Source organism: Homo sapiens, chromosome 2 (genome assembly GCF_000001405.40).
Source record: "Homo sapiens chromosome 2, GRCh38.p14 Primary Assembly".
Classification (NCBI taxonomy): Eukaryota; Metazoa; Chordata; class Mammalia; order Primates; family Hominidae; genus Homo; species Homo sapiens.
Genome location: NC_000002.12, coordinates 91,673,606 through 91,817,784, shown reverse-complemented (window position 1 = coordinate 91,817,784; position 144,179 = coordinate 91,673,606). Strand labels below are relative to the sequence as shown.

Genomic DNA, 144,179 nt, shown 5'->3' with positions numbered 1-144,179 from the left:
CCCTCACGTCCGTGCTGTGTCCTGACTGGGGCTGACTCCTGCACCGGGTGTGAGCAGCCTATAAGAAGTCTTCAGGGCAGGGGGCTGTGCTCTAGGAACAGGCAAATCAGCAGGGGATGGGGCAGGCTGAGCACAGCTGCAGGGCCGGCTCATCTCAGTAACTCAGCACACGGGCGCAGTATCCCCAGAGTCCCAGGTCAGACCAGGGCAGCACAGATTTACCTTGAAACAGTACACTTCTCATTGGTGGCCATACGGTTACAGAACATATGTTTGGAGTGAATTTTCAAAATTTTAAATCAACCTAAGACTAGATTAAATAATATATTTATACTTGTATTAGGAGTGTATAGGAAAGCATCATTTTTGGCAGAAAATTTACAATAAAGTTATAGAGTGTGGGGCTGTCAGAAATTTCAGTTAGTCTCAAAGGAATTTGATGAGTGTAAAAGTATTTAGTGCTATAATAACAATGTCTCTGTCAGTGTGAAATTGCTTCTTTCTTGAAATGAATATAAAAAGAATTTATGAGAAGCATCTTTAATAAATTCAATAGAATTTACTAACAAACTTAAGACATTGTTCCTAGGAGTAAAAGGAAAAACAATTCTCTGAAGATGCACAAAGATGATAACTGTGTCACGCATAGATCTGCCATTATCCAGAGCTATGGGTCTCTTTAAGACCCAGGGGCTAAATGGGCTGCACCTTATTCTTGGCGTGATGATCCCTATATTCTATCCCCTTTCCTGCCTTTGGTATAATTTCTTATGGTTCTCCAGCATGGAGAGCTGACTGGTAATACCAGGTCTCATTATTTCAAAATCTCTGTTTCACTCGCGGACTATAGGAGCCTGGATTAAAATCAACTTGAAGCCCTCTATCAATCTAGGCTCAAATAGTCAATTGTTTCAAAGTAGGATGACAAAGGCCACATCCCCTGAGTAATGCTCTGAGCTGCGCTCCCCACCAGCCTGTTCCTGGGGTCTCAGGAGCATCTGCCCTAGAGTCTGGCTTTCTGGAGAGCAGGTGAGGGGGGAAAAGCCAGGTCAGTGAACCTCTCTCCTTAGCGAGGGCAGCTGCTGCCCAATGCATGTTCTTGCCATGCACCAGGGCATCATCCTGACCCAGATGCCAGCCACCCTGTCTCACATCCATTTAGAGAGAATCTCCATCTTCTGCCAAGACACTGCCCATGTAGATGAAAAAGTATTTTGCCTCCAAACATATCTTAAGTACTGATTTGCACCTCAATACTTCACACAGATGCCTTTGCCCAGGGCGTGTCGGCCTGGCTCAACAGCAGGGGAAGTGGAGCCAATTACATCAGTGTCAGTGGACTGAGAAATACTCCAGGGAGTAGTTCTCATGCACGACTACCAGTGGCCAGACCAAGGTAGTGCAGCCTGTGCACAAACCTCCTGCTGCTTTTCCAGAGGACTGGATCTCTGGGAAATGGCTACTGAACAGGCTGCCAGGATCCATATATCCAGATTCAGAGAGATACATCTCTGGATTCAAATGCACTTTTTCTTTGTGCATAATTTTAGCAGTCATTGTTACTACGCCTTGGGGATTCTAGACATTATACTTCAGCTGACTCTCTATGGCCCTTTCTCCCCTTCACTGCTCTGTCTGAACCTGGGGAAGCAGCTCAGGCTGCAAATGAGGCAGACCTCATGGCCTGGAATTAGCATCCCCTAGGAAGGCTGCCAATCAGTGATGACAAGGGAGGTGTACACATCCCGCAGCTCCCTCACCTCTCAGATGGAATAACAGAGGCATTTTTCCTGTGTTTGTATGTGGGCTTGAGCTCTCGTCATCCTCAGAGGTGGCTCCTTCTGAGGCACCTTTCACTTTCCCTTTCCCTCCTCCCCTCCCTTGCTCACTTGCTTGTTTCCCGCACTTTGTAAATATACTGCCCGCATGCGAATCTTTGGCATCCTTCTCTCTGAGGGGACCCAACCTAATGCATTGGAAAAATCCTCATTCTTGGAGGGCATCGTTGGTTTGAATTATTGCCACTTCTCATGTTTTAATGCCTAGGGAAATTCCAAAAATTTAGGAAATCTTTAAATCCCCTTTGCCAATCTTTCTTAGATTTGATTTTAGCAGAGGTTCATTTTCTCTAGGTCACAAAATCACAGAAGCCTTCCACAAATGGCTACACAACATAGAGTCCACATAGAGCAGAGACTCAGAATCTTCCAGGATTTGACATCCACACATCAGACAGTCCTAGAGTCTCAGGTTTTTTCTAGGTCGATCGCCTCGTAAATCTGCCTTGTGATATTTTTATTCTACCTTAGGGGAAGACCATTGTGGGGATGATGAGGGTTGTTTGTGGAATGAATAATACACCCACTAAAGACATCATTGTTCTAATATCTGGAATCTATGATCATTACTTATGAACAAGTCAAAAATAACTTGGCAGACGTGGTTGAGAATTTTGGGGTCAGGAGAGTATCCTGAATTATCTGGGTGGGACCATCATAATCACAAGGGTCCTTATAATAGGGAAGGAGGAAGGTAACAGCCAGAGAGGACCTGGGACAACGGACAGGGAAACTGGAGTGATGGAGGAAGGGGCCATGCTGCTAGGAATGTGGGAACATCAGAAAGATGGAATGCTCGATATTGGATTTTCCCTCTTGAAGCCTAGAATGAATAGAGCCCTATTACTCCTTGATTTTACTTCATTGAGACTTCTGACCTCCAGAAATGTAAGATAATACACTTGTGTTATGTGGAGCAGTAAGGTTGTGGTAATTTGTTACAGCAGCAACAGGAAACCAATGCAAGGGGAAGGGGTGTGTTTTACTTCCCTAGTGTATCACTGTCCTCTGTTCTCCCAAATAGTTCTGTGTTTTTGTGTTTGCTGTCAATTTCAACAAGAGACAGAAAACATTTTTCTATGAGGGGAGCTAGCACCACAATTCTTCTTACGTAGAAAGTGTCTTGAGTAATTCTCTGGGTTAGGTCTTGTACAGTCTTGGTATCTGAGAGCCTGGAGGTCATCCCTCACAGCACATGAGAAGAGGAAGGGGATGCGGGTTTGCTGTTTTAACATTTGTAGGGCAAATTAGATGTACAAGACCTATTCTTTTTATTATTATTATTATTGTTCTTTAAGTTCTAGGGTACATGTGCACAACGTGCAGGTTTGTTACATATGTATACATGTGCCATGTTGGTGTGCTGCACCCATTAACTCGTCATTTACATTAGGTGTACCTCCTAATGCTATCCCTCCCCCCACCCCACGACAGGCCCTGGTGTGTGATGTTCCCCTTCCTGTGTCCATGTGTTCTCATTGTTCAATTCCCACCTGTGAGTGAGAACATGCAGTGATTGGTTTCTTTGTCCTTGCGATAGTTTGCTGAGAATGATGGTTTCCAGCTTCATCCATGTCCCTACAAAGGACATGAACTCATCCTTTTTTATGGCTGCAAGCGAGGACTGAGTCAGAGAGATGGGGATGGCAGAGGAGACAAAATGTGGTCAGGGCCGTGTAAGATGTGACCCTGCTGCCATATCTGAAAGAAAGGCTGTTGGTGTTTGTAAAGGCTTTGGGCAAATTGTGCTTTGTAGACAAAACTGTAGAAGGGTCTGGGTTTAAGCTTAGTGTCAGCGTGATGAGGACTAGAGGTTGCAGTGAGCTTGTGTTAAGAAATCCACCCTGCACTTCTGGCTTTGTCTCTTTCCTGGTTTTATAGGTGGTGGGTTCCTCTATGGAATGAACGTGGCTCTGTGGAAGGAACATAGTTAAGGTCAGACAGACCTAGATTCCAAGTTCAGCTTCAACAACTGCTGACCAAGTGACTTTTATGCAAATCAGCCATGTGCTGTCATGAACAGTTTCCTCATGTGTGAAATGGGGCACTGAGGATGTGAAGGGGTGTCCTGAGGGTTCCGCCAGCTGATGCACCATGAAGTGTACATACATGTATAGACAGACACACACACATACATGAGAAGAGTATCTAGTGCCCCTTTTATGCATCCTTGAGTAACTCAGAATGTTATGTGAGATATTAACAGTCATATGTCATTTTCAACTAAAATTATCAATATTTATCTTATAACTAACAGATGCTTCTCTGTACACTGTAGGTTTCATGTACATTTCTTCAATCACAAAATTTTTCAACAATCTATTTACATCTAGTATCAGAAAGTTAAGCAAGGAGATTGCAAACCAACACAACAACTTTAGTCTGGATTTTCCCGGAGCCCCATTTGTGTTAGTGTCCTCGGGCTACTGTAATAAGTTCTCAAAAATGTGGTAGCTTCAAACAACAGGAATGGAATCTCTCATAGTTCAGAAGTCCAGATCAGTTTCACTGGGCTAAGATCTTGGAGTCATCAGTTCTGGCTCCTTCTGAAGCTCTAGGGAGCAGTCTGATTTAGCTCTTCCAGCTTCTGGTGGCTTCTCTCTCCCGGGATGTGGACACATCACTGCAATCTCTGTCTCTGTGTTCACACTGCCTTCTCCACTTCAGTCTATGCTAAATGTCTCTCTACCTCTTGTTTTTTTTAGGACACTTGAGTTTGCATTTAAGTCCCAGTTGATTAATCTAAGACCATCTCCCTGTTTCAAGCTCCTTAATTTACACCTGCAAAAGCTGTTTTCCCAAATGAGATACATGCATAGTCTTCTTGGAATGAAACCTCACTATTTGGGGATGATACTCAGTACTACACCATTACATAACCAGGTCTCAGTGTTAGTCCTGTACATACATCACAATCTCTCTCTCTCTCTCTCTCTCTCTCTCTCTCTCTCTCTCTCTCAATGTCCACACACCCTGGCTTCCTCCTTTTCTCAATGTCATAAATCTCTTCAATTCCTTAAGTGTATCCAGTGATACCTATAAACAAATAAGTATCTGAGAAAAGTCTCAATCAGTTTAGAAATTTATTTGGTCAAAGTTAAAGAAATATCAGTGAAACAGCCTCAGGAGGTCTTGAGAACGTGTGTCAAAGGTCGTCGGGCTACAGGTTGGTTTTACACGTTTTAGGCAGACATAAGATATCAATCAATACGTGTAAGCTGCACATTGTTTTGATATGGAAAGGTAGGACAGCCCGAAGGAGGGGGGATGTTGGGGACTTCCAGGTCATAGGTGGATTCAAAGATTTCATAGGTGGTTGAAAGAGTTTATCTAATGACCTGTAATCAACACAAGGGAGTTTCTGGGTTTAGAAAAAGGGTTTTGGAGCCAAGGTTGCATCATGCAGATGAAGCCTCCAGGTAGCAGGCTTCAGAGAGAATAGATTGTAATTGTTTCTTAGTAGACTTAAAAGGTGCCAAACTCTTAGTTAAATCTCTCTGGGTCAGGAAAGAGACTTAAAAAGGAATCTCTACAGAATGTAGACTTTTCCCACAAGAACCAGCTTTGCAGAGGCATTTTTAAATACATTAAATAACAATATCTTGGGGAAAATACTTTGATTTCTCTTAGGACGTGGTATCTGCCACATTGGTAACTTATTGCTATAAAGAGTTTTCTTTGTCAGTCTCAAGGTCTCTGTCTTCATATTAAAAGCTGGTCAGTTGTGCCTGAATTTTAAAGGGAAGAGGGTAAGTTAAGGCATATCCAATCATCCGTTCCGATTATGGACTGCATTGTATTTCAGGTTGATTTTGGTGTGTCCTTGGCTGAGAGGAGGAGTTCATTCAGTTGGTTAGGGAGCTTAGAGTTTCATTTTTGGTTTACACACCTATGTCCAGGTAAGAGGGCCCCACACAGGAGGGCTTGCTCAGAACCTGGCTTGCAGGGCTGCTTACAGACCTTCTATGTCTCCTGTTGTCATGCACAAGGAAGGACACAGCCAATGACAACCCTCAGCCATCCGGGGAGAAGCTGTGTCTGCAGAGGACGGTCAGGAGCTGTGAGTCTAGAGACCTGTGATTGTCTTCAGGGGCCTGTGGTCCTCGGCTTTCATAGGAGTTGTGGGGACACTGGCTCAAATAGCATCCACCAGGATTCCAATCAGAATATCTCATTCACAGAAGGCAGTGGGTGATATGACAGCACAGAGGGACTCTGTGGGTCCAGCTGCATGGAGCACTCTGGGAGAGTCACTGGCACCCGTGGTAGACAGAGCTTCATTCAACTTCTGGAGCACACGGATTTAGATCTCTTTACATCATTTTGAAAGACCATTTACCATTCTGAAGGAAACCACTGTAATTAACTAAGGTAACATCTTTAATAGGTAGAAAGAAAAAAGTGATTATTTTATTGCCAAGATGATTACAAGAAAAGAAAGAAACAAAAATAGCATGAAGGAAAGAGCAACACTAGACTGAGGGCTTTGGGTAAGAGGTTGAGACTTAGTAGTGAATGCCCTGGGCCATCTTCTGTCAAAAGGGAGGGACAATCAGCAAAGGGAAATATGCAGTAGAGGCAAAATCTTGGTTAGTAAAAGAATCCTAAGAGAAAGCAAGAAGTCTCCTTCCTGAGCATCATGTTGGTGTCGGGAAGATGCACATAATCCCATTGCATGTCTTACACTTTTCAGCAATTAGGGCTCAGCATGAATTTAGAAGACACCATTCACTTCACAGCAGATGGGGACACAGTCAAGGCAGTGGTGAGAGGCAAGGCTGGGCTTTCAGTCTCAGAGCACAGAGCAGGTTCCCCACTACTCCGCACCCTGGTGTCTCCTCCCAGATGTTCCACCTCATTCTTGCCTTAAGGGCTCCAAGTTGTTAATGGGACAGTAGCCCTCTTCCTTTCCCAGGGTTTCTAAGAATTTGGCTCTCTTTTGTGTATTGCGGGGTTTGTTTGCCATCTAGAGGCAGGTTTTTGGCATGGCAACTTATAGGCTTTTTCTACTTGTGATAGCAAAAATAAATACATAAATAAATTCATCATAAATAATAAATTGACTTAATGCATTCAATCTGTAAAAAAAAATAAGGTCAGTTTGAGAGCTTAAAAGGAGCCTGATGAGGTTAAAAAGACAAATTACCTTTAGTAAAGAGCAGTTGGAGCAATAGATGATTCTTTCTTTAATCAATAACATTTTAGGAGTAACTATCAAATGGTAAATAAAACTTGAAATAAGAGGATAAACTATAATTTTATATGCAAAAAAATATTTCCAAGAACCATACAAATACATTTTCAGATTAAAACAAACAAAAAATGTGGGTTTATCATCATATCCGCTAAATGGAAGATTTCTCAAATGTGTGCTTGGAGCAAAAATAACACTTATCCCTATTTGAAAGTTCAAGATTTTTGAGTTTTCGAAGAAAACAGCTTTCCCTTCACTCTGTTCCACTCACGCTTCTGAGGATGGCCATGGGGCAAAAAGCCACGGCGGCGGGGGACAAAAAGCCGCGGCGGCGGGGGTGCAAAGAGCCGCCGCCGGTAAATAACCGCGGCACGGTGGGCGGGGGGGGGGGGGGTGGAGAGCGCAAAAAGCCGCTGCGGGCAAAAAGCCGCGGTAGCGCGGGAGCAAAAAGCCGCGGGGGAGCAAAAAGCCGAGGCCGGCAAAAACCCGCGGCGGCAGGGGGGCAAAAAGCCGAGGCGGCGGGGGGCAAAAAGCCGAGGTGCGCAAAAAACCGCGATGGTGGGAGCGGGGGGACAAAAAGCCGCGGCGGCGGGGAGCAAAAAGCCGCGGCGGGCAAATAATCGCGGCACCGGGCGCGGTGCGGGGGAGGGGGCGGCAAAAAAGCCGCGGCGACAAAAAGTCGCGGCGGCGGTGGTGAAAAAGCCGCGGCGGTGGTGGGGGGCAAAAAGCCGCGGCGACAAAAAGTCGCGGCGGCGGGGGTGAAAAAGCTGCGGCGGTCAGGGGGCAAAAAGCCGGGTCAAGCAAAAAGCCGCGGCGGCGGCGGCGGCGGCGGCGGCGGCGGCGGGTAAAAAGCCGCGGCGGGCAGAAAGCCGCGGCGGCGGGGGGGCAAAAAGCCGCGGCGGCGGGGGGCAAGAAGCCGCGGCGGTGGGGGGGCAAAAAGCCGGGTCCAGCAAAAAGCCGCGGCGGCAAAAAGCCACGGCGGCGGGGGTGAAAAAGACGCGGGGGGCAAAAAGCCGGGTCAGGCAAAAAGCCGCGGCCGGCAAAAAGCCGCGGCGGCGGGGGACAAAAAGCCGCGGCGCCGGGGGTGCAAAAAGCCGCGGCGGGCAAATAACCGCGGCACCGGGGGCGCCAAAAAGCCGCGACGGCGTGGGGGCAAAAAGCCGGGGCGGGCAAAAAGACGCGGCGGCGGGCGGCAAAAAGCCGCGGGGGCGGGGGAGCAAAAAGCCGCGGCGGCGGGGAGCAAAAAGCCGCGGGGGCAAAAAGCCGCGGAAGGCAAAAAGCCGCGGCGGCGGGGGTCAAAAAGCCGCGGCGATGGGGGGCAATAAGCCGCGGCGGCGGGCGGCAAAAAGCTGCGGTGGTGGGGGTGCAAAAAGCCGCGGCGGGCAAAAAGCTGCGGTGGCGGGGGGGCAAAAAGCCGGGTCGGGCAAAAAGCCGCGGCGGCAGGGAACTAAAAGCCGTGGTAGGCATAAACCCGAGGCGGCGGGGGGGGCAAAAAACCGCGGTGGGGAAAAAGCCGCGGCGGCGGAGGTGCAAAAAGCCAAGGCGCGCAAAAAGCCGCGGTGGTGGGGGAGGCAAAAAAGCCGCGGCGGCGGAGAGCAAAAAGCTGCGGCGATGAGGGTCAAAAAGCCGCGGCGGCGGGGGGCAAAAAGCCGCGGCGATGAGGGTCAAAAAGCCGCCGCGGCGGGGGGCAAAAAGCCGCAGCGGCGGGGGGGGGGGGGCAAAAAGCCGCGGCGACGCGGGGCAAAATAGTGGAGATGGGGTAGAAGGCCGGCACAGGTTGGCTTTGCTGGAGTGTGATGTGATAGGAAATGTGCAGCCAAAGACAAAAAAAGATGTAAGTAGGCTTGACTCATTGCAGCCAAGAACCCAGATGTTATCTTGAGGGTTTTAACTAATAAGCAGTTTAAATCAGAATGGCACATTCTGATTTGTTTTTTGTATATTCACATTTGGCAGGCATAGATACCGTTTGAAGAGAAAAAAGTCAGTAGATAGAGGTAACAAACTTAAATATGTGCCGAGTCTAGAAACAAGAGACTAGGGGGATAAGGACCTTTCGAAATAAAATGCAAGATTTGAAAACTGATTGGCTGGGGGATGAGGAAAAGGCAGGTCTTTAAGGTCAATCCCTGTTTTGCTTTAAGTTGTTAGGGGGTGGTTTTATCATATATTGTAGAATACGTCATTTCAGTTTTGAACATCTTGAGTTAAATTGTCCTAACATATCTTATGAATTTGATTTTCTTCCCTGGGAAGCTAATATTTCAAAAACTGAAAGAGTATATAGATTTCCAACTTGTATCCAATTTATAAAACTATCTCTAGGCTGCTGATTTCAGGAGGAGGCTCATGAATATTCTATTTGCAGAGAATATATCAGGAGTTAACATCAGCCTCAATATTTGTGGACGACCAGTTAACTAAGCCACCTCTTAGTGTATTTAGATGGGAAATCTTAGCTGAAGGTATTCAATAATGAACCAACAGTGACTAAAAAATTCAATATTTAAGTATATTTCATTGTAATTAATTTGAATTGAAGTAGCCATATACAGCTAGTATTTACTACATTGAACAATGCAAATAAGAGGAAAAAATTAATAACCATCTCTAATACCACATGCCAAAATCCTCATCAATTTATTCTAGCTAAAGGAGTTGATCAGAAGCAGCAGTTGAAAGCACCAACTAAACCAGCTGGGGTTAGTTCACTGTCATTCTCTCAGAACCATCTCTTCTCTGAACAAAACAAGTACAAGAGTTCATTGTGAATCTGCATTCTCCTTGCCTATTTTAAGGTTTTGATGTTGACACTAATTTGTGAAATCCCTCCTGTGGTGTGATATTTCGTTTTCCTTGCTTTTTGTTAGGACAAGAATGCTTCAGCTCTTAATTTAAAATTATGTTTCTCCCTCCTAGGTTGAGTGAACTTAGAATGCATTCTCTGACATATCCAAGTTTTCGTTAATATGAATTTGGGGAAAAAAGCATACTTAATTAGCTAAGACTTCTTATTCTAGGCTTGACCCTGTGTTCGACATCTATTGAATTTGTAGTTGCATGGGCTGCTCTCTGACACTGGTTACTGACCTGGAAGCTATATTAACGTTAGGGGAGGTGGTGTATGGGCATTAGAGGTATCCTTGCAAGGAAAGACTTGTCTTATCTCAATATGTCTTTTTTTTTGCACACAAGAAAGTCAGTGTTTGAGTCTTCTAAAATCTTCCTATTTCCAAGTTGCAGAGTACCATTGATTCCTAAACAAAGACCTAATTTTTGACTCAGAGACGTGGCAAGGTAGTGAATCACCATTATAATTTAACAATCTTCAAGATAAAATTATCTCTCTGATATTTAGATTTTGCCCAATTATTAAGATATTTGGGTGTTTCGTTAAGAATGGAAGACTCTAGTCTCTTGAGCAGAGACTATAAAGGCCTCAGATGATCATTTTTACTTTTATGCTCTTTTCTTTAACACCTTCAACACAGTTGGAAGCAGCCGATATTCCCCAGAGTTGTTGTGTTTTTTAAACCAAATGCATGGTTCAGTGGTAGAAAACTGGGCTGATCCAAGCTGTTTTCAGTAAACACTTCATTTCAGGTGACCTATTTCATATTAAATAATCTCTAGATCCTGTCTTCGAAACTAACTAGATCAGATAACCTACCCTGGATTTTCTCCTTTTAGGGTCTGTGAGCCGCAGTCACTTTTGTGAAAATGATCGCAATGACAAGATAGAGTTGTAGATGGGGAAAATGTTTTGACTAATTTAAGCATAGTGGTATTTCATATGAGAATTTAAGTTACACACATTTGAAAATTATAATGGAGTCTCTTGGCTGAGCTTTAAAAAAAAATAGCGTTTAGGCTAAACAGGGAACTGCTACCTCTCCTAAAATCAGAAAGATGTCACAGTAATTCTCCATTCTCTAGAATTATCAGGAAGCACCTTTGTGATGATTTACTTCTGTTCTTGGGAGTGTGAGCCCGTGTAGTCTTGGAACCATCAGTTAGAATGATGGCTTTCTGATCCCAAAGTCATTCGTTCTGAAAACAATATTTTTCATAAATTTGAAAGTGAGAAGTTTTGATCTTGCCACTCCCAAGTAACTCTCTTAATAAGAGGCATCAGCATGCTTCAGTGACAGCTGTCACTTTCCAGTGCTGAGAGTCGTCTTTGAGTTCTCCATTTCACTCCCTACACTCCAATTTAGCTGCAGTTCTCTTGGCCAGTCCTATGAAATACATCCATGGCCTAACGACTTCTCACCACTACTACCACTCATCCTGACAGCATTCTCACCTAAGTCACTACCTTTTTTCTCTGGATTAGAGTAGCCTCCCAATTTATTTGCTCACAAAACCTATTTATTCTACACGGTGCACCAGATACACCCCTTTGAAATGCAAACACAATCATGTTATTCTCTGGTTAAATTATCTCATATATTCCTATCGCATTTAAAATTAATTCAGAATAATCCCCTGATTATCAAAACCCTACATGCTCTTCCACAACATGGTTTACTTCCAAGATATCTCTTCAACTTTTTTTTCACTGTACTGAATTGGTGACTAAAAATCATATTTTTATTTTTGCTCAAAAAGTCTTGACTTGTAAATTTTTCAGTTTCTCCTTTATCCACAGGTAACTCTTTCCTCATAAGGCGAATTGCTTGCTTCCTTGAGTTCTGCTCTCAAAGACACCCTTCATTTTCTACCTAATATTAATAACTTTAATCATTCATTATTCCATTACTATGCTCTATAGTGTATACAATTTCTGTTCTTTGTCATGTTATTAACTAAATTATTTATTTGTTCCAGTAACGAATTCCATAAATATTGTACACATAAAAATTATGTTATTTTTATTCCTGTATGCTCAGCTGCGCAATAACAGTCTGAGGATTAACATATTTGTTAAATGCACAAATACGTTCTTTCACAAATATTAGTTTAATAATTTTATATTAAGCTCCCTCTATACTTACAATATGAATTAGATAATTGAGAATAAGCATTCCAGTGGAAAAAAACTAAACAATTTGTTGTAAAACATCCTTAAAAGCATCAGAAAGTTAATACAGCAATGAAGAATTACAGGACCAAATTAAGAATGGTATGGAAGCCTGTTTGTGAGGCTTATGTTTGGGTTATCTCTTTACTTAGAGAGACTATAAATCTCAAAAGAGGATTAAAGGGAGAAATAACCATATCAACTCACATGGTAAGGGTATGCAAACATCTCTTAGTAATGGAGAAAATTGAAAGAAAAGAAAAAAGAGAAAGGGAGAAAGAGAAACAGAGCGAAAGGGATAATGAAGGAGAGAAAGAAGAAGAGAAGGGAAGAGGAAGAAAAGTAAAAAGGAGGAGGAGGGAGAGGGAGGAAGAAAGAAAGGTGAAAAGAAAGAATGCTAAAGTTTTCAACAACATAATTTATCCTTCCAGAATATGAATGTCGGTCTATTTGATGATGTCCCACAGATTCCTTAGTCTCTGCTCATTTTTTATCTGTTTCTCAGAGTCAATATTTTCCATTTTCTTATCTTCAAGCTCATGACTTCTTCTGTGTATGCAAATATACTCTTAAATCCCTCTGGTGATTTTTAAATTTTTATCGTTGTAGTTTTCCACTCCAGAATTTCTGCTATCTCTGTTGATATTCCTACTTTTTAATATTTTTTCTGAATCCTTTATTTCTTCGTTTATGTTTTCCTTGTGACATTTGAGTATAATTAAGAGAGTTGTTTTAAAGTCTTTGTCTAGTAAGTTTGAAGTCTGGGTTTCCTTAGAGATATTTTCTGTCAGTTTGTTTTGTTCCTTTGAATGAGCCATACTTTCCCGTTCTTTGTATGCCATGTAACTTTTTTTGAAAACTGGGCATTATAATAATTATAATTACTATGTGGTTACTCTGTGAATCAGACCCTCCCCCACAAACACAGTAATGTTTTGGGGTTTTAAATTTTCTTTACTTATTATATTGTTAAGGATTTTTTTTTTTAGTGAAATTTTCCAAAGTGATTTACAAAACTGTTTGCTTTATAAGGTGTGGTCACGGAAGTCTTTTTGTTTCCTTAACAAATGTTAAGCTAATGTTTTGACAGTGATTTTCTTGTATGTCAGGAAGTAAGCAAACAGGCAAATACAACAAAAACAAAAAGAAAAACAAGTAATCATTGTCCAGCAAAATATGTCTCTAGGCCATGCAGACTGGCTTTGTGCTGGGTTCTTTAAAGCCGGCACAAAGTGTGTGTTCACTCTTGCACTGAGTGAAGTTCAAGTTCACTCTTGCACAGAGCTTGCACTGAGGGGAGGGATCGGCCAAGGTAAAAGTGTAGGGTCTTCTTATGACATTTGTCAGCATGTGGCTTAACCTATGCATGCATGTGACTTTCTAGACTCTCCCATGTACGTGAATGATTTTGAATGTCTTAGTTTTCCAAATACTCTTCTCCAACTTTTCTTCCTGTGCTGAAGATGATCTACTATATGTGTAAACTCTAATTTTTGCCCTAAGCATCTGTGGTTTGTTAGGTCTCCTTGCAGAGTCTCTCGATAATGTCCATTCCTTATCTGATCTGTATTCTAGCAACACAGAAAAACAAAAGCCTTTCATGAGTCCTTTAGGTATCCCCCAGACCAGTCAGAACAGACACATAGTAATTTGCAGGTAAGATCTTCTCTTGTTCCTTTGGACCATGGACCAGTGTTCCTCACTGGGAACGTGGGCTTCTGCCACTTCAAAACTGCCAATTTGCTGGGGCAAAGGCAAGTTAAAAATGTCATAAAGTTTTCAAGTTGTCTTTTTCTTGAGTCTGCTTTCACTCGGTTGTTGTAATCTTTAGACTATTTTCCAGAGTTTTGACAAAGTTTATTCAGACAGTTTCTCTTAGTTGTGTGATGTTTCTGTGGGGAAATGACAGATTGCAGCTGTCTCCACTGTCATTTTGCTGATGCTCCTCTTTTGTCAATTTTTGCTTCGTGTTATTATGCTTTGTTATTAGTTCATGTATTAGTTTTCTAGGGCTGCCATAACCAAGTAACACAAACTGGGTGCCATGAACAACATACATTTATAGTCTTATAGTCCTGGAAGCTAAAAGTCTGAGATTGAGGTGTCAGCAGGGATGGTCCCTTCCAGGGCTATGAGAGAAAGCCTGTTCTATGCCTTGTTTCTCACTTCTGATGGTTTAGTGGCAGTCTTTGGCATTCCTTGGCTAATCTCTGCCCTCATAATCACATGGTACTCTCCCTGTGTGTATGTCTCCCTCTACTCAAATTTCTTCTTTTAATAAGGACATCAGTCATACTGAATTCAGGCTCATCTGATTGTATCTTAACTTGATCAGCTGTAAAGAACCTATTTCCTAATGAGGTCATATTCAGTGGTTGGAATTGCAGCATCTATATAGAGGAAACAATTTAGCTCATATCTGTGCATACATGATTGTAATAGCTATGTCTTCCTAAAGCGTTGACCCCCTTTTTACTACAATATAAATTTTTAAAATCCTATTCACATTTTTAATAGTCTATATTGTGTGTTATGAGTATAATGAGTTCAGTGTTCTTATGATTGCTCTTTGCATGATATTTTTTGTCATCTTTTTACTTTCAATCCATTAGTATCCTTGCATCTCAGCGTATATTGGGATCACTTGTTTTAATCCAGTCTGACAATCTCTGCCTCTGGAATGGATTTTAATCTGCTCACATTTAAGATTATAATGGGTATAATTCTATTTATGTCTGCCATTTTACCGTTTGTTTTATATATTTCTCAAATATTTTTCTTTATTGCTTTATTTTGCAATGAAAGAATATTTTCTAAAATAGGGAACTTTAGATTACTAATGAATTATTTTATTATATATTTTTGAGAATGTTTGTTGTTGTTGTAAGTTTACCATATAGGTATATGGAAAATTAATTATTCAAATCATCTTCCAATTTATACTAGTAAACTTTTAGTAATACATAGAAACATCATTCTTATATAAATCTCTTTTATTTCCTCCATTTTAAAGTATTATCACTTTACACATTACATCTATTAAAGTTACAAAGCCAACAATACATTTTAGTAATTATTACTTTACCATCTAGAGTGATTACCTTATCACAATACATTTTTCTTCCAACTACCTCCTTTTTGATGTTACTGGAAAATATGTTATAGACGTATTACATTTCTACATGTCAAAAACTCAGCAATACATTATGCACATATTATTATTATTATCATTGAGACGGAGTCTCCCTCTGTCACCCAGGCTGGAGTGCAGTGGCACAATCTCCGCTCACTGCAAGTTCCATTTCCCAGCTTCATGCCATTTTTCTGCTTCAGCCTCCCGAGTAGCTGGGACTACAGGCGCCCGCCATCACGCCCGGCTCCTTTTTTGTATTTTTAGTAGAAATGGGGTTTCACTGTGTTAGCCAGGATGGTCTCGATCTCCTGGCCTCGTAATACGCCCGCCTTGGCCTCCCAAAGTGCTGAGATTACAGGTGTGAGCCATCGTGCCCGGCCATTATACACATGTTATTTAATAAACAATTTATGATAAAGAGAAAAAATGCATTTTTACTGTCTTTTATAATGTCAATATTACCTATACCAGTGCTTTTTTAAAAATGTGGATTCAAGTGACTGTCTTCTGTAACTTGCTTTTAGCCTTAGGAATTTATTTTAGAGTTTTTTTTTTTTTAATGTGGTAGGTCTGCCAGCAACAACTTCAGCTAATATTTCTGTTTATCTGGGTAAGTCTTTGTGTTATCTTCATTTTTGAAAAATAATTGCTGGATAAGGAATTCGTGGCTGAGAGTTTTTTTTCCTTTGCATCTTTTGAATATATTATTCTACTGCCTCTTGCTTTCCATTGTTTCTCTTAAGTCAGCTGTTAATCTTACAAAACATAGGTGCTCAAAAAATAAACATGTGCATGAATATTTACAGCAGTAATATTCATACAGTCAAAAAGTGGAAACAATCCATATGCTTGTTGACTCATAACTGGACACCAAATTTTCAGCTATAACAAAGAATGAAGTACTTATATATGGTATAATATTGGTGAAATTTGAAAGCATTATGTTAAGTGCACAAAAGGACAAATATTGCTTGATTTTATTCACATGAAACATCAGGAATTGGCAAATCAATTGGGATGTAAATTAGATTAGTGGTCATTAGGGCTCAGGGAAGCAGAATAGGGTGTAACCACTTTATGCATAATGGGATTTTGGAAGGGACATGATGAAATTGCCCTGGAACATTGTGAATATACTAAAAGCAAGTGCATTGTATGCTTTAAAATGGTTGTTATTAATTTTCTATTATGTGATTTTTACCTTAAAAAAAGAGAAAATAGCCTTACTCTATACATAATAAACTCAAGATATGTTACAAATTTACATGTGAAATCCGAAATACTATAATATTTAAGGAATAGCTAAGTAGAATAACACTGAAATTTAACATAATGAAACATTTCCTTAAAAAAGAAAAAAAGCACAGTAATTAAAAAGGAAAATAATATTTTTTCTCTCCATTAAGCATGCCATTAACTGAGTATAAAATCAAGCTGCAATTATGTAAACTACATTTTCTAAAACCATAAAGAAAAGAAGAAATAAAAAGGTATTTGGGAAAAAAATCCAAAGGTACAGTCAACTACACAAAAAAAGCTTAGTCTCATTAATCATTATGGAAATGCAAATGGTAACTGAAAGAAGATAAAACTACAATTCAAAGAGAAAGCCTAAAATTTCAACCCCCCAAAAAGTCTGGGTTTTGGAGATCTGGGATGGAATAGGGTTCCTAACCTGACAACAATGAAAGAACCAAACTAACTTCAAAGTCATGACTTTATTTTTATAGCAACGAGGTTGCCAAGAACTGAGTCAAAATGTGAGGGAAAACAAGCACCTGCAAGGAGAAAGAGGACAGATGCACTTACATAGGACAGATGCAAATAGACACCACTATGACAAGTAAAGCTGGAATAATCAATAAATTCCTAAAGACAAAGTGGGGCTGGTCAGATTGGGAGACCGCTGACAGCTGCAAAAGTTGGGAAAGATCCATCATCTTGAAAACTTTTTCTCCACAAACCCACTATGATCTCTCAAGCAATTGGTAAGGAATCCAAGAGAGTCTGTATATGATACAGATCAGGGAGAGCAGAACACTTGGGAGGTGACCAGGTCTTGGGGGCTGAGCTCTTATGAATCGGATTAGTGCCTTTATAAAAGAAGCTCAATGGAGTTCTTGTGTGCCTTCCACTGTGTGAGGACATAGAAAGAAGGCACCATCTATGAACCATGAAATGGGCTCTCATCAACACTGAATTTGGGAGCATCTTGACCTGAGATCTTACAGCCTCAAGAAGTGTGAAAAAAGAAATATCTGTTGTTTTTTAGTCACCCAGTTTATGTTATTTTGTTATAAGAGTCCAAATAGACCAAGATATTCCACTTAATATGTAGGGGAAGGCAACAAAAACTGCCACACTTAGAATACTCCTGATGATTGGGAGTATGAAAACAGGAAAAACAAAACAAAACTGCTCTTGAAGGTGAAGGAGGAATATCACTGAGCTCACCAACACAGCCAGGAAAAGAACAGAAGTGTGAGAAGGCTACATTCCTGAGACCCTGAGAAAAAGTACCTGCATAAGACAGAGATGAAATTACCTACTCTAGTTATGATTGAAATCCCAAAAAGAAAACAGGGAAAAATAGTGGAGCAAAAGAAATATTTTTCAAAATAACTGCCAAAAATATTCTAAAAGAAGTGACAGAAAATCAAACTTCAGATATAGAAAACTCAGAGAATGTCAAATAGAACAAAAAGAAATAAGAATTCCATCTTGAAACATCTTTGAAAAATCTTTAAAAAATCAAGTCTAAATTTTATATCTTGCTCCAAATATATAGAGATATAAATAGGTTATCATCAAGATATGGAGAAAGCCATATCATGGAAACACTAAAATAAGGCTGTGGAAGGACTACATTGATATTAGACACAACAGAGTTCGGAACAAGAAATAGTATCAGAGATGAGAGATAATAGAATAATCAATTCTCAAGAAGATGTAAACATCCTACTAATTAGGGTATGCAGCTAACAACAGAGCCTCCAAATACGTGAGGTAAAACATGAAAGAAATCAAAGGTGAACTAGAAAAATCCAAAATTATATTTGCAGACTTCAACACTTTCGTCTTAGTAATGGAAAGACTAGGCACAAACTCAGTAATCATGTGGAAGATAAGAACAACAATATCACCAACAAGACATCCAATCTTCAATGGCAGATACTCTTTCCTTTCAAGTGAAAAAAAAAAAAAACAGTATGGCATATTCTCTAACAAACACAGAATTTCTAATATTTGTGGTTTTCCTTCCTTCTTTCCATCTTCCTTTGTCTTCTCTTCCCTTCCCTTGCCTTCTTCCTTCCTTTCTTCTTTTCCTCTTCCTTTTCTTTTCTTTTTTCTTTTCCTTTCTTTCTTTTTCTTTTTTTCTCCTTCCTTCCTTCTTTCCTTCTTTCTTTCTTTCCTCTTATTCTTCCTTCCCTCCTCCCTCCCTTCCTTTCTCCCTCCCTTTTCTTCCTTCTTTTCTCATATTCTTTCTTTCTCACGTTCTTGCTTTCTTTCCTTTTTTCTCCCTTCCTCCCGCCCTCCTTTTCTTCCTTCCTCCCTCCCTTCCTTTCCTCTTTTTCCTTCCTTCCTTCCTTCGCCTCTTTATTTTCTTTGTTTCTTTGCCTTCCTCCCTTTTACCATTCTCTCTTCCTCCTTTTCTTCCTCCCTTCCTCCTTTCTTTCTTTCTCTCTTTCTCTTTCTTTCTTTCTTTCCTTCCTTCTTTCTTTCTTGTGTTCATGTTTTCTTTTTTCTCCCTTCCTGCCTTTCTCCCTTCCTCCCTCCCTCCCTTCCTTCCCTCATTTCCTCCTTCTTTTCCTTCTTCTTTCTTTCCTTCCTTCCTTCTTTCCTTCCTTCTTTTTCTTTCTTTGTTTTCTTTTCTTTCTTTCTCTTTACTACAATTCATATTATTTTAAAAAAATTAAGACAGGGAGACAGAAAAATAAAGAACGCTTTAATCTGCAGGTTAAATAGATTATGTCTGCTGTAGGCAAAAGAATGGCCTCTCAAAAATTTTCATGTCCTAATTCCCAGAGTCTAACATACAAATATGTTAGGTTGCACGGCAGTGTGAAATTAGATTTCAAGTGAAATTAAGGTTGCGGAAAAATGATAGAGAGATTGTCTTAAATGGGTGGGATCAATGAAATCACAAACTTCCTTATAAGTGAAAGAAGAAGACAGAAGAAAGGCAACCTTGTAGGTGGTGGCATGAGAAATTACTCAACATCACTGACTTTTAAGATACAAGAATGAGGACCCAGCGCAGTGGCTCACGCCTAATCCCAGCACTTTGGGAGGCTGGGGTGGGTGGATCACGAGGTCAGGAGATCGAGACCATCCTGGGTAACATGGTGAAACCCCATCCCTACTAAAAATACAAAAAATTAACTGGGCATGGTGGCAAGTGCCTGTAGTCCAAGCTACTCAGGAAGCTGAGGCAGAAGAATCACTTGAACCCGGGAGGCAGAGGTTGCAGTGAGCTGAGATCATGCCACTGCACTCCAGCCTGGGTGAAAGAAGGAGACTCCATCTCAAAAAAAAAAAAAAAAAAAAAAGAAAAGAAAAATAGGATATAAGAATGAGGTCATGTTCCAAGGAATAAAGGTGGCCTCTGGATGCTGGAAAAAATCAAGTAATAGATTCTGCCACATAGCCCTCAGAAAGACTGCAGCCCTGCCCAAAACTTGATGTTAACCCTGTGAGTTTCATTCAAGTCTTCTGAACTACAGAACTGTAGGATTAACGGTCACTTTATTGTAAGATATGAAGTTTGTGGTAATTGGTTACAGCAGCAAGAGGAAGTTTATATTGTAATTGTATCATGAAAATGAGAACCATAATTTACAACTGCTTTTAATACTGCACCTGGATGTTTGAAATCACGTACATGGAAATGATCTCTATGTGCATGAGGGAGGATAGCAAATTGATGCCAAAATAATGCAAATGCAAATCTTACACTCATTTCTATGTAGGTTTCATTTAATCTTTGAAATTAAAATGAAATTAAAAGATTGTGATATTTTGATGAAGTTAGACTAAAATGAACAATAACAAAATAAGAACTCACTTATATTCTTTATATGGTCAATAAAGAAGTGATAGTGGAAAAAAACAAGATCAAATGAAGGTGATGATTTAGGAAGTTGGAAAGATAGCTGAAACTACAAAATGGTATATAACCAGTGAACACTTAGACACACTGATTGATGAACTTCAGCTTTTGGCTTGGTGAGAGCATAAAATGAGAGCAGCTGAGGTTTGCAAATTTGTAATCTCCTTGTGGAAAAACAGGGGAAAACACATCTCAGCCTAATAAGATTTATCTACTAAAGAGTCTAGACTTGATCCATTTGTCCTTGTAATTCAAAAGCTAATTCAAATACTGATTTGATGTATTGTGTGAACAACCATTGCTGATTATCATTGCATACCTGGCATTCTCTTTTATCTGATATCTAAAATATTTGGTAATTCCTGGACTTTCTCTTTTCAAACCCAGTACGGTTTAATTGGAGTCTTAGAACAGTTGTCTTTGAGAAATTCTTCCCTCTACTGCATCTGTGAATGGGCATAGCATGGTTACATACATACTGTCACTCCATAGAACATTTGTTAAATTAAAGCCAAAGTTTAAAGCAAGAGCTTTAACTTACTGGTTTTACTAATGTTTTCCTCCCCAATAGCCACCACAATATTGATACACTCACACCTTTTAACATAAAGCTTGGTGTTGTCTATTTTTCAGGTGCTGTCATCTATATGATCTCAGTATTTTAAAAATCAGCTTCCAGCCCATATGGTGGCTCATGCTTGTAATACCAGCAGTTGAAGAGGCTGAAATGAGAGGATTCCTTGAGCCCAGGAGTTCAAAAGCAACCTGGGCAACATAGAAAGACCCAGTCTCTATCAAAAGTTTAAAAAAAAAAAAAAAGTGGGCATGGTGATGTGCACCTGTTGTCCTAGCTATTTGGGAGGCCAAGGTGGAAGGATTGCTTGAGCTTGGGAGGCTGAGGCTGCAGTGAGCAGTGATTGCACCACTGCACTCCAGCCTGGGCAACAAAGCAAGACCCTATCTCAAAAAATATATATAATAAAAATAAAAATCAGCTCTCATTGATTTCTATGTAAATATGCACAGGTGATGTCCATATAGACATAAATAATAATATTTCTGACAATGGGTCCATATGATCTTCAAAATGTAAAATGCCTATCTGTGTAATTGACTGGTTAGTCTCATTAATGAATATAGATTCAATTCTACTTTCTTGTTCTAGATAAATTATATAATCTAGCTTTTCATTTCACTTATTTACTGATAACAACAGGAAGAATGACAAGATATCTATTTTGGAAAATTACTCTGGTAGGAGTAAAGATGAAACAGTGATAGAATTGCACGGAAAACTAGAAAAAAGTATGGTCTTCTGATATTCTATCACTTCACATACTAAAGGCCTCATAAAACTCAGATATTTTATCTAAAAATGTTATTTTCATCATAGGAATGATCAAAGCATGAGACTACAATTGTATTAAAATGTGCTTGTATCACAAGCACAGGTGCTAAAAAGGAGGGGAAAACATCCTTACTGATATTTTCAACGTATGTTTTACTTTTCATCAACATGAACCTCAACTTGATATGATGCAGATTGAAGGAAATCACCCATAATTCCATATGAAGAAGGCCTGTGATATTTTATGGGAAAATAAATAGAGAAAATGCTAACAGAAACCCTATTAAGCACGAAGCTTTATGGAGCAAACACAAATCCAGTGGTGAAAGATACACACTCGAGTTCTGTTTGTTGTCTTGGAACAATACGGTTTAGAGGTGACTGGCGGGTGAGGAGAACATATGCGAGTTCACCAAAGAGAAAAGGTGAATGAGGCAATGCCTCTTCCTGACCATATCTCTTACTCAGATAACTATATAATTTATTGTCCAGTAAAGGGTATATTAAAAAATCATATTAAAAGTCATGCAGTGAAGTTGTCCAGGGAAATCAAGACTTAACAGTCTCACTCTGACAATAATGAACAGGGGGATTCCCTCAAGATAGACTAGGACATGACCCCACACTGGCAGGTAGTAGTACCAGAAAAGAACCCATGGAAAATCTTTACCTTATGCTTGAGGTAGGGACCAGGCTAAAGTGAAAGCCAGACCTACAATTCTATCTAAAATAAATCCACAATCGAAGAAAATATGTGGTGTACAGGCATAGAATGTCTTTACTGGATCATTGAAATAGTAAGATAAATTCAACTTTTACATTGTTTTCTTTTCCTCCAGTTAGGGCTTGAGGTTTGTCTCTGGAGAGTGACCATCAATTGGAGCCCTGCCTTTCTGGGGTTCTGGTCAGGGGGTTGTGGATGCTTAACATGTCCCTTTCACAGGACACTTCCTTACTCCAGCAGTGGCCAGGTGTGCATCCCACGACCAGGCCTCCCTCTCACAGAACATCTGTTGAGACTAGGAGATGCCTGGTGACTGTTGCCTGACCTGTGCCCTGTGTATTTCTGACAAGAGCCACTCTCAGAGACCCTGGCCAGGAGGAGAGTTAGGTTCCAGTGTAGGTCAGCTCAGACACATGGAGGCCACAGAACCAAACATGGGAAATCACAGAAGTAGGTTTATTACTCACAGATCCAGAGAGAAGAGGGTAGCTGAAGAGAGGGTTTAGCTGTGTCCCCAGCCAAATCTCATCTTGAATTCCCACATGTTGTGGGAGGGAACAGGTGGGAGGTAATTGAATCATGGGGGCAGGTATTTCCCATGCTGTTCTTCTGATAGTGAATAAGTCTCACAAGATCTGATGGTTTTATAAAGAGGAGTTTCCCTGCACAAGCTCTCTTGTCTTGTCTGCTGCCATGTGAGACGTGCCTTTCACCTTGCGCCATGATTGTGAGGCCTACCCAGCCATGTGGAACTGTGCATGTATTAAACCTCTTTCTTCTAGAAATTACCCAGTCTTGGGCATGTCTTTACCGGTGGTGTGAAAATGGACTAATACAGTAGCACACCTCATAGGGCTGAACAAAATGGGGAAGATGAGTGGGGAACAGGAGAGAGAAAAGGGGTCTGTGGGACTCTAGCTTTTATTGGGCCCAGAACATTACCCAAATAAGTTTTCCACGGGGCACTAGTCGGTGGGGAGAGTGCCAGCAGGCACATTTCTTGACTCCCGCTGCAACCGAGCAGGTCACTCTGGCGTGTGGGGGCTGTCCATGTGCGCTGTGAGGTCTGTGGGGTGAGTCAGGTAGGTTGTATCCAACGGTTCCATAGCTGGTAGTCACCAGGAGGGAGGCAACTGTGTAGGGTCAATATCTGGGCCAGCCACACTGAGGAACTGTGAGGGTTAGAACTGGAAATTGTCAAGGGAATCTGAACCCAGCTACCATATGAGAGAGTTCAACTTATGTTCAATGTGAATGCCATGGCAATATTAAAAGGTAAGAATTCGCTCCATACGTGCTTGAGGTAAATAGGAGAAACCTAGAATTTATGTAAACAGTGAGAAGATTGGATGCCTTTTCCGTCACATATTTTAATACTAGCAGCATATTATATATGTCAATCCATCAGGAATTCAGAAATACATGCTTATGAAAATTTTTTGCACCATCAGACAAAAGACAAGGGTAGAAGACATTTGTAACCCTATAAACACTAGTAAATTAAAAACAGAAGGACCTTTATGTCCTAACATATCTGCGTTGTGAAAGGCTGCCCTGTAAAATATGGGATTTCTTAAACATATTTTAAAAATCATAGGTGTCAATATTTTTTAGAAACCCATTTAAATTTTCTCTTGCTATTTTACAATGCCTATTTATTTATTTAGTGGCTCTGCTGATTTTGATGTATATCCTAAACTTTATATTTTCTTTAAAGGATGTTTTATACAACTTTATGTAAAATGTTTCAGTATCTTCACATTCTCTCCCTGTCCTTTTGTTTTGTTCCTATATGGTGGTCTTGAGTCTTTTCTGTGGCTTTTCAAACCTAGTAAGACTAAGACACTAAAGTAACTTTGCCCGTGGTTTGGTAATGCCTTCTAAAGCACATCCTAATCTCTCGTGCATACAGGGGTCTCCTTTGAGCTCTGCGCTTTTGAGATCCCATATACCTAAATTCCAGTACTCCAAATCAGTACTGCTCAGTTTTAGTTACTAAGTTTAAAAATGTATTTTAATAGCAAGTTAGTTTAGCGCACTCTTGCTTCTTTCTTGACTGCTTGTATACATGTATATTCCTTTAAATGAATCTTGGAAATTATTTAAAAATTTTAAATTATACTAATGAAACTGTATATTGTGAATTCATAAGTGAATTTGGAAAGAATTTGTCTTTATGGTACTAAATCCTTTTTATCCACGAATCATATGTGTCTTTATATTTATTCGTCTATATTTATATTACTGAGTGTATATATAGAAATGTAGATACATACAGCTGTAGTTATAGATACAAATATAGATATAACATGTTAAATCTATATCTATCCCATATAACATATATACATGTTATATGTGTGTGTCTATATATATATATATATATGTTTATGTTATTAAAGAGCTCCCTTAAAATTTTTCTTTTATTTCCTATATAATTTTAGGTCGAGCTTGAATTTTCCTTGTATAAACAAGCAAATATTTATACTAGTTTTAATACTGATGTTTAGACATTGTATCTTATTTTAGCATTGAATATTTTCACAATTATTATAAATATTATCTAATATTAATAATGTACCTGTTAAAAATATTTAAAATTTTACCTTTGATTTATTTTATTGTTGAATTAAAATTCCTTTAATATGATAGTAAATTTCTATTTTATGCTTTCTCTTTGCATATGCAAATTAATCTATCCACTTCTCTATCTCTATGTAGTAACATATGAAAATCAGGCCTCTATTCTTCTAATGGACATACACATGTTTGCATATAGAATATCAGACTCTTTATAGCATTTAAAATCTTTAAAGACATGAATATTGCCTTTTAACAAATATATTTTAGCATGTACTGAGAATCCCCTATTTATTTTTAATTTGGGCTAATCAACATGATTGTTAATATTAGTGGATTACCAAATTTGGAAACACACTTTCATCCCCAAGGTGGATATTTGTTTTATTTTGTTTGCCAATTTCGTGTCTTACTGTTTCAAATATTGTTGGATGTTATTTTTATTTTATTTGGCATTTTAGTATCAACATTTGTAATTGATGTACTCTATATATTTTTTCTTCAATATCTGGTGAGTTTTATAATTACTGCTATATTGGATTTGTAGTAGACATTGACAAAAATTATTCCTGTATGTTTTATAGCTGTATGAGGGAAACTAATATATTTTACCCCTAAATATATTTCCTTGATATATTTCAAAATGGCTATTGAGAAGGGCTGGAAATGCAAACTTAGCTGCAAAGCTGTCTTGGGGAGCTTTGCATCGGTAGAGAATCTGCCTTGATGCAGCCAGGCTTTCTCTGAGGTCTGCCCCCTTGTCTGGATCTAGGAAAGGTTAACTGAGAGTCTGAGGTCTCCAAAGGTCTGAAAGAAACATTTTTTCTCTATTCTCTCTGAGGACTGCTCCCAGTGAGGTTCCACCTGTGTAATAAGCCCACTGTTGCTAGCCAGGGTCGTTTTCTCACATAACCTTTTTTTTTTTTCCCTGTGATCCAAGACCCCATTCTTTCTGTAAACTTCATGTGGTAGATAAGCTTCTGCACGCATCGTGTGTCTGGGTCTACGTTCTAAGGGCTCCAGTGTACACACATTGCAGAAACCTGTATGCCTTTTCTACTATTTATCTGCCTCCTATTAGTGATTTTCAGGGAAACTTCAGAAGGCAAAAGGGACATTCTCCTTTAGCCCATTCTCAGACAAAATCCCCCAACATTTAACTGATTCCTAATAGCTTAAAATCACTTTGAAAAATCCATATATTTATAACCTTTTCTTCCCTCTATGATTTCTGGTCAGCTTGGGTTTTGTTTTTCATTCCATTTACTTCATCCTCGAAAAGATCTATTTTACATCTATTTATTCTCATTTATGGACATTGAGAAAAGAAAATAACTTTCATGTGAGAAATGCAAGTCCTTTTAAATAATCAGGCCCAGAGAGATATTCAAATGAGACGGCAGTTCTGTCCTGCTCCTCTTTGAGCTGTGTGTTCATCTAGGCTGCTTGCTGTTGCCACAGTAGCTATAAATTAACCAATAACGCCACTCCAGACACTATAATCCACACCCAATATTAGTGTAACAGTGTATAGCCAGTCACTAATAAATGTTATTTCCATAAGCCAATGAGAATTTGTGACAAACCTCTTTGGATCATCCCACTTCTGGACCCTTTTTTGCCTTTAAGAAACTGCTTGTTGCAAAGCTCCAAAGGGAGTTCATATCCAAGGATACTTGGGTCTGTTTCTTCCAGGCATCTGTCCTCATTGTGGATCAAGTAAACTCTTTGAATTACGTTTTGTGCTTCAGCCCCTTCCACTTAGATCAACAACATGGATTTGTGTCACCATGTACGGCAATTAAAATGTTCACACTTTTCCCCTCGAGGGCACTGATGTGTTTTCCTGAGCACTTGGAATAGCTACGTAGTGTTTACTGTCTAGATTATGGTATCTCACCCTTGGTGCTACTTACCTTTAGGACCAGAGGATTCTTTGTTGTGGGAGGCTGCCCTAGCAATGCTAGGTGTTTCATTTGACCTCTACATTTCACACCTCCACCAGTCTTGACATCCCCACAATAACCCTAGACATTGACAAATGTCTCCTGGGGAAAACTCTCCACCAGTTGACAGGCAAAGTTCTGGAAATATTGGAATTGTCAATTGAGATTTTATGTTATCCAAAACAAATATTTTTCTTTGTTTTTAAACATCTACTTCCATCTACTTATCTACTAATTTTTACTTTTATTGGTAACTTAATTCCATCAAGGAGAGAGAGTGCATTTTCTGTTATGCTAAATTTTTGAAGAATGTATTGATTTTTTACGACCTGATATATGGATGATGTGTAGATATTACATTTTTGTATTATCAAATTTCAGGGTGATAATAAAATAAATACTTATAATATTTATATTGTCACTGTATATTAGTTATTTTCTTTCTTCACTACAGGAGTTTTTCAACCTATAGGCTATTTTTCAATTCTAGGTTATCCAGTAGATTTTGAAATGTTATGATTAAATATCTACTTCTCAAGCATTCATCTTTGCAAATAAAACAATCCCAAGCTCTTATAATGCACATCATATAAAGGGCAGATTACTCAACATATGGTTCAGAAATAATTATGTAATATTTATAATAAAATTAAAAATTTAGATCCTTAACTCAGATAACAATAATCCAAATTAAAATTTGATTTCACTACATAATTTAAAGTGACACCAGAATACTAGTAAAAATGTAGATTAGTTTATATCATCTTTTTTAGCTGTAAGACTTTATTAGCATAAATTCAAATACAGGAACCAAAGTAAGATTGAGACCTATAGTCAAAGGTTAAAATGTACACATTATAGGGGCATGATTAAACTAATTTAAAGCATAATAACATGGAGAAATATTGCAAAACATACATTTTACTGAATGAATTGTTAATATCTAATCATTATGTGAGAACAAAATTAAAGAGTAGCTACACAGGCACACACCCACACACAAGTGCAATATTGTCAAATAAACGATGTTCAGCTACACTAGAAATCACACATGTGTTTTCTCCACAGCAAAGATTAAAAATCACAATAATATTTATTGTACATATGGAGGTAAAGATACTCAAAATATTACCCTAAAATACATTTTTTTTTGAGATGGAGTTTTGCTTTTATTGCCCAGGCTAGAGTGCAATGGCACAATCTTGGCTCACTGCAACCTCAGCCTCCCAGGGTCAAGTAATTCTCCTAGCTCAGCCTCCCAAGTAGCTGAGATTACAGGCATGCACCACCACACTCGGCTAATTTTTTGTATTTAGTAGAGACGGGGTTTCACCATGTTGGTCAGGCTGGTCTCCAACTCCTGGCTTCAGGTGATCTAACCACTTCAACCTCCCAAAGTGCTGGGATTACAGGCGTGCGCCTGGGCAGCTTTTTGACATATTTCAAGATGGCTACTCGGAAGACTGGAGATAGCATCTTCTACAAGAATAGCTGAAAAGCTGTGTTTGTTGGGGAGTTTGCATTTCTAGAGAAAATCTGCATTGATATAGACAGGCTTTCCCTGAGATACTCCCTTGTCTGGGTTTAGGAAAGATTAACTGAGCCTGGCACGTTTACATTTCTAAAAACCATTTCCTATCTATACTTCCCAAGAGGAGGGCTGCTCCCTTTGAGGTTTCATCCATGTAACAAGACCACCTCTGCTGCCAGGCTCCTCTTTCTTCCTTGTCGTCACTTGTCTTCCGCAAAGCCTGATTTACCAACCTACAGCTCTGTGTTTTCTGTAACCTCAAGACAGCATAGGCGTGTTGACTACCTTGCCTTTCCTGGAGTTTTTATATATATAGTATATATTCGTATATCTATTTATAGTATACAAATATTTGTATAGATATATTTATATATAATGTAAACTCCAAGTGCATACTTGTGCACATATCTGTAAACTTTTTTCCTGTTAATTTGTACATTATCAGTTTGTTTTATAGACTCAAATAATTAAAGCTTCAAGGGAAAAATTTAAACTTTCCTATAGAGAAAAGACAAATATATAGGTGACAAATAATATTTAGAGTGTAAGATGATTTTTAAAGGTATATTTGCAATTTGTGTCAAAAAATTTAAATATACATTTGTTATTTTAACTATAAAACTTCAAATAATTTAAGCCAAATACATAGTATATGCAGAAAATTTAGCAATGTATCTATGTAGCACCTTGTTGTGCATTACTGTAACCAGCCATCTAATATAAAGAAGTAATTAAGGTAGCACCTACTTTTCAAATAGCGCATTTTTTCACAGACCTATTAAATAAGACAAGTAACATTTAAACTTTATTTTTAAATTTGCAGAATAGTAGTTTTCAGCAGATGGTTTATTTTAGCAAATTCAATCTTCACATTGTGCTATGCTTTTATGAGTTCCAGCTGTTAATGGATAATATTTTACTGTTGAAACTATCATGTGTGATATAATTGCTCATTATGTGCCTTAAAACACAAGCAATATAATTATTTTCAACTTGGAGCAAATTAAAATCTTATCAGCAATTTAAAAACTGTAGAGTCGTCTTCTTCTGGTTAATTATTTTAAACTTGTATTTTTCTCTTTATGTTTTTAGTGAGTTATCTTATCAAGGAGAAGAACTCAAGCTGATTATTCTTTTTTTCTCTTCCATCCACCTCGCAGGTGTGTTAATAATTTCATTTCTCAGAAAATGTTCTTTCATATCCATCTTACAAGATGAGAGACCTTTTAACATCTTCCATTCGGATGTGATAGCAGTAATGGAAAATATTTCAGCCTCATGAATATGGTGATACAAATAGTTATCCGTCTAACCTCTTTCAGTGCCAAATGTTTACTTTACTCAGTGAATTACTCAGTTGACTGGTAATTTCTTCTGAAATCACTAATGAGAGGATTAGAGGTCTGGCTGTTGTCTGTACCTCATATGACTCCCAGTGCAGACAATTGTTTCTATGGAGCACAGACAGTTGAAAGGATTGACCTCCTGCCTAGAATAGTTTCTCCTGTGCTTCTTATCCTTCTTGTGGAGATTTCAGATTATCTGAATTGCTTTTCTATCTTAAGAAAAAACGCAACAATTCTCCCACCTGAGAGGAATGTAAACTGTAGTAAGTTAGCTGAACCAATCCGTAAAATTTTTACATTGTTTGTTGCAAAATGCAGCGCTGGTGTCTCCATCACTAACCTTTTCTATCCCTCATTGCTCTTTGACTGCACTAGGATACCTCTAGGCAAATCTGTATTCCCGAGACAGAGTGCCCTTTTGGTGAGCTATAAGCACACTCAATGGTAGGCTGAAATACTAGCTTTTATCTATGGTGAAATGGAATCATAACAGTGATTTTTTAAAAAAGGAAATTTAACTCTTGCTATGGTTTGAATGATTGCCCCTTCCAATCTCATGTTAAAATTTGATCCCCAATGTTGCAGGTGGGGCTTACTGGGAGGTGTTTGGTCATGGGGTTGGACCTTCATGAATGGATAATACCCTCCCTTAGAAATCTAAAGCTATCCTCCCTCCTCGGTGCCCTCAGGAATGAGTGTACCATTCTTTATTCACCTGTAATTCCTTTACCCATCCTTTTTGAGATATTAATTACATGTATGTTACACTGCTGCATATTGTCTGACGTATCAGTGAGTTTCTGGCTTTCTTATTTTAGTTTACCCTTTGTCCTTTAGTTTGTAAAGCTTCTATTTTGTTCTATAAATTTTCTGATGTTAGGGTAAAATCCATTACTTATTCAATCTCATGGAATTTTTATTTAAAATATTTATTTTTCATCTATACATGCCCCATTTTTCATTTTATAACTTCTATTTTTCTCCTATGTTCAATTTTCATTTAAGTACCTTGACATATATATGTATTTATCTATATGTATTTATAAAATATATTTACTTTAAGGACCTTGAAATTTCCTTCTTTTCTGTCATTTATAAATGACTTATTTTTATCCTGTTAATATATATCTTAATTGTATATATCTTACGGCTTCTTTGCATGTCAGAGTTTTTTTTTTGGGTATTTTGATGTTATGCTATTGAATATCTAGATTTTATTGGCTACTTTTGAACAATGTTGTGGCAGGCAGTTCAGTAACTTCAGGATGAGTATTTGTCTGTTGTTGTTTTAAATCTTCTCTTTAAACTTTGTGGAGTTAGTCTAGAGCCATCTGTAATTTGGAGCTAAATGAGCACTGTCACTAGGGCATGAACCTCCAGTGGTCTTTACTGAATATCCTGGAGGTACAGAGGGGATTCCCTTCTCTGGCTTGTCAGAGCTAACGTGTCTTCCTGTCATGTGATGCCAGGGAAGTGTTCTTCTTCCAACTCCCTGGTAGAGTCCTTTGCTGAGCTCCTTAGAATTTCATCCTATGTACATTTGGCTTAGGGACTTGGGAGAATCCTTAGGCTGATTCCTGATTCCTTTTTCTGTAAACGTTCTCTTCTACTACACATTCCAGCTACTTAACCTTTTTTGATTTTTATCTGGTTCCTCAGTGCAATGAGAATGTCTGCTCTCTCTAGGATTCCTCTCTACTGCTGTCACGGAAAATCTGAGAATAAAGCAGGACTCATTCTGGCTCCTTCTCTTCTCTTGCAGAGCAGAGTCCTGTGCTGCCTGATGTTCAGTACTTCAAAAAAATGTTTCATATATTTTGTCCAGTTTACTATTCTTTAACTCTAAAAGAGTAACTCCAGTCCCAGTTACAGCATCATGTTGTGTAACTCTACTCCTTGTTGCTTCATTCTGCCATTGTCTGGTATGATCGCCCCTTTCCCTTCTGTAATCAGGCCAAGAGCATAATATAATACTATTTATAACTGCACAGCTTGCCTCCGTTGTGTAAAAAAATCACTGAGACTTAACTGTGTCCAACTTTTAAAATGTGAATATAAGTACAACTAAAGCTATATTTTGGTTAATATTTGCATTGCATGCTTTTCCATTATTTACTTTCAACATATGTGAAATATGAATATAAATTATAAAAACTTAGAGTCCATTTTAAAAATCTGGTCTGGTTATATTTTACCTGGTTTAATACAACGTGCATTATTGAATTCAGGGTCTAATATAATTGGTACATTTGTCTATTTGCAAAAAAAAAAAAAAAACTTGACAATATTTTAAAATTAATTTATCCAACTCACAACTTATATGCTTCTGCCGTTGTATGGAAGATACATTTTAAACTTAATGAGATAGCATTCTGTTATACAGTCGATATCCAATTAAATTTCTCTCTATGTTTATTTCTTTCATTAAAAAAATTGTTCTTCTAAATGCAAACTTTCATCAGGGATCATGGCTCTTCTACCTGAAGAATAATCTTTAGTATTTCTTTTCCTGTGGGTCTGCTTGGGAGAAATTCTTTATTGTATCTTTGCTTTTGATGGATATGTCCACCAAGTAGACAGTTCTAGGTCAGCACTTATTTTATTTCAGGACTTGAAAGATATCAGTACCTCACTTGTTGGCTTTCGTTGATTCATTTGAGGAAGTTGTTATCAGTCAACTCTTTCTCTTTGTAGTTAGCCCAATTTTTTTATCAAGTGCTCTTTACATTTTTCTTTTACTTTTCAGAAATTGTCCCATTATGTTTCTAGATGTGTCCTCTGTGTGTGTTTTCCTTTGCTTTGAAAAGTCTCCTGAACCTGAGGTTTAATATTATTGGTCAATTTTGATAAAACCTCTAACATTGCCACTTAAAATGCTGTTCAGACAAGCTGTTTTCTCCTTCTTAGATTTCAACGTGTTAGATTATTACTCTATTCCTCATATTTTTTAAATGACCTTTCTCTACTATTTTTTTAAGTTGGTTAATCTGTATTAGTGTATATTTTGTTTTTTTATTTTATTTTATTTTATTATTATACCTTAAGTTATAGGATACATGTGCACAATGTGCAGGTTTGTAACATAAGTGTTCATGTGCCATGTTGGTGTGCTGCACCCATTAACTCGTCATTTAGCATTAGGCATATCTCCTAATGCTATCCCTCCCCACTCCCCCCACCCCACAACAGTCCCCGAAGTGTGATGTTCCCCTTCCTGTGTCCATGTGTTCTCATTGTTCAATACCCACCTATGAATGAGAACATGTGGTGTTTGGTTTTTTGTCCTTGCGAGAGTTTACTGAGAATGATGATTTCCAGTTTCATCCATGTCCCTACGTAGGACATGAACTCATCATTTTTTATGGCTGCATAGTACTCCATGGTGTATATGTGCCACATTTTCTTAATCCAGTCTATCGTTGTTGGACATTTGGGATGGTTCCAAGTCTTTGCTATTCTGAATACTGCCGTAGTAAACATACGTGTGCATGTGTCTTTATTGAAGCATGATTTATAGTCCTTTCTGTATATACCCAGTAAGGGAATGGCTGGGTGACATGGTATTTCTAGTTCTAGATACTTGAGGAATCACCACACTGACTTCCACAATGTTTGAACTAGTTTACAGTCCCACCAACAGTGTAAAAGTGTTCCTATTTCTCCACATCCTATCCAGCACCTGCCGTTTCCTGACTTTTTAATGATCGCCATTCTAACTGGTGTGAGTTGGTATCTCATTGTGGTTTTGATTTGCATTTCTCTGATGGCCAGTGATGATGAGCATTTTTTCATGTGTTTTTTTGGCTGCACAAATGTCTTCTTTTGAGAAGTGTCTATTCGTGTCCTTCACCCACTTTTTGATGGGGTTGTTTTTTACTTGTAAATGTGTTTGAGTTCATTGTAGATTCTGGTTATTAGCCCTTTGTCAGATGAGTAGGTTGCAAAAATTTTCTCCCATTTTGTAGGTTGCCTGTTCACTCTGATGGTAGTTTCTTTTGCTGTGCAGAAGCTCTTTAGTTTAATTAGATCCCATTTGTCAATTTTGGCTTTTGCTCCCATTGCTTTTGGTGTTTTAGACATGAAGTCCTTGCTCATGCCTATGTCCTGAACGGTATTGCCTAGGTTTTCTTCTAGGGTTTTTATGGTTTTAGGTCTAACATGTAAGTCTTTGATCCAACTTGAATTAATTTTTGTATAAGGTGTAAGGAAGGGATCCAGTTTCAGCTTTCTACAGATGGCTAGCCAGTTTTCCCAGCACCATTTATTAAATAGGGAATCCTTTCCCCATTTCTTGTTTTTCTCAGGTTTGTCAAAGATCAGACAGTTGTAGTTAAGCGGCATTATTTCTGAGGGCTCCGTCCTGTTCCATTGATCTATGTCTGTGTTTTTGTACCAGTAACATGCTGTTTTGGTTACTGTAGCCTTGTAGTATAGTTTGAAGTCAGGTAGCGTGATGCCTCCAGCTTTGTTCCTTTGGCTTAGGATTGACTTGGCGATGCGGGTTCTTTTTTGTTTCCGTATGTACTTTAAAGTCGTTTTTTCCAATTCTGTGAAGAAAGTCTTTGGTAGCTTGATGGGGATGGCATTGAATCTATAAATTACCTTGGGCAGTATGGCCATTTTCACGATATTGATTCTTCCAACCCATGAGCATGGAATGTTCTTCCATTTGTTTGTATCCTCTTTTATTTCATTGAACAGTGGTTTGTAGTTCTCCTTGGAGATGTCCGTCATGTCCCTTGTAAGTTGGGTTCCTAGGTATTTTATTCTCTTTGAAGCAATTGTGAATGGGAGTTCACTCATGATTGGGCACTCTGTTTTTCTGTTATTGGTGTACAAGAATGTTTGTGATTTTTGTACATTGATTTTGTATCCTGAGACTTTGCTGAAGTTGCTTATCAGCTTAAGGAGATTTTGCACTGAGACAATGGGGTTTTCTTTATATACAATCATGTCATCTGCAAAAGGGGACAAATTGACTTCCTCTTTTCCTAACTGAATACCCTTTGTTTCCTTCTCCTGCCTGATTGCCCTGGCCAGAACTTCCAACACTCTATTGAGTATGAGTGGTGACAGAGGACATCCCTGTCATGTGCCAGTTTTCAAAAGGAATGCTTCCAGTTTTTGCCCATTCAGTATGATATTGGCTGTGGGTTTGTCATAGATAGCTCTTATTATTTTGAGATACGTCCCATCAATACCTAATTTATTGAGAATTTTTAGCATGAAGGGCTGTTGAACAGCCTTGAACTCCTGGGCTCAAGTGATCCTCCAGCAGACCCTCCCCAGTAGCTGAGACTAAAGGCACAACTACACCCAGCAAATTTTAATTTTTTTTGTTGTGTTTTGCTATATTTCTTTTTTTTTTTGAGACGGAGTCTCACTCTATCGCCCAGGCTGGAGTGCAGTGGCATGATATTGGCTCACTGCAAGCTCCGCTTCCCAGGTTCACGCCATTCTCCTGCCTCAGCCTCCCAAGTAGCTGGGAATGCAGGCACCCGCCACCACACCTGGCTAATTTTTTTGTATTTTTAGTAGAGACAGGTTTCACTGTGTTAGCCAGGATGGTTTCAATCTCCTGACCCCGTATCCACATGCCTCGGCCTCTCAAAGTGCTGGGATTACAGGCGTGAGCCACCATGCCCGGCTGGGTTTTGCTATATTTCTTTTCACTATGCTTTGAATTTTTTGTTTTCTTGTTCCCCACCCCCACCCCCACTATATTTATGCAGATTCTCAATATTTTTTTTGTAGACTCACTATGTTGCCCAGGCTTGTCTTGGACCTCCTGGCCTCAACTTCTACCTCAGCCTCCCAAAGTGTTGGGATTACAGGCATGAGACACCAAGCTTGGCCTCAGAGGGCCTTTTCTCTCTTTTTTTTTTTTGAGATGGAGTCTCACTCTGTGGAGTGCAGTGGTGCAATCTCGGCTCACTGCAACCTCAGCCCCCCAGGTTCTAGCGATTCTCCTGCCACAGCCTCCCAAGTAGCTGGGATTACAGGCACAACCCACCATGCCTGACTAATTTTGCATTTTTAGTAGAGACAGGGTTTCACCATGTTGGCCAGGCTGGTCTTGAACTCCTGACCTCAGGTGATCCACCCACCTCGGCCTCCCAAAGTGCTGGGATTACAGACGTGAGCCACCGCACCTGGCTCAGAGGGCCTTTTCTAACTGGAGAATTCCTGCCGGTGTCCCTGCTGCTTGGCCTCTTCTCCTCACGATGAATGGATAGAGGGAGGGAGGGAGGCTCTTAATTCTCCTGGAGTCAGCTCCAGACAGACAGGGTATTGGCATGCCAATTTCCAGCCTCAGTGGTAAAGGTTGACACGCTAATCACCCTCCTCCATGAAACAGTGACAAAAATTACCTGAAGAAAGCCACAGCCAAGCTCCAGGCCCCTGCTCCACAAATCCCCTTCCCCATGCCTCTCTCAAAGCAACCCTCATCCCTTGTAACCCTCTTGGTGAATCAAAGCCCCCTCTACTGGGCCTTAGCCCAGCTGTTCCTCTGCTAGGAATCCCTTCCTCTCTCTGCCTAACGAAGTTATCTGCAGCCCAGCCACCACCTCCTCCAAGAAGTCCTCCTGGATCTTCAGGCTGTATTCTAGCGCTTCCCTAGCCCTGGCTCTTGCCTACACCTGCATTTACCCCAACAGGGACTTGCTCTCCTGGACTGTGTGGCCTCTCTTGGTTTTGATATAAGCAGGAGCTGTGGACCCACATGGCCAGTCACTGACCCTCCTCCACCAGGAACTTCCTGCAGGCTCAGGCAAGACAGGAGGACCCCATGGCTCTGGGCTACAGCTCAGGGTTTCCACTGCAGAGTTCCTCACCCAGGCCCTTGAGGTTACCCACTCACCAGCCGCCTGGATGTCCTTCACAATCTGGGCCATGAGGCTGCCGTTGTAGAAGGCCTGGGCACCCTCAATGGCCAGCGTCTCATAGGTGTCAGCCAGCCGCAGCAGGATCAGTCTCTCCCCCTCCCAAAGCACCTTTCTATCCCGGCAGAACACCTCACTGGGGCAGAGGGGGCTCATGTGAGGCAGCAGGTGGGGTGGACTTAGCTAGACCAACCCCCACACCTGCCCACACAGGAGACCAGCACAAAGCAGGGGCAGCGCCTGTCACGGGTGGGTGGCCCTGTCACTCAGCGCTCGTCCTCCTAGTGTCCCTTCCGGGAACCTCCTAGTGTCCCTTGCCACTCAGGACACATGGCCAGCCACAGTGGCCACTGGGACCCCATGCTCAGAATGTGTCCCCACATGTGGTGGGAAGGGTCTGTATCTCCTCATCCCATTATCAGCGCAGGGTCCTGAAGGCAGAGGGCCGCTCCACTGCTGCTACGGCCTGCAAGGTCCTTGGGCTGTGCCTGCCCTGCCTGTGTCAGGGGGCTGCACCCACAGACATACCACAAGACAGGCTGCTGCTCGATGACGGTCCGCTTGTTTTCCAGGGCTGCTGCCAAGCCCTTGCCCACGGGGAAGCCCTGGCGGGCCAGCTGGATGCTGGGCTGGAAGAGGCGAGCCCAGGGCAGCCGCCCATGCTGCTGGTGTGCCAGCTCATAGCCTCGGATCTCCCCAGGCACTGCCACCGACAGCCCTCCTGGGGAGAGAGAGCCACAGTTAGTGACCCTGAGTAGGGGACATCGGGATCTCTCGCAGGCAGCATCCCAGGCACAGTCCCTGACTCGTTTTACAGATGGGGCAATGAGGCTTAGGAGGAAAGATTTTTTTTTTCTTTTTTGAGTTGGCGTCTTGCCATCTTGCCCAGCCTGATCTCGAACTCCTGGATTCAAGCAATCCTCCCACCTCAGCCTCCTGAGTAGCTGAGATTACAGGCGTGAACAGCACACCCAGCAGAAGAGGATTTTTAATTTTTTTATTTATTTTTTAATTTTAATTTTTTTTTTAGGAGGGGATGTTTAATTTTTTTTTAAGAGGGGCTCAGCAGGTAGGAGTGTACATGGACCAGGGATGTCTGAGGAGGGCACAGGAGGGGAAGCAGTAGCATGTGGCTGGGTTTTGCTGTCCCAGGATGAGGTATCTGTCTGTGCAGGTGCCTACATGTCTAAAATCCTGTGCCAGGCCAGACCCCCTCCCATCTCACTGACCACAAGGCCTTATCCTGTAAGACTCATGGGCTCCACCAGAATGTGCCAAAACAAGAGCAGATCCCACCCTGACCCAGGTCAAGCACAGGCCACCTTCAAGACACAGCCAGCCCCAAGAAAGGGCTCCCTTCCTCTTTTCTACTGCCCCAGAGAGGCAAGACTGAGCCTTAACCTCCATCCTGTCCCCTCTCCCAGCCTCAGTTTCTCCATCCAACTATAAGGGTTTTTGTTTGTTTGTCTGTTTTGAGACAAGGTCTCACTCTGTTGTCCCAGCTGGAGTGAAGTGGTGCAATCATGGCTCACTGCAGCCTTGGCTTCCCAGGCTCAAGCGATCCTCCCACCTCAGCCTCTGAAGTACCTAAGACTACAGACATACCCCACTACATGTGGCTTTTTTTTTTTTTTTTTTTTGAGATGGAGTTTCACTCTTGTTGCCCAGGCTGGAGTGCAATGGCACAATCTTGGCTCACTCCAACTTCCACCTCCCGAGTTCAAGTAATTCTCCTGCCTCAGCCTCCCAAGTAGCTGGGATTACAGGCATGTACAACCATGCCTTGCTAATTTTTGCATTTTTAGTAGAGACGGGGTTTCACCAGGTTGGTCAGGCTGGTCTTGAACTCCTAATATCAGGTGATCCATCCTCCTCAGCCTCTCAGAGTTCTGGGATTACAGGCCTGAGCCACCACTCCCAGCCTAATTTTTTATTTTTATTTTTTGTAGAGACAGGGGTCTTGCCACGTTGCCAAGACTGGTCTCAAACTCTGGCCTCAAGCAATCCTCCCACCTCAGCCTCCCAACATGCTGGGATTACAGGTGCACCCAGTCTATAAGGGGTTTTGCCTTCCAGTTCTGACTTTTGAGGAGGTCATTGGAAACAGACCCCTGGGCCTGCTTCCCCCCTGAGCCCCACTGCCCATATGGACACTACAGACACTGACCCTTTGCCCAGAAAGGTACAACTATGGCCTCTGCCCCCAGGTATTCTCCTGCTCTTGCGAGAGATGATGGGGCCATTTGGCTTGGCTTGGCGGCTGCGGCTCTAGAACTGCCTCTCCCACCCTGAAGCCTGGCACAAGTTTCCAAGAGCTGGTGGTTTCAATTCCTAGAAGCTGCACATACATCCCGGAAGGTCTGACACCCAGCACATGATTCCTTCCACCTTGTAGTTAGACAGAAGTTCTTTTTTGTTTTGTTTTGTTTTTTTGTTTGTTTGTTTTTGAGATGGAGTCTTGCTCTGTCTCCCAGACTGCAGTGCAGTGGCATGATCTCAGCTCACTACAACCTCCGCCTCCCAGGTTCAAGCGATCCTCCTGCCTCAGCCTCCCAAGTCGCTGGGATTACAGGCACAGGCCAGCACGCCAGGCTAATTTTTGTATTTTTAGTACAGATGGGGTTTTGCCATGTTGGCCAGGCTGGTTTCAAACTCCTGACCTCAGGTCATCCACCCGCCTCAGCCTTCCAAGGTGCTGGGATGACAGGCATGAGCCACCGTGCCCAGCCAAGACAGGAGAAGTTCTAATCTTTGATAGCAGACCAGGGTGACGATGCTTAGCAACAGTATTTTGTATATTTCAAAGTAATGAAGAGAGGACTATGGTGCTAACACCCAGAAATGAAAAATATTCAAGGTGACGGAGACTCCAAATACCCTGCTTTGATCATTATACACTCTATGCATGTAACAAGCACTCACATGTACCCATAAATATAGAAAATATCATGTATCAATATCAGAAAAAAAATCTTCTCCTGACCTCAGGCCAATCAGACTCTCATGCCACCACACTTGCCAAGTTCTCTGGTGACCCCCACACTGCCAGACCCAGTGCCCCTCTCAGCTTTACTGGGCTCATCACTCTCCCTGAGAGCCTCCCCTGCATCCCATCACCTGTCTCCACCCGAGTATCCCCCGCCTGCCATCCTAGCTCCTACTCTCCCCTCTGTCTTTGCTCTCTCTCCTGGTGGTCTGCTTGACATCTGAGCTTCAGCCTCCATTTATGCACTGACAACTCCCAAATTGACCTGCTGGCCTGGACTGCTCCTCTGATAACCAGACCTGAGTATCTACCTGCCTGCTCGAAGAAAGCATCTCAAACTTCAACGTGCCCAAAACCGAGCTCCTGAGTGTCTGCTCAACCTGCTTCCTGAGAACCCTGCCTGTCTCCATTAGGGTCACCCCATCCTTCCAGGTACAGACAAAAGATCGGGGTCCCCGGGGACTCCCTACACAAGCATCACACCCAACCCATCCTCAAATCCACAGGCTCCACTTCCAAGTGTGTCTGTCCAGCATCAGCCACTTCCCAGCACCCTCTCCACGAATTACTGCAGTGACCTCCGGACAGGTCCCCACATGCTCCCTGCCCCTTACACAGCAATCCAAGGGGTTCATAGGCCAGATCCATCCCCTTCCACTCACACACTCCACGAGCCCCCACTTCCCTCAGACAGGAAGCAGAGGCTTCACCATAACCTAAGTGATCCCACACAACCTGGGCCATTTCCCTTGGGTCACTTGCTGCAGCCTCCCCAGCTCCCCACAGGGCTCTGTCCCTGCCATCACACCTGGATAGCAGACCAGGAGATAACTCCCCTGACCCCATCTCTGCCTCTGGGTCTTTGCTCAGATGTCCCCTTCCCTGACTAGGTCACCCTCCATAGAGTCCCAGATTTTGAGGCCCTCCAGGTCTGTTTTTCTACAGCCCGTAACACACCCGCACCTGCCTAGGTTCTTTTCCCACCTGGAGTGTCACAGATTTCATCTGCCATCTTTGTTTTTCACCCCAGCTTCAGGAACAACAGCTGATTCTTTAAGACAATGCTCAATACATTCTAGTTAAATAAATGATTCTAAGCATCCACAAGGTGCCAAGCCTATGATTCCCGCATTCTCTTACCCTGAGCAACTTCATGTCTACAGATGCTGAGTTTCTCAATGAGTATTAAAAACAAATGAAAGATTGGTGGGGCACAGTGGCTCACGCCTGTAATCCCAGCACTTTGAGAGGCAGAGGTGGGAGGATCACAAGGTCAGGAGTTCAAGACCAGCCTGGCCAACATAGCAAAACCCTGTCTCTACTAAAAATACAAAAATTAGCTGGGCATGGTGGCACATGCCTGTAGTCTCAGCTACTGTGGAGGCTGAGGCAGGAGAATCACTTGAACCTGGGAGGGGGAGGCTGCAGTAAGCCAAGATTGCACCACTGCCCTCCAGCCTGGGTAACAGAGCGATACTCTGTCTCGGAAACACACACACACACACACACACACACACACACACACACACACACACACACATTTGTTGGGCGTGGTGGCACACGCCTGTAATCCCAGCTACATGGGAGGCTTAGGCATGAGAATCGCTTGAACTTGGGAGGCGGAGGTTGCAGTTAACTGAGATTGCACCACTGCACTCCAGCCTGGCAACAGAGCAAAACTCCATCTCTAGATAGATAGATAGATAGATAGATAGATAGATAGATAGATAGATAGATAGATAGATAGATAGATATAGATAGATAGAAAGAAAGAAATAAGTAAAAATAGCAACCAAACAACAAAACAGTGGAGTTTATCCAAAGAGACAGAGACTCTTAGAACTGAGAAAAGGGGCCCTGTTTGGCTCTAGAGACCCACACCCTGCTCTCGGAGTCACCGTCCCCTTCCCAAAGGCTACTTAGAGAGTCCAAGCAAAGCTTACATGTGGGAAAACTGAGTCTCAGAGGGGTGAAGGTATTGCTCAGGTCCACTTGCCCAGTTTTCAGGGCCCATGTCCCATGCCCTGCCCCGCTCACCTCCCAATCTCCGAGCACTGCTTGGCATCTGCAGCCACGGCAGCCCTGGTGTACACATGGTTGTCAGGTTCCTTGGAGGCTGAGGGCAGTCAGAGACAGAGGCCGACAATGACCAGCACCAGGACCACGGCCAGCAGGCCCAGCACCACTAACTTCTTCTTCATGGCTCTGCTGCTCCCATGGGGTAAGGAGCAGGGTCAGGCCCAGCCTCAGACATTCCCTGGCACCTCCCCAGCAGGGCACAGTCTAAAGTTGGGCCTCAGAAACACAAGGCCTGTGTCTCCTTCCCGCTTCCCAGAACACGTGCAGGCTGTCCGGCCCCCAGACCTTTGTGCAGGCCATGCCCTCTGCCAGAAGCTCTGGGCCTCATCTCTGCCCTCCCAAATCCTCCCTGCTTATCTTCAGAGCCCATCCTGGTAAGAACCCCATCTCCAGCAGCGGCCCTTCCTGGGAGCCCCCAGATTTCCACACCCCTCTTTCTGCAGGGCCTTGCCTACCTCCTCACAGTGGCTGAGCCTCCACTGCTTAGGGAGAAGCTCCAGTAGGGATGGGCCTGGCCTGGTTTCTCCTGTGTCCCCCACCTCAGCCTAGAGCCTGGCACTGTCCAGGAGTCCTCTGAAGGCCCTCCACCCCACCTGGAGCATGGGGTTTAGCTTCCATAGTGCCCACAATCAGAGCACCCCACAGATTCACTGCCACGGGGCCAGGACTTACTGTCCAGCAGCAGACGGGGGCCCCAAGCCTTGCCTGGGGTGTTGGTCACGAAAGACAGGAGGATTTGGTGGAAACACCTGAGGAAACAACTGGGGTCTCCCTCACACTCTGCTGAAGCCTGTAGCCACAGAATCTTCTTCAGAGACTCTGATCAGGCAGCCTTCTCGTTCTCCTGAAGGTCAAGGGAGGTTACCTGAAGCACGCGCAGCCCAGACCTTTCTGGGGGACTCCGTGTTACCTCCCTCTGCCTCTAGCTGGTTTCTCTGTCTCCATTTGAACTCTGGAGGCAAAGAGGCTGTCAGTAACACATTTGTTTCCATGAATTCTCTCAGCATGTCTCCCAGGCACAGCTCAAAGAGGGTTTTGCATGGAGCAGGGCAGGTAGGGGACAGGGCATTCCTGCAGAAGCCCAGGATGTGCATGTGGTAAGCATGGCAAAGGGGGCTCAAGGGGCACTGCCAGCCTGCCCTGCTCTGACGCTGGACTTGCCACTCACCTGCTGTGGGGCCTCAGGCAAATCACTGAACTGTCCAGCCTGGATGACGGCAGCACCTCACTTGCCTTGCTGCTGGGAGTGTTGTGAATAGAGTAGGTTAGACTGTGGGCAGGACTTGGTGAATGGTAGCTGTGATTATCATCATGGCTGCACTGGGGACACCCCCAGGAGGCCTGAGTGGCACAGGTCTCTTGCTCACTCTATGTCCCCTGTGGACTCCCTTCCAGGCTGTGCAGTGAGTGGCAGCAGTGACCCTTGGGAAGTCTCATGGCTATGGCAGCAGGTGACAGGTGTGACAACAGGGAAGAGGGATGTGGTGACAGAGGTTGGGGTTCCCCTCTCCCACAGTCAGTTTCCCACAAAGGGCGGTGTCTGCCAGCAAGCCCCTCCAATGAGCCCCAAGCTGGGTTTCCCTCCACTCCACCCTGTCCCAGTGCAGAGCATCTGACCTCAGAGGTAGACACACTGTCCCAGAGGTAGTCTAGGAATGGAGTCCCTGTGCCCTCCCCACACACAGGGAACATCCAAATGCCATCGTGGAAGGGTGGTCACCTCCCCAGGCTTGGTGGGCCTGGGGCCGATAGTGTGATACATTTGACCCCCTCCCAGCCCTGGATGCAGACACCAAGAGCAGAGAGACCTGGCAGTAGTCATGCAGCGCACCACCCCACATCCCCAGCACAATCCAAAGCAGCCCCTCATCCCCACCGTGACCACCACAGCCTGAATCCAGGCGCCACCTGTTTCTGACCTGAACTCCCTCACAGCCCCTGCCTGCACTCCCTCCCTCCAACATCGCCTGCCCTTCAGTCTTCCAGAAAGCAGCTAGAGGGCTCTGTCTGTCCAACTACAGAACAGGCCCTGCCTCCTCCTTGCCCTGTTGGACAGCTCACACCCTTCACCAGGCCTGACAGCGCTCTTGCCACTCCAACACCCCGGGTCCCAGCCGGGAGTCCGGGTCAGGGTTAAGGGTTCCTGATAGAGACACCGATTCCTGGAGGTCCAAAGAGCCTCAGGAGCTGGGCCAGCAATATGCAGCATCTATTATGGACACAGAACATTCCCATCACATGGCCGGGTACAGTGGCTCACGCCTATAATCCCAGCACTTTGGGAGGTAGAGGCAGGTGGATCACCTGAGGTGAAGAGTTGGAGACCAGCCTGGACAACATGGTGAAACCCCCATCTCCACTAAAAATACAAAAAATTAGCCAGGCATGGTGGCAGGTGCCTGTAATCCCAGCTACTCAGGAGCTGAGGCAGGAGAATTGCTTGAACCCGGGAGGTAGAGGTTGCAGTGAGGCAAGATTGCACCACCGCACTCCAGCCTGGGCAACAAGAGGGAAACTCTGTCTCAAAAAAAAAAGCAAAAAACAAAAACAAAAGGACATTTCCACCACAAGTCATGGGGCAGGGGCCTGGCCTGGTCAGTGACCCTGTCCTAGCATGACAGCCCCCTGCACCAAGGAAGCTACCCAGTCCCGTCCACTGGGCCGGGTCATGCTGAGTGCCCTGGAGGGCATGGCCTCATCTCTCCCAGGCTCAGGGTCATGAGCTGAGCCCCCGTTCAGGGTCCTGGGGTGGTCCAACCATGACCCAGCCTCCCCTGTCTGTTAATCTGTCTACCCAAAGGCCCAAGTAGGCACCTGGAGGAGCAGGGGGCATCCAGCCAGGCTCAGACTGCTGGGAAGAACAGGGAGGGGAGTAGGCAGTGCTGGGCCCTGTCCCTTCCTCCCAGGGCAGGTCAGCAAGGGAGGGTGGGCCCAGCCTCCCACAGGCAGATGTCCCCGGCTCGGAGGAAGACATCCTGCTGAGGTCCTGGGCTTCCATTTCCCATCCCTCCACCCTCAAAACTCACTGAAAGAATGTCCAAGCCCAGAGGCCTGGTTCTCACCCAAACAGTGTGAGAGCTGCACACACTAGGGGAAACTGAGGCTAGAAAGTAGGTCAGCTGCCATGGTTGGCCTCAAATCCAGACCCCCTTCCTTGTGACCCTGATGGGCTTACCTGAGGCCTGGGGACAGTGGGGGCCCAGGAGAGCACCTCTTCCTCAGAAGACAGTTCTGGGCTGCACCCGCTGGGGAGGAAGAAACAGACTTGTCTGCCTGGGAAATTCCCAGCCACAGAACTGGCTGGGCCCCCCCCCCTCCAGAGTGGCTCAGAGCCACGCCTGCGGCCCCCTGCAGCACTCCTCAGGGGGCCTCCGAATTGGGACTGGGATCTAGGGGTGGCCACCTCCGAGGAGGAGCAGAGGCAGGGAAAGAGCAGGAGCGGCCGGAGGACCCATGAGCTTACCTAGTCCAAGAGACCAGCCAGGGGGTGCCCAGCAGCCCTGGTGGACAGTGGGAGGCATCCGCACAGGGTGCAGGACAGGCAGGCCTCTCACAGAGATCCAGCCTGGCTGGGAGGATGGGGAAGCTGACGTCACAGCAGCAAGGAGGCGCACAGTGACTTGGCACGGTGACTCGGCCTGTCACCACATGACTAAAGTTCACGCAGCCCTGGCAGGGCCCTGGATGGCAGATGCTATGAGCTGGGGAAAGGGTTTCCTTCCCTTCAGACTCAGTTCCCTCTAAAGGGCACTGTCTGCCCACAAGCCCCTCCAGTGAGCCCCAGGCTGGGTCCCTCTGGCTCTCCCTGTCCCTGTTCAGAACATCTGAACGCACAGCCAGTGTCCCAGAGATGGCTCTGGAGGCGGTGGAGTAGTGGTGCCCCTGGCACTAGACCAGAACCCAGACTAAGGGGCCTCACCACACGCTGCTGTCAATGCTAAAGGTGTGTTCCGGGAACATGGCCTGGGGCCCTGAGTGCAGACTGGTTCTGCTGCCCATCCAGAAACATTAGCACCCCAGGCCCAAGGAACCACCTGAACAGCCCAGAAAGGCAGGGCCCAGAGAGGGCCTGAGCTGGCCCAAGCTCACAGAGCCCAGCAGTGCAGACTTGGCCACCTGGTAACTGCCCCAAGTTACTGCATGTTTCTGACCAGCCCACCAAGAAGTCTGAGCCAGGAACAGCTGCGGACCCAGCCCAGGGGACTTTGGACAGTGCTGCCCATTCCCCTGTGGCCCTCATCTGCCAACGATATGGGCCAGAGTCTCCCTGAGTCATGGCTCCCTCCCCTGATCCTGGCCTGCTGTGTCTACAGTGCCGGAGAGCCCCTGCAGCCTCCACCTGAGGTCTATTCCGTGCCCATAACACCTACCCCACAATCATCCTTCCAGGCTGCCCCAAGCTGACAGAAGGGGACATGAAGGCTGACCCAATATTGCTGCCTGCCTGGGTCACATAGGCCTGTCCTGTCATCCACTGCTCTCAAATGGGCTCTAGACAGAACCCACCAGACACACGACTGTGAGATCCTCAATAGCCCTAGGGTGGAGGTGCTATGACCAAGTCCTTTCTCAGGCTATTCCTCCCCCTGAAGATCAGGGTGACTGGGAAGATGACAGGGCAGGAACCAAGGCCCCATGACCTGTCCCTGAAGGCTAGACAGCCAACAGGAACATCAGGGGATTTGGCCCTGCTAAGTGGCTGCATTCCATGGCAGTCAGCCGGGAGGGGTCTAAAGTGGAGAGCCACAGGGCTCTGTCCCCTGCCCTGCTCAGCAGTTTCCTCTCTGCCTGAGAGCATATAAGACATGCATGTTCTCACTCATAGGTTGGAATTGAACAATGAGAACACTTGGACACAGGAAGGGGAATATCACACACTGGGGCCTGTCGTGGGGTGAGGGGAGGGGGGAGGGATAGCATTAAGAGATACACCTAATGTAAATGACAAGTTAATGGGTGCAGCACACCAACATGGCACATGTATACATATGTAACAAACCTGTACGTTGTGCACATGTACCCTAGAACTTAAAGTATAATTTTATATATAATACTATATATAATACATTTATATATTATATTATGTAAATTACATAAATATAATAATTATATAATATATTTTATATATATATGTATATGACATACAGGATTCACAGCAGCAGGTGGGCAGGAAGAAAGTCTGAGTGGGTAAAGGATGGCCCAGATCCCTGCAGCTGACCCCAAAAGGAAAACCCTGGGCTGGGGAAAGTAGGGAGGCAGAGCTGCCTTCAATGGGGCACAGCTGAAGCCTGGCAGCAGCTGAGGATTCCAGAGAGGGGAGACAGGAGGGGAGGCACTTTATCAAAGGACATGTTAATAGAGGTAGGGCCTACAGAATGAAGGAGGCTTTTCCTCACATGCTGAGTGTGTCACATTCTGTCCCAGTCAGCCCTCTACCCCCTGAATGCAGAGAGGGCACCTAGGGGGAAGTGGGTCTGGGGAAGCCATGTCACCTGAGGAAAGACTGCAGGGGCTGGCCTAGAAGTCTTCTCCAGACCCCACAGCTCTTGTCCTGGGCACATAAGGTAGTGAGTTCCCTGTCCCGAGAAATGTGCAAGCCTCACTCACCCGGAGACACTGACTCTGGTGTCAATACCACCCACTTCCAACACACGTGCAAGCACGTGCACACACACACAACTGAGCCTCATCTAGGCTGAGCAGAGCAGCTTCCCAGGATGCAGCAGAGAGAGGAGTAGGAGGAAGAGGTAGACAAGGCAGCCAGTCTAAGGTTTCCTGGTTAATCCTTCAACCCAGCTTGATGGCTTTGTCACCACAACCCCAGAGCCACAAGGGTGAAACCAGAGCACAGTCCCAATCCCATTCACAGGCAGGAAACTGAAGCTTAGACAAAAGGGATTTACCGAGGTCAGCTGGCCCCAGGAAGTCTGCAGACCTGCGGGTGAGCCCGGGACCCACCCACCCCTTACCCTGCCAGCCCCCAGCCTGGAGTCGCTATCCCTGGATATGAGAATGTACAGATCTCTGGCTGCTTCCCCAGGACCATCTACACCCCTGGACTGGATGCTTACTACCCAGATGTGGAGTTGGAATCTGTCTCTCACAGTTTCCACCCTTGCGGCACAGAGTTGAGAATCAGAAAAAACACCCCTTCAGTAAGATTTAGTAACCACTACCTGCTGGAAACCTGTCGAAAGAACTATATATATCCCTATATATATAGCTGAGAGGTGGCAGGTGCCCCCTGGAATTGGGCAATGACCCCTCACACAACCGGCCCTGCCCCACCCCAATCCACAGCCACAAACAGAACCCAGGAGTGAGGCAAGCATGGCCCAAGGACACAGGGTCCCCCAACCCCATCACAGCTCTGGCTCTACTCCAGAGCTGACCCCCCACCCCCACTCAGGGCTGCCAGATCCTCCAGGGCCTGTTTGTTCATGCTGCACTCTTTCCTCTTAATTCCAAGAAGCCACGGCTCTCTCAAGAGCTTCTTCGCACAAGTCAGGTGACTCCCCCCAGCCCTCCTTTCACCCACCCACATACCTCACTCAAACTCACATAAACTCATCAGCCAAGAAACAGAGGCCCCCCCAGCCCAGACCCAGTAGGATAAAGAACCCACGGCTCTCCCCTTCTGTGGGATCCCTCTGCAGGATGCGCCCACACAAGTCTTGCCCCCTTCACCCCGAAGTGCAACTCACTCCCACTGCACGGGTATATAAACCGAGGCTCAGAGAGGAAGAGGAACTCCTCTAGAGAGCAGCAAGCATATGGCAGAGCTGAGAATGGGACTCAGGCCTCCAGACACTCATGGGAGTGCCCTGACCTGAGCTTCCCCACCTATGATGTTCACCAGCTCAGAGAGGGTGAGTGGCGCCTCTGGGTCACACAGCACTGGGGCGCAGCCAACTGCTCTCACTTCTGGGCTCACCCGATGCCCGGTCTGGTCGTCCAGCAGCACACCAAAACCAAGCTAAGATTCCCTGCTGTGACCCAGCTCCTCCTTCCCTCCCCCAGTGGCCTGGGGGAGGGGCGGGGGGGAGGGGAGGCTTTAAAGGCACAGGAACTGCTGCAGGTGGGATGTGGGCTGGCTCCTGGTCCCATCCCTGGGGCTGTGTGATCTGGGACAGGTGCAGGCTGCAGGTCTCTCTGAGCCCGGTGGGGTCTCAAACCCTGAATGAGAGACCTGAACTCTGAAAGCCTCGGTGGGGCTGAATGAGGCTGGGTTTCAGCAGGAGGCAGATTAGACCAAAGGTTCCCTGGGAGATGGGGCCACAGAGCTGGGCTGCAGCCAGATGCCCATGACAGGAGGAGCTGGAGATGTAAGCATCTGAGGCCCCACAAGGTCTGAGGAGCCTAGATCACCTCTACAACCCCAGGGCAGGGGATGCTTCTCCTAACAGGCCCTCTCCCCAACTCTCAGGGCTATAGGCTGGGCTCTAGGAGCTGTTACTCCAAGGACCCTGCTCACCTGGACCGAAGGGAGTCACATGATCCAGGAGGGTCCTTCCTCAACCCCCAGTTTCAGGGGTCTGAGCTGACAAGCTGACTGAGGACCCCAGGCAACGGAAGCAGGGGGATGAGGCCCATCCATCCATCATGCCCTCACCTGCTCTGCCCCATTCAATGAGATGAGATGGGGTGGGTGCCCCCACAGGGCTGGCAGGCCGAAGCCTCTAAGCCCTCAGATCAAGGTCCACACATGGTCTGCAGCCTGCCAGAATTGTCACTCTTAGCAAGGCTAAGAGTGGCAACACAGCACCCTCCATGGCCCATCAGGAAGGACAGGCAGAGACAACAAAGAATTGTAGGGATGTGAGAATGAGGGATGGAGAGGCCCTTAAGGCTACACTGTGTGAGAAGTTGAAAGAACTAGAGATCTTTAACAGAGAAGGGGCATACATTTCATGTATTTGAAAGGAAATGACGCAGACTTCTCTTTGGTTTTTCCATGGGCAGATCTCAAAAGGGAAATTACAGGAAAGTGAACTTTTCAACAATCAGAGCTGCCCAAAAGTGGAACTGAGGCTTGTGGAGTGAGTAGCTCTCCCTCCCTGGAAGCATTCTGGCAGAGATTGAGTGCCACCTGTGAGGGAGAGGAATAAGGGCTACACCACGGGGTCGAGGAAGGGCCAGAGGAGGAATGATTCAGTTTGGAGACAGGAAAGGCTTGTCTGGGCTGGGCTGGGAGCTAAGGAAGAAGGGGGATGCAGATGCATAAGACCAGAAAATGCCTTCTAGGTAGGAACTCTGGGTGTGGAGCTGGTGTCAGCCCAAAATTCAGGGTGCAAACTGCAAACCCAGAAGAAGATTCAGGAGCTGCCATGAATCCTGCCTTGCCACATTTTGCTAACCACAGCTGCCCTGCTCCTTGGTGAAGATGCTATCCACAGAAGCAGAGTCAAGGATGCTTCCATGAGTCTGCCATCAGCATCAGGACCCACTGCAGGTAAAATGGATGGGATTGCAGTGTGCTAGGGTGATGGTCTGTGTACCTGCACCCACACTCAGCATGCACCTTGCAGACAGTCTCTCCACACCAGCCCCACAGAGCCCCACCCACCCCCAGGCAGTCTCTGCACTAAACCCACTGGCCCAGGACAGCCGTGCCCTGCGGCCTTACCTGGCTGTTTCACAGTGACTTCTGTGCGCCCAGAAACCTCCTCTGCCAGCTTGTACCAGGCATAGTTGGGGCTCAGCAGCCACTACTCCACGTGGCAGTAGTAGCTGCCGCTGTCGCTGACCTCGGCTCTCTGGACGGTGAGGCTGAACAGGCCCCCCGACACATGCCTCTCAAACTGGAGCCTGGCTCTCAGGCCCTCCTCCTCCACGTAAGTACCGTATTCGAAGGCGGAGTTGTGGGTGGTCTTCAGGATAAGCTTGCCGTTGGCATCTGAGGGCTTGTGGACGTACCAGAGCACCGCAAAGTGGGAGTTCTGGCTGGTCTGAGACTTGACTGAGCAGTTCAGCTGAATGGGCTTGTTTTCCACCAGGGTGAGGGTCCTCTTCGATTTGCTCACCTGCAGCTTTGTCACTGCAAAGGAAAGGGGAACACAGGAATCACCACAGACTCCCAGAAACGTGGCCCATCCACCTCGAGGCTCTGAGTTAGTTTTCCTCCAGCACAGTTCCTGGGGGATTTAACACCGACTGGCTTCAGTGTGAGGAAGGCAGCACGGAGCCCAGGCCACCGCTAAATATCCTTCCCTGTCTCCTCCTTGCCATGCGCCTAGCTTAGGCCTTCACCATCTCTCCCCTATCCACTGCCTGCACAGCCCACCATCACAGGGCCTCTGAGGGTGATCCTGCTGAAATACAAATCTAGCTATATCAGGTCTCTGCTTGAAAAGTTTAATGGCTCTGAACTACCTACGGACTAGAGAGAAATAATTCCTTTTCACAGCACAAAGTCCCTTCAGGATCTGGCCTTCACCCAAGTGTCCTGACTCATCTCTCATGACTCACCCTCAGGCACCCTCCACAGGCACACGCCCCTGGTGCAGTTTCCCTGAGTGCTGGCCTTTGCCCTTGCTGTCCTCTCTGCCTGTCTCCTTCTGCCACCTCCCACCCTCACCCTTCTGTCCACGTATCCCTCATTCCCATCCCCCTGGGCTCCATACCCTTCCTCAGCACCCTCTATATATCTCTGGTCTGTGTGTCCTCACATCTCTCTCCCATATCCTAGATGGTGAGCTCCCCCAGGGCAGGGATCAAGCTCTTTCCACTCAATCAACCAGTATTTACGGAGTGCCCACTCAGTTTCCCACAGGATGCTAAGTGCTGGGGATGTCCTGAAGAGTAAGCCAGAGTCCCAGCCCTCATGGGGTGGACGGCCTAGCGGACATTCTTATCGCTGCACCCCCAGAGCCTAGCACAACACCTGGGCCAGGAAAGCATTTGATCAGTGTTTGCTGAAATAGGTGAATGAGTGGGTGAGCGAATGAGAGCACATTGGAGAAACACGGCAACAGGTAATTAGAGGATGCTGCGGGGGTGGGGAGAGGGGGCTTCCTCTAGGGGAGTGAGAGAGAAGGCTGAGAAGACAGTAAACCACGGGACAAGGCAAAGCCAACTGCAATCCTCCCTTCTCCTCACTGTCCCGCTCCAAAAACAGACAAGAGAGCAGCCTGTGGAGCGCCTCCCCAGCAGCTAATTAATGACGATGTTCACCTTGCCAGTGGCAAGAAGCCAAGGTCTAATGAAATCCATCTTAGGAAGGTGATTTGAGATCTCACCCACCCCGTCATCATTAACCTTGGCTCTGCATTCCCCCACTCACGCTTCTCCTGCTACTAAAAATGAAAAAAAAAAAAAACAAAAAAAAAAACAATTCTAAGTTCCTCTTAGGGAACTAATAGCACAAGCATTGTTCCACCTCCACCACTCTCTTCACACTTAGTTTTTCCGCCACAGGGACCAAACCACTTCCCAGCTGAGAAAGAAAGCAGGGGCAAGGTGGAGATTCCACCCAGGGACAGTAATCTAGGCCTCCTCCAACCGAGCTTGTGTGGAGGGCAGGGGCAGGGGCAGGGCAGGGATGCCTGGCCAGGCTCCAGCACTCTGCTGGTCAGACTCTTGTCTCTTTAGTCCAGCTCAACCCCAGGAACTGCATCCAGACCCAGGACCCAGCCCACTGGTCATGACCCTGGCCTGCCAGCTGGCTTAAGCTTGGTTTGGCAGCATCAAGGGTTGATTGAGTCCCATGCATCACAGAACCAAAACTTGTGAAAGCCACAGACTGCCACTTGGTCTCCCTGTAACACACAGACAAATGTTCTGAATGGATGGAAGGATTTAGCAAGCCAAGGTGTGGCAAAGTCCAATTCCCAATGCCATGACTGAGCAACACTGCGGAGCATCTCCCAGCGGTGAATCAGACATTCTCTCCAGGAAGACTTGTTGAATTCACAAACCCACAGACCTTCTCACGCCATCAAGAACACACCAGGCACCACTTAGAGAGAAATCCTGTGTGCCACGGCCCCACCCTCCCGGGTTCATCTTTTTTGTTAGCAAGTCCAATCTTCTGCCTTCTCCCTTCTTCAAATGCAGAAAGTCCTCTAGGGCACACTAGGAATCCAGGACAGGGTTTACCATTAACTCCCAAGCTCTGGAAGCTAGATTTGCATTCGCTTGCCAGCCGACTTTTCAGATTGGATTCCTATAATACTTGAAACAACCGGCTCCCTTTTCATTCTTTTCCAACCCAATTCACCGCATGCAAATGATATCTATATCAGTGCAAATGACACCACCTGAATTATCTGGTTCTTGGCCAAAAAAAACTGGATTGTTCAGCATGGAGTAGAAAGAGCTTTAAAATGTATTATTAATTGGGGCCGGATTATTTTTGCAACTGTTACTAAGGAAACCTCAATTGCTATAGTAACTGCATATGTTAAACTGGAATCCTGTGACTAAACTTCTATTCAGTCACATGGTCTGAGAACAAGAATTCAAGGAAGAGAAATGTTCCAAAGCATTTCCATTTTTTTTTTCCTTCCCATGTCAAAATATTGTGAAGTGTTGAGAAGCTTGAAAGGGAGGCATTTTTTAAATTTGGTGCATGTCTGACAGGTGGGCAAGGGGTCAGCTCCTATTCTATGCTCTGGATTTCCTCCCACATCTCCAGGGCAGGTAGAACCTTTCCTGAGGCACAGGGGAGACTGGAATCTCCACATATAATTAGGGAGCCCTCCCATGTCCTGCCAGAGCCCTGCCCTGGGCGGTGTACAGCTTGCGTGCACCACCTTCCTCCACAGAGCTAGGAGAGCCCTGCCCACTTAGAGACCACAGGTGTTTTCATCTGCAAAATAAGAACAATGTCTCTATCTCCATTAGGAGTTTTGTGCAGACTAAAAGCAATTGTCTATAAAAATAGTTTAGCACAGAACCTGGTATATAACAAACACCCAGTGAATTTTAGCTATTCTCATTCCTTTTTGGTTTCTGTGCCTTGTCCCAAGTTCAAAGTTCAACACTTAGATTGGGAGTTGTCAAGCATAAGTGGCAATCTTCCTGCTCAAAATGCTGTTCTCAGACCAGCAGCACTGGGAGCTTGTTAGAAATGCAGACTCTCAGGCCCCACCCCAGACCCAGTAAGTCAGAATCTGCACTTTAACAAGATCCCCAGGTGATTCACTAGTAGCTTCAAGCCTGAGAAACCCTGGACTTGGCCGTGTGAGTGAACAGGCTTTGAGAGGCCATAAATGCAGACGTGAAAGAAAAGAGTGAGGCTTGGTTAACCCCCAACAGTGAATTGGCAGGAGGAAGAAAGAATCCAGCAAGAGACAGGAAGAGGGTCCGAGAGCTGCTCCAGCTCACGCCAGCAGCTGCCTTCACAGCAGCCCCCAGGGGCCAGGCCCTGCTTTGAGGGAGTGGCCCTTTCTTTCTGCAGCTGGAGAGTTTCCTTCCCAGGCTTGTGATTAAAACTTGGAAGATCTGTGTTTTGTATGGTAGGAGAGGCTGTTGCGTTTGTTACAAGCCAGGATAGGGTGGTTTCAAGGTGAGACATCAGGAAGAGGGAAGAACTCCACAGCGGAGACCAGCAGCAGCTTTCTCAGCCAGCCTACCCTCCCTTCAGATTCCACTCTGTGTGTGCTCTTCTCACTCAAAACTCATTTATTTCTTCAATAAAGGATTTCCTTACACTCCACTATAGCTGTTACTGCTGCCTTACAACGAAGGTAATTTTTAAAGTCTTCTCTTTCTTACAAAATTCTAAGCATATGCAGGGCAGGGACTCTGACCCAATCATTGTTAAACTAATCAATGAATGGTTGAATAAATGTGGTTACTTTTTAAAAGGAGGGGCAATTCTGATTTTGATAGAAAAGAGAACATTTCAAAAGGTATGTGACCTCTGAGCTAGGCCCTGAGAAACAAGTGGAGAAGGAGAGTGAAAGGGCACGCCAGAGAGAGGGGACAAGTGAAGAAAGATGACAACTACCCTGTGCACTCTATTCAAGGAGGAGCAAGTGCTCAGGTGTAGTGGATGAGGTTAGAAAGGTAAGCTTCGGCCACTCTAAAAGGGGCCTGCAGCTTGTACTTGATCCTGACCACCTGTGGCCCTCAGGGTGCATGCCATGGATCTGCAGATCAGCATCACCTGGGAATTTGCCAGCCCCTGCTAAGTCAGAAAAACTGCGAGTAAGGCTCAGCAACCTGCAGGCTCACGAGCCCTCCAGTTGATTCTGGTGCACATTCAAGTTTGAGTAGCAACAGCTGTGCTGCTGAGGTGGTTGCTGGTAAGTCTGGAGAAAGCGGTTTCTGTGCAGTGGTGTGAGCAGCAGCCAGAGTGGCAGGTGCAAAGAGATGGGCACTGAGGGAGGAAGACACTGCTCTTTATTAAAGACAACAGACATTAATGCTAGAGATAGAGGCGGCCAGTGGCTGCGGCAGGAGAAATGTTTCAAGTGGAGAGAAGCAAGTCAGATGAGAGACAAGGAAAGAATGCAGGGTGAGCTGCATGGGAAGCCAGTGGCACAGGCGCCTGCCACTCAAACTGTTACTACCCCTGAGTCCCTCTGTCCTTAACACCCCTTGGCTCCCTGCTCTCTCCACATGACCATTCCCTATTTGGGCCCTCAATGATCTCTTTCTCAGGCTCTTATAATTGGCCTGCATATGACACTCCCTCCCTCTCGGCCTAGCCACAGCCAGGGGATTTCCCTAAATGGCAAATGGGGCATGCTACTGCCCACGGCTGCCCACCCCACAGCCCGTGACAGCAGTTCTCAATAAGGCAGCTAATTGCAAGCAGGTCTCTGGTTGCCATATTGATTTGGGGAGGGGTATATATTCAATGGAATAAAGCCATTAAAGATGTAAAATCGTATCTGGGACAACTCCATGCAACAAAACTCTGCCTCGTGTCCTGTGTGACTTTCGAATGACATTCATATGGGCAAAAATTATGCCTCTGAGCCTAGAACCTACTTTCATTTTACTATAATCACAATACTTTTATTTTGCATGGTTTTAATATATGCCAGGTCAGTCAAGAGAGGATTTTCCTTTGTTTTGTTCAGAATTGTAGCAAGAGTTACTCAGGACTTCAGAAACCCTGTCAGGATGGCAGTCCTGCTCATGGTACCAAGTCTGATACGGTGACTGTCAGTGTGCATTTAGGGACAGCGTTGACTGTGACTGTGCCTCCTAGCATAGCTGTCCTGAGCATTTACACATTGAAACACATTATTTTACTATGATCTACTTTAAAAAAAAAAACTTTCTTTATCCCACAACTAGGACAGTATAGCAAATTTTAAAGATATGATTAGGAATGTTATATTGTATATGAATTTCATTTCCGGGTAAAGGGAATATTATAAATTATTACAAAAATGGAGTATATGATCTGGGTACGGGCTAAAGTCCTAATTTCTGAGTTTAGGATATTCTTATTTATTTAGCAAACTTTCATCTGGTCCTATGTGCTCAGCACTATTCTAAGCACTTTATAAATATTAACTATTTGGTCCTCACCAATCCTATGAAATAAATATTATTCCCAATTTTATAAAGACACTTGCCCAAGGTCACACAGCTGGCTTAGTGGTAGAGCTGGGATTCAAACCCAGGCCATCTGGTCTGTCCTTGCTTTTAGCTATTACATATGCCCACCCTCACCCCATGCTCCCATGTACAAAAGGGACTTCTTGATCCCTGCCAGCTTGCCTGGGGGTGAACCCCTCCCAGACCCCATGCTTTAGTCATCTCAAGATAAGCATGCTGCTCCCACCCTCCATGACTATCTTTATTCACACTCTTCTCTGAGCCTGAAATGCTCCACTCCTCCTTCCCAACCTCCCACCCTCACCCCTACCCCATTCCCTCCTCACGCCCCCTGCCCCCTGCCCCGTGTTCATGCCCTGTGCTGGCTCTGCCTCCACACCTGTAATGCTTTTCTGCTCTCCTCTGTCCCTAGGCCTGCTGCCTCCCACAGAGCCCGCAAGGCAGGAACGTGACACACCCATCTCAGCAGCCTCACCAGCATGGCAGCCTGGCACTTAGTAGGTGCTCAATGCATGCAGAGAGACAGGGAGGGAGGGGCAAGGGGAAAGCAGCAAGAGTCTGCAGGTAGAAATAGCTAATGAAGGTTACCCAGATGCGCCCTACCCTGCCTTACCTGTCTGCAGGCAGGGCAGTTACCCTGGCTCGTTGATGCCAATAACAAGTGCCCCGGTGTTACCATGACAACAGGCCTGAGGCATCTGGGAGGGGCTGGGCTCTCCTCTTAGGGCTCTTGCACTCACGCCCATTCTATCTTGGCACAGACAACAGGCAGAAGCCACCTGGGATGGAAGAAGGAGAACCCCGCACTCCCCTGAAAGAAGGCAGAGGCCAGTCCTCTGAGGGATGGGGCAGTCATCCCTCAGAATGTGAAAGGAGAGCCAGTGTTCACATGCTCTGGACTCATGGAAGTCAAAGAAAAGCCCTCTGCTATCCCAATCTGCCAGGTCAGCAATAAGAAATAGAAGAAAACCGATTTGGCAACATCCAGAGGGTATTAAATATTCATCCTGAGTGCCCATCAGTAAAATCCCAGCAGAATACACCCTCTGACAAGTCAGCTTTCCACCACTGGAGGCTGTCCTCATGGAAACTTGTTTATGGCTTTGTCAATTTTAATAGCCAAACCAAGATATTGTCGTAAACATTTGGAAAATGAGTGCTGACATTTCCCTTACTGCTTCTGTATTTAGGTATGTGTAATTGGAGGGCGTTTTGAGCTAAAGAAAATCAGAAGGAAGCAAGGCAATTATGCTTTACAATTAAAAGAGAAAACTGATTAAGAGCTAACAATCAAATATGTGAACTGGCTGAAAGTCTTGCCTAAGCACCCCTTGAGGGGTCACACTATGTGATCAATGAGGATCAGACTAAGCTAGATCAATGGCAACATGACAGTGATGGCATTCCTTGAAGATTCTGTTGGGGATGTGCATACGCAACAGGAAGCACACACAGGGCATGGTCAAATAACAGATCCACAAGTCAACTGTGCCATCCAACCAGAGATTCTGATGAATACTGATATGGGGGCAGGATCAGCAGGGACGAGTCTGGGGCACAGACCACAGAGAAGCTTGCTGTGATAAATGATATCACAGCAGTGGAAGGCTGATGGTAAATGGACCAGCATGAGTGAGTCAACAGTCCCTGGGTTCCTATTTGATTCTGATGGAATACGAATATTTAACACAATATTCTTTAAAACGGGGGTAGCAGGGGACACTTCTATGGACGACACCAGAGCAGGGCTAAGAATCTATGTTTTGAGGGGCAAGGTATGCAGGGAGAGCAAAAGAAGAGAGGACAGCGCTGGTTCTGAGCTCTGGTATCCCCAGGTCTTAGAGCCACCTTGTGGCAGAAGCTGGAAGAATCAGGAGTTAAAAGAGGCACAAGATAAAACTTCTACACCATCAGCAAACTGTGTCTTGAGGAACCTCTACCAGTGTCTTATGACCCCAACTTCCAAAAAACAAATTTAAGGACTTGCTAAAGGGGATTAGGAAATCAGGAGTGGTTAACCAGAGAGAGGAAACATTAATTACAAGCATACGGTACCAAAGAGGATTCCTGAGAAGAAAAACACTTGTCTAGAACATATAATAATAAAATTAGGAACTTGGACTCTGGAGCCAAACTGCCTGTCTGGACTTGAATCCTGGCTCTGCCACTTACTATGGCACACTGGGCAACTTATGTAACTTCTGTGTCAGTGTCCTCATCTGTGAACTTGGGTAAAATGGTCCCCCTCACAGCACTGCATGGATTAAGAAACAAGGAACTAAGTTATTATGTGTAAAGCATTCCCAGTGGTTTACAAGAAATGTTCAGTGAATATTAGCTGCTACTGTTGTTACTACCAGTAACACTAGTGCCATAACTCCTCCACATCATCAATCTACAAGGAGAAAATTCTTCTGTAAAGGACAGCATTAACTGAATGCAGAAAGAAGAATCTCTGATTACATAGCCTTTAAAAAGGTCAAAGTCTCCCTACCACAATTACTTTTTAACAAGGCACACCTGGATTCAAATCCCAACTTTCCCCCACTCACTAGGTGTTTAATTTGAGGAACTGAGAACCTCTCAGAGCCTCTGTTACTTCATTTATAAAATGGGAAAGCAATATGTTCCTCCCAGGGTTGCAGTGAAGATTAAGTGAGATAATATACACCAAGTGTCCAACAGTCTCCAGCGCACAGTCAGCTCTCATGTATTTTTCCACTTCTATTTCCCCAAAATGAATGCACCAGCACCAAAATATATAAGAAAGAGTAAAAACTCTTATGAAGCTCTCTGGAAAATATTAAGTGCTAAATGCATAAATATTTAATAGAGGAGAGACAGTAACACTTAAGGGGATGCACTCTCCTGGTGCCTCAGCTGCCCTCTGGGAGTCCTGCACGGCCTCAAGCACCCACCTTTGCTCTTCCTAGCCTCCAAAGGGTCATAAAAGTATATTACTGTGCACCTTTAAGTAGAGGCCTCATAACAGCCCAAGTACAGTGATACTCATAAGTCTCCTCTGCCAACCACTGTTCATTCTCATTTTACAGTGAAAACACAACAGAAACCAACTCGAGACACCCAAGACACAAAGACAACCTCAGAGCAGATCTGGGGTCTCCCAACCCTCCAGCTACTTTACCCAGGAGGCAATTATGGTATAAAGGAAAACATTTGCTCTATGGAAGTCAGAGATACCTGGGCTCCAATCTCAGTTCAAATCTCAGTTTTGCCCCTTAACCAGCTGGCTTGCCTCCATCAAGATTCCTGACCACTTTGAGCCTTGGTTTCCTCATTAGCAAAATAGGGATACAAACACCTACATTATTAGGTTGTTGGATAAATTTAAAAAAGAAAACATGAGTAAAGCACTAAGCATAAACCTGGCATCCAAGAGGTACTTCATACATATTTTTCCCTGTCTGCCTTTAGTAACACCATAAATTAATCCAAATAATTAGAACCTTCAATGAACTAATTCTGTATTCTTCCCTTAGGCACTCCAGTCTTAGATTCCAAATAGTACCAGAAACAGGCAAATACTAGGGATGGATTCAAAAAGGCAATATCAGACAAGGTCTTGAGGTCAGCATCTCCTCTACCTTCTATAGCTGCAGAACCATGTGATGGGCAATGCTGCTCAGAAAACTGACTTTGAGAGCCACAGGGGACCAAAAAAGGTGCAATTACAATCCTAATGTCCCACTCAATAACGCAGGCAAGTGGGTACCTCGACATTTTCCACAACAAGGGTTCACATAAAATGGGGTCTCTGCTTAACCTTCCATTAACCTGAAAATCCACTTAAGTAAAACAGCCTCTTCCCTGAGCCTCTTGTCAGTCAAAGTTTAGGCTCTCGTTGGCCAAGGGAACAGTCTCATCATTTATACAACTCACTTGTTCCAAATCTGGTACAGAACAGAACTCTGTTATGGGGTTAGAAGAGGTGAAGGAGAAACCCAAAGGTTACCGTTATTTAACCTCATGTTGCTGAAAACAACACTGTGGCCACCTAAAGTAGTCGGGCAGACCAGGTCAGGCCCTAACCATGGCTGTTAGTGGGCAGAAAAATCCCTTTGGCAAGGCGTTCCAGCCATCTTTGCAAAGTCAAACCCTTGCCCTTGCCTGCACAGGTGTCTGTTCTAGCCGAGGCATGGGCTGGGTGAGGGAAGGAACACAGGAGCCTACCGCCTGGGCTCCACCCTCCACCAGCTTCTAACCTGGCAGGAGACAAGGACAGATGGAGGAAAACCATAAGAGCTGCATGTACTTAACTCCTCCCGCATGTCAGCAGAAGAGCCTGACGAAGGTGAGAGTGTTTGCAGAAAGCCCCACTGACTAATGCTCCCCAAATTAATGCATCCTGATGATCCGCTTTGAGACAGACTCAGCCTCCATAGAGAAAGGAGCTCAAATTCAGGGCCCATACAACTGGACAGGGCCTGGGTGTAGGCAACATTGTGGGAGACAACCGGGGTTCAAATCCTGTCTCCACCATTCACTAGGTACATGACCTTAAGCTAGTCACTTAAATCTTTCCTGGGGTTGTTGTGCAATTCTAATAGAATAACTGACCTTCAGCACCTCATGCAAAGAAGATGCTCAATAGGTGCCTATTACCCTCCCTCTTTACTCACAATTTCCTTGTCTATGAACAGGAGACAATGATATCACTTCCACATAATTGTATGAGGATTACAGGAGATGAGGTTAAGTAAAGAAAAAGGCTTTCTTTAAAACAATTGACCTGTGCATTTCACAAATGTCCATGTCTACAGACACACACATACACACACACACACACACACACACACACGCAAACACACAGGTTAGGGAATTGTTCTAGATTAAAGGAGTCTAAAGAGACAGGATAACAAATGTGATGTGTGATCCCTGGTTGGATCCTAATCTGAAAGGGAAAAATAAAGGGCATGATTGGGACAACTGGGGAAATGTAGGTGATAGGACTACACTAACGTAAAACCCCAAGGGTGTGATAATGGTGCAGTGGGTGGGTAGGTTCTTAGGAGTTACATGCTGAAGTACTTAGGGGGAAGTGTCCCAATGTCCACAGCTTTCCCTCCAATGGCTCAACAACAACAACAAACATACACACAGAGGAAGAAAACAAATGCTGTCAGACAACAACTGGCTATCAAGGAAAGGAAATACAAGTGTCCACTGCATGATTCTTAAAACTTCCTATTGATTTGCAATGTCTCTAAATGAAGAGCTGGGAAAGGGGGAAGTGATGCTAAGGGCTCCATGCACACTTTTCTTTTTCCCTCACGTCTGCTCAGGCAGCATGGGCACATAGCCCACAGGTCCTCAGCACTCACCTGGCTGCAGCACCCTGATCACCAGCAGGTTGGAGGTCCTCTCCGCCAGTTGCGTCCAGGTGTTGTTGCAGTTCTTCCGCCACAGCTCTGCCACACACTGATACTTGCCTGCTTCCGTGTCACTGGCTCGGCTGATGCTTAGGCAGACGTTGTTGCTGGACTCAGCCTTCTCGGTGGCAGTTCGGGTTCGGAAGCTGGAGGACCTGTCCCCCCACTGGACCCCTCCATCCCGGGTGAAGGTCACCAAGTCATGGAACTCCACTGTGCCCACCGGCTAGAAATGCCATGTCACTGACACGGGGACCTGGGCAGGGTAGTGGGGTTTGATGATACACTGCAAGTCAAAGGAGTTGCTGTAGGTGACCCCCGGTGTCCGGGAGATGGCTGTGACTGCAAAGCCCATTTCTGGAGAGAGAGCAGAGAGATTCAACCAGAGGAGGCATGTGGCTTTCTCAGGGCAGTATGACATCAGCAATGGGGCAGCTGGCAAAGCAAGCAGTGTGGAGCAGAGGCTCTCGGGGCCCCTTTTGAGCTCTCAGGCTAGTGTTGCTTTTAGTATCCTGCTGAGGCCCAGTCCAAGAGTTTCCAAGACTCCAAAGAAAGGCCCACCACAATTCCCCCTGAGCAGCACTAGCCTAACCCTTCCCAATGAGATCCTCGTGCATTTGCTCCTCCCCTGGAATTAGACATCACAATCCTCTCAGGGACTGATTGCATGTAGGCAGGGTTGCTCCTAGAAATCTTGAGATTCCATGAGAAAACAGGAAAAGAAAACCCCAAAGCCAATTTCCTCCATTGCACAGGAGGAAAACACAACCACACAGCCCCAACACCTCTTTTCCTGGTCCCTTAGTGCACTGGTGCCGAGAAGGGAAGCAGATGGAGTCGGCCTCCAGTCCCTTTCTCACGTCCCTCATGAAATCCAAGAACAGAGCAGGTGGGGACCTCCAGTGGGGTGGGACAATTGTCCTAAATGCAGGGTTCTGCAGTCTCAGCGGCTGTGGGTCTCTCAATATTCCTTATTGAATGGGCAGCACTGCTAAGCTCTAATACTGACTCCTCAATATGAGTACCTCAGAGTTCCTTCAGCCTGGAAATACTGTTTAATATTCATACATTGATCACAATCATAAAGCTAACAGTAGCCAGTATTTATTGAGCACTATCTAGGTGCAAGCATGGTGCCAACTGCTTTGCTCTCATCATGCTCCACTGAATCCCCAAAACAACCTTGTAGAACAGGCAGGCTTGTCATCTCTTCCTGCAGATGTAGAAACTGATGCAGAGAGAGGTTAGATAAATTGCCCAATATCAAGCATTTGGTAAGTCAATGACAGAGTTAGTCTCCAACCACATGTAACTGATTCCAGGGGCTTTTTTAGGTTGCTTTACCCATGGAAAGCATAACACAGTGGTTAAAGGTCTAGACTCTGGAGCCAGCAGCCAAGCCTTTGACACTTCCCAGCTGAGTGACATTAAAGTTACTTAACTTCTCTCTGCCTCTGTTTTCCAATCTGTAAAATGAGTCTCTGTGAAGATTAAATAAATCAGTGTTTATAAATATTACAAATAGTACCTGGCACATGAGATATACTATATTTTGTTAAATATTTTGTTAAAAAATGAAATAGAAATTTTAAAAAAGTACTTTAAACTCTGTAATGGGAAAGACTGGCCACAGGATGAATCTTTTGGCTTTCTATGGTGAGGTTAAGTTGGCAAATAGGTAGGTACAATTTGCTGAAAACTCTGGACCTTTGATTTGGATTTCATCTCTATATACCCTTTAAAAAAGTTTATGACACGGAGGCCCATCCTTAAACATGAAGCACCTCTGACAGTCACTGTGCACCTGTGTGTAGTAGGTGTTGCATGAGGGTGGTGTAGGACAGAACCTCAGGGACAGGACCCACACCAGGTGCTCCTGGCCTCACACCTGAAGGGGAGAGAGCTTCCCCAAGCAAATGACTTTGTCTAGTCCTGACACAGGCACATGCCACAGTCACAGAGCACCCAAGCTGCTCTAACTGAACAGCCATAATGGCCCATTGTACATTTGGGACCTGCATCTAATTATACTGATATGAAAATTCATGTGTGTCATTGTTAACTTTAGACTGAAAAGACAACCTTAATTAGTCTAGAGTGCCCTCCCATTCTTCCTTGTTCAGTCCTTTGGGCCACCTGATTATGGCTGTAGCCAGAAGTATCTCAGTGGTGGAGATCAGGTGAACAGTGCTGGCCTCCAGATCCCAGGGCAGAGCCCCTCAGTGCCCCTGGCTGTGAGAACCACCAGACATACGGTGAGTAAGAAAAAACTCAGGGGATAACCTGATACCATAAATTACTTCTAGAGAAACAATCCTCACTAACTCTAATCACTCATTGGACATTCCTAACCTTCCAGGATGCTTAAAAAAAAAAAAAACACCAGTACTGGACATCCAAAATTTGTCCCCCAAGTTCCATCTGACTGGGTCCACACAGGTGCTGAGTATGGACACAGGAACTGAGCTGATCAGGAAACGCAATCACTGGAGGAAGTTTCTAAGACAGAAATCTGAGCCATATAATTACTGCAAAAAGCAGGTCAATCTTTAGGATTAAGCTTTAGAAAACAAATGTAATTCTAATCTCAGAGGGGTAAGAAAATGGAGGACTCTGTTAAGGACAAAAACCACTCGGGGCTGCCATCTTTACTGGAAGTATCCAAAAGCACCACCATCCCGACCTGCAAGGAAGGTGGTGACACAGTCCCAGGGAGTGGGACATAAAATTGCTGAGGACAACCGATGTCTCCTGATAAACAGGAAGACCTGACATAACAAGTTTCTTTCCCAGCAAAGTCACAGACTGGTCGTTTAAAATCTAATATACTGATTATATCCAAGCAGATAAATGTTGATAGAAGCCTCTTTACCCCAATGAGAAGCAAATCTAATCTTCCTTGGTTTTAGCAAATCTCAAGGTATCTTTTCATTCCATGCTAATGAGGGAATAGCTTTGTTAGGTATGGGCCCCATCAGGTAGTAGAAACTTCTAGCCTTAGGCAAAGTATTTAATGTGTCTCAGTCTCAGTTTCCTCCATAAAATGAAAGTGTCTGTCACTTGGCTAGGTGGGGATTCAATGGGACAACTAAGCTTAAGTGTTAAGGATTAGCCAGGAACATAGTAAATGCTAAATAAATGACAACAGATAATTTTATACCCTTCTCTGCTCTCTTTCAGGAAGGCTGGCCCCTGAGAAGCAGGGCAGGAAAGACATGCCACACAGTGCTCAGCCACTCTGCTCTCTTTAAGGCCAGGCTGGCAGTGGCCATGCTCCTCCACCTGGGGCCACAACTATGGCTGGGTGGCTTCACTAACCTGGATAGAGTTCTGATAACATCACTCTCTCCCAGCCAGACTAGGAGTAGTCACAGCTCCCAGCTATTGCTATCCCTCAGGAGCCCCATCATCCACTGTGGGTCCCTTAGTCCCTGCTAGCACTATCTTAATTAATTAAACCCTTATAAGAAACAAAATAGGTATAAAGGAAAGTACTTCAAACTCTATAGGTAAAAGACTGGCCATAGTTTCCTGCTAGAACTCTGACAGACAAAAGTCAGGATAAGGTGTTTGACACTGAAGCTGTCTCCATGCCAGACCCACTGCCAGTCCCACCGCTCACTCACCAAGAGCTATGATGGAGATGGGAGTGCTGGCCCGGCGCTCCCCAACAATCTGCCACTCGCCATCCACCACCCGCACCCATTCAGTCACATGGCATTCATACTGGCCCTCGTCCTCCTTCCTGCTGTTGAAGATGCCCAGGCTGAATGAGTTGGGCTGCACCTGCTCCATCTGGACGCTCCCAAAGCTGCTGCGCTCCCAGTAGGACGAGCCTGGCTGCACGGTGCCATCCCGGTCTAGCCACATGATATCGCTGCGGCGGTTCTGCCTGTCCACAAGCTGCCAGATGACAGAGAAGCGACCCTGCAGCCTTCCTGCCATGCGGACGCTGCAGGAGAAGCGCAGGTCCTCGCCCTCAAGGATGACGCTGGCATTGCTGGCCACCTCCACGGAGATGCTGCTCTCTAGGAAGAGGGAGAGAGAAACACCCTGGAGGCTTTATGGTCTCCACAGCGCCCTCCCCACAGAGGAAACAGGAGGAGGGGTGCAAATGGAATCATATTCAGGTACGGTGAGCCTCAGAGGGTCAAAAACACTCTGACCCTCGCTGATGTAAGCCCTGGCTGGTTCTGGGCATTGCTCCCTGTGGTTTTAGATCTGATAATCTAGGATGTTCTTTGCTGTGTGCAGAGAACTGTGATAACGAGGTTCTAAGACCTGAGCCTGAATAAGAACCTAAGAAATACAACATAGTGGCATGATGATTAGGGCATAAAACAATTTATTGGGTAATCTATTCAGCTGCAGTTCAGGGTTTTTCAAGTTGAATTTTCAGCAAGAAGAGTAACTCCAAAATCCTACTTCACTTCACTCTTCCTACCATTCGATACTACAGCAGTCAAATAAAAGCTGAACATCCATAATGTGCCATTTGAGTCCTTCAGGACAATTTAGGAAATACGAAAAAAAAACTGACAGTAAGTATTTGGATGATAACGTGTGCTTAAGTGTGGGTAATAAGGGAGCACAGATGGTCTAGTTTTGCAGAGTGCGTGAGGAGGAGGCTTTCATTCTTTCATTAACACACAGGAATAAAACAAAGCCAGCAGCTCGTCATCCACCACTCTCCCACCTGTCCAGTCAGCCCTGGGGCTCCTTTGTTCTCTTTCTAGAAACATTTGGCCAATCAAAAGTTTGGGATAAGGATTCCACTCCCTTCCCTGTCTCATCTAGCCTCTGCTGCTCACTTAACTATCTGAATTCACTCAATCAAATTATTTAAACTCAACATGCCTCAGCCTCTTCTTCTGTAAGACAGGTAGAGAGCCACCTTTAATTGTAGAATTCTTTAAATATTAAAAAGTAAATGAGATGATGCGTATAGATTCACCTAACACATAGTAGGTTTTCAAAAACTGGTCATCATGATCATGATTAATTTTACTATTCCACATAACTCTTTGTTTTTGTAAACATCACAGATAGCCTAATATGTTTTAATTATGCACGTAGTATTTTGTATAATTATCTATATTGAGTTCAGAAGGTCTGTAAGTATTAAAGAACACAAAGTAACTAATTTGGCTCCAATTTTTGGGTACCACCCACATTAAATACATGCAATAATTTAAACCAATTAATTAAATCAAATCCCAGATTTTAAGAGGCACACCCAATTACCAAGAGAAAACACACATATACACATAACAATGCATTTGAATCAAATCTTTTCTCTCCTTTATTTCCCCAACAAGCAGAAACAAAGACGAGCACTGAGCCTCAAAATGTAGCTCTTATTATAGTGAGGATGCCTGCTAGCCATTCTGGATGTGCTTGTTTTATGTGAAAAATAAAAGGTCTGGATGGGGCAGGGAATAGCAATTTTCCCAGGAGGGCAACCTCCCCCAGGAGTCATACCATGATGATTCATAGAGATAATCAGGCTCCTGAACAGTCACCATCTATAGCACTAATGGTTAAGGGGATGGATTTGGAGACTTCTTAACTCTGTAATCCTGTGGTTCTTCCTTAACCTACCAAAGCTCCAATTTCTCATGTGAAAAATGGAGATACTAATAGTGCCTACTTCTTAGGGCATGACATTGACAGGATTAGATGAGGTAATTATTTTTCATCATCATTAATAACAACAATATTCCTCTTTAGATTAAAGACTCATCCCCACTGTTATCAATTCAAAATAAGGGATTAAAAGGGCAACTGCAGCATCAAGGAAGAAAATCCTTTCACTTGTCTTAAGCAGGAGAATGACTTGCAGGACCTCACTCTCATCCCCTACTGTCATCCCAGTGGACGCTTATGCAAGTCCTGGCTCATTTATTGAAAGGGCTACTGTTTGGTGGTGCTCTGTTGCTTGAGCAAGCCTGGAAACCCACATAGTTAGAATGTGGGGCTACAAGAAGAAATGCTATTTTATTACAGCAGCTGAGGCAAAGGCAACTACAGACCTGGTGCCTCACTGCCCACTAACACTATTTACAAGAATTTCCAGGCCTGAGAAAAGGCAGCCGACAATTTTAAACTCTCTGGATTAAGTGAAAACTAGGACAGAACTAATAAAAATCTGAGTACACATTCGCAAATGAAATTTCAAATCAGGAAGTTGATGGTGTAGCACAGGCTAAGCGCAGGGCGGTGGGTGTGGAGTTAGAAGCAAATATTTCCTAATACAATGCAAGCTCAACCACTAACTGAACAATCAGCTCTGTCACTTCCTGTGTGGCGCTCTGATTTCTTCATTCATTAGATGGATATCATATTGGCCTCTACGAGGATTTGAGAGGTGGGAGCGGAGAAGGAGATGATATATGCAGAAGCACTTCGGTCTCTTAGGAGGAAAAGCGCCATTAAAATCCAAGGCATTATCACCATTACCGATGTGATTGTTGTTGTTCTTCGGCCGACTTACCCAAGTGGCCTTGGGACAGGATCTGGTGGTGCTGGGGGACTTTAACTACCCAGTTATCTGCTGGAAAAGCAATATAGCAGGCCACAGATCATCAAACAAGTTCTCAGAAGGGGTTGGGGGAAATCTTAGTACAAAAAATATAGGAAGTAAACAGCGTGGCTGCCCTTCACTTGATCCTTAGAAAACAATGAGGAATTAATTGCAGATTTAAAAGTAGAGAGTCCGTGGTTAAGGCAAGCACAGACTGACAGGAAAATAGTAAAGACAGTGGGCATTCAATTCAATAATTTCAGTTGTACAGTATTCAGCGAGCACCTACTCTATGCAAAGCACCATGCTAGGCATTGCAGGGCGGAAAAGGCTAAGAAACAAAATAATTTCAAGATAATTAGGTGGAGCGGGCGGGCGGGCTGCTGAGGACGCGCCGCCTGTGCCTCCCTCCCTGCGTGCCTCGCCCCGGGCCGCCTGGGGCTGCCGCGGTGCGCGGGTGCCGGGCCCTGCCTTGCCGGCCATGGGGGAAGGGGGCACCATGGGGCGCCGCCGGCCCTTCCCCGGGGCGCCGCCGCGGCGCTGGTGGCGGCGGCAGCAGCAGCAGCAGCGGCAGCGGCAGCGGTGGTGGCCGGGCCGCGGCGGCGGCGGCGAGGGTGCGGGGCGCGCTGCCATGGGCCTTGGCCGGGCTGCAGGCAAGAAGATGTCCAAGCCCCGCGCGCTGGAGGCGGCGGCGGCGGCGGCAGCGACGGCCCCGGGCCTGGAGATGGTGGAGCGGAGGGGCCCGGGGAGGCCCCGCACCGATGGGGAGAGCGTATTTACCGGGCAGTCAAAGATCTATTCCTACATGAGCCCGAACAAATGCTCTGGAATGCGTTTCCCCCTTCAAGAAGAGAACTCGGTTACACATCACGAAGTCAAATGCCAGGGGAAACCATTAGCCGGAATCTACAGGAAACGAGAAGAGAAAAGAAATACTGGGAACGCAGTACAGAGCGCCATGAAGTCCAAGAAACAGAAGATCAAAGACGCCAGGAGAGGTCCCCTGGTACCTTTTCCAAACCAAAAATCTGAAGCAGCAGAACCTCCAAAAACTCCACCCTCATCTTGTGATTCCACCAATGCAGCCATCGCCAAGCAAGCCCTGAAAAAGCCCATCAAGGGCAAACAGGCCCCCCGAAAAAAAGCTCAAGGAAAAACACAACAGAATCACAAACTTACGGATTTCTACCCTGTCCGAAGGAGATCCAGGAAGAGCAAAGCCGAGCTGCAGTCTGAAGAAAGGAAAAGAATAGATGAATTGATTGAAAGTGGGAAGGAAGAAGGAATGAAGATTGACCTCATCGATGGCAAAGGCAGGGGTGTGATTGCCACCAAGCATTTCTCCCGGGGTGCCTTTGTGGTGGAATACCACGGGGACCTCATCGAGATCACCGACGCCAAGAAACGGGAGGCTCTGTATGCACAGGACCCTTCCACGGGCTGCTACATGTACTATTTTCAGTATCTGAGCAAAACCTACTGCGTGGATGCAACTAGAGAGACAAATCGCCCAGGAAGACCGATCAATCACAGCAAATGTGGGAACTGCCAAACCAAACTGCACGACATCGACGGCGTACCTCACCTCATCCTCATCGCCTCCCAAGACATCGCGGCTGGGGAGGAGCTCCTGTATGACTATGGGGACCGCAGCAAGGCTTCCATTGAAGCCCACCCGTGGCTGAAGCATTAACCGGTGGGCCCCGCGCCCTCCCCGCCCCACTTTCCCTTCTTCAAAGGACAAAGTGCCCTCAAAGGGAATTGAATTTTTTTTTTACACACTTAATCTTAGCGGATTACTTCAGATGTTTTTAAAAAGTATATTAAGATGCCTTTTCACTGTAGTATTTAAATATCTGTTACAGGTTTCCAAGGTGGACTTGAACAGATGGCCTTATATTACCGAAACTTTTATATTCTAGTTGTTTTTGTACTTTTTTTTGCATACAAGCCGAACGTTTGTGCTTCCCGTGCATGCAGTCAAAGACTCAGCACAGGTTTTAGAGGAAATAGTCAAACATGAACTAGGAAGCTAGGTGAGTCTCCTTTCTCCAGTGGAAGAGCCGGGACCTTCCCCCTGCACCCCTGACATCCAGGGACGGGGTGTGAGGAAGACGCTGCCTCCCAATGGCCTGGACGGGATGTTTCCAAGCTCTTGTTCTCCTAACGTCTCGACAGGCGCTCACTGAAGTGTATGAATATTTTTTAAAAAGGTTTTTGCAGTAAGCTAGTCTTCCTCTCTGCTTTCTCGAAAGCTTACTGAGCCCTGGGCCCCAAGCACGGGCCGGGCATAGATTTCCTCTTCCACACGCTGCCGCTTTTCTGGGCACCTTGAAGCATCAGGGCGCGAAATCAAACTAGATGTGGGCAGGGAGAGTGTTGCTTACCTGCCCTGCTGGGGCAGGGTTTCCTGAAACTGGGTTAATTCTTTATAGAAATGTGAACACTGAATTTATTTTAAAAAATAATAATAATAATTAAAAATAATTTTAAAAAAACACAGAAAACAACTTTCATGTATATAGGTCTTGAAGTGAGTGAAGTGGCTGCTTTTTTTTTGCTTTTCGTAGAAGAGATTGAGAATGGTACTCTAACCAAAAATAAAGTTTTGTAGTGGGACCAGAAATTACTTACCTGACATCCACCTGGGGGTGGGTCCCCCTCATCCTGCTGGGGTTGAAAGTTCCAGACCTGCTGTCGAGGCCTTGTGTTTGTCAGATACCCAGTGTCCTCCTGCAAGGACGCAACTGAGCTGAGGTGTGAGCCTAGGAGCCCAGGACCCCTGACCCCAGCCGCTGCTGCCAGCCTCAGAAAGGCACCCAGGTGTGCAGGGGAGCACACAGGGCCCGGCAGCCCCCAGGAATCAAGGATAGGGCTAAGGTTTTCACCTTAACTGTGAAGGCGGGAGGAATAGGTGGCTGCTTCCTCCCGCCCTTCACAGAACTGATTCTCATGCACTGTCCCTTCAGTCCAGGGGGCCGGGGCTCAGGAGCCATGACCTGGTGTCTCCTGCCCACCCTGGTCCCAGGTAAATGTGAATGGAGACAGGCATGAGAGCCTGTCCTCATCTTTGATTTCCCCCCCAACCCCACCTCGGGCCTTACGACGGTGTTACCTAAGAAAGTCTTCCCTCCCACACCCACCCCCCGCTAGCCTGGTCAGTGGTCAGCAAATTGGAAGAGGATCCGATGGGAGTGTAAATGTGAGACACAATGTCTTGATTATACCTGTTTGTGGTTTAGCTTTGTATTTAAACAAGGAAATAAACTTGAAAATTATTTGTCATCATAAAAATGAAACAAATTAAAATATTTATTGCCAGGGGAAAAAAAGATAATTAGGTATGTGTGTGCATGGTTTTTAACAAAATAATAATAAGCATAAAAGAAAATAATCCAGTTGATGAGAAAAGAAGAAAAGACTGACAAGAGGACCCCTATGGCTACTTTTTACTTCACACTTGAAGAGAAATATTTTAAATATTAAAACATATAAATAAAAAGTAAAGGAAATTATTACAAGGCTCAAAGAAAGAATAGTTTTAGCAGCTGAGAAAAGGTTAAAGGTTAGTCTTAAAACTTTACCACTTGTTTAAAATCAGATCATCATAGGTTTTTATTCTCTTTACTAAAAACAGAACTATGGGAGAATGAGATTAATAAGAATATCTTGATACTGTGAATGTTTAAACACAACACAAGCAAACACCGGTAGTTTCTGGAATCCCTAGCAATGGCCACTACCCACCCACACAAGGCCAGTCTACATGAAGGCTGGGAGCCCACTGAGGCAGCCTCAGAAATCAGCTAAGCTTAAAAGGCTATGCTCCAGGAAGATGTGAGAGGTTCCATCCACTGACTTTTAGAAACACAATTTCAACAGGGAAAAGCCATTTAGGGAAATGCCAGCCTTTATACCTGAAAAACCCAGATGGCAAATCCTTAATAATGCACTTTATGATTTAAAATCCTCCCATAAAAGACCAGCTCTCCTTAAGTGAGATTTCAAGGCAGGCATCTATCTACCCACTTCTTCTGGGACTTGATTCCCACACAAGAGCAAACAGCTTTCTGGGATTCCTCGTTTCCCTCCAAGCTGAGCTGGCACTGCTTTTGTATGCACAGGGCTGCTAGCAATCAGATTGGCCTATGACCAGCCCTAGAGTGCCCTGATCCTGGACACCCCTGATCCTGATCCTCTGCTATGGGGAGACTGCTAAATGTAGGCAGGTGGGCTACAACAGGGAAGATAGGCTCAACGGTTTTTCCCCCAGCTCTGCATTAACCTCGAGGGTTCCATCTGCCTCCCCTCACCCTCACCACACTATTCTCTCTCCCCCTACCTCTCCTAAATGATGCTGAGCCAAAGGAGAAGAAAGCAGCACATCTCTCTACTTACCGAGGGGGAGGACTATGATGGGGATGTTCTTGGGATGCTTGCTCTCCTTATCAATGAATTCCCCCGTCACGGTTTTCTCTCGCTCAGTCACCCGGCAGTTGTATTTCCCGCTATCTTCCTGGCGGAGGTGGTAGATCTTCAGCACAAAGACACTGTCGCTCTCTTTGGCCACGTTAAGCTGTCCCCTGGCTTCCCGGTGAGCAAATTCGCTGTTGAGGACAGGCACAGCGTTAGGGCCCATGGTGGCGATGAGCGAGCTGTTGAAGGCCCAGGAGACAGCAAAGTAACGGTCGGGAACATTCTGAGCCTCCGGGATGCATCTGAACTCCACCGGCTCGCCCACCATGTGCAGCCGCTTCTCTGTTTCCAGCCGAACAGTGAATTCTTTCTCTGAGAGAACAATTAAGAAAAGAGACACATCCTGGGGGAATGAGGGCCCCAGCCAACTAAACCACATTAGCACATTCCCACTATCCTTCCTCTTCTTTACAATGCTAATTTTGGGGAGGACCACAGCACTTGGCTTGAGAGTAAAATCCAACTCAGACCCAGGTTATCTGAGGTCCAGAGAAACGCCTGAATATCACAGACAGAATTCAAAACTACTTCAGCCCAGACGGTCTAAGCAAACTGTTACCCCGGTTAAGACCAATGGGGCTCAGTCTGAAGCTTTAGATGTCTTGCATGAGACCCCCAGGTCAGTGAGAAGCTACTAATATCACTCAAATGGTGGATTACAAATATCTAGCCTTGATATATGCACCCAGAACTCTATTTAAGCAACAGCATTATAAACATTTTCAGCAGATATTGTAAGACTTACCCCACTGAGGTCTGTGGGAAAAAATTACAGAGTGGCCTAGGTGCTGGCCCAATCCTAACAAATGCTCAAAGATTAAAATTCCCTCTCTACCCCCCACCATGTGAATACTAGAAATAAGATGTAGCTATGACAAAACCCTAACAGAATTACATAGAAAAAATAAAAACTAATGTCTGTTCACTAGTTTACCACCTGTCAGATCAAATCTTTAGGCAGATTTCAATGGAAGTAGGTACTTTCCCACTGAAGTACCTACTAAGTACTTACTTTAGTAGGAAAGTACCTACTTTAGTGGGAAAGTACCTACTAAGTACTCACGCCTGGTTAAACCTTAGTAGGTACTTTCCCACTTAGTAAGTACTTAGTAGGTACTTTAGTAGGAAAGTACCTACTTCTGCTGAAAAAGCCAGACAGCCTCTGAAATGATTACTAAACCCAAGCAGCCTCCAAAGAGCTAGGTGTTTTTTAAATTTTTATTTATTTACTTATTTATTGTGACAGGGTCTCGCTCTGTTGCCCAGGCTGGAGTGTAGTGGCATGATCATGGCTCACTGCAGCCTCGACTTCCCAGGCTCCAGCCATCCTCCCACCTCAGCCTCCAGAGTAGCCACCATATCTGGCAAATTTTTGTTGAGTTGGGTGTTTAACCAGGCGTGAGGGGGTGACCAAAGAGGGGCTCATCACCACTAACAGCATCACCACAACCTGTGTACCAGTGTACAGTGGCTATTAATCTCATTAGACAGCTATCGTATCTCATAGGCACCCAGGGCAGAAGTCAGGGGGAAGAAAACGGAGTTAAGGGTTAGAGACTGGAGCTGTGACCACTGCCCAGTTCTAGCTCTGTTCCTCTAAAAAGAACACTGAGGTGGAAAAAATCTCATGGCAGAGATGTTTGAATTCCATGTAGACTCATTAGCTCTGACCTTGCCTGCCTTCCCTAGACTGGCATGTCTAGTCTTTCCCACTATCTTCAAGATCTTGCCCATTCATCCCGTCCTAGGCACTCTTCAAGCAGACGAGGTTTCTGTTTCCCTGAGAAACCATAAGAGTCACGCATGAGCAGCATCCACATTCCTCTTTTCCAGCCCCAGCTCAGCTTTACCCCTCCTGCTCCTCAGGCTCTCCAGCCCCTCCCCCCGATATAGGCCAGTGTCCTGCTGCAAACACCCCTTCTTTCCAGTGACCTAACTACTTCCTCTAGCAGCCAAACTTCCTGACAGAGAAAACCACGTCATCAACTCTAGGGCCTCCCCTCCAATGAAGTAGCTGCCGTCACAGCTTCCAGCTCCCAAGAGACCAGTCTTAAGAGGCATGGATTGAAGGAAGCACATTTCACTCTGCCACCATCTGCCTGGATGAACACACTCATATGGCACAGTCCCCGTGTTATCTGCTGGATATTATCTCTCACGTCAACCCAATTAGTCATTTATAACCCGACATCAATGACAGAAAAGCACTCCTTCCACATAAACACCACTGGAGCTGTGCAAGGGGTACCCTAGACTTCAGACCTTTCCATTGCTCCAGGTTAGCCTGGCTGTAACTCTGGCTTTCTTCTTTCAGTGGCCAAAGACTCTGCTCATCTCAGGGGAGTCCTCCCATGCCTTGGTGACACCTTCATGTTCCCAGGTTGAAGACACAAGATTTACCCACATCACCCCTGTTTCTGCCCTTGGTTATGCCCAGTCAATTACATCTCTAGAAACTGACCTGTGCTTTTTCCAATACCCCTTCCACTTCATCTCACTGAAATTAGGCTTCACTGACTTAGCAAATGTCAAGAATGATCCACCCTACCCCTACCCCTACCCCCATCCTAACCAAAGGCTTTCCTCAAGCAGGTTGAGGCCTCTGAGCCTGCTCTATGATCCCTTCTCTCCTGCTCTGCTTCTTGCTGGCCTGCCCACTCTGTTCCACTCTCTCACCTGCTTCCCTGGTCACCTCTTACTGCTGCTGTTCTCCCAGGCCCTTTCCCATTTTTACCCCATGGGCTCTTCCAGGGCCCTGATCACTCTCAGGCTCAGTCTCTGAGCCCCAGACCCCTATGTCTGAGGACCCACTGGGTGTTTCGCATACTGAGCATCTCTATCAGAGTCTATCTGATGGATGGGCTCTTTCACTAGAATTTACAAAAACAAAAGGCAGCCAATGCTGCCACAAATGCAAAAGATCCTGCATGTCCTCATTATTGTTCCTTCCCTCCCACAGTTCAAGGAACCCCCAGAGCCCCAGCCCCAGCCCCTGGGCTTCTAGACAGTTGGACCCCTCCTTCCATTGTGCTCTTTATTCTTTCGCCTCTGGCACCCACTGACCTAGCCTTGGCTCTTATTAGCTCTTTTCTACCTGGTCTCTTGGCTTCAGACTCAACGGATTTAATCAACCTCCAGGTGGCCTCCATAGGTTTTTCTTTCTGAAACCCTGATCTGATTGTCTTACTCCCTGCTTAAAAATCTCTACCTCCTCTCCAACTGTCTGCAGCAGAGGTCTTCAAACTTTATTAAGAAGAGGACAAAGGAAGGGGACTTTTTATTCATATAAAATCTTCTGCTGCCCAACATAGTTGAAGCAAGGGGGGACCACACAGGCCCTTGCATGCCTTCTTTCTGCACTCCTGAGTATGCACACGTGCACATGAACACCAACACACACCCATGTGTAACCTCCTAGGTACCTTTGAGGGGCTTCCAGGGTTCCAAGAACAGCTTGAAAACTCTTGGCCCACAGAGTCAAGCCCCGGCTCTATATCACTGCATTTGGGGCTTCGGGCTCCCTTTCCTCTCATCACACACATCTGGAACTCAACATCTGGAACTAGTCATACTTGACTCCTTTCTGCTTGCCAAACATATCAAACACTTTTGCACTTTTATGCTTCTTCTCCTGCTGACTCCTCAAGCTTCCAGACTCAGTTCAAGTCAAGAAACTTATTGGTGTTCCTGGATTTGTCTTATCAACCATCCCATTCAGAGAAAACTATGGTTGCAAGAACACTTCCTATTTCCGGTATTCCCAGAGCACTCTATACAAATGCTATCAATGCACTTAGCACATTTTACTTGTCCATTGGTTCTCAGGTCTGCCTAAGTGCAGGGACCAGTGCTAGTCATCTTTGAAGCCCTTAATGCCTATCACCATCACACCTTCAATGCTGTGGAGACTGGCTACATGTTTACTGAAATAAACTGAGAAGGGTAGAGTTGGAGATGCAACTGCTGAACCTAAACAGCACAGGAATGCAGAGTGAAGTCATCAACTTTTTTTTCACTTAGTTTTCCTTTTGATGGCTTAGTCTAGATACATTTTCAGGGTAAATTCAAAAAGTTCTATTTCCAAATTGGTAAGATTAAAATAAAGAAGATTAACTGATGCAACCTAATTTAAAAGCATTAAGACTCAAAATTTGGCCCAAATTTTTGAAGTTGATCTTAAAACTATCCAGGAAGGGAAAGGATAAATATAAAATAAAGCCCCTTGGATAGATTTTTTAATGCTGAAAAATCCAGAAGCTGCTAAATGTCCTACAGAGCAGATAAAGTGCTCCCTATCCCTACCAACCCCTATGGTAAAAGATTTCACATCCATTAGATGACTTATTAAAGTGATGTCCAGAGAATTGCTTCTGCCCTAGAAGATTTGCTTGAAAAAAATGTAGATAGCAGAAGAATCACCTGGGAAGCGTGCCAGAAATCCAGCTTCCCAGGTCCCATCCCAGGAGCCTCCAACTGAAGACTTCTGGGACGAAGCCCCAAAATGTGTACTGTTAGCTGAGTCTGAGGCATTACTCTAGAATGGCAGAGAAAGTATGCAAAGACCCAGACAACTGACTGCAGCAAATGGGACATGGAGCCCAAGAGACAGGTCCTGAAGAAGGACCCCACCTGTACTGCAACTCACCAGCTTATTTCCCACAAAGCCACACTCACTCACCAGAACCACCACAGTCCTCACTGGAAGTGAGCATCCGCACAAGGAAAGGCTTTCTGGCCACTCATCACCAACTTAGTGATGGCACAACAACCACGCTCCAACCAAAGCTGGGGGAACTGAAGGCCCATGTGAGAACCTGCCCTCAGCCCAGCAGAGGCAGCCAGCAACAGCTGTCAGCTCTGGCCTGGAGCCTGGTGGGCTCATGAGACTGGGGAGTAGAGTCTGGGGCCACGGGAGATACCAAGAGAAGCCAGGGAAGGTTTCAGCTGGCTGTGCCACCATCATTTTGCCTCAAGACAAATGATGGTGTCTAAAGACATCATGCAACCTCCTCAGGACCCCTTCCAGGCCTTCACTTAAGAAAACATCTACAGTGGAACTTGGTACTCTCAGACTGGCCTCATCAACATGCCCTATGACTCCTCTTGAGCCCTAACATAAAGTAATCTGCATTCAGCATCCTCACCTGCAAAATAGGTACCACCTACTCACCTCACAGAACGTCTGGGGGATGGTGAAGTAATATGTGATAAAGCATTTTGGAAATTACAAAATATCACCAAAGACTATTATTAGATAAAAAATAATAATTTAAGCCAAAATTTCTCTAGTCCATAATGTTAGACCTTGGATGGAAGTCTCATTATCTCAAATGGCTTCTGCAAATGAAACCAGATGGGTACCTGAGGAAGGCAACATCATTAAACGGGGCAGCAACTGTGGCTAATGGGAATGAAAGCCCAGAGTTTTAAGATACAAATGGTTTCTCAGAAATCTCTGAATTTTTAAAATGAGTTTCTAATTCAAAAAAGTGTAAACGCCACGTAGGTGGAAGAAAGCATGTCTCTAAGCAGGATTCAGTCTGTGTGGCACCTGCCTGTGACTCAGGTCTTAGGATACCTATGTCCCGCACATCCCTCAGCTCCCTCCGGCCGCACACAAGACCGGCTTTAACTTCACATGAAAACCTGCTGCCCTGGTAGAGGTGCCCAAAGAAGGAGTCTCCACATTCTCCCAGTATCTGACAGCTTTCACCACCAAGTAAAGGACAGGACAAGAGGCTCAGAGGGACTGACCAGTTGGCTGGACGTTGACCACTGCTCCCTCGGAACGCTTTCGGGTCATAGCATACCACGACCCATCCGGATCCTGGATCCACTCAGCGGCCTCGCAGTAGAACTCGCCCTGGTCAGAAGGCTGCAGGTGGAAGATGGTGAGGCAGAAGGTGGTCCTCCCCAGCTTGTCCAGCCGCACCTCCCCCAGGCTCTGCCTCTGGGCATATTCGCTGCCAGAGTGAAGCATGAAATCTCGGCTCAGGGAGATGACCTCCACGGGCTTCTCGCCAACTTTCTGCCAGAGCCAGGCCACAGACAGGTGGCTGTGCTGAACGGTCTCCGAGGCCACCTCACAAGTGAGCTCCAGTGGGTCCTGCTCCACTCTGTGCAGAGTCTGGGGCATGGCAGTGGTCTGCAGGGAGTCTGGGATCACTGCAACACAGAAATGTCCTGAGACTGCAGTCACAAAGCCACAGAATCTGAGACTCCCGGGGCTAAGCTCCCATTCCACGCAGGCGTCACCGCACTGCGTCCCTAACAGTCATCCTTGAACCATCGATTCAAGGACACAGACAGCCCCAAATGCACATAAACAGAAAGTTTTCTGTTCGGATTTGGAAATGCATTATTTTGGTGCTTACACTTACCTGTCTCGTATTTTAATAACACTTGGATAAAACATGGGGTGTATTTCATATTACATAATAAATGAACTCCCTGAAAATATTGTCTTTAAACAATTGTCTTATAGGTCAAATAACATTTGTTGTTGATTCTGGCACTGCTTTGAGATACTTTAACTTCACTTCTGACTGGTCCTCTAATGGAAATGCCTCCTGGAACTTTTAGTTTTACATTTCTATACAACATCCTTTCTTTCCTTCCCACATCCCCATCCTGTAACTTACTTCAGCAATGCAGCCCTAGGAAGATGATTTTTTTAAAAAACCATTTTTGGTAGAAACAATAATCATCATACCCTATTTTTAGTGGGTTTAATTTTCACATAATTCATCAATCAAAGGGGTTCTCACTGGAAGGAAGCCACAGTCTGGAGAGATTCAAGCAAGAGAAGAGATTTTCTCTGTGATCCCTTGGTCAGAATCATACCCTGATCCTTGCTTGCACCTTTCTGGAGATTAAATAGCACCACCTCTCTGTCTGATGAGAGTACCCTAGTCACAACTAGTATGTGTTTTCTCCCTGTTCTCACCCAAGGATTGGGTCTTACAGGTCTCCTGCTGGGAACGGCCAAGTGCGGTGGCTCACACCTATAATCCTAACACTTTGGGAGGCTGAGGGAGGCGGATCACCTGAGGTCGGGAGATCGAGACCAGCCTGACCAACATGGAGAAACCCCGTCTCTACTAAAAATACAAAATTAGCCAGGCATGGTAGTGCATGCCTCTAATCCCAGCTACTCAGGAGGCTGAGGCAGGAGAACTGCTTGAACCCAGGAGGTGGAGGTTGCAGTGAGCCCCATTGCACTCCAGCCTGGGCAACAAGAGTGAAACTCCATCACACACACACACACACACACACACACACATGAAAAATAAAAGGTCTCCTGCTGGGACACAGACTAGTTAGAGAAAGGAAAAATAAACAAATGATAGTATGTGTATTAATAAAAGAACTAGCAACACCCACTGCTTAGTTGTGATAATAAAAACTGGACATTAAGATAGGCAGAAAAACAGAACAGCCTTGATACGGTTAACCCTTTGACACTGGCAAACACTGTGACCAGTGCTGCCCACACTGGCAGCTCCTGCATCCCTCTTCCTCATGTTTCCTTCAGCATTAAGGAGCAACAAGGGAGACAGCCAGTTCATAGTTCCTTACGCATGGAGCCAAAGGACCTTCAATGTACAAGGTCTGAACAAGGACCCGCAGCCACATGTGCTTCCTGCTTCAGCAGTGCCCCATGGGTCTCAGAGCTACCGAAAGGCCTATCCTTCCGAGAGGTTTCTCCTCTCTTCCAACTGATGTCATATGTCTCATTTTCCTTGTCATTCAGATCATCAACCACAAACGTCCTTGCCTTATATTTTCATATCCCTTTTCACCAGTTACAGCGTTAGTTAACTTATGAAATTCTTAACATCTGTATTAGATCTTTTTAAATTTTCACCCTCAACCACCTATTATTTAGAAGTGAACACAGAAATTTAGTTTCCTTATGCTATCTGTTGACCCCTAAAATATGTTGGGAGTTTTGGGATTTTTTTTAAAGTCAAATGCATGGCATAAAGCAAAATTACACTACTAAAGAACTGAGTCAGGCCAGACGCTGGCGACGTGAAGACAGCTTCTCCTTACCCACTAGGTTCATCTTTGCACTGTAACTCCCAAAGTATTGCTTATCGGTGCTGGGTGTGTGGCATTCATATTCTCCGGCATCCCGGGCCTGAAGATCTGTGATGTGCAATAGGGTTGGGTTCCCCTGGACTCTTTCTATGAAGATCTTCCCTCCGCGGACGCGCTGGGTGTAGATGGCATAGGGGAAGGAAGGGTCCATGGTGCTGACGATCTGCACCTCTCGCTCTGGCGACGAAGGCAGGTAAATGGACCACTGGAAATTCTGCTCAGGAGGTCCCTGGGAGCCACTCACATTGCACCAGATAGTGATGTGGGAGCCCTCCATGCGGTACAAGGGTCCTTCCTGAACGGTGACCTGCCGCTGTGCTGACACCACACCTACGAGGGAGAGAAACACACGCAACATGCTCACTTACAAAATGCAAAGTACGCAGCAATCTCCAAAGGGTTTGTTATTTGTGTGACATGATAATAATATAAACAGCTTACTGGCCCTTTCAAAGGCACTCTGTGATTTATAAATATTAATTAAAACACTCTGTGGTAAAGCACTGTCCCTAATTTGAATATACGGGAATTTGTTCATGCCAAGATGTGCTTTTGTTACTTATTCAACAGCTGACACTTGGGAATTTCATTTAGCCCCTCTGTTTGTCATGTATATGGCAGTTTATATCTATTTATTAATGCTGTGTATAAAGTTTTTAATAAAATAAGCAGGAAAAGTTGAATCCTTGGCACAAATTCAGATGAAAACAAATAAAAGCGACCATCTAGAAATCTGGCTGAAATTAAATGCTTCTTCCTTGGTCCGAGTGCTGGTGGGAGGGAGTCCTGGGAGCACCTTTTTACTGGTGCTGCACCCTTCATTTTCCCATGTAGCTGCTCCCCAACACCACCCCAAGGAGCATTCCTTAGTTTCTCTTCCCTCCATAAATGGAGGCAGAGCTGAGCTCCTGCAGGCTGCTATCGTTTTAAGCTGAGCACACCTAAATACAAATGTGAAGGGCTGAAACAGATCCCTGATGCCCAGATTCCCACAAACTGACAAAGGGGGGAACTAACAGTGCCCAGCTAAACCTGTGACAAGGACAGTCAGGCTACCCTTGAGTTTCCCACTCAAGACTCTCCCACTGACCTCCTGCCTTCTGGCTCAGATACTGTTCTCCAAGGTCACTTCTGCCTGCCTTCTGCATGTTCTTCTTAAAGTGGCATGGTGAGTTTAAGTTCTCATTTCATGCCAACTCAACACTGATTGTGCCTGAGCCACTCAGAAGGTGGGAGGGGGCACACCGCTGCCTCTTCATTTCGGCAGTGGTCACCTACTGCAGGTTGTGAAAAGCACAGGTGAGTTATAGGCGCAGCTTTGCCACCAATTAGAGCTGGTTGTGTCATCTCAGACAACTTGCTTTTCTTCTCCAGACCTTGATCTTCTCATCTATCACATGATTTCTAAGAAGGCTTTAGAGAGGACTAGCATGGGTTCCGATGCTAGTCACTTATTAACTGTGGTCTTGGATAAGCTGCTTAACCTCTCTAAGCCTCAGTTTTCTCATTGGTAAGATGGGGATAATAATGCCTGTCTCATAGGGTTATTGAGAAGATTTAGTAACATCTGTAAAGACCCTAGCACAGAGCCTAGCCCACAATCAGTCCTCAATAAAGAGCTGCTGGCTAAGACATATTTCTGCTGGAACATTCTGTGGCTCTGGATCCATAGAGGACAGGATTTGGCCAATGACTGCTTAAGGACATTTCAATGGCCCCTTGACAATGACACCATCACTGGGCTGCCCACCTCATCCCACAGCTGCAGCCCATTCTTGTGATAGCTTCCCTTTTCCCCCACAAATGGGAATGGCGGCTGCCCTGGCTATGCCTATCTGAAGTGGATCCAGCTGGTGAACAGCCGGGACAGCTCAAATACTAGTGGAGTGCAGCTCTCTGCCCAGCCCAGCAGGTGACTGTGCCTCAGTGTAAGCTAATCTAATCTGCAAGATGGCAGACCTCAAAACAGCCCATACAATGAAATGCCCATGGCTTGCAAAACTTTAATTCATGCAGAACCTTTCCTCACAAACAAAATCTTACACAGAACCCCATCTTGGCTTCAGCAGAATCAGGAAAAATAAAAAATTGGCAGGGGAAGGAAATAAACAGAACAAGTGGTATCTGAATTTATTTGATATATTCTGGTTGATGGCATTAATTATGATATTTAAAGTCACCATGAGGACAACTCATTAGTAATATCAGTATGTTAAAATATGGTGCATAACATTTTTACTATATGTACAGTCATGCACTGAATAACATTTCAGTCAATGAGGAAACACATGTGCAACAGTGATCCTGTAAGATTATAATGGAGCATATATAGAGATCTAATATATGGCACTTAATGTTGGCATGGCAGATCAAGTAGGGGAAATGACTGATATTTAGTAACAGTGCTGGGACATTTGATTTTCCATAATAAAATATATAAATGAAAATATATATCCCATCTAGGTTTGTTGAAATACACCCTATGATGTTCACACAAGAATGAAATTGCCTAACGACACATTTCTTAAAACATGTCCCCATCATTAAGTGACCCATGACTGTATACACACACACGGTGACATTTGAATCAAATGATTGCAGTATTCCTGAAACACAGAACATTTTGCAAACAATTTACCTACATTCATAACATTAGGTATCCTTTGAATTGCCGTGTTCTATGACAGAGCAACTACAACCAACCCCCATCCATCTCCTGCAAAGAAGGCTGGAGGCAGGTCAGGGTACACCAGCATCTTCAAGGACTGCTTCTCAGTCCTGGACCTAAACTGGAATCACCTGGGGAGCTTTAAAAAAAATAACAGTGCCTGCACCCCACCTGACATAACTGGTCTTAGGATTAATTAGGATTTTTTTTGAAGCTCCACAGATGATTCAAATCAGGTGTAGCAAAGCACTGTTACTTTAAAGTGTCTCTACCTACACGGTGCCAGCCAAGTGCTTAAATGAAATATCTTAAGGCTCTCACTAGCTTTAAGTTTCTCTCTTTGGTAGAGACCCAATCACTGGTTCAAGGAAGTTTCATTCTCCTCCAGTCTTCCCCAGTGCAAAAGAAAAGAGCTGAGACCCATCAGATACTGGCTTTTGTGATGCAATAATGAGTTTAACCAGAATGCATCCTATTTACAGACCTTACAAAGGCACTTGGCCAGCGGATCATGCATGTCCTCCCCACCCAAAGGTAAACAGTGTTAAGTGGCCTGAATGAGCCAGGACAGCAGGGTCAAATCAACTTGTCTAGGCTGGACGCAGGTTATAAACAATCCAGACAAATAAATAACTACTGGATTGCACTTTAACCACACACATTCAGCTGCACCTGTTTATTAAATACCTCCTTAATTTCCCTCTGCCCCACAAAGGGCTTCTGACCCCTGAAAATAATGCTTCTCAACATAAAAATAATTGTTTTCTTCTTGGCAGTTTAATTCCCCTTCCACACATCCCCCCACCATTTCCCTATAATGGTAATACCCTGCTGTGCAGACCTCTGCTGCCTCCAAAGAGACACAGGCACCCAACCCTGACCAGGGCATCCTCTGACCCACAGCCCCTCTATCTCCCCTCTCAACCTACAATAGAAAGTTCCTCCCAGGCAAGGATCATTTTTTTTAAATAACTTTTTAAACTTTAGACATTCTGTACTCTTTGGATTACTCTGCAATAAGCAAATATGACTTCTGTAACATAAAAAGAAAGATCAAAATGTTATATATAACTGCATGAAAAGAACTAGAAAGAAAATACTAGGTGACAGGATGGCAAGTGATTTTTATTTTTTTCTTAATATTTTACTCCTTCCCCCAGTCCTCTGCAATGAGTATGTACCAGTTTTATAACTAGAAAAAAATTTTAGCCAAAAAGAAAAATAATGCATGTTTGCTATATAAAATTCACTACTGTAGTATTTATATATATATACATATTTGGTCTTTGTCCCCAGTTCCTGGCACTGAGCTCCTAAACCCCTTGGAACTTCCTAAGCAATGGGAGTACCTTTTGTTATTTATAAGAAGCCCCTTTTGGCCATCCCAGAGTTTATGCTAATGAGGTGAATGAAGGTGAGCATGGAGGCAGTTTCAAGGAAGGAGCTGGCCACGGTTAGAGTTGTGGAGTTTTCAGCCCCACCCTTAGACCTCCAAGGACAAGAGGGGGACCGCAGATTGATCCAATCAGTATTGGTCAGTGATTTGATCAGTCATACCCATGTAATGAAATCCCATATGAAAACCCTAAATAACGGAGTTAGGAGAGCTTCTGGGTGCTGGAAGCGGTGTGCACCAGGAGAGGGCATGGGCAGTCAGCACTACTCCCCTCTCAGACTTTGCCCTATGCACTAAATAGGACTGACCTATGTGACCAATAGGAAATGCACAAATGGTGGAATGTGACTTCCAGGGCTAGGTCATAAAAAGACAAGCACTATGTTATGAGGACATCAAAGCAGCCATATGGGGAGGACCGCATGAGGCCTCCTGCCAACAGCTAGCACTAACTTGCTAGCACGTGACTGGAAGTAGATTCTCCAGCCTCAGTCAACTCAGTCAAGCCTTCAGATAATGTCAACCCCAGGCATCTTTTTGTTGTTGTTGAGACAGGGTCTCACTCTGTCACCCAGGCTGGAGTGCAGTGGTGCAATCATAGCTCACTGCAGCCTTGACCTCCGAGGCTCAAGTGATCCTCCCACATCAGCCTCCTGAGTATCTGGGACCACCAGCAGACACCACCATGCCTGGCTAACTTTTTTATTTCTTATAGAGACGGGATGATATGGTTGGGGTCTGTGTACCCACCTAAATCTCACGTTCAATTATAATCCTCAATGTTAGAGGTGGGGCCTGGTGGGAGGTGACTGGATCACAGGAGTGGATCTTTCATGAATGATTTAGCATCACCCTTTTGGTGCTGTGCTCGTTAGAGTTCTCACAGTATCTAATTGTTTAAAAGTGTGTGGCACCTCCCCACTCTCTCTCTTGCTCCTGATTTGGCCATGTAAGGCGTGCCTGCTTCCCCTTCATCTTCCACCATGATTGAAAGTTTCCTGTGGTTGCCCCAGAAGCTGAGCAGATGCCAGCATTATGCTCCCTGAACAGCCTGTGGAACTGTGAGACAATTAAACCCCTTTTCTTTATAAATTCTCCAGTCTCATGTATTTATAGCAATGTGAGAACTGACTAATACATAGGGTCTCACTGTGTTGCCCAGGCTGGTCTCAAACTCCTGGGCTCAAGTAATCCTCCTGGCTTTGCTTCCCAGAGTGTAGAGATTACAGGCATGAGCCACTGAACCTGCCCCTTTCCCCCCAACAACATCTTGACTGCAACCTCCTGGGAGACTCTGAGTCAGAAGTATCCAGTTAAGATGTTACTGACTTTCTGAACCACAGAAACTGTGAGATAATAAGCATCTATTGTTCCTTTAAGCCTTAAGTTTGGGGCTTTTTTTTTTTACACCAATATATAACTAATGTAGACACCTGCAGTCCCTAAGATTGAATGCAAAATTGTGTTACATACACATGAGTGTGTTCTTCTGGGAAAAGAGTCCATAAACTTCAAAAGATTCTCAAGGGAATCCAAGACCCAAAAAGATTAAGAAACATTGCATCAGACAATAAATTGTCAATGAGCAAGGTCCTGTCCTTTTAGACTGGGTTTTGAAATCACCCATCCCACAAATATATGATACCACTTAACTAGTTTTTCAAGATATTTGTTGTTCAAAGATGCTCCCACTTTTTCTTTGTGCTCAAGTCCTAGATAAACCTGGCTAGGGGCAGGAGGTATGATTCAGGAGGTAGTGAGCTGGGAGGGCTCACTGTGCCTGGGAAAGCCAGCTTCTCATGCAATTTTTGGAATATGCCTTGGCTCAGAAACCTACCTCTCTAGGCACAGGATCCAACTTATATGTTCAAGATGTGTGACTGAGCATGTGAAAGTGTCAGAGGGATCGACCTCACCATTTTACATCTACTTTTCCAGTTGTGGCCCCTACAATCATCAAAACTCATTCAGCACCATGCTCCTCCAAATTCTGCTTGCGACTCAGCCACACTAGTATCTTTCTTCATCTATAAGATGAAAGTAATACAATGTACCATGTAGCAAACTCACAGGAGACCCTAGAGATCAAATAATACTGTGAAAGCCACCAAATGAATATTTTAAAATTTTATCTCATTTCTGCCAAGGTGAGATATCAATCTAAAAACAAGATAAATCTTTGTAAGTACAAGAACATTAAAAAGAACATTAAGTTTGGGTTAAAAATGCGAAACTGCTTATGCAGGAAAATTACGTTAAAAAAAAAAAAAAATCCTACACCTACAAAAACAACCAAACAAAACATTGATGATACTGGGCTGAATCACTGAATGGTGAGAATATGAGTGATTTTCTCCTCTCCTATTTTTCTCAATACCTTTTCTCTATTATCTCCTTTTTTAAATAAGCAAGTATATATTGTTCTAAACTGAAGATAAATGATCATGAGTAGCACTTTCCCAGGCACTGTCCTAGTTGCTCTGCATACATCATCTCATTTAATCCTCACAACAGTGAATGGGGTCGATTTCATTACAGCCGCATTTACCAGACAAGGAAATGGTTTTCAAGGTTAAGTAACCTTCTCATGACACAGAATGTGACTAAGAGTTTTCTTATTCCATGGCTCACATTAAATGTGCTCTGTGAATATCAGTGAGAAGTAATAAAGCACTGACTGGATCTTCTTGCCCACCTGGTCCTAAAAGAAATGATGGGGAATCTATGCAGTCCCAAGTTAAAAATGGGATCTGAACTGAGCTGCCACAGCATGCTGAATAGGTGGAGTACAGGCCAACAAAGTGCTTCATGGAACTTAAAGGCTCCAGAGGGAAAGCAATCAGGAAGGCACTTCCACAGGCACATCGGTGACAACTTCTGGGGATTCTTACCTGTCAGCCTTCAGCCAAGGAAGGACAGGAAGTGGCATGGGCTAAAAGATCCTCTGTTTGACCTCTTTCCAGATCAGGTGACAGGAAAACACAACACTTGAACCTTTTCAATGAGGACAGCCAGCACTTACTGAGCCCCAGCCAGGTAACTGACACTGTTCCAAGTACTCTGCTTGTATAACCAGCTTTAACCTTGCAACAGCCCTCTGAGGTAAATACTCCTAGTGACCTCACTTTACGGATGCAGAACCTGAGGCAAGGAGTTAGGGAGTAAATGAAGCTGGCTAAAGACACTTGCACTGGCCAGGCACAGTGGCTCATGCCTGTAATCCGAGCACTTTGTGCTGGCCAACATGGTGAATCCCCAGCTCTACTAAAAATACAAAAATTACCTGGGTGTGGTGGCGCAAACCTATAGTCCCAGCTACTTGGGAGGCTGAGGCAGGAGAATCACTTGAACCCGGGAGCTGGAGGTTGCAGTGAGCCGAGATTGTGCCACAGCACTCCAGCCTGGTGAAAGAGTGAGACTACGTCTCAAAAAAAAAAAAAAAAACAAAAAACTAAGCATCAGTCAATAAATCAGACAAAGAACAAGTTAAATTCAAAGAAAGAAAAAAGGAAAAACATAACAAACAAATGAAATACGAAAGAAACACACAATAGAATCAGCCAAGCTAAAACTTGTGTTTTTTTTGGTTTTCAGATAGGGTCTCATTCTGTTGCCCAGGCTGGAGTGTAGTGGCTCAATCACAGCTTAGTACAGCCTCCCCCTTACAGGCTCAAGCGATCCTCCCACCTTTGCCTCTCAAAGTGCTGGGATTACAGGTATGAGCCACCATGCCCTGCTAAAACCTGGTTCTTAAAAAATACATTATAAAATTCACAGACCTTTAGCAAGATTTGTCAAGAAAAAGCATTCAAAAAACAATCTTGCACAGGAGGACTGTACTACAGATAGAAAGACTCTGAAAGGAAGTCATAACTTGCAGGCCAAGAACGATGGCTCGCACCTGTAATCCCAGCACTTTGGGAGACCGAAGTGGGAGGAATGCTCAAATTCAGGAGTTTGAGACCAGCCTGGGCAACATGGCAAAACCCCGTCTCTACCAAATATACAAAAATTAGCTGGGCATGGTGGCACGTGCCTGTGGTCCCAGCTACTTGGGAGGCTGAAGCAAGAGGGTGGCTTGAGCCTGGGAGGTGGAGGCTGCAGTGAGCCATGATTGCACCACTGTACTCCAGCCTGGGCAACAGAGTGAGACCCTGTCTCAAATAAACAAATTCATAATGTAAAATTATGAATACCTTTATGCCAACAGACTTTAAAGCATAGATGACAAATCTTTTTTTTTTTTTTTTTTTTGAGACAAGGTCTCATTCTGTCGCTCAGGCTGGAGTGCAGTGGCACAATCACAGCTCACTGCAGTCTCGACCTTCCAGGCTCAAATGATCCTCCCACCTCAGCATCCCAAGTAGCTCACACTACAGGCACCCACTACCACACCAAGCTAATTTTTATTTTTTTTGTAGAGATGGAGTCTCACTATATTGCCCAGGCTGGTCTTGAACTACTGTAGTCAAGTGGTCCTCCCACCTGAGCCTCCCAAAGTGCTGGGATTACAAGCATAAGCCACCATACTTGGTGAGATATGAATTTCTAGGAAAAAAAATCAAAATTGACTCAAAAAGTAGAAAAAAAACTTACATAGATTAAATATATTGAATCAGTAATGAAAAAACTTCCCATAAAGAAATTTCCAGGCCCAAGTGCCTTCACCAAAAAGTTCCATGAAACATACAAGAGAAACAAACCAACCAACCAAACAACAACAACAAAAAAAACTCTGCCACCAACACAGAGAATAAAAAAAGAAGACTCCCGAGTTCATTTTACAAGGTTAAAATAAAAATAACCTTGATATCAAAACCCAACAAGGCAAGTGCAAGAGAAAATATTTACAGGCCATCATTATTCAACGTGGATCAGCAATTATTTTTAAGATGTACTGGCCAGGTGTGGTGGTCATGCCTATAATCCTAGTATTTTGGGAGGCCCGAGTGAGAGGATGGCCTGAGCTCAGGAGTTTGAGACCAGCCTGGGCAACAAGGCAAAATCACGTCTTTATAAAAAATACAAAAATTAGCTGGGCATGGCAGCACACCTATAGACCCAGCTATTCGGGAGGCTGAGGTGGGAGGATCACTTGAGCCTAGCAGGTTGAGAATGCAGTGATCCCTGATCATGCCACTGTGCTCCAGCCTGGGCAACAGAGTGAGACCCTGTCTCAAAACAACAACAGAAAGATATGCTGACCGCCTGTGATGCTGGCCAGGATGGCGTATGCATGCTACGGCCTGTCATTTCCACTGATCACAATTTGAAACTCTGGACAAAATATAAATAGCAATGACCCAAGTACTCTGAAAAGTAACCAGCAGACAGGTTGGGAAACGTCAAAACCTGAAGAATTATCTGGATGGTGGTGGTGAGAGATCATATTCTGGGTCATAAAACAAACCCTAAAGTTAAACAATTAAAATTCAGTGAATTATTTTCTCTGATGACAGAATTAAACTAGGAATCTAGAACATTTCTAGAACATCCCCAAATATGAGAAGTTAAATGGCGTACTTCTAAATGGCCCATAGGTCAAAGAGAGTATCTTAAGACAAATTGGAAAACAGTTTGAACTTAATAAATATGACATCATCTTATCAAAATATGTGCTTACAGGGCAATTTATAGCACTAAATTATGAGAAATGAAGCATCAAATCAATAATGTAAGCATTTACTTTAAGTAAAAAAAGAACCAAATAAACTCAAATCAGGCATAAGAAAAACAGACTAAATCAGTAATATTTAAACAAAAACAGTAAAGGAAAAAAATTCAATGAAATCCAAAGTTGGTTCTTTGCAAGGGTGGTGGGAGGTGGAAGTCAATCAAATGAGGAAGCCTCTAGCAGACTGACAAAGGAAGAAGAGAAAACACAAATTGCCAATACCAGAAATGAAAGGAATATTATTACAAATCCTGTAGACACTAGAAGGCTAGAATGGACACTACAAAAACAAAACAAACAACTATATGCTTCTAAATTCTACAAATTAGGTGAAATAGATCAATTCCTTGAAAGACAGACTACCGAAACTCAAGAAGAAACAGACAGCTTGAATACCCCTGTATTTATTAAAGAAACAGAAGTGGCACAGCACTTTGGAAGACAATTTGGCAGGTTCTGATAAAGTCAAACGTACATGGACCATGTGACTCGGCAATCCTACCCTTAGGCATTTGCACAAGTGAAATGAAAACCTATGCTCAGACAAAAAGCACTTTGTGAATTCCAGTCCACTTATAATTTATCAAAAAGTGAAAATAGTCCATATTCCTCCAATGACAAACCAATAAGCAAACCATGTAGTATTTATACAATGGATTACTATTTGGCAATTAAAAGGAATAACTGTTGATACAGTATATGAAAGTAGCCAGACTCAAAAGGCTACATCCTGAACGATTCCATTTGTATAAAATTCTGAAAAAAAAGCAATGCTAGAGGAACACAGATCAGTTATTGCCAGAAGTTTACAATGGAAGGTTTTATTCTAAAGGGCAAGGTAATTTTTGGAGTGATCATATAATTTTGTAATCTACCAAAAACAAACATAATAAATGGGCAGATAAGTAAAGTTCATGGATTGGAAAGTTCAATATTGCAAAGGTCTCCCAAAAATGACCTATCAATTTAATCCCAGTGGAAATTCCAATCAGTTTTGTGAAGGCTGCTAAGTCAACTCTAAAATGGCCAAGAATAGACAAGATCACCGGAGAGGAAGCAGGGAGGTGGACACAAATATCTTCTGATTGATGAGTGAAATCATTAGAAGGCCAGCAAAAATACAAGTAAGCCAGAATTTCTAAAGCACCACAAAAGAACACTAGTTAGTAGTGCATAAAGGTATCTCCTAAATTTGTTGTAAACATAGGCCTTTAAAAAAATATTAGAAACTGATATTTAAAGAGATATAAACTCATATTAAGCTTTTAAAAAATTCTAAGCAAGGGCCTCACCTAATTTCATAAAAGGTTGCGTAGAACCAACCATTGCTGCAAACGATGTGCTGCCCTGAGATGTGAGGATCCCAGTGGTCCCTCTGGGTCAACAGCAGCTACCGCAGCTGAGCCCAAATTCTGATACATTATCTATCTACAATCATTATTTTTAACAATTTATATCAATGCTACCCATAAGGCACAGAGAAGCAGAAATGTTTATGTGGCCTCCTGCCAAAAACAATCACTTGCACTTATTTCTAGTACTCCAGAAGACAGTAATAGAAGTTTTTCAATTTAGAAAAACATTTACAGCAAAGAAAAAAATCTCTGTAAACTTCCTGCTTAACCAATCTAGTGAATTGTGATGAGCCATATAAATTCATTTAGCCACCTTATGAAAGACTTAATCCAAAGTCACTTCTAACTTCTAGAAGAGCTAATGTATTATAATCACAGTTGTGAAAGACTCAAAGGCCAGAAATGTCAAGGTGTGGTCTATATCCTAAGTCCAGAAAAAAAAACAAAAAGCAACATGTACAGGCCAAATGATTGCCAATTTCTTCTGCCTACGTCATCTTTCTTCACTATAGCCTGAAATTACATTTCATGTTTGACAATTCTCAGCAAGGAGACAAAACAAGCTTATGAGTAAAATAATAGAAAGCAGAGCCACAGAGAGGACGAGAGGCAGGAGTCATCTCCCAAGTCCAAGTTCAACTTCTATATTATTAGACAAGGCCTCAGTGTCTTTGAACTGCAAGGAATTAATATTGATTGTAGCATGAGTAAAACCTATCTTCTACTCATCATGAAAAGTCACAGTCGTTTTGTTTAAAGACTCCAGAATTATTATAGGCAGAAACAAGTAGGTTCCACACCTATTTGGTGAAACGAGGAATCAGGAATGAGCATTCCCAAGAGAATACAATTACAAAAGTAAAATCACCTAGAGTTTTTGGGCTGCTTAAAAAACCCAGAAAGAAGTGCCAAATGGGAAAATAATCAAATTCAGTGGAAAAACTCACTTGAAGGTATCATGGTCAGCTGGGTTTCCACCCCTTTGTTGCACTTCAAATCCTGTGTATTCCACAAAGACTTGCTCCTTTCTAAAGGCTATGGTTCACATTCAACAGAATAGCAGCAACCACCATGAGCCTGAGGGCTGGCTAGTCTTTAGTATTCTGCCTTATTCAAAGAAAGGATCATTTCCCTCATTCCTAAAGATCTCCCAGGTCCATCACAAAAAAAAAGGAGCAGCAGCCAGGCACAATGGCTCACACCTGTAATCCCAGCACTTTGAGAGGCCAAGGGGGGAGGATCACCTGAGGTCGAGAGTTCAAGACCAGCCTGGCCAACATGATGAAACTAAAAATACAAAAATCAGCCGGGTGTGGTGGTGTGTGCCTGTAATCCCAGCTACTTTGGAGCTGGGTAACTGGCAGAGGTTGAACAATTTGCAGGTCTCAGAAGACAGGAAAATGTGGGAAAGTTTGAAATTCCAAGAGACTTGTTGAATGGCTTTGACCAAAATGCTGATAATGATATGGACAATGAAATCCATGCTGAGGCAGTCTCTGATGGAGATGAGGAACTTGCTGGGAACTGGAGCAAAGGTGACTCTTGTCACCTTTGATAAGATGGTGGTTGAGGAGAGGTCTTGGCAAGCAGTGATGTGTGAATGTAGTGAGGGGCCTGAAAATGGAACTCAGAGAGGACACTGGGTTTTAGAGGCTGAAACTACAGAAAGTCCGCTGCGTTCAAGGCCTGCTTCCACCAAAATCTAGCAGTGTGGCCTCAAACCATTTCATTTCTCTTGGCCTCAGTTTCTACATCTGCAAAATGGGATTTATAATCCCATCCCAGCCCACAGAATTCAGAGTTATATGAGAAGGCTAGAAGAGCTCACCTACCAAGGGACTCTTTTAATGGCAAGGTGGGGAAACTGAGGCACCGAGAGGGCTAGGGCTCTGCTAGCTGTCACCCAGAGTCTGATGGACCTGCGATGAGAAACCAGAACTCCTGCCCCTAGTTCCCCCGGCTTTCCTCAGCCTGGGGAGTGAGTGCGGTGAGATAGAAAGGGCAAGCCCTCCTGCTGTTTCTCTCTGGACAGGGGCGGGATGCTGGGTGAAGGGTGAAAGGAAGAGGCTGGAGAAGGGAGAAAAGCTCCAGCTCACACTAAGTCTGAAATTTTTTAAAATGCGGACTCCGTGGCCCCTCCCTTACCCACCCCAATCCTCTCTGAAGTCCTGGTTGTGAGGGGCCAAGTCCCAAAGTCTGCTGCTCCGCCTCTCTGTGTGCAGAGCCATGGGGCCTTCACAGGCTGCAGTGGGTCCCGAGCCCCCAGGGCTGTGCCTGCTGGTCCTGACCAAGATCGCGGCTGCCGAGGTCAGTCCAGCGCCAAGGGCACAGGGCCAGGGCAGGCGGGGCAGGGCTACCCGAAGCGCATAGAGGCTGCTGGTGTCAACGTGATGTCTTCTGGGGCGCCTGGCATCCCTAGGAGTGGAAGCCGCTGATGAAGTCAAAGCTGCCTCCTCCTTCAGGAAGACTTTGCTCCCATAGCTGGCGAACAGGAAGCGGAGCAGCGCCAGGAGGATCTGCGGGCGCTGCTGAGGGCTTCTTTGCAGGGACAGTGCAGCAGGCAGCCAGGGACAAGACTGCACGGCAGCCCCCCATGGCCAGGGGAAGCTCAGAACCGGAGTCGCCCGCTGCCCGGCGATTCTCCATCCCTGGATCGGTACAGGGGCATTTGGACGCTGTGGGGAAGTCGCGGTCTGGGGATATTGGGTCCAGCCTTCGGGTAGAAGCAGGTGATAAACGCACTCAGGCCAGCCCGGAGCGTCAGCCACACTGCGGTGCCCACGATGCCCAGGGTGAGCGCCACGAGGCGCAGGAAATTGGCTAGGGTGGGAGCTCACTGGTAGGCGGCCCTGGAAGTCAAAGATCTGCTGCTCCAGCGCTGCCACCAGTTGCAGGCAGCAGAAGGCGAGGAGCGTGTGGCACCCGCGTACTCGCCCATCGCTCCGCGGACCTCTTTATCCAACCTTCAATAATTATTCTTTTTATTATATTCAATGATTATTCTACTTTTCATAGAGAGCAGCTGTCAGTCCAATAACACACTTAACAAATGATATACCTAGTCCTCAAGGTTAACAAACACATGAAGACCAGCCCAACCCTGAAAATCAGTTTGCAAACCTTCGCTATATCTGATGCCATTCCTAAAAATTTTTAGGGACAAGTTTTGTTTGTGGTAAACAACATAAGGTGGGGTGTGTGCTGAGCCCAAAGCTGACCAATTGCTCACAATTACTCATAACTACCCATTGACTTGATTTTATCAAACTTCAGACAGTCTTGTCTCCTCTCCTCAGGCCCCTGGACCTTGGCTCACCACCTAAGACTGAACAAGCACTAAAGGACCGACCAGCCCGCTAACAGCTCACTCCAAAAATGAGCGGGACTCCCAGAGAAACTATTTTTATTGGAGCATCCTGGTTTTGCCACCTGCTCACCCCACTGCCTGTCCTTCTCTCCAAGGAGGCTTCTGCCAGCCCTGCTTGTCCTTCCCTAGAAAAGGAAAGCCTTTTCCTGTCTGATCCTGAGACACCTGTAGATTGAGTTTGGAATATTCTCCCTATTGCAATAGTATTGTTGAATAAGTTTTATTTTTCCCTACCTCTGGTTGATTTTTAATTAATACCAGTAAGCTTGGATGAAAGCCTGCACACCTTAGGTGTGTGTGTGTGTGTGTGTATGTATGTACTTTAGCATTATCATGAAAGTAATAACAGTAAAATCAAACAAACACAGATGGATAAGCAATATGTTGGACTAGTATGAAAATGGCATTGCCAGCAGTGATATGATTTTTTTTCAAAATGGTACACTTTTTGAAGTATAATCTTATTTTAACCTAAAATCTTACTATCAGAAAATGCAGTGTACATTAAAATGTTCTGAACTGCTTTTATTCATATATTAAATGGTTGTACTCAAATATCTACAAATTTGTTTTTCACTTATGTAATTGTCTTATAGAATGTTCAAAAGTCTTGCAGAATGTGAGACAATTTTCTATTGAATACGATTGCTTTATCATTGCAAGACATCAAACATCCCTGTTTCCTGCCAAATAAATGTACAATAGCAATAAATGTAAAGATGTGTTTTGTAAAAAAGATATATTTTTGAGTTACAAAACAAGGATTTTAAAACTTGAATTGTTACAGTGAATATGTCTTAATACAGGCCAGAGTCATTTAGGTAAAAAATTACCTCATATCTATTCTTTGCAGTATCACTTAAAGGTGTTTATTTAGCGGCAAAGATTTTTTTTTTGTGCCTAGAGGCAGATATTTTGCCCCATGGCTATTTACGGTATGAAACTGTATTTAAATGAGTGTACATATATAAAAGCTGCCATTCTGGCTGTAAACTATTGCAGGTTATCAAGATTAACAAATAAACAAATAAAAATATTTCAGTTTTTCTATGAAATGTCTTTACTCGAGTCCAAATGTAGAGATATAAAATGCTTGAAATTCATAAAACCAAGTGTTTCACATATTTCAGTTGTGATGGCCTTTGTCCTACTTTTGTTAGTGAAGCAGGCAGACTGCATTTTTTCCCTCTCATACATCTTCAAATGGTAGACAGAAAAATTTGATAAAACTTCTAGGGCATTATCTGATGAAACACATTAAACACTAAAGGAGAAATACAACTTCATTGTTTATAAAAGACGTATAAGAAGGAAACCTGCATACATATATCTATCAGTTTTGTATTTTCAAGAAATATTTGCCTTAAAATGAACTTCATTAGAATATGTGTTCTCCCACAGAGCCAAGGAAAGTAAGTTAGACACAGGATCTGGAAGTCTACCTGTGTGATGTAATTGCATTGAAAACATTCCACAAATAATGCAGAAATGTATCATTGTGACCCAAAATATTCTCTAAATTTTCTCAAAGCAATGTGGCCACATCTATTATCTTTTACTATGACTAGTCATCATTCCATGCATTTGAACATTACCTCACCCATTTGCAGCCTCCTATCTCTGCAATTAATTATGGCTAACATTCTCAGCAGTCCAAACATCTTGCAAGTGACAGCTTGAAAAGGCCTACCAGAATGATGTTCACTCTGCCACCTGACTAGCTTGTCTTCCATCTAGACATTGCAGTATGTAGAAGAGTGCTTTTAGTATTATAAATTTGATCCAACACGTGTTCAATTAGATGAAATCTTAAATATTGCACTACATGTGAATTGGGAAAATGTTAATTTGCTTCTGTAGTTTTAAGTGTATTCTCAGAGGCAGATGAAGACATATTACATCACTGAGTTCAAGAAATAAAGTAAATAGAAGAAAAAAGGTGTTATTTTAGTTTGGTTATGTTTATATTTGAAGTTTTCTTTTCCAGATTTAGGAGAACCTACTAAATACACTGAAAAAAATGTGGTAGCCCTAGGTTAAATATCATACCTTATTTTTTGTTTATTAATTCCAGGGTAGAGTAGAAAAATATGCTCTCATATAATATAAAAATGATATGGGGAAAAGAAGTAAAAAATTAACTTAGAGACACCATTAATTAATTTCTTTTATAAATGAAACACTAGATAGTTTCTATTTGTTTTGACAAATAGATAATATATTTAGAATCAATGCTTTATTTCTTGGAAAGTGGAGTGAAAAATTTAAATGTAGTATTCAGATTGTATTATAACTGTGCACTACAGATCACATACATTTGTCTTTTCTTTGTATTAGACATTATTTAATGGTAAGCATCCTTTCAAGGGCTATTTTATATAAGTAGTAAGGTATCTGGAATTTCTGAAATAATAAAAGTGACCTAAATCACTGTGTTTGGTAAATTCACAATACCCAAATAGCAGGAGGGGAGTGCTAGAGGTAGGGAGGAGAATGCTCATGTTCTCATTATTCCCAAACAGATTCTTAAAGTCTTCTCACTGGACACATGGATGCACCTCTGTAATACCCAATGTCTTAGCCACAACTGTCTGCACTTTTTAATGAGATACATTTCAACATTATTCCTTGTCACCTCAATATCAGATACTTTCTCATGTAATCTTTTACTTCTGAGGAGTTGAATTCTTGATCCATAAACTGAATCCATAGCTATGCATCTGTGGATGTTTTTAAATTATGTGAAAATTTTGTATATGCATTTTTCAGGGGAAAGTATCAGATCACCCACCTGGTGATTGTAACAAAAACAATCATTCCTGTTGATATTTAAGTCTTAATTAATTCAGAAAAATTTGCACATACCCTAAGGTCAGATAGTATTTTGTACCCTACATATAAAAACTCCTTTTTTTTTTTTTGAGATGGAGTCTCACTCTGTTGCCCAGGTTGGAGTGCACTGGCATGATCTCTGCTCACTGCAAACTCTGCCTCCCATAACATTAATGATCACTGATCACAGATCACCGTAACGAATATAATAATAAGGAAATATTTTAAAAATTGTGAAGATTACCAAAGTGTGAAACCAAGACACAAAGTGAGCACAGGCTGTTTGTTAAATGGCACCAATAGACTTGCTTCACCAGGGTTGTCAAAAACATCTCATTTGTAAATAAAGAAAAAATGTTCCTATCTGTGAAGCACAATAAAGAGAAGTGCAATAAAATATGTTTGTATTAATTTGGTTAACTTTATTCCAACTTAATGTAAATTAGTTTTAAAACAGTTTATAAAATTCTTACATGAACCTGGCAAATTTAGAGCAATAATAACATTATTTAAATTAGAAAAGTCTTTTTTAAAAAGGATAAATAACAAATGTCTCATTGGAATTATTAAAGTTGTTTCAAGTTCAGCTCTGAGGTTCTTAGAAACTAAAGTAAAAAAGTATGACCAGTTTCTGAAGTCAAGATAAAATCATACAATCTTTAACTTAGAAAATTATCTTCTGTGTTGTGTCCTAAGCATAAACAAATGTAAGGACTTGCCCTGACACTCTGTAAGTAGTTCCACTCCAATACGCCCTGCAGAAATATTTCCTGGCAAGAACAGCAAGTCAGAAGCCTTTTCAGCATGGCAAGGAGGGAGAGAGACTATGCTATTAAAAAAAAAAAAAAAGATGAGGAGGAACAATAGCACCTTAGACAAGTGAGAAGTTTCAAAAGAGACATATAAGGAGAGCAGTTGCAATTATAAGGAGCAAAATATGGAATGATGAAAAAAGATACTTTAAAGAAAGTTTTCCTCAGTACTTTGCAATGACTTGCCACCTTCTGAAGAAAGCTGGCTCCTTCTGGAACCTTAGGGTATTTGGACCCATGCTTTGGAATGGGGTGACCATCTACATCAAGCTAACTTAAATTCAAATTTGTGTGCATAGGATAAGAATAATTGGGTTAAATAAAATTCACTTTTAATCTAAAATGTCATTCATTAGTTTGACCAACTTTCCTTACCACTAGCCACTTGGTCCTTGTCTTGTTTGACCAGGGTTGTCAAACAAGGTTTGTTGTTTCCTTCTTTGAAGGAAAGAGTCAGTGTTTCTTCCATTCCAATGCATCCACTTGAGGAATTTTTAATAAAATGGGCAATGAATGGGCAGCAGAAGAAGTTACAGGCCTGCTGATCAAATGCTAAGTAATAAACCCTGGAAATTCTAAACTCGTTTGCATGAAGACCTTGCTTATTTTGTAACTATTATGTATTATCAAATGTATACTTAATTCTTTGAATGTGTTAGTATGTGTTCAAAGTACACCTTAATTTTATATATATATATTTAAATTACATAAAATAAATAAGCCACTAAAAATTTTTAAACATTTTCTTATATTTCCTTTCAGTATTTTTATGTGCATGCATCTGTACTTGGTAATATTGCTGAATGCATGTTTGCATTGACAAAGCCTCTCCCCTTGCCCAAACTCTAGTTGGGATCCTCTAAGCCACCTCTCAGCCTCAGCTTTCAGTGTTCATCCTAGTCTGGCCCACATCTCTCAGGTTTAGGAAGAAACTTGCAAAGAATCCCCCACTCTCAGTACTGATCACCTTTGATATCTGATCAAATTTGTTATCTCCCACCACCCTCCAGATGATTTCTGATCAGTCTGGCCTGCCTTCAGTAAGAATCCTGTTCGATCTGTTTAACCCAAATCCCCTTTGCCCCTGATATTTCCTCTTAGTATCCCCAGTTGAGCCAATTTTCAACCATTAAAAAAATCTTGGACAAAATTAAGTTCAGATAGGTTCCAGAGTGCTTATGTTCAGTTCTTGGCTTTCTGAAGACCTGGCATATCCTCTTTAAATTGCCTCAATACAAGAAAATACAAAATGGAAAGAAGTAGACATTAGAAATTGGAAAAATGGAGAAATACAGGAATGAACATAAGTTTCTATTTCAAGTAATTAGGTAAATTGTAAGATGTTTATATTTAACTTTTTCTCATTAGCTTTAGCCCCTTGAATCTTTGAGAACATGTTATTACTATAGTTATCGAATGTTATATTTTTTATTTTAACGTAGAATGGTATTTTCACTCAAATCTCTTGAAACATATATTTATAGTCAATAGTTAAATTTTATTTAATATCAATTGTTCCTTTTTATTAGTATTTTCTTAAAAAAATAATATTGGCCCAGCGCAGTGGTTCACACCTGTAATCCCAGCACTTTGGGAGGCTAACGTGGGCAGATCACTTGAGGTCGGGAGTTGGAGACCAGCCTGAGCAACTTGGAGACAACCTTTCTCTACTAAAAATACAAAAATTAGCCGGGCGTGGTGGTGCATGCCTGTAATCCCAGCTACTCAGGAGGCTTGAGGCAAGAGAATTGCTTGAACCTGGGAGGTAGAGGTTGCAGTGAGCCGAGATCGCACCACTGCACTCTAGCCTGGGTGACAGAGCAAGACTCCATCTCAAAAAAAAAGAAAGAAAGAAGATGCCAGACATTTATTGAAGGGCTGGAATGGTATAGTGAAGTGTTCTGAGTCAGTTGGGCTCTGATTGATAAAGAACTTGGCATGTTTGAAGGACAGCAAGGAAGCCAGAATAGCTGGAGCATAGCAGCAGGGAGACAAGTGCCACAAGATGAGCTGGAGAAAGGCACTGGGAAAGGTTTGTCTTTTAAGTGCTCTGAGAAGCAATTGAAGATTTGAAATAGAATAGTGACTTGCTTGATCACATTTGTACTTTTGAAAAGTTCCTCTGGCTGCTGTGGGGAAAGGCTTGAGTAGATGCAGGGTGGGAGAAGCATAACCAGCAGTAGACTCTTGTAGCAGGTTAGGTGAGAGATGGTGGTGGCCACGAGTGGGCTGCTAGTGGTGGAAGTGACAAGAAGCAGAAGGATCGGAGACAAAACTTGAAGATAAAAAGTCTTGAATTTGCTGATGATTTGCATTGACGAGGTGTTGGGGGAGAGGACTGAAGGAGCAGAGGAGAGTGACAAGGGACTGGATGCCATTTATAAGGATGGGGAAGACTGGGATGAAACCGGTTAAGGGAGAAATTTTAAACATGGCAAAATTAAGAGGGGTTTTATGTGAGAAAATGGAAATGCTAAGAAGGAAGTTGAAAATCCTGCTAATTTGGAGATCTTTGATTAAAACTAGAAATAAGAATGTGGGAAGCATCAACTTCCAAGATGCCCTCATTGTAGATAACACCATTTAGGATCTAGGCTCAAGCCCTGGGAAACTCCAGGGCTTTGGAAGTCAAATAGAGGAAGAACACGTACAGGAGATGAAGAAAGATTAGCGAGGAAGTCAGTGAAATATCCACAGGTGGGCTGCTGCCAAATCCAGCAGAACAGTATGCCAGATGTTAGGAGCATGAGTAAAATGAGAAAAGAGAAATGGCTTTTGACAACACTTCCCTACTAATAGTAGGGAAGAAGACATAGGTACAGATTCAAGTTGATTTGAAATTATGAAAGTGAGGTAATTGACCTGCAGTGGTTGCTGCTCAGTGAAATCAGCATAGTGATTACCTGAGCTAGGTTAGAGATTTGATGGGTAAGAAAGAACACCTGAGGGTAATCCTGGAGGGGAAAAAAATAAAGTGTTTGCTGGAGAGAATGAGTTGGATTGCTGGACTTCAATGTGTGTGGGTTGAATTTGTGACTTAAAAATGAAACCAGTCTATTGCTTGTGTGGCTTTTCCAAAATACTGTTATTCCATTACCTATCTCTTACCCCAAGAGTAGTCACATTCTTATTTCTGGTTATTTTAATTCCTGGTGGTATTTTTATGTGATTAATGAGATAGTACTTGTTAATTTGATGATATTCTAGAAACCTGGTAAGTACTATGTACCTTGTCTTAAGTTTTGGTTACTTGATTGGTAAAATTATGCATGCACCATTGAATTACCTAATTCAAAATATATCCTTTTATTGTTTGACATTTGTCTTGTTTTTCTTTAAAATGTTATCTTTGTGGAGTAAACATTTTTCTTTATGCTGTTTAGCATCTTCAGATTAGTTCAGGGTATTGCTGAATGTGGTTGTTTGGAAGTAAAATGCTTTAGTTTTAGTTATATAGATTTTAATAAGATACTACTTTCTATATAATTTATCAGGTACTTTAGGCATTTTATTTGCAAATTTAGGACAATTTGCTTTAACGTTTCTTCACTTTTGTCCGTTGGATGTAATTTCCATAAAGTATTCATTTCCCTGAGTAAAAACCGAAACCAAACCGACAACTAATGGTCACTGAAGAAAGAGTGATTAAATGCTAAGATTATAATGGTATTTGCATTTTAATGTTACCAGCTCTCTACAGTGTAAAGTTTATGCATTTATCTATTGCTTATGTTTCTCATTGCATTCTTTGGCCTACTGGTTTTGGTTGTTTATAGCTATAGAATATAGAATTCCTTATGCTTATCCATTTCTCCTTTTAAGTAGAGTGATAGTTGTTAGAAGAAAAATAACGCCCCAATACTTTCTTCTAGTGTTAATTCTTAAAGTGTGATTTACTTTTATTTACTTTTTGGTGCAGTAATTGCAGTTCATGAGTCAATGTTGATGTCATATAAACCTTAATTTTTAATGTTTCATTGTAGTGATGTCTCTGTAGCAGCAAACATTTAAGTTATTTGTTATACTTAAATGTTTAAGTCACTGTTAGTGATTAGCTTATTTTGCCTTCCTTGAAGCAATTTGTCCTAAATTTCCATATGTTTGCATTTGTTTTTGCTGTTCTAAAATTCCTTAGTTGCTGGCTTTGACCTTTTATGTTGCTGAGTTTTACACATCTATTTTCTCAACTGCCATATCCTAGGAGGCTTGGAGTACCCATAATACAGTGAGCCCACCTTCCTGGTCCCCAGACATTTCAGGAGGTCGGGAAATTTTTAAACCCAGGCAGCTTCCTGGCAGTGCCATTTGGAGCATCAAAATGGTAAATAAAATTGCATTTACGTTCATATATCATTTCTGTCTGATTTGTTTTGCCCTACTGGGTGTAAAGAATTAAATCTTTCTTTTCTAGATTGAGCTTCCAGAAACACTTTTTAAATCTAAAAATTTTAATGTAAAGAAATAATATGCTTGCATTTAAAAATCAAGTATACATTTTTAATACCTCTTTTTATGGTTAATTCCTTTTGTTGTGATTACTACCGGTTTTATGAGGGAGAAGTCCTTGACATGTAGACCAAAAGGTAATTAAGGACCTTTTCATTCATGATATCATAAAACTTTGTTGCTTAGAAAAAAGCAAAAGAAAAAACTCCATTAATTTATTATGTTCTTATGGAGAAGAAATACCAAAATTGTGGCAGATTTCATTGTCTGTTTAATACCTTAAAATGACAAGGCTTTTTCCCCCATGACATTGGTTGATGGCTGTGCCAGTCCTTGAAGTGAGTTAAGTAGTGTGATGCATTTTGAAGAGAAAAAAATTAATTTGAAAAAGTATTAACTCAAAAGTTAAAATACTTCATTGACTGGAGATGAAAGTTTTTCTTCATATTCTATATTTAATATTCTGGAATATGGCTGTTTAATTCAGACTAATCAAGGATTTTAAGGAATTCTAGATTATACTTTATTTTCTTTCATGACTGGAAGAACTATTTTTTTTTAACCTCCCTACCTCCCCCTGATATCATCCAAGATATTGAGGTATAAATATACCTCATTTGACAATTTGATAATATAGACCACCAATTTTTACTTACCTTTTTTCTGGGTCAGCATTTCATGTTTGAGAAAATAAATTGAGAGATTACTGTAGTCTTGATTTTTAATCACTGACTTAATTTTTCAAAAATCTTTTATACCAATTTAATAACAAAACAAACTCGGCCGGGCGCAGTGGCTCACGCCTGTAATCCCAGCACTTTGGGAGGCTGAGGGGGCATATCACTGGAGGTCAGGAGTTCGAGGCCAACCTGGCCAAAGTGGTGAAACCCCGTCTCTACTAAAAATACAAAGAGATTTAGCCGTGCGTGGTGGCATGTGCCTGTAATCCCAGCTGCTAGGGAGGCTGAGGCAGGAGAATTGCTTGAACCCAGGAGATGGAGGTTGCAGTGAGCCAAGATCACATCATTGCACTCCAGCCTGGGCAAAGAAGCGAGCCTCCATCTCAAAAACAAACAAACAAACAAAAAACCCAAAAAACTAACCTGACCCCATCTATCTGTTGTGCAAAGAAGCTGATGCACTTCTCAAAAGGGATCTCAAGGAGAGCAGGGTAAGAGAAGACAGGAGTGGCAGTTTGAAACTGGGAGCTGGCTGTATTTATTACATCCAAAGGGAAAAAAGCCATTCCTCCCATTCCTTTTGTTCATGTGTTTCTATTTTATGCTTACAGTATCATCATAAATTTTTGACTTGGAAACCATTCTGCTAAATAGGGAATAAGTTTATTTCAAACTATGATAAGGGACATCAGTTGAAGATATGACATATTATTTAACTTATGGTGAGAGAAACACCTAAGTATTTTCCTGAGCATCTGGATAATTTTAAATATACATAATTCATCTACTTAGGTAGGTGCCAGGTTTTTTCAAGGAGTAATTAATTAGTACGAACAAGGGTGAGGGGGCAGGGAACACCATACTCTGGTACTTAATGTCTGAAATTATCAGGGAATTTAACACATTTTCCCATAGGTTTATTTCTTGTGTAAGAAGTCAGATAAATTATTTCCATTTCAAGTATTTATTATTCAGATTATTTAAAGCAAAGCTTTCACAAAGCCTTTTGTCAGCTTTCCTGTAATCCTCAAATAATTTTTCCTGGCTGGACGCTTTGGCTTACTCCTGTAATCCTGGCACTTTGGGAGGCAGAAGCAGGAGGATCACTTGAGCCCAAGAGTTCTAGGCTGCAGTGAGCTGTGATCACACCACTGCACTCCAACCTGAGTGACGGATCAAGTTCTTGTCTCAAAAATAAAAGTAATAACAATAATAATAAATTTTCCTCTAAATACAATGGTGAATGAGGTAGAAATGTTGAGTTCATAAGAGAACTGTTGAATAGTGAAGGAAACTGACTTAATTTTAATGACAGGAAGAATACTGTTACACACTAGCAAAAATGAACTTTTATGCTGATGTAGCAGTACAGAATATGCTTCCAACCCAGGGACGCTGGAGCCAGGCTTGCTAGCTAAGCGACCTTGGACAAGTTACTTAACCATTTTATTCCTCAGCACACTCATCTCAAACGAGGATAATAAAACCTACTATATGGGATTGTTGAGAGTAAAAAATACTTAGATTAGTACATAGTAAGTACTCAATAGATGTTAGCTATTACTGTAATCACCGCGAGACCAGTTAATGAGAGAGTTCTTCCTTATCCTTACTCTATATTGAATACAATTTGTTGCACTTCGAAATATCTGGATAAGGCTATAGTTGTTGTCGTCACCGAGAATGCAGGAGTGGCAAAGAGAAAAATCATGCAAAGGCTTGCTGATAGCGTTCACAGTGACAGCCCGAAAGTATGATTCTAAGGTTGTAAGCATTTTATATTTAGAATTTTAAGTTGTGGAATATACTTTTAAAGATAAAAATAATACCAGGTTTCTTAATACTTATCTAAAGAAGTGTTTGTATAACATTTAATAAAATGTTTTATCTCAGTGGCATTTGGATTTAAAAATTATTTTGGGCTGTCACAGAATGTTGACTTTTCCTAATCTGTTACATAGGGCCATGGGTCTGGATTTCCAGGAAAGCGGAGACCTCGAGGTGCAGGACTGTCGGGGCGAGGTGGCCGAGGCAGGTCAAAGCTGAAAAGTGGAATCGGAGCTGTTGTATTGCCTGGGGTGAGGCTTGCTTCATGTATATTTTCTCTAATCTAAATGTCAGTTAATGATGAAAATCTCATAGCAAGTTATTTTGAACTTAAAAGTTATATAAATAGGTCAAAATGTTTATTTTACTGTCCTACTTTGCTTTTTTTTTTTTTTTTGAGCCTCTGGTTACGTTTTCTTGTATATTTACTTTCTTATCCTTTCTCTTTTCTTACCTTCCTCTTTGACTCCTTATCTTTCTATGCCAACCCTCTCTAAAAAGTCAGTATGTAATATAGGTGCTCTTTTATTTAAAAAATTTTAAGATTGATATTTGCTTACTATCATGTTATGAGGCTTTATTTATATGTGTATTACAAATATATTTGTTAACTACTAGCAAATATTTTATGTAATAACTTCGCTATTTTATTAAAATCCTGTTTTTAAAATTCTGAAATGTCATTTTAAGTATAGGAGACAGGTGAAATTGTTCAAGTTTACTACTAAACCAGGAATAAGGAAGCTTAGATTCTTGTCCTTTTTTCAAAAAGAAAAATTTTAAAACCAGGCTTATTGAGGTATAGTTGATATAAGCTATATTTGACATGTACAATTCCATAAGCTTTGATATATACATATACACCCTTGAAAACGATACCACAATCATGATAGTGAATATATTCATCTCCCAACGTTTCTTCATGTCCCTCTGTAATTTTCTGCATTCCCCCTGCCATCCGTCCTTGTCCCCAAGATTAGTTTGCATTTTCTAGAGTTGTATATAAGTGGAATCATACAGAACTGTGTGCTTTTTGGACTGATTTATTTCAGCACAATTATTTGGAGATTAATCTATGCTGTTGTACTTGTTAACAGTGTACTTCCTTTTCTTGCTGAGTATTAATAAAACTGTGGATGCACCACGGTTGTAGACCTGTGCACTTTTTTTTCTTCTTTTTTTTTTTTTTTTTCTGAGACAGGTTCTCATTCTAATTCCTGGCTGGAGTGCAGTGGTGCGATCATAGCTAACTCCAGCTTTGACCTCCCACCTCTGTCTCCCAAGTAGCTGGGACCATAGCTGTGTGCCAACACACCCAACTACTTTTTTAAAATTTTTAATAGAGACAGCATCTCACTATGTTGTCCAGGCTGGTCTCGAACTTCTGAGCTCAAGCAATTTTCCCACCTTGGCTTCCCAAAATGCTGGGATTACAGGCGTGAGTCACCATGCCCCAGCCTGTAGTCTTACATTCTTGTAATGTCTTCATCTGGTTTTGGTATCAGCATAACTCCAGCTTCATAGAATGAATCAGAAAGTATATTCTCATCTTCAGTTTTCTGGAAAAGTTGTGTAGTAGTGGAAATGTATCTTCTTATATTATACATGAATTTATTAGTGAAACCATCTTGGCCTGAAATTTTCTTTGTGGGGGGCTTTTGTTGTGTTTTCTTTTTTTTTTTTTTTTCTTTCTTTTGAGATGGAGTTTTGCTCTTGTTGCCTAGGCTGGAGTGCAATGGCACAATCTCAGCTCATGCAACCACTGCCTCCCAGGTTCAAGTGATTCCCCTGCCTCAGCCCCCTGGGTAGCTGGGATTACATGTGCCTGCCACCATGCCTGGCTAATTTTTTTTTTTTTTGTATTTTTAGTAGAGACAGTTTTTCACCATGTTGGCCAGGCTGGTCTCGAACTCCTGACCTCATGTGATCCACCTGCCTTGGCCTCCCAAAGTGTTGGGATTACAGGCGTGAGCCACCATGCCCAGGCTGGAGTGCAGTGGCGTGATCTCTGCTCACTACAGCCTCCACCTCCCAGGTTCAAGCAATTCTCCTGCCTCAGCCTTCTGAGTAGCTGGGATTACTGGCATGTACCAACATGCCTAGCTAATTTTTGTGTTTTGGGTAGAGATGGAGTTTCGCCATGTTGGCTAGGCTGGTCTCGAACTCCTGACCTCAGGTGATCCATCTCCCAAAGTGCTAGGATTATGGGATGAGCCACTGGTGCCCAGCCTGTGGGACAGTTTTTAACAACAAATTTTATTTCTTTAATAGGTACCTATTTAGGTTATCTGTCTCTCCTTGCATAAATTTGCACCTTTCAAGAAATTTGTTCATTTTGTCTATCTTGACAAATTAAAGGAATGGAGTTGATCATAATGTTTCTTATTATTTTAATACCTGTAGAATCTGTAGTGATTTCACCTTCCTCATTCTTGATACTAATAATTTGTATCTTGTCTTATTTTTTTCCTGATCAGTCTGGCTAGAGATTTATCAATCTTATTGATCTTCTTGAGTCAGCCTTTGTTTTCATGGACTTTTCTCTATTTTCTTTCCCCTTTCTGTTTTATTGATTTATATTCTCATCTTTATTTTTTCCTATCTTCTCACTTTGAGTTTAGTTTGATCTTCTTTTTTTGTTTACTCTTACGTGTCCCTGCTTGGAAGGGACACTTGTGAAGTTTAGGTCAGAGCTTTCTATTCTCCTTGGCTTATATCTGTGGTCTAGGAAAATGAAATTTCTATCACCTTCTGGATAAATCACACTATTATCTATGCAGGCAACAATAGCACATATTTTCTCAAAGATTACCTTTGCCCTCAAGTTAGGTTTTATTTTTCTAGCAGTCTAAAGGTCATGAAATAAATTATAAAATAAAAACAGTGGGTCTTCAAGCTAGATGATACTGTTTTTTTTCTTGCATGGACAATTATTTTAAAATATTTTGGTTTTTCTGCACTTATTATTTAAATATGACTCCCCACCCCCACTTGAATCTAGGGACATTGTAGTTTTCTACTGCAGACTTTGTTTCTGGTTTATACTGGGAATATATTGTTTATCATTTTCAGTGAAAGCATCCACTGGTTAAATTTCCTTTTAAAAATAATAATGGATCTTTACAATTTCTTTGAGCTGCTCAGTGTGTATAATGTGTTGAATTTTCTGTTAGTGGTTGGGAGGTAGAAATAGATACTTTATCTCTATTTTAGCCATTTCCATAATTATATATCTCAATAGCCTTGTCAATGCATCATTAGTCCTATGACTGAATTAATGATTACTTTTAGTAGTCACTTAGTTTCTTACTGGTGATGATGATTCTACTTTTGTGAATCATCTTGGATGATTCTCTAAAATCTTAGAAAGCTAATTTTGTTAATGCTATGCATATAACACATCAATACATTTTCTCTATTAAAAAAATTAAAGCGTTATAGGTAGATCAGAATTTACCATTACTAACTCCTCAGTCCTCCTTATTTCCCTGTTACCAGTTTGGTATATTTATATATTAGGTTGATCCATATGAAATTGCCAATATTATTTCTGAACTGATGAAAAGCAGCAATTTCTTATGATTCAACCTATTATATGTGCCCATAGACTACATATAATGACTTTGCATGTTTTTATATTATAGTGCTATACCTCAAATACTGTTCTGCAATTTATTTTTTCATCAATAACGTCTTTTGATAATTTCTTTCATGGCAGTCTATACAAGTTTCTACCTCCCTACTTTTAAAATGTTGCATAATTTTCTAATGTTTGGATTTGTCATGGCTTTACTTACTCCCTAATGATGAATATTGGCATTATTAACACTTGTAGTCATTAGGGTTCATATGACTATAAATTGCTCTTATAAAGCATTAGTACTATCCATTAAAACTGCTTTTAGGCTGGGCACGGTGGCTCATGCCTGTAATCCCAGCACTTCGGGAGGCCGAGGTGGGTGGATCGTGAGGTCTGGAGATCGAGACCATCCTGGCTAACATGGTGAAACCCCATCTCTACTAAAAATACAAAAAATTAGCTGGGCATGGTGGCAGGCGCCTGTAGTCCCAGCTACTCGGGAGGCTGAGGCAGGAGAATGCCGTGAAGACAGAGCTTGCAGTGAGCTGAGATTGTGCCACTGCACTCCAGCCTGGGTGACATAGCAAGACTCCATCTCAAAAACAAACAAACAAAAAAACAAACCAAAAAAAACTGCTTTTAAATGTATTTGTATTGAAAAATACTGAGATATAGTCCTTCTATTTAGTTAACCAACCAACCTTCCTTCCTTCCTCTTTTTTTTTTTTTTTTTTTTTTTTGAGACAGGGTCTCCCTCTGTCACCCAGGCTGGAGTGCAGTGGTGTAATCTTGGCTCACTGTAACCTCTGCCTCCTGGGTTCAAGTGATTCTCCTGCCTCAGCCTCCTGAGTAGCTGAGACTACAGGCGTGTGCCACCACGCTCGGCTGTTTTTTGTATTTTTGGTAGAGACAGGATTTCACCATGTTGCCCAGGCTGGTCTCGAACTCCTGAGCTCAAGCGATCCACACACTTTAGCCTCTCAAAGTGCTAAGATTATAGGCATGAGCCACCACACCCAGCTGGTTAATCTTTCAGTTGTTCCTCAAGAAAAGTAATTCAGTCGTTTTATGTTTTGACCTTGAACATAACCTGTTGTGTTTCAACTCTGTCTTTCCAGGCTTCGGTTGTAAGCTTTTTAAAGAAAGAGGATTGTATTTTATGATTTTGGCAGTGCCCTCCTTGTCTTCTTCTACAACTTCTAGTTCAGAGCTTTATTTTGTTTCATATCACTCTAGAAATTATTAACAAACCAGTGGCTACTTAGTTGATTTAGTCAAATAGAACTAAGTCCAGACTGAACAATATTGGTTGATAATCATTTGGCTGATACTGAAATTTGGATGTTATTCAAAATAATATTCTAAAGCGGTGCTAATAGAAATATAATGAGAACCACATATGCAATTTAAAACTTCCTAGTAGCCACATTAAAAAGTTACAGTGAGTTGGGTGCAGTGGATCATTTGAGGTCAGGAGTTAAGAGACCAGCCTGACCAATATGGTGAAACCCTGTCTCTACTAAAAATACAGAAATTAGCTGGGCATGGTGGTGGACAACTGTAATCCCAGCTACTTGGGAGGCTGAGTCAGGGAGAACAGCTTGAACCAGGAGGCAGAGGTTGCAACGAGCCGAGATCGCGCCATTACACTCCAGCCTGGTCAACAAGAGTGAAACTCCTCTCGAAACAAAATAAAGGTTATAGTGAACAGGCGAAATTAATTTTAATGCCTTCCATTTTGACCGATATATCTAAAATATTACCATTTCAACATGTAATATGTAATTATGTGCTGTATTTTATGTTTGCAGGACATCTCAGTTCAGACTAACTACATTGCAGATCCCAAGTGTGTGTCATTAAAATAGTGATAGATTTGTGTGTGTACATACCTATAATATTATCATTTATAGTTTCTTGATTAGAATTCTGCATAATCAAGTCTTACTAAGACAGCTTTATTATATTTTCTCATTACTTCTTGGTCTAAAGGAATTCTACCTCTAAAGAGAGAATGAGTTGAATAATAAAATGTCATGACTCCATTTTGCTGTAGTATCTTAGCATTAATATTTGGAATTGTTATTCTAGACCTTAGCAAAAATATATGTTTTGATTATGAATTTTCTGAAGCTTTCCAGTTAAGTGTAAAACAAGTGAAAAATATAACTTCGTATTTTGTGTATTTTGCTTTTTATAGGTGTCTACTGCAGATATTTCATCAAATAAGGATGATGAAGAAAACTCTGTGCTCGATATGGTTGTGTTGTTTTCTAGCAGTGACAAGTTCACTTTGAATCAGGTTTGAACTTGACAATTTACTGTCTTCCTCATTGAATTCCTCCTTGCACATTTCTGCTTTATCTCATATACACAGAAGTGATCCAATATTTAGCTATAGAGCTATATTAGTTAAGAAGGTATTTTTAAAGTAAAATTTGTAGGTTTTTAGCTTAGTCTCCATTTAAAATATGTTCTGTTTTCTTAACTTCAGGATATATGTGTAGTTTGTGGCAGTTTTGGCCAAGGAGCAGAAGGAAGATTACTTGCCTGTTCTCAGTGTGGTCAGTGTTACCATCCATACTGTGTCAGTATTAAGGTAAACATCCTTAAACTGAGTTAACAAATATGTATTGAATTTTTATTTGGTTTTAGTAGTAACATGAGCTCCCAGTTCTCACAATTAAGTATTATGATTATTAAACATATGTGACCGTATTTAAGTACTTTAAATACTGCTTTTAAGGGTTTCCTATCTCAAGAAATTTGCTCCTCTATAAATCTTATATTGTACTAATATCCTGCTTTTGTCTTGAAAAAGTAAAACATAAAAATATATGCATTTAATTTAAAAGACAATTTATACTATTCACAAAGATTTTAGGTTTAGCTGATTCATTTTGTCTGTTGATTTATAAAGCTGAGAACTGGAGTATTTAGTAAAAAATTATTATCCCATTCTGTTCTTTCCCACATTCTCTCTCCTCTGTGCTCACTCATATACAAAATGACATTTTCTCCTTATAGCCAAAAGAAAGAAAACAAGTGTCATATTTAATGCAATCGGTAATAATCGAGAGTCAGCACTGCTCACTTTCAAGCATTTCAGGATAGAGGCTTTCTGGGGAACCTTTTAAGCGGTATCGTGTGCTTGGTTTTAAATATGGACAGGTCTCAATACTTCACTAGTTGTATCTAAGGTTCTTGGTTTTTTCTTTTTAAGAACTCAGTCTTAATAAAACTTACATATTTGAATAAAGTGTCATGGCCACTGGAAGCAAGCATGGAGGTATAGCTGTACAGCAGAGGTCTTAAACTGTATACTCCACAAGGAAATCTTTTCTAGTATTGCCATACCATGTAATATAAATACTAACCTCAGTTTCAATAATAGGTTGTGAACCATGAGTGATTTTTATACCATTCTCCCCTGCCCTTCAGACATCACTGTGTTATATCATTGTCAGTAAAATGTCAGTATAGTAAGCAAATCAACATTATCTCCTTCAGAATTCTTTGTTGATAACTACACTAGTATTTATTTTATAGGGTAATACAGGTTTTTGTGAATTTAGGAATCAAAATGAAAGATTGTAATTAATACTATCCAAAATAGAAGACTAGTATGGTTAATTTCTGTAGTTTTTTAAAATTAGTTGCTTGCTCATGGTATGTGACTGAAAAACACAGAGTATATAAAGCCAATTAAAAATGGAGTTATATATGCATAAAACATGTTTCTTTTCTTCTTTGTACTTTATATTCTGTATAAAAGTAGCTGCTATCATTAGATTTTGTTTTTTAGAATGCTTAATGTTTTGGACCTAAGGAAATTGAATAAGATCCCTTTCAAGATAGTAATGTATTTCTTTTAACCCATCCAACAATTACCGAATTCCCATTTTACAGATGAGTACGACTTACATAAGTTAAGATTGGACAATTAGTGCACTATCAGACACCTAGTTATTCCTGTTTTTAAAAATTATGTGTGGTTCCTTTTACATGACACTGTTTTGGACAGTATAGAATACTGCAGTCTCATTGAGAAATACAGCAGTATCTAGAAATATACTAGGGATATGTGAATTGGCTCAGCTTGCATTTTTATTGCAGGAGGCAATTGTTTGTGGATAAGTTTGATACCTTTGAAGCTTCTTTTTAAGCTTGCTGGGGCAAGTCTAGAAAGCCTTCACTCTAAGGTGGATATTTTCAAACTTTATGGTTTTAGAACCTTAACACTCTTTAAAATTACTGGGGACGCCATAGTTTTTGTTCATGAGGATTTTAACTATCGACTATTCAGCATTTTAGAAATTAAAACTAGGAACATTTTGTAACACAAGACTACAGAAGCACAACCTGTACAATGTCAATGTAATATTATGATACAACATGTAGCTTCTATAAACACCACTGTATAATTGTGAATAAATTAAAGTGAAAAAAGGCAAATTAAATCTTAGTATTATTTAAACTTGTTTTAACTTTACAGACCCACTGGGGTTCCCTAGTCCACATTTTGGTAGCTGCAGTCCTAGCATTAGTTTAACCCTATACTTAAGACTTGGCCTTTCTGGGATCACTACTGAATTCTACCCCCTGTTCACCAGTGTCTTTGTACTCTGACTGGTTGTGCTTCACTTGTCTTTGAGCCTTTTGCAAGCTCTGGTAATTGTGCAGCTTACACATTCCCAGTAGATGTACTTTCCCCTGGTTGTGGGTCTTTGGGCTTCTAGAAGTACGGCTTGGTGTTCCACCAAAGACTTCAGGGGATCCTTTGTAGATTTCTGGAGCTCTTAGTCCTTATTGCTTCTTCATTTTGAGTACTGTGTCCTGCAAATTCCACTGCCTCGCCTCCCCTAACCTCAGCGAGGCCATTGATTGTACTCTGCTGCGGTTCTCCCTCCCTGGGCAGGATTCTGGAAAATGTTTCTAGGCAGAATATCATAGGACTCCCTGAGTGTTTCCTTCCTCTCAGAGACCACTGTCTCCTTTACTATGTGTTGTCCAATATCTGAAAACAGTTGTTTCATACACTTTGTCCAATTTTCTACTATCTTATGGGAAAACAGCCTGGTCCCATATACTCCATTATCGTTGAAGCATGTATCCGTATTAGATTATAAAACATATCTGTAACAACTTTGGACATGGTACCATGGATGGAATCCTGGATGACATCTTATTTGAAAAAACTTTTAAAACTAAGGCTAAACTGGTTCAACGGAAGAAAAAAATGATAGTACAACCCCAGTACCTAAGTTAAAAGGAAATTTCAAAGACGGAGAAATTGTTGAAGTGTTGAAGTACTAGAAGTCAAGAAACACAAACACTAATGTTTCCATTAGATTTGAGAATAAGAAGGTCTTGACAAGCCTGGCTTAAGCAGTTATGAGTGGATGTGGGTGTAGAGACCAGACTGTAGTGTTTTGAAGAGTGAATATAAGCGGAGAAACTTGAGAGTTTGGTTGTAAAAGGGACCACAGGTATCTGTGAAGAAAACTTAGTAGGAATGAAGATAAATATTTTAAAAGTTCTGCCACTAAACACCTCAGATCTGTCTGCCACTTTGTCTTCAGGTCATTGTTTAAGCCAGGATCAGGCAGACTGGCCCATAGACTAAATCTGGCCCATTTCCTGTGTTTGCAAATAAACTTTTATTGAAATATGGCCAAGTTCTTTTGTTTACATATATTTGTAGCGGTTTTTGCATTACACTGGCAGAGTTTTTATAAAGTTGCAACAGATCATATGGCCCTCAAAACTTTCTGTTTACTCTCTGGCCCTTTATTGGAAATGTTTGCTGGCTACTGCTCTAAGCCACCCTGATCTTACCCCAGGCCATTTCCTTCATTTGGGCAAATAATATACTAACTTGGTAATCTAAGACAAATTCTTAAAAATCAATAAGCTAATCAAAATAATAAATATACATGTTTAAAAATCAAATGACATTAAAAGCCTCGTAATGGGCCAGGTGTGGTGCCTCACACCTGTCATCCCAGCACTTTGGGAGGCCGAGGCGGGTGGATCACTTGAGGGCAGGAGTTCAAGCCAGCCTGGCCAACACAGTAAAACCCCATCTCTACTAAAAATACAAAAATTAGCCGAGTGTGGTGGCTCATTCCTCTAGTCCTAGCTACTCAGGAGGCTGAGCCAGGAGAATTATTTGAACATGGGAGCCGGAGGTTGCAGTGAGCTGAGATCACACCACTGCACTCCAGCCCAGGCAACAGAGCAAGACTCCATCTCAAAAAAAAAAAAAAAGGCCTTGTAATGAACAACCAACTCTTGTCTTACTCTACGTCCACATCTGAGGGAATCACTTTTAATCTTTTCAGGTCTTTTTTCTTGTGGTTAATGCTATAGCTCTAAATAATCAACTGGTTTACTGCTTTATCAATGCTAGATTTTGTTGACTTTCTGCTATGAATAAATAAATTCTGATTTAGGTCTTAAAATACACCTCCTTCCTTCTCCCAATATAGTTGTATTACTATGTTTAGTTCAATTAATAAGGTGTTGGTTATGACTCAGTAAATGTTCACTGCAGATCTAAACAGTATACTATGAGTTTCTTTTGTCTTTCATGGAGTTTTTAATAACAAGAAAGTAATAGTGACTCTCCATTCGTTCTTTGTTTTTGCCTACTATAGAACTATCATATAAGATTATTTTTTAAAGTACTGTTTTTTTCTGGGAGAAGTCCTACCCTCTTTCTAGACATTCCCTTCTCCTGCTCTGATATGTGCCAGTGGCTTCTGGGTGTGTTGTTCTCATCCTTAAACTTCCCTGGCCTGATGTCCTTTGTCAGATCTGTTGATTTATAGATCCCAAGTCTTCCTTTTCTTTGTAATACATCCTCATTCTGTTCCGCATATCTCTAAGTAACTTTATTAGAAGGAGAATGAAGGAGCTGAATTTTGAGTCTTCCTGTGTCTACAACGTATTCTGTCTTCACACATAGTTGCTTGTGTAGCTAGGTTGAGAATTGTACTTTGAAAAGTATTTTCCTGTAGAATTGGAAGATTATACTCTTCTAGCATCTGGAGTTGGGAAGTTTTGTGCCATTCTGATGGGTGTTCCTTTGAATTTAACTCTTTTATTTTCTTCTCTGGTAGCTTTTAGGCTTTCTTGTACCTCATGATCTGAATTTTTATTCTGTACCCTCATTACTTGCTGTTTCATTATAATGTGGGCACTTGATTGGTTCTGTCTGAGGATCCTAGTCTTTTGAGATCTTTAAGAAGTTCCGCAATCTTAATATTACATGGTGTGGCTTCCTTCAGGAGTTTGTTAGGGATTTGGAAATTCCCAAATATTCTGCTAACTTATACCCTTGAGAGAGGGGAGAATAAACAGAGGAGTGAATGTGAACTTCAGAATTCCTAGCTTCATAGTCTAAATAGAAATCTTCTAAGATCATAAAATGTCCCTAAGAACTCATGCTTTACATTAATTTTTTTGGTATTTTTTCTATTGATTCTAAGCATGGAAATGTAGATGGAGATTTTGTTGATGTATTTTCAAATTATGTATCAATAATAGTGAAGCTTACTTGATTTCTTTAAAATCTGGTCACTATATCTATAAATACAGTGGACATTAAATGTACAGCATAAGGTAATTATGTGGACTTTAAAAAGGCATTAAAATATGTGCCATTTTCTATTATTCTGCTCAGTAGGCTCCTAAAAGCATGTATGAACATGCCCAACCCAGTATTGGGCCTCCGTAGGCGCTCAATAAATGTTAGTTGATTGCCCCTTTCTGCTTCTAGGTACATAAGCACCATATTAATTTATATAGTATATTTGATTATGTTAGGTTAATGCATAAATCACATGGATTGGTTGTTTCTTTTACAGATCACTAAAGTGGTTCTTAGCAAAGGTTGGAGGTGTCTTGAGTGCACTGTGTGTGAGGCCTGTGGGAAGGCAACTGACCCAGGAAGACTCCTGCTGTGTGATGATTGTGACATAAGTTATCACACCTACTGCCTAGACCCTCCATTGCAGACAGTTCCCAAAGGAGGCTGGAAGTGCAAATGGTTCTCTAGGGTTTGTTTGCCTTGTTAGTCTTTCAAGTTCAGAGCTTTCTCATACCACTTTAGTTTTTAAAAATTAGCCATACCTATTTAATTGAATAATACACATATTCTATGATAGATACCACTAATCAGAAAAATTTTCACATACACATTAAATCATTTGCCCCATTATGTTCGTATGTAGCTTCCTGAATTACAGTAACTGAATAACTAAGAAAATAAAATTGAGACTTTTCGGGGGGATTTGGATTTCAGGTGTGTTTGGTGCAGACACTGTGGAGCAACATCTGCAGGTCTAAGATGTGAATGGCAGAACAATTACACACAGTGCGCTCCTTGTGCAAGTTTATCTTCCTGTCCAGTCTGCTATTGAAACTATAGAGAAGAAGATCTTATTCTGCAATGAAGACAATGTGATAGGTATTGTGCTATTTTTTCATCTTTTTAAAGCTTTTCTCTTTGAAATGTAGCAAAAAAAAAAAAATGGAAAATAGCTTTTCCTTAATCACAAGTTTTAGGTACAGAGCTTTTTGCCTTGTAGATTTTTAGTCACCTAGAAACTTACAGAATTGATTTCCTGTTTTGAATTCTCAACTCCAGACTAAAGTTTTGTTTTGTTTTGTTTTGTTTTTAAATTTACAGACAGAGTCTTGCTCTGTCGCCAGGCTGGAGTGCATCGGCGCTATCTCGGCTCACTGCAAACTCCACCTCCGCCTCCTGGGTTCAAGCGATTCTCCTGCCTCAGCCTCCGGAGTAGCAGGGACTACAGGTGCATGCCACCACGCCCAGCTAATTTTTGTATTTTTAGTAGAGACAGGGTTTCACCATGTTGGCCAGGATGGTCTCCATCTTTTGACCTTGTGATCCACCCGCCTCAGCCTCCCAAAGTTTTATGATTATAGGCGTGAGCCACTGTGTCCACCCAAGACTGAAGATTTTTAATTTAGGCCTTTTTGAGGGTTTAGGAATCCCTTGAAATTAGATGGAGAATTATTGTCTTCCTCTATGCTGTTTCTTATGAAGGGTTTCTGAATCTTTTAATAGATTATAAAAAATATCTAACACTTTCTGTTCTCCTTAAACCACTTTCTCTTAAAGCTCTAGATACTAGATATCTAGGTATTAGATAGCACCTTCTGCCCTCCCTACGTAATTATGTGGAATTTCAAAATCAAGAATGTTTCCTTGCTTTCATTGGTATATTGTTGTACTCTTTAGAAGTTAAGCAGTGAACATATATTGATAGTATTATTTTATCAGTAGTACAGTATTCTTGGGACTCTGGCTACTAATTATCTGTTCCATTGCAAGACAACTTTTTACTTTATTTCCCAATTACCATTCAACATCGCTTTCCATGATATATGTCTACTTCAAGTTAGATGCATTGCCTGGAGCCCATATATGCTAGCACTGCCATTTGCTGTTTTCTGAATACCTTTGTGTTTGCCCTAACTAGCTTCCTTGCTGTCTTTGAAATATTTAATATATGATGATAAAATAATTAGCTTCCTTATGTAATGTGCTTTGCTTCCTCTCTAATAGTTGTTCTCATTCCTTTTTATTTCCTTCTTAGCTCTATGAAAGTTTTTCTGTTAATAGGGATAGTTAGGAGAAAAGGGCAAGGTAGGAGGAGCATGTGAGGCTTAGGGCTTTTAAGTTTGATGACTCAGTGTTACAGGTTTTAAAAGGTAGCAGTTCTCAGTATATTCCATTTTTAAAAAAAAATGTACAAATATGGTCTTTTTAGATGGATGCATGCAGTTCGTCAGAACTTAAATACTGAGGAAGAAGTGGAAAATGTAGCAGACATTGGTTTTGATTGCAACATGTGCAGACCCTATATGCCTGCGTCTAATGGTAAAAGAATAATTTAAACTGTGAGTCTGCACTCTTGTACCACTCACTTGCACCTTACTGTCCATAACCAATGAATTAGCTTAGCTCTACTCTATTTTGTCTTTGTGAAACTTACTTTGACAAGTATTTTATGAAAAATATTATTGTTGATTATACATGACTTATCACAACTTGTTATAAAACAATTTACATGAAACAATAAAAAGCGTATACTTTAGATGTAAACTATAATTTTGCTTCCAAGGAACATGATCTTGTAGTTATTGACAATATGTTAAAATCCAATGTGTTGATTCTTTCTTAGCCAGGTTTTCCTCCATGACTTGAGTATTTCCTTCATCACTTCTTGTTTTGTTGTTGCTTTAAAAAGTGCTTTTAACTTTAGTGTTCAAACATTTATTTTAATAAAATGAGTATAGAAACAGAAATTTTAATCATATGTAAGTATGTAAATACACTTTACCTTTTCTGAAAAGAATTACCTGGATTTTTTTTTTTTCATTTCAGTGCCTTCCTCAGACTGCTGTGGATCTTCACTTGTAGCACAAATTGTCACAAAAGTAAAAGAGCTAGTTAAAATTTGAAATGCTTTACTTAATTTAATTAATTTACTTTGCTTAATTTTTACATAATTGGCTTACCACTTATAAAATCTGCTTCAATCATATGGGTGTTCTATCCAAATTCCGTAATGTTGGTAATCATTTCCACAATGATATATAAAATGTCATCCAGCTTTACTGGGGCAGTATTCCTATAAATTTCAGCAAGTTGGCAACAAAAATAACAGCTCTTAGAATAACCATTAATGCCATACTTGCTTTGGTTTCATTGATATATTACTGTGCTTAATTATCAGTTAGCAGAAAATACGGCCTAGTTAGCAAGCAGATTTCTTTTAGAATTAATTCAATCTCTTAATTTTTTAAAATAATTAATAAGCCTAGTATGGTGATTAATATGATATTCTTATTAAACAGTCATTCTTTTGAATACTTGTATTTAATAGCACCTGATACAAAAACATTTGGATAGTACAGAAGTTGTTCTAAGGAACAACAGTTTTGTACATTTAAAATTAAATCTGCAGGATTTGTACTTATTTATTACTTCTCCCTATTAGTAATTATGTTGATACTCTGATTTTTCCAGATGAGCTTCTGGAGTATTCTCTCTTCTCTTGTGTAAATAGATCCCTGCCTTTTGATCTTTTCCAGGAAAAAGCTCATAGTGGATTAGCTGAGCATTGCATTTATTTGCAGTGCTTCTAACTCTTTTTATTGGGACATGAAAATAAAAATGCCAGGAAGACTTTTTTGAGATGGAGTCTCACCCTGTTGCCCAGACTGGAGTGCAGTGGTACGATCTCGGCTCACTGCAACCTCCGCCTCCCGGGTTCAAGGGATTCTCCTGCCTCAGCCTCCCGCATAGCTGGGATTACAGGTGCCCACCACCACGCCGGGCTAATTTTTTGTATTTTTAGAAGAGACAGGGTTTCACTGTGTTTGCCAGGATGGTCTCGATCTCCTGACCTCGTGATCTGCCTGCCGCCTCGGCCTCCCAGAGTGCTGGGATTACAGGCATGAGCCCCCGCAACGGGCCCAGGAAGACCATTTTTTAAAAACATGTAACATTTCTGCCTATAATCCAAGGAAGTTTGACCTATTGTTCCTAGTTTTTATTGGGTATCATGAAATTAATTATTCATGCATTTCATAGATACGTAATTACTTTCTAGAACTACAGTCACATTCCCTTGACATGGGTATTTTGGAACAGTAATCAGTCAAATTTAAAATGAAAGTTTAAATTTGTATTCTTGGGATTTTGTAATTTTAGACCCACCCAAGACTTATACCCAGGATGGTGTGTGTTTGACTGAATCAGGGATGACTCAGTTACAGAGCCTCACAGTTACAGTTCCAAGAAGAAAACTGTCAAAACCAAAACTGAAATTGAAGATTATAAATCAGAAATAGCGTGGCCGTCCTTCAGACACCTCCAGACATCCAATCAGAACATTCAAGGGATGGTGATATGGATGATAGTCGAGGTAATACTAATTTATTTTCCGTGAAATATGTGTGCAAGAATTACAGCATATAAAGTAACTTTTGAAATATGTGTATGATTTACCAAAGGGTAAATCACACTGACTTAGATAACCCCGATGTGACCCTTGCCATCTCCAAATGAGTGATCTTCTTAGACCTTGCCTTTTCGGGTTCTCTTCCTTTCACACATTTTAGAACAGACCTACCTTACAGAAATCTCAAGGAGCACCATATCTTTGAAGATCACAGGTGGGGAAATACAGAGGGCTTGACTTTAGTTTGCTAGATGACGACACAAACCTTCTCAGATACTGTGAGCTTGGATAATACCATGTTTAAGTTAAGGTAGTTGAGGCATACATTCTAGAAATGGAAAAGCTGTCATTTAATATTACTTCAGGTATAACTTCATATTCACCAGTGTGCATCATAAAGTATTGGTTTATAAACATTTTCTTAATCAAAGTAAATATAAGGTTTTTCTAGCTGAATTTTTTTTTTTTTTTTGGTTGGGAGACAGGGTCTTGCTCTGTTGCCCAGGTTAGAGTGCAGTGGCATGATCTTGGCTTACTACAACCTCTGCCTACTGGGTTCATGCGACCCTCCTACCTCAGCCTCCTGAGTAGCTGGGACCATGGATGTGGGCCCCCATGCCTGGCTAATTTTTGTATTTTTTTGTAGAGATGGGGTTTTGCCATTTTGCCAAGACTGGTCTTGAACTCCTGGGCTCAAGCCATCTGCTCTGCTCAGCCTGCTGAATTCTTGAGATAGCAAAATATTTTAATAGTAACCTAAAATCCAATATGAATTAAAGAGGATTACTGTAGGTTTCCTCATTTTTGGGGCAGTTATTTATTTTCAACTGATTCAGAAGTGAAGTGATAATTATTTCTGTTCCATTACATTTTATTTCATAGCTTTTTTTTTTTTTTTTTTTTTTTAAGGGGCAGTGTCTTGTTACATTGCCCAGGCTGGTTTCCAACTCCTGGGCTCAAGTGATCCTCCTGCCTCAGCCTCTCAAGTAGCAGGTACTATAGGCATGCGCCACTGCAGCCGGCTTTTAGACAATAGAATTTATTGAATACCTACTGTATGTCAGATGTTGGAAATCATATCAGTGTACAAAGCAGGTAGAATTCTCTGCATAGAGTTTATATTTTAATGTTAGGTAACTCAACTCTTAAAAAAAATCAGTTAATTATAATGTGTTTGGCAAGTTCCATGGTAAAAATAAAGTTTGATAAAGAGGAATTGCCTGGCCAGGCACAGTGGCTTATGCCTGTAATCTCAGCACTTTGGGAGGCCGAGGTAGGTAGATCACTTGAGGTCAGGAGTTCGAGACCAGACTGGCCAACATGGTGAAACCCGTTCTCTGCTAAAAATACAAAAATTAGCCGGGCTCAGTGGCATGCACCTCTAATCCCAGCTACTTGGGAGGCCAAGGCAGGAGAATTGCTTGAACCTGGGAGGCGGAGGTTACAGTGAGCCGAGATTGCACCACTGCACTCCAGCGTGGGTAACAGAGCAAGACTCCGTCTCCAAAAAAAAAAAAAAAAAAGGAATTGGAAGTACAGACAGGTGTTTAGGGTCCATATGAACAGAAAGCAGTATTTGAGCACAGATTTTAAAGAGGTGAGTGAGTGAGCCACTTGATTACCTGAGAGAAGAGCACCCCAGACAGTGAAGAAGCCAGTGTAAAGGCTCTGGGTGAGAGTGTGCTGAGCATGTTTGAAGAGTGTTGTGGAGACCAACAGAGTGAGCAGAGGGGACAGTCAGAAGGTGAGAAGATTAGAGATGTGAGGACAAGAAGGACGGCTCAGTATATCTCACACAACCATAAGGTGATGTGTCAGTAGTTTGTGCTTAATAGCAATGGAATGGGAGGCCATTGAATGTTCCTGAAAAGAAGAACACCATGATCTTATTTATATTTTAAGAGGAACACTCTCCTATGATATAAGTAGAAGATTAGGTGCAAGAGTTATGACAGGTAGATCAGTGAGAAACAATGGTCCAGGTGAGAGGTAATTGTGGCTTTGAAAAGGTATGTCTTTTGTGGCCAGGCTCGGTGGCTCATGCCTGTAATCCCAGCACATTGGGAGGCCAAGGCGGGTGGATCACCTGAGGTCAGGAGATCAAGACCATCCTGGCCAACACGGTGAAACCTCGTCTTTACTAAAAATACAAAAATTAGCTGGGCGTGGTGGCAGGCACCTGTAATCCCAGCTATTTGGGAGGCAGAGGCAGAGGATTGCTTGAACCCAGGAGGCAGAGGTTGCAGTGAGCCAAGATCGAGCCACTGCACTCCAGCCTGGTGACAGAGTGAGACTCCATCTCAAAAAATAAATAAATACATGAAAAGATATGTCTTTTGTATGTTCTTGATAATTTTTGTTTTGTAGTGTGTTTTGGGTCTATGTTGCTGGGAGAAACACTTTCTGATGCTTGTATGTAACTGATTTTCAGATACGGTTGAACAGGTAATTTGATTTGGGGGCTTGGAGTTTGCAAAGAAGTAGTCCATATACTTGGAGGAATTGATCAGATCAGCATTAACAAGAATTTCCATTTCTGAGGATGTTAAAAAATGTCTGAAAAAGGTTTCCATAGTCTCTTAAATTTGGGAAGTGCTCCATTTCACAAAATATGAAAGGTTTCTTGATAATAGTACACATTGTTTCCCAAATTATGTGATTATAATACCTTTTAAAAACAACACAGAAGATCTTGGAAGGTTTTCCTTGTGACTTACCACTTGTAAACACTGAGAAATGGTGATATGTTTCAATTTCATATTTTCTCATTGACTTGTATCACGGTAAAAGAAAATCAGTTGAAAAATTACCCTTGCTTTTTTAAAATGTACGTGATAAAATAGCCCATCTGAATTTACTGAATTTGTCTTTATTTTTATTGAATATGAAAAAAGATTGTTTAGCGTGTTAGATGTTAAATGCTAAGACAATTTTAGAATTTAAGGAATTGAATATACAGTATTTTCATGACTAGTCCCTCATGTTCATTTACATGCCAGGATCTCACATCCTTTGCAGAAGGAAAGGTACATTCCTAGGGATAAAATAAATGCATGTTACTTGGACAACATTTTTGCTTTCTGTTTGCTAAATAAAAATCCTTTTTAAAAATTTAGTATTGCCACACTTTGCCATATTAAAAATGTTTTAGATTACTATATTATCCTGAAACTACATGTACACACACACCACTAAAATAAGTTTTATGGTATTTCATATGCCTGTACGGGAGAAAAAATAGGAAAAGAATAAAATCATCATAAGTTCTTATTATTACATTATGCTGAGATTTCTAATAACGCTGCCCTTTTCTGGGTATTTTGTATTAAACCTAAAATTTGTGATGTTTTAGACTGTTTCACTAACATGTTTTGATAACGTCTCAGTACCCTTGGGAAAGCATTATAAAGTAGTGGGCAACGATGAAACCTACTCTGGATGTTTTTAGGCAAATTTTTTAACTTCTCTGATGCTAGTGTTCTCTTTTATAAAATAGGTGAACCAGGATGAGCCCATAGGATAGTTGTGCTGATGAGGTGCAAGGATGCATGCCAGGCACCCAGCACTGGCTCTTCCCAGACATGGAGTGCTCAGTAATCGTGAGCTATTAGAATACAGGTGCCCAACCAGTGCTTGAGCAATTGTGTTCTGTGTCCAACAGAACTCAACAGAATCCCACGTTTGTCTTTATATGTGAATTCAGTTCCTTTTGAGTTAGTAAGAAATTTTGCCTGTGTTGGGGTAATTGAACTTTCAGGAGGAGGGAATTGTCTGCCACAATTATTCTCTGAACTTAATGTTTCCATGTCTTTTTCTTCATTTTGGAAGTTGTGGAAAAATTATAATGAAAGAGTATATAAACGTTTTCCTCTGTATTATAGCGTATCTGACAGTTTCCTTTATTAAAAAGTACGATACATTAGGGAGAGACTTAATGAATTTAAAATTAAAGTTTGAAAAGTGTTATTGACTATAAGTGATCTTCAGCTGTGCAGTTTTCAACTTGAGGTTGTCAGAATGTAATATTACACATTATATTACACACATCTACAGAATCCAAATTGTGATGTTCCTGGAGTATTGGAACAATACCTATGACTTTTTGTTTCTATTGATTTTTAACTCTTCTAATAACCACTTCTTTAAGAAAAGTCATACATCATCACTTTGGTGTATCAGAAACAAATTCCTTATGCAATAAAAGCATACTTCTTTCTCATTCACCTACTGGGATCTAGAAACCCTGTTAATGCAAGAAAAAATCCCAAACCTCAATAAAATAACACTCTGTTTGTCTGAAGAGTGGAAACACAACACATTTCCTCTCAACTGGTGGTCCCAGATCCACCATCACAGTGTATGGATGTGTTTGGAGGTGTGGGAATAGGACTGCTCTGAGGCTCTAGAAGGCCAGCAGGTGGGGCAGACTGAATGGAGGGAGGGGACTGGCATTCAGTAACTACTGGAGCGTGGGAAGAGTGAGGTAGACTGTCCATCTGGTGAAGGTGGCTGCTTCCTTGAGGTTTGTTACTTTCTGTAATGTTAATTCCCTCAACTTTTAAAATTTGATTTTTAGACAAGTTATACATTCAAATGATTTAAAATTGGAAAATAATAAAAAGGTAAACAGTGAAGTCTCTCCCTTTCCCCTGCCTTCATGCCCCCAGTTTGCATCTCCAGAAACCTCAGAGGTTTCTCGTGTAACTTTCCAGATGTGTTTTATGCATGTACAAGGAAATGTGTGTTTATATATATATAGTGTGTGTGTGTGTGTATATATATTTTGTTCCTTTTGTCTTACTACTTTTTACTGTCCTTCATTTTTTTATGGCTGCAAATATTCCTTTGTATGGAAATATAAGCAATTTAATTTACCTGTTCTTTCCCCTGTTGATAGACCTTTGGGTTTCTTTCAATCTTTTTTTTTTTTTTTTTTTTTGAGACAGAGTCTCACTCTGTCGCCCAGGCTGGAGTGCAGTGGCATGATCTTCGCTCACTGCAAGCTCCGCCTCCTGGGTTCACGCCATTCTCCTGCCTCAGCCTCCCGAGTAGCTGGGACTACAGGCACCCGCCACCACGCCCGGCTAATTTTTTTGTATTTTTAGTAGAGACGGGGTTTCACCATGTTAGTCAGGATGGTCTCGATCTCCTGACCTCGTGATCTGCCCGCCTCGGCCTCCCAAAGTGCTGGGATTACAGGCATGAGCCACCACTCCCGGCGTTCTTTCAATCTTTTACTGTGAATAGTACAATGAATCACCTGGTATATTTATAATGTTGTAGGTAAGTGGGCCTGCAAAGGTGAATTCCATGCTAAATCCAAAGACATAATGCATTTGAAACTGTTTTTGGCAGGTAGGATACAGTTTTTTGTTTTTTTCTTCATTTATTTTTATTATACATATCTGAGGTATACAACATGCTTTGTATACATAGTGAAATGATTACTATGGTCAAACAAATGTCTGTATCCTTCACCTTCCATAGTTACTCTCTGTGTATGTACACCTAAAATCTCTTTCAGCAAATTTCCAGTACACAATATTATTAACTATGGTTCTCATGCTGTGTATTAATTTGATCTCTAGAATTATTCATCTTACCTAACTGCAGATTTGTACCCTCAGACCTACTTCTGCCCATCCCACCCATCCCCTACCTCCAGACTCTTGATAACCACCATTCTACTCTCTATACATTCAGCTTCTCACCCCCCTGCCTCCCATTCTGCTTCTTAAGTGAGATCATACAGTATTTTTCTGTGTCTGGCTTACTTTATTTAGCATACTTTCCTCCCAGTTCATCCATGTTGTCACAAATGGCAGTATCTCCTTTCTTAAAGCTAACTATTCCATTGTATAAAGTCCTCATTGTCATCAGTAAGTTCTTAGAAACTGTGGTTAAGAGGGGAAAAAAAGTATGACAAAACTGATTTTTTTTTCATTTTGCATTATGCCAAAATTAGATTGAAGGAAACAGTGTTACTTGAGGACCTGCTGTATGTTCATTTAGCTTAACGTCTCAGTTCCCAAGAACCTATTGATGACATTAAGGGAGGACTTAATATATGTATAAACAAATGTCACAATTTCTTTATCCATTCATCTGTCCTTGAATGGGTAAGTAAATTGTCCATTAGGACACTTAGTTTGTTTCCATGTCTTGGCTATTGGGAGTAATGCCGCCATGAACATGGGAATCCAGATGTCTCTCTCAGATGCTGATTTTATTACCTTTGAATATATGCCCAACAGAGGCATTGTTGGATCTTATGGTAGTTGTATTTTTTTTTAAGGAAACTCTATACTGTTTTCAATAATGGCTATACTAATTTACATTCCTATCAACCATGTACAAAGGTTTCATTTTCTACACATCCTCACCAACACTTATGTCTTTGCCTTTTTGTTAATAGTCATTCTAAGAGACACGAGATGATATCTATTGTGGTTTTAATTTTCATTTTCCTCATGATTATGATATTGAGCATCTTTTCATATACCATTTGACCATTTGTGTGACTTTGGAAAAATGGCTATTCAGGTCCTTGCCTATTTTAAAATCCAGTTATTTGGGGTTTTTTTTTTGCTACTGAGTTGTGTGAGTTCCTTATATGTTTTGGATTTTAACCCCTTATCAGATGTGTGGTTTGCCAATATTTTCCCCTAATCCCTGTGCTACCTTTTTACCCCATTTTGTTTTTTTTTATTGCTATGCAGAAGCTTATTTGCTTGATGTAGTCCCACTTGCTTATTTTTGCTTTTGCTGCCTGAGCTTTTGGTGTGATATCCAAAAAATCATTGTCAAGGAGGATATTAAGGAGTTTTTCTCCTATATTTCCTTCTAGGAGTTTTATGGTTTCAGGTGTTAGGTATTTAATCTATTTGAGTTGCTTTTTATGTATGATGTGTAAGATAGGCATCAGGTCCAGTTTCATTCTTTTGCATATAGATATCTAGTTTTCTTACCACTACTTATTGAAGACACCATCTTTTCCCTATTGTATCTTATTGGACTTGTCAAAAATTAGCTCATAATATATGTTTGGGTTTATTTTTGGGCTCTGTATTCAGTTCCATTGATCCATGTGTCTGCTTTTATGCCAGTACCATACGTTTTGATAACTATCACTTTGTAATATAAGTTGAAATCAGGTAGTGTGATACCTTCTACTTTGTTTTTCTTTCTCAAGATTCTTTTGGCTATTCAGGGTCTTTTATGATTTAATACAAATTTTAGAATTGTGTTTTCTATTTTTGTGAAAAATGCCTTTGGAAATTTGATAGGGATTGCATTGAATCTGTAGATCACTTTGGATAGTATGGACATTTTAACAATATTCTTCCAATCCACAAACTTGGGGATATCATTATATTTATTTGTGTCTGTAGTTTTTTTCTGTTTTTTGAGACAGAGTCACGCTCTGTTGCCCAGGCAGAAGTGCAGTGGTGTGATCTCAGCTCACTGCAACTTCCACCGCCTCCTGGGTTCAAGCAATTCTGCTGCCTCAGCCCCCCAAGTAGCTGGGATTACAGGTGCCTGCCACCATGCCCGACTGGCCAATTTTTGTATTTTTAGTAGAGACAGGGTTTCGCCATGTTGGCCAGGCTGGTCTTGAACTCCTGACTTCAGGTGATCTACCTGCCTTGGCATCCCAAAGTGCTGGGATTACAGGCGTGAGCCACCATGCCCGGCTGTGTGTCTTCAGTTTACTTTGTCAGTATTTTATAGTGTTTAGTATATAAAGCTTTCACTTCCTTCATTAAATTTGTTCCTCGGTGTTTTATTCTTTTTGATGTTATTTTAAGTGGAAATGTTTTCTTGATTTTTTTTCAGATCATTATTTGTATAAAGAAATGCATCTGATTTTTGTATATTGATTTTGTATCCTGCTACTTGACTGAATTCATTTATTCTAGTAACTGTGGAATTTTTAGGGGTTTCTACATACAGGATCATGTCATCTGCACACAGGGATAATTTTACCCCCTTTTTTCTGCTGATGCCTTTTATTTCCTTTTCTTATGTGATTGCTCTGGCTAGGACTATGTTGAATATAAGTGTTAAGAGTAGGCATCCTTGCCTTGTAGCAGATATTGAAGAAAAGCTTTCAGTCTTTCCTTGTTGTAGGTTTGTTTTTGAATAGGCAATACCTGTGCATGATACAAGAAATACAAAGGTCTTAAAAAGAGTGAACAATGTTAAGTTAGCCTACCTTTTGGCCATCCCTTCCTTGGAAAGAACCAGTGTTTTCTTATAACTTTCCAGAGATTAGTCATCTAGATACAAGTATGTATATATGGGAGAATTTCTCATATTTGGGTGATATGGTCTTTTTCTCTTTTCTTTTCTTTTCTTCCGGTCTGTCTTTCTTTCTGTCCTCGTCTCGTCTCTTCTCTTCTCTTTTCTTCATTTCTTTTGATGGAGTCTTGCTTTGTCATCCAGGCTGGAGTGTAGTGGTGCAATCTCGGCTCACTGTAAGCTCTGCCTCCCAGGTTCACGCCATTCTCTTGCCTCAGCCTCTGGAGTAGCTGGGACTACAGGCACCCACCACCACGCCTGGCTAATTTTTTGTATTTTTGTGTTTTTAGTTCCTCTCCTCTCCAGGAGAGGAACAGGGGCCACAGGGAGCTGATCATGAAACACACTGAGGGTGTTTCATCAGGGGAGTGACATGAGCATAGTCACATTCAGGAAAGATCACTGCCTCTGGGAAGACAGAGGGTCAGGGCAGAGCCTGGAGGCCAGGAGAATGCCACCTTCAAACAGGGTGGAGGAGGCACAATTCTGGACAGGGATGTCCATGGCCAGAGGAGTGATCCAGCTCCTAGAAGATGAGGAGAGACCGAAGGTGAGGATGGCTCTTCAGTTTCAGGTTTAGGCACCTGGACAGATGGTCTTGCCTTCTCCAGCGGCAGAAAGCACTGAAGGGGAAAGAGGTTGGGGGAAGGGACTGTGTAGGCTGAGCAGCCTAAGTCTGAGAAGCTGGGCCACTTGCAGGTGTTGGTCCAGGGTGCAAGTGCATTTGGTGAAGGGGGAGACTAGGAAGGGAGGAGAAAGTCCAGTCTGTTACTAGACCTCACCATGCTGCAGGTGTCTGGGCCAGCAGGTCGCAGCCGGAGCTGTGCAGCTGGCTGCTGTCACATCCCTTTCTCTCCCAGCTGCCTTCAGCTGAGCTTAACGCCAGCAGAGGCCGAAACACTTCACAAATGCAACTTGTCAGCTGGGAGGTGCACTCAGAGCTCAGGAACACTGTTTTCCCTCTTTATTGTTTTCCATCATTTTTTTTTCAGTCTGGGTTTTGGGCCCCGTCAGTTCCTTTTCTGTTCAACACTGAGCTATGTATCCACCCCTCTCAAGGTTGAAAAAGCGAAAGACTGTAAAAGTGCCCTGCAAAGAAGAGGCTTCCAACTCTCTGGGGCGGGGGGGGGGGGGGGGGGGGCTCTCTTCCTCCTCTTGTCTTCTGGGTTCATTCCAAATTATTCCCCAAAGGAAAAATCACTGAAGGACTGGGGGCGGTGGTGGGGAAAAGGACAGTCTCCCAAGAGGTCAGGTGAAGCCCCAGCCTCATGGTGTTGAGGGAGGGGCTGGGGGAAGCGGGAGCCTGTTCCTAGGAGACACTGTCTACTGGACACCTCATCCTAGACGGCTTCCCTGAGTTCTGACACTGTTCTAGGAGTAGGAATCATTATCCCACGCTGTGGAGAAGGAAACCAAGGCCGGGTAAAGTTATGTAGGGCCCTTAAAGTTGCAGAGCCAGGAATAAAGTCCGGATTGGGACTCAGGTCTGTGGGCAATATAAGGCCGTCCCCTTTACACTTCAAATGCTCTTTCCCCCTCCGGAAGCCCTCGCGTCCTCATCCCTACCCCACCTCTTGTTCCCCAAGCGTGGCTAGGGCTAGGGCTCCAGGGCTACGCCAAGCACCCTTCGGTCTTCCCGGGAAGAATTTTCCCCGGCCCGGGGCTAGGGTCTGGCGCTGGGGCGCTCCTGGGACCTGCGGGATCACCACTACACTCTGGCGCGCTGAGCGCGGTGAGCTAGGGCGCCAAGGCACAGGTGGGGCTGGAGTCCAGCGCGGAGGCGCGGGGGGCGGGACGCGGGGCCGGGGAGCGTTCAGGGACCGCGGCAGCGCCGCAGTGCAGCCCGGCGCCGGCGACTGCCTGCCCCAGCCCCTCAGTGGCGGCTTGCTCTCTTCTCTCGCTCCGAGCCAGACACAGCCGCTGTCGCTGCCATCTGGCGCGCCGCAGACTCCCGAGAACAGCCCTGGCTGTCAGCGGGCACCAGCCGCTTCCTGTGCCCATCGCGTAGACTGGAGGGGCGCACCACGGCCACCGAGCCAGAGGCGCTTCAGGAAGCAAGAGAAGTCCCCGCGCGCTCCGGGACCCGGCGCAGCTCATGGTGAGCGCCCTTTGGGGCTCGAGGGTCCCTTGGCTGAGGGGGCGCATCCTCGGGGTGCCCGATGGGGCTGCCTGGGGGTCGCAGGGCTGTAGTTGGGATCGCGCACAAACCGACTCTGCGGCCCAGCCCGAAATGCTGCCGCCAAGGAGCAACGACACCGCGTACCCGGGGCAGTTAGCGCTATACCAGCAGCTGGCGCAGGGGAATGCCGTGGGGGGCTCGGCGGGGGCACCGCCACTGGGGCCCGTGCAGGTGGTCACCGCCTGCCTGCTGACCCTACTCGTCATCTGGACCTTGCTGGGCAACGTGCTGGTGTCCGCAGCCATCGTGTGGAGCCGCCACCTGCGCGCCAAGATGACCAACGTCTTCATCGTGTCTCTACCTGTGTCAGACCTCTTCGTGGCGCTGCTGGTCATGTCCTGGAAGGCAGTCGCCGAGGTGGCCGGTTACTGGCCCTTTGAAGCGTTCTGCGACGTCTGGGTGGCCTTCGACATCATGTGCTCCACCGCCTCCATCCTGAACCTGTGCGTCAGCAGGTCATCAGCGTGGCCCGCTACTGGGCCATCTCCAGGCCCTTCCGCTACGAGCGCAAGATGACCCAGCGCATGGCCTTGGTCATGGTCCGCCCGGCCTGGACCTTGTCCAGCCTCATCTCCTTCATTCCGGTCCAGCTCAACTGGCACAGGGACCAGGCGGTCTCTTGAGGTGGGCTGGACCTGCCAAACAACCTGGCCAACTGGACGCCCTGGGAGGAGGCCGTTTGGGAGCCCGACGTGAGGGCAGAGAACTGTGACTCCAGCCTGAATCGAACCTACGCCATCCCTTCCTCGCTCATCAGCTTCTACATCCCCATGGCCATCATGATCGTGACCTACACGCGCATCTACCGCATCGCCCAGGTGCAGATCCGCAGGATTTCCTCCCTGGAGAGGGCCGCAGAGCACGTGCAGAGCTGCCGGAGCAGCGCAGGCTGCACGCCCGACACCAGCCTGCGGTTTTCCATCAAGAAGGAGACCGAGGTTCTCAAGACCCTGTCGGTGATCATGGGGGTCTTCGTGTGTTGCTGGCTGCCCTTCTTCATCCTTAACTGCATGGTTCCTTTCTGCAGTGGACACCCCAAAGGCCCTCCGGCCGGCTTCCCCTGCGTCAGTGAGACCACATTCGATGTCTTCATCTGGTTCTGCTGGGCCAACTCCTCACTCAACCCAGTCACTATGCCTTCAACGCCGACTTCCGGAAGGTGTTTGCCCAGCTGCTGGGGTGCAGCCACGTCTGCTCCCGCACGCCGGTGGAGACGGTGAACATCAGCAATGAGCTCATCTCCTACAACCAAGACACGGTCTTCCACAAGGAAATCGCAGCTGCCTACATCCACATGATGCCCAACGCCATTCCCCCCGGGGACCGGGAGGTGGACAACGATGAGGAGGAGGAGAGTCCTTTCGATCGCATGTCCCAGATCTATCAGACATCCCCAGATGGTGACCATGTTGCAGAGTCTGTCTGAGAGCTGGACTGCGAGGGGGAGATTTCTTTAGACAAAATAACACCTTTCACCCCAAATGGATTCCATTAAACTGCATTAAGAAACCCCCTCATGGATCTGCATAACCACACAGACATTGACAAGCATGCACACACAAGCAAATACATGGCTTTCCAGTACTGCTCCCTTTATCATGTGTTTCTGTGTAGTAGCTGGTGTGCTTAGAAACCTCACCCCATTGATTGGTAGTTCAAAGAATTGGCAGAAGCAGTTGCAATAAACTCAGTCAAATGTACCCAGCCTACCAGAGATGGAACAATGATCCTGTGAGAGAAGAGAGTATGGTGCTGGCTCCTTAAAAAAAAAAAAAAAAAAAATGATACTTGGTCCTTAAAAAATATGCTCTCCCCTCCCTTTTTAAACAAATGGCTTTTTCAGTCACTTGTTTGTGTTTGAATTGATTTTTAAACAGCAGGTTTTGTGTGTGTGCAGTGATGTGGTGGGAGCACAGCTTTCCTGGGTCTGGATTCCCGTGGCTTTGTGCTTGTGTCATTTCTTCTCTCTGTGCTGGTGGGGGTCTCTTTACCATAGCTTAAGAAGTCTCCCTGATTTATTCTGGTATCTAATAAACACAGATTATTTGTATTATGTGGTGACTATCTTTGCTTTGCTACACTGGGTTTCAGGATTGCTTCTGAAGAAACGATGAGTGCATCCTTAAAATGCAAAGAAGACATTTGCTGGGTCTGGAAGTACATGCTTATTCTCTTTACAGTTTGGCCTTAAAGATACTCCAGGGCAAAGGACCTTGAGGAGCTTCTGTTATCTCAGGTTTCTTTTTATTACTTATACACATGTTGGGTCTGTGCTGAAACCTGGCTTCAATGGCATGGCATTAGATCTTCTCAAGCCCAGATTTTTTTTTTCATTTGGAATCTTTTTTGAAGTAACGTAAGACAACTCTCCTTATTCCTAGACAGATGCGATCAGTTCATTGAAAAGATCATGTAGAATAATATCTTGAATCTTTCTCCATCTGAAATCTGTAGCATGTTTTAGAATCACATGGCTTTTGAGAAATCCTGTTTTCTGAAGGGCTTTGAAATGTGTGAATCAAGATGCTTTAAAAAAGAAATCCATTTTTAAATAGGCATTTTCCTTAGTGGACAATAGCAAATAGAGAAATGCTTTTTAACTAAAATGTAGAAGCCAGAGATGAAATGTGAATGAACTTGAAATTGGAAAATCTGTAGGTCCAGGTGCTCAATAGAAAAGCCCAGCTGACTCCAATCATTTTGTTTTTCCTCTCTGCAGTGTGCACAGTCAAGGGGAGTGTTTTATTCCAGACCCACACCAGTTGAGAGCATAGTATTACCATCAGATCTAAATATGAGCACTATTAATGGAAGCAAATGAAATGTGAATATGCAATTTCTTGCAAGTCCCTGCTTTGAAGCAGTTTTATCAAGGATAGTTCAATCAATTTTGATCTCTCTAAGGCTAATTTTATTGTCAGTCTTCTGTGCAGCCAACTGCAAAATGTGCAGCTCCTGGCACATCGTACTTAATAAATATTTGTTGAATGAATGACTATTTCTGGATTAGTGAGATTGAAAGCAAATCCTATTCGGTACATCAATTTTTACATATAATTTAGTCAAAATGATACTGGAATCTGAGGCCTGTGTTCAGTTTCTGACCTCCTGTGAATGGATAGCTAAGTGAACCATTAGGCAACATTAGGGGCAGTGAAAAGCACACAGCTCTACGATTCAGGAGATGGTCGCATGACCTTGAGTGAGTCAATTAACCTTTCTGGGCCTCATTTTCTGTCTGTGTCTGTAAATGGAAAGACTTCAGCTGGATCACTGTTTACCCAATTGTGCTTTGTGATGCAGATGTTAATGGATGGGGTCTCTGGTGAAATAAGTTCAGCAAACCCAGGTTCAACACCTGTTTTCTCAATAGGACTTCTTAGAGCTTCTCCTGTGCATGATGCATCCTCCAGTGCGAGAAGATTCTGTATCATTTCCCAATGCCATTCACTTTGTGAACCTTGTTTGGTGGAATTCCTGTTACTGTTTCACTGCAGTCCACAGTCACTACTTGAGAAACTCAAATCTAACTGATCTGGACGTCTTTACAATATTCCGTTCTAAAGCATGGGTTGCTATAAGCAAAATCTTTTGTGAAAAACACTGTTCTAGGCTCCAGTTTAAATAAGTTCTGTGTTATGGAAAATGGGTTATGTGAGGACTTTGGAATTTCCTTCTGTAAAATATCACTCACCATTCATTATAATTACGTACTATGCTCTAGGCATTGTTCTAGATGCTGGGAATATAGTTGTCAATCAAATTCTCTGCTCTCTTGGAACATTTATGTGAGCTGGGGGAGAGATAAGCCAATAAAGAGATCTGTACTATACTGCACTGCATTGCACTGTGCTGTACTGACCAGGATAGATAATGCCAGGCAGGGGTAATTGCTATGTTGCAAAAAGCCCAGGGTGAGTAGGGTGGTGAAGCTGCTGTTTTATTTATGGTGGTCAGGGGAGGACTTTCCAAAGAGCCACATGAAGAGAGACCTTGATGAAGTAAGGATTGGAGGGCTGCTAATGTCTGGGAAGGAGAGCAATCCAGGCAGAGGGAGTGGCAAGTGCAAAGGCTTGGAAATGGGATTGTTCTTGGCACCCTCGGAGGAGTGTGGCTGGAGGGCTATAAAAGAGGAGTGTGATAGGATTAATGTTAATTGCTGTAGCAGCAATTGCAGCAGGCATGATGGAGACCCAGCCTGTGCTGGGTACAATACATGTATTAATTCATTTCACTCTCACTGCCCTGTGAGGTAAGCACTTTTATTACCCCATTTTACAGATAAGGAAATGAAGGCATTGGCAGGCTAAATAACCAGCCTGAGCTCACATAACTCCTGAGTGGCAGAGCTCAACTTGAACCCAGGTAGCCTGGCTGTGGAGTCTTTAATCCTAACTCCTCTTTGATGGTGAGAGAGGATGCCAGGACATCTTCAGTCAGCAAATGCACTAGTGCACAGATCAGGACATTCAGTTTTTTGTTCATTTATTACTGAAATGGTTAATTGATTCATCCCCACAGCTATACAACAGCAGATCTTCACTGTGTACCTCCTCTGTGCACAGCTTTGTGTTTGGAGGGAAGGCACCCTAGGGTTATGGGCAAAGTAGCTCTTACATGATGGGCCAATTGCTTTCCTGGATTCTTATTTATTCCTCACATTAACCTCACGTTATTATTTTTCCATTTTACAGGTGAGGACATGGGGGCACAGAGGACCTTGAGGACAAGGTTGTTTGTCCAAGGTCATGTGAAAAGTAAGTAGTGGAACCACGGTTCACCCTAGGTCAGTGGTTCTTAAATGAGGGAACTTTGCACCCTGCACCCCCACAGATATTTGGCAATGTCTGGAGACATTTTTGGTTGTCACAACTGGGTGTCAGGTGCTCCTGCCATCTTCTGGGTAGAGGCCAAAGATGTTGCTAAACAACTTATGGTGCACAGAGAATTATCCGGCCCCAAATACCCATGTTGCAGCACTCGAGAGGCCTTGGCCAGGCGGGCAGACTCCAGGTCCCAGCTCCCCGTCCACAAGGCCACCTGCCTGGGATTGGAGGCTCCAGTGCCCTAAGTTTGAAGTTTGGCTCCACCATTTATTAGTCTTCTGAATTTGGGCACCTTTCTGAGCTCCAGCTTCTTTATCTGAGCAATGGGCACATGAACCACACAGAGCATGAATTACACAAAACACATGCCCCAGAACTTCCTTGTTCTGATACATGCTGAATCTTCTTTTATAATTAGGCATCCATACACCATATTCATTGGTTAGAAATGAGTCATTACGTCCAAATCATATTCAAGGGGAGGTGATTAGACTTTACCTCTTCATGGGAGGAGTGCCAAAGAATTTGCAGAAGAGATGTTTTACATTTTATGCTTTATTTTTAAACACTTGTTCTCACATAGTTTCAGACTTACAGAAACCTTGCAACACGGTACAAAGAATTTCTAAATATTGTTTACCCAGATCCCCCAAACATCAGGGTTTCACTGTATCACTTATCTCTGTTCTTCCCTTTTTCTTCTGAGTCATCTAAGGTGTGATGCCCATTTACTCTTGAATATTTTGTTGCATATTTCCTAAAAACAGGGAATTCTCTCGTCTCATCTACAGACTTTATTCAGACTTCACAATAATGTCCTTTATAACAAAACAATCCAAGACCATGTGTTGCATTTAGCTGTCCCCTGCAATTTGAAAGTTTCTGCTGCTTTGTCTTTCTTGACACAGACCTTTGTGAAGATTACCTGGCCAGTTACTTGGTATAATTGTCCTTCAACTTCGGTTTTTTGGTGCTTTTCCATGATTAGATTCTGTTATGCATGTTGGGCAGGAATATCACTGATGCCATGCTGAGCTCCTGTAGCTCAAGGCATGAGGGGCAGGTGCTATTAATTAGTCCCATTACTAGCAATGTTAACTTTGTTCATGGGGTTACGGTGCTGTCCACCATTTTACTCTTTATAATTAATATGTATTTCCTTTGGAGAAATACTTTGAGACTATGAAGATATCCTATTATTTCTCAAACTTGCATCCATTGGTTTTAGCATTTATTAGTAGCCCTTCCCTGAATCAGTTATTACTGTGGTTGTCAAATCATGTTTTTTAAAAAAATTCTGTAATCTTTCTAAATGTATTGTTGGTTTTCTACTGTAAGGAAGAACACTTGTTTATATTATTGACATCGGCATAGAATCTTGGTTTTCTAGTTTTCTGTTTGTTTTTGAGACAGGGTCTCACTCTGTTGTCTAGGCTGGAGAGCAGTGGCATGATCACAGATCACTGCAACCTTGACTCCAGGGCTGAAGTCATCCTCCCACCTCAGCCTCCCAAGTAGCTGGGACCACAGGCATATGCCACCATGCCCAGGTAATTTTTTTTTTTTTTTTGTAGAGACGGGGCCTCCCTATGTTGTCCAGGCTGGTCTCAAGCTCCTGGGCTCAAACAGACTTCCCGCCTCAGCCTCCCAATGTGCTGAGATTTACAGGCTTGAGTCACCATGCCCAGCCCGGGTTTCTAGTTTTTATAATAGGTTATAATCTTTTACTTGACGCTGTTAATGGATACTATTTTTACATTCCAGGTATGGGACCTGGGGACACATGTGTCCCATTTCTATGATATTAACACAATGCTCATTCTAGGGGCAACACTCAGAACACTGTTTTCTATTGTCTTCTAAGACTGTCCCTGACCTCAAATCTCTCAGTGAACTGAGGGTATCCATACTTATCATGATATTTAGGTTGCCCTAGATTTGGTGAGTGGGAGCCCTTTAAGTTGGTTCTTGTGTCCTTTTGACATGCTGTCATTATTCTTTGAGTAGTTTGTTACTTTTCAACATGAGATATGTCAGACTCATCTTGTGTATTCCCTGTCCAAGCCTTGGAATCATCCATTTTTCCAAGGAGACCAGGGTTCCTTCTAGCAGAAAATGATATGGAGAAATCAAGATGTGGGCACTAGGGTGTTTATTGTTACTGGGGTGATATTGTTTCTATATCCTCTTAAAAGACAGAGTTGGGAAATGGATACATGTATATACATGCACACATATTCATATGTGCATATACACATATCCTTGAGCATCTCTATCTATTTCTATGCCTACCTGTGTACATATATCAAATCCCATGCACTCATTTTGATATCTAGCAGACATATTTTAAAAACCATCACCTCTGGTTCAAATCTTGATTCTCTAATGTTCTAGTTCATGAGAACTGGAAGTCAAAGAGATTAAGTTACCTTCCTAGGTTTAAAAAATATTAAAAAGGGAATAATTAGTTGCTTACCTTGTAGTTTATTGTCAGAGTTATGTGCTATGATGCATGTGGAATGTGTAAGGGTGTTACACAATGAGAATTTAAAAATGGTCTTCTTGTGACTGTGCCCTTAAGAGCTGAGAGTACAGGGCAGAACCTTCCTGTTTCTATGTAGTGGTTCCATGCTCCATTTCACAGACTGTGAGAAGCTACTAGGGATCAAGAATTCAAGAGTCAATATGCAGGAGAGGGATAGAGTAGCTGAAGAGCAAACTAGACTTGCCTACACCTAGAATAGGAAGAAATAGGACAAGATGTCAAGCTTGATAGGAGGAAGTTGTTGATATGAGGGGAGAGTTAATCAGAGAATGTTGAGCCCATGTGGAACCCCCTGGACCTCTAGGCCAATTTGGGGGAAGGGCTTAAAGGGAATATGAGTACCCCTACTCACAAGAGCAGTCAGAGCCATCAGACTTTTGCTTTGACACTGTTAATGAAGTACCATTTTGATATTCCAGGTATGAGACCAGGGGATACATGTCTCCCATTTGTAGGATATTAATAATACAATGCCAGTTCCAGGGAAAACACTCAGAACTTTGATCTGATTCTCTTCTAAGATCATTGCTGTCCTAAAAACTCTTAGTGAACTATGAGTACCAGCACTCCACCAACACTGACAGAATAATGGTGACAACCAGCATTTGTTGACTATCTATTGGGCAAGGTGCTTTGTATACATCTTCTCATGGAATCACTGCAATATTCTTGTGACATAGGCACCATTGTCCTCATTTGGAAAAGGAGGCTGAGAGAGGCTCAATAGCAAGCCAGGTTATACTTCTAGTAAGGGATAGAAGTGGGATTTGAATAGCATCTACTCCTGGAGAGCCCCCCTTTTGGGCTTTACACAACTCTTTGGAGGGACTCAGGAAGAGGAGAACTCCTTCATGTATATTGCCCATGGGTCCTCTCCAGGTGAAGTATTTTGAGGTTCTGAAACCATTATCAGACTTGGCTGTAAATTCCCTCTCCATCTTGGACCTTTTCCTGTGCTCTTCCAGTGGCCCTTTCCAATGGGTAATTAGACCTGTTGTCTACATGAGTGAGATCTGCTCAGCATGGAGAGGGCTCTATTTTTCTACACCCTTGATAATTTGTAGGTTTGGGAAAGCATGCCCAGTGTGGCTTGTCAGGGCTAACACATATGCCTTCATATGTCAACTTGGCTTCATGGGTAGGGGCTGCCTGGAGTCCTGGGATGAGAAAGACTACACAATTGCATTCCAACCAATGACATTGAGGGGACTGGCTAATAAATGATTTCTATTAGGAGCTTGGGAGGTGGGGGATGTGTGAATGTTCTAAGTACTTGCCATTCTGTGTCTCTCCACAGCCCCTAAACCTGTCTTTCCTAGAATCACTTGAAAGTTAAAATATTGATGTCTGGGGCCCACTCCAAATTAGTTAAATCTGAATTTCTAAGGAATAGGACCTAAGCTTCACTTTTTAAAAAAAATTGAATGTGTTAGAATGTATATAGCCACAATTGAAAAACACCATTGGTCTACACTATCATTAGGCATGTTTGAAAATTATCTGCCTTGATCCTGCCCTGATCTTGCCTTTGCTACAATATTAAATGGCTCTTATTAACAATGAATATATCTAATTATTCTCTAGATCTTTTATTAGCTTGAATTATTCTTAGATATTCTGCCACATAAAAGTATTTGAATGTATAGTCTTTGTGGTTGATGGTCTAATCAGCTAAACTCAAACCTCACTGCAGCTGTGACTAGAAAGTCCTCATTGATGGAGAATCCTAGAGGTCCTTTCAGAGAAGAAAAAATAATTCAGTGGGCCAAGCTGTAATATTTTGCCTCTGATTCTCAGATTCCTTGTTGGCAAAATGGGAATGCAAAATAAATAAAGAGTCTATAGTCAGTACCTAATAAGTATTTGTTGAATGAATAAATTAGTGGAATACAAAATTAAAATACTTGTCTCATCAAACATCTAGAGAAAAAGGAGACAGATATAGAGCTAACCCATGCCTGTTATACCATTTAATGCTAGGCGTATGGAAGCAGATACTGTGTCTCTCTAGTTTCACAGGCTCTCGGAGAGAGAGGAACTGTACTCTAGGAGCTGCATGTGACTAGTCATTCTCAAGAAGTCCCCACCCCAATACCTGATTTGATGAGATTCTGAACTTTGGTTGATGCTGAAGGGGGAGGAGATTTTTAGGGATCTTGGCAGGACACACATGTATTTTGCATGGGGTGGAGGATGTGAATCACTGGGGGCTGGAGGACAGGCTTCCCTGCAGCCCCTAAGATGGCCTCCAGTGATCCATGTCTCCTGGTATTCATGCCCTTGTATAATCCTCTCCACTCCCTTATATCTTGGCTGAACCTAATGTCTTGTTCCTAACAAACACAATATGGTGAAACTGATGAACAGCACCTCTGAGAAGTTACAAGAAGAAAATGACTTCCATCCTGCTCACCCTCTCTTGCTCTCTTGCTTTCTTGTTCTGATGGAAGCCAGCAGCCATGTTGTGGGTGTTCTATGAAGAGGCCCAGTAGCAAGAAACCAGAGGCTGGGGGAGTGTCTGACCAAGAGTCAGCCAAAACCTGAACCTGCTAATAATCACATGAGTGAGCTTGGAAAGGAAGCATCCCTCAGTTGAGCCTTCAGATGAGACCATAGCCTTATATTACTCCTTGATTGCAGCCTTTGGGAGACTGTGAGCCAGAAGACCCAGCGAAGCTTTGCCTGGGCTCCTGACTCATAGAAACTATCAGAAAAACACTTGCTGTTTTAAGCTGCTAAGTTCTGGGTTAATTTGTTATTTAGCAATAGATAACTAATATAGAAGAAAAGGGAGAGAACATTTATTGAATCCTTTGCTATGCCCCAGGTACTTTGTAAACCTTTTTCCATTTCATCCTTAAGTCAACCTGGATGAAAATATTCAGGTTCAGAGATGCTGGGTGAGTGCCAGGGGCAGGATATGAATCACTACTGTTTGATTTGAAAGCCTGTGCTCATTTCTCTATTCCAGGATGCAAACCAGGAGACGTTTTCTATTCTATGTTTCTTTTTTCTTTTCTTTTCTTTTCTTTTTTTGTGGCAGGGGGACAGGGTCCTGCTCTGTCATCCAGGCTAGAGTGAAGTGGAGCAATCATGGTTCACTGCAGTCTGAAACTCTTGGGCTCTGGTGATCCTCCTGCTACAGCCTCCCAAGTAGCTGGGATTATAGGCATGCACCACCACACCTGGATAGTTTTTTTTTTTTTTAATTTTTATTAGAGACTAGGTCGCACTACGTCACCCAGGTTGGTCTCAAACTCCTGAGCTCAAGGGCTTCTTCTGCCTCAGCCCCTACAAAGTGCTAGGATTACAGGTAGGAGCCATTGTGTCCGGCCACATTTTCTCTGTTCGTAAAGTCAGCAGTAGAATAGCTAACATTGTTGCTAAACAGTTTGTATAAAATGAGTAATTATTAGTGCCCCTGCATGCAGCCACCTGCTGTTGCTGACCTTCTGTGCCTCTGCAGCCAAACATACATCAGGTACTTATGTATACACACTCCACAGGCACACAGATGCCTCCACAATACACATGTGCCCAAGATGCAATTGCAAGCACACAAGTGCACAAATAAGTACACACATGTGTCTTCACAAAGAACTATCTCCACCTTCATTTTCTCCCATCCAAGTACTAATCAGGTCTGACCCTTTTTAGCTTCCAAGATCAGATGAGATTGGGCATGTTCAGGGTATATGGCTGTAGCCTACATCCTCTTTTTTTTTTTTTTTTTTTTTTTTTGAGATGGAATTTCGCTCTTGTTGCCCAGGCTGGAATGCAATGGTGCTATCTCGGCTCACAGCAACCTCTGCCTCCCGGGTTCAAGCCATTCTCCTGCCTCAGCCTCCGGAGTAGCTGGGATTACAGGCATGCACTACCACGCCTGGCTAATTTTGTATTTTTAGTAGAGATGGGGTTTCTCCATGTTGGTCATTTTTAAATGAAAGACCCTTTGAGACAGTTCATACCTAAATATGTAAATAGTGCACAAGATTTTGCAGCCTGAACAGAAATGGCCACTATAGTTTTTTCTCTTTAGCAATTTTCTGTGTGCTGTAAACAAATTTGAAATCTGGCTAGAGACTTCGGAAATCATGTTGACCACTCCCCATATTGTGCAGATGCAGAAATTGAGGCCCTGAAGGACTTGCCCAAGTACCCCAGCAAAGTGGTGTGAACTGAAGTCCAGGTCTCCCAACTCCCAGTTGACTGTCCTTGCTGTGACACTGTGCACCGTCGGTGGGGAGAACACTCCTGGTCCTTAGGAATCCATTTCTAAAGGACATCAGGAGCACAAACAAGTTCATGCCCTATTGTTCTTTCCACGTAAAAGAAGTTGATGACATTTATGCTTTTCTCACAATACACCATTAAGATAGAACATTGTTGAATTATTTGTGGATTAAATACAGATGTGCAGGGATTTTAGGGCCCTGATTGATTTTCTGTTGAAAGAAGCGAAAGGAATGTTAATTTACAACTGGCAAATGTTAGCTCTTAGGAGGAGGCAAAACAGCATTTGGAAGGCCTGTTTTTTGTTTGGTTTTGGTATTTCATGAAAGAGATTTTTCTGTGCAAAGTGGCAGGAAGCCATTTTCAACAAGAGCTAAAGGGAATGAAGATTTAAAAAATGGACCAAAAACAAACTCAAAGGTGCCAGGCCTTTGTTACTGCAAGCCCCTCTTGCAGGATGAGAGGCTGCTAAAACAAAATCAATAATTTAAGCAACTTTCTGTCCCTCTCTCCCCTGCTATTCTGGTAAAATGATTTGACATTTCAGACAACAAGGAATGAACATCAGACCAGGAAGAAAAGGGCTTGGTTATGAGTCCCAGTTGTGTGATTTTAAGTACATGATTAAACGTTTATTAATTTGGTTCTCTCATCTCTAATAATGAAACCATCACTCTTACATCTTGAGTGTAAAAAATGCTCATTTACTAGAACTCACCCTGTAT

The 144,179-nt window shown here is 42.8% G+C and overlaps 8 pseudogenes across 2 annotated transcripts, besides 5 other annotated features; 3 read left to right on the top strand and 5 right to left on the bottom strand.

Annotated features, from left to right (window-relative positions):
- Nucleotides 1–14, bottom strand: part of IGKV1OR2-1 (immunoglobulin kappa variable 1/OR2-1 (pseudogene)) — a 478-nt pseudogene extending 464 nt beyond the window's left edge.
- Nucleotides 32,098–32,599: an enhancer, noted in NCBI's record as "NANOG hESC enhancer chr2:91973212-91973713 (GRCh37/hg19 assembly coordinates)". NCBI's record gives its function as "activates a minimal SCP1, AML or CMV promoter by ChIP-STARR-seq in primed H9 embryonic stem cells {active_cell/tissue: H9 hESC(primed)}" and the evidence as "EXISTENCE:reporter gene assay evidence [ECO:0000049][PMID:30033119]".
- On the bottom strand, nt 35,658–42,443 carry GGT8P (gamma-glutamyltransferase 8 pseudogene; annotated as a pseudogene). Its single transcript, NR_003503.1, is given in 2 exon segments — nt 35,658–37,375; nt 41,678–42,443. The product of NR_003503.1 is annotated as a gamma-glutamyltransferase 8 pseudogene (transcript).
- Nucleotides 50,273–81,064, bottom strand: IGSF3P2 (IGSF3 pseudogene 2; annotated as a pseudogene).
- Nucleotides 64,993–65,492: an enhancer, noted in NCBI's record as "H3K4me1 hESC enhancer chr2:91940319-91940818 (GRCh37/hg19 assembly coordinates)". NCBI's record gives its function as "activates a minimal SCP1, AML or CMV promoter by ChIP-STARR-seq in naive H9 embryonic stem cells {active_cell/tissue: H9 hESC(naive)}" and the evidence as "EXISTENCE:reporter gene assay evidence [ECO:0000049][PMID:30033119]".
- Nucleotides 68,798–70,042, top strand: KMT5AP2 (KMT5A pseudogene 2; annotated as a pseudogene).
- Nucleotides 72,543–73,140: an enhancer, noted in NCBI's record as "H3K27ac hESC enhancer chr2:91932671-91933268 (GRCh37/hg19 assembly coordinates)". NCBI's record gives its function as "activates a minimal SCP1, AML or CMV promoter by ChIP-STARR-seq in primed H9 embryonic stem cells {active_cell/tissue: H9 hESC(primed)}" and the evidence as "EXISTENCE:reporter gene assay evidence [ECO:0000049][PMID:30033119]".
- Nucleotides 78,603–79,104: an enhancer, noted in NCBI's record as "H3K4me1 hESC enhancer chr2:91926707-91927208 (GRCh37/hg19 assembly coordinates)". NCBI's record gives its function as "activates a minimal SCP1, AML or CMV promoter by ChIP-STARR-seq in naive H9 embryonic stem cells {active_cell/tissue: H9 hESC(naive)}" and the evidence as "EXISTENCE:reporter gene assay evidence [ECO:0000049][PMID:30033119]".
- Nucleotides 83,640–84,190: an enhancer, noted in NCBI's record as "NANOG hESC enhancer chr2:91921621-91922171 (GRCh37/hg19 assembly coordinates)". NCBI's record gives its function as "activates a minimal SCP1, AML or CMV promoter by ChIP-STARR-seq in naive H9 embryonic stem cells {active_cell/tissue: H9 hESC(naive)}" and the evidence as "EXISTENCE:reporter gene assay evidence [ECO:0000049][PMID:30033119]".
- NKAIN1P2 (NKAIN1 pseudogene 2) lies at nt 93,434–94,772 on the bottom strand (annotated as a pseudogene).
- Nucleotides 105,675–131,683, top strand: KMT2CP5 (lysine methyltransferase 2C pseudogene 5; annotated as a pseudogene). Its single transcript, NR_171627.1, has 10 exons — nt 105,675–105,725; nt 105,923–106,039; nt 111,569–111,670; nt 111,863–111,967; nt 117,240–117,421; nt 117,677–117,841; nt 119,172–119,281; nt 119,789–119,841; nt 121,121–121,334; nt 131,583–131,683. The product of NR_171627.1 is annotated as a lysine methyltransferase 2C pseudogene 5 (transcript).
- DRD5P1 (dopamine receptor D5 pseudogene 1) lies at nt 131,507–133,900 on the top strand (annotated as a pseudogene).
- On the bottom strand, nt 142,819–142,928 carry RNA5SP100 (RNA, 5S ribosomal pseudogene 100; annotated as a pseudogene).